This window comes from Pseudophryne corroboree, chromosome 5 (assembly GCF_028390025.1).
Source record: "Pseudophryne corroboree isolate aPseCor3 chromosome 5, aPseCor3.hap2, whole genome shotgun sequence".
Classification (NCBI taxonomy): Eukaryota; Metazoa; Chordata; class Amphibia; order Anura; family Myobatrachidae; genus Pseudophryne; species Pseudophryne corroboree.
This window is the reverse complement of record NC_086448.1, coordinates 566,391,545-566,535,723: the sequence shown is the minus strand read 5'-3', so window position 1 is coordinate 566,535,723 and position 144,179 is coordinate 566,391,545.

Genomic DNA, 144,179 nt, shown 5'->3' with positions numbered 1-144,179 from the left:
GTGGATGTATCACACGGCATCCACAGGGACAGGGGCCCTGTGGACTGCCGTGGGTCCTGCGCATGCTGGGTCACACGTGACTGCGAGGCCATTTCCAGAGAAGGCTTTCAGGGAACCCTGTCAAAATATTTTTACACAATCTCTAGCCCATAGGCTACAATGGGCTACTGCAATAAAAAGATTGCAGTAGCTACGGAGAACAATATTGATATATCGGGCAGCATCACATCCCACATAGAAACCTATGTCGGACTATTACAGCTGCCCCTGATCCTCTTCCCAGCTCCCACCCAACCCCGCTCTACTGCTGATTTAACTCTGATCCCCCTGATCTCCTCTTGCTCCACCGCCACCGCTGCCTATGATCCTGGGCTGACATGGTATAGAGTAAGGAGAGAATGGTGAGAGTGGCGAGTTCCTCCAGACAGACACCACTTATGTTGGCTTAGGTGCATTGCTGCCCCAGGAAAGTGAGAGGGTAAAGCACCCCGTATTGTATTTGAGCTGAAGTTTTTGCTGAGGGAACAAAGATACGCTATGGTAGAGGAGTGGCTGGCCATGAAGTGGGCCATGAAGGCACTTCGGTACTATTTGCTGGGGAGAGAATTCTCCTTCATAACGGACCATGCTCCTTTACAATGGATGCAGAGAAACCGGGAAGTTAATGCCAAGGTTACCAGGTGGTTCTTGGCGTTAGAACCTTTCAGATACACAGTAGAGCATAGGCCTGGGATGTAACACAAAAATGCTCACACTCTGTCCCGGAAATTTGCGCTCATTGCGAGGTCCACATTGCCTGAATTGTCTATGCTAGGGAGAAGGACATGTGGCAATAGGAGCAGTGTGCTACAGAGGAACCAGGGGTATTTAGCTGATGTCATATATAAGGAGGATAGAAAATGTGTCTTACCTGCATTGCATTTCTCCCTTGCAACCTGGTGCAGCTGAAAGCATGTAATTGATCAACCAGAACACCTGTGAGGAACTCTCTTAAGAAGGCAGGGTGGGTGTGTTGCTTGCCTGTCAGTCGGGGGGAGGGGGGGGGGGAGATGGTGAGAGGAGAAGTCTAAGGAATAAAAAGGCTGTATGGGCCACAAGGAAAATGGGTCAACTGCGTTGTTTTTTTTCTTATGTTGGAAAAATGACAGCCAGTAAGTCCCTGGAATAACAATTGGAGTGCCCAGCATCTTTGTCCTATTTCCTGCAGTCAGTGTATGCCCAACACACACGTACGCTGAGTGCCCCATACACACGTGCCACACACTGAGTACGACACACGCACTCGCTGAATGCCCCCTCACACAGTGTCGGACTGGGGCATGAAGGGCCTACCGGGGGAATGCAGTGGTAGGGGCCCATCTATAGTGGTGTGGCCAGCCACCACATTGGTTTACATAACCATTAGAGACTGCTTGGGCTGGGACCCTTGATATATACAAATGTGTCCACATACATATTTGCTATATCCTGCCATGTACGGCACGGTTTTGCATGCCATAGACTGTGATTTTGCTTCATTTGCTTCTTTTTTCTTTTAACTTGTGTACTTTTTTATTGAAGTAATTTTCAAGTTTACATCAAAATACAAACATGTAACAAAACAAACCTGTACATTTCTATGAGTCATAAATAAAGAATGGATACAAGCATACAGAAGGTTGAGTGTTGTGCTTATTAATCCAAACATACATCTCCTTAGGAGTACATGAAGGGTATTAAATTTGAAACACCACTATCACATTTATATAATGGTGTCGTGCCGTACGTCACTGCGATGCCAAAAACATTCATGTGTATCATCAGTGTGAAGTATTGCCACTGTATTCAATTCTGTGGCAAGGCGGGAAGGGAGCCATCTATCCCATTTAGTAAACTATTGAGTGATCGTACCTCTGGCTCTATACATAAATCTTTCATGACCCGCCATCTCATTTACTAGCACCCTCCAGTGATAAACATTAGGTGAGGATGTAGCAAACCAGTTATGGGCTATTAGAACCTAAGCAAGAGTAGTGAGACATAGTACATATTTGTAGAGTATGGGTGTGTGGGACTCTTCAAGATCTAAACCAAAAATCCATAATGCAGGCGTCATGGGTGGTAAAGTAGGTTCTTTGAGCAAAATATCTGCCCATACTGCCGTCCAGAAGTCATATATACCCGGACAGGACCACAGCATGTGCCAAAAGTCTGCATCACAGGCAGTGCATCTAGGACAAGCAGTGTCCGGTCTCAGGCCCGCCCTGTACATAGAGAGGGGAGTGCGATAAACCCTGTGCAGAATGTAAAATGAGATTTGTTGGTATCTTATACATGGGGTCGAATATTTAGTAGTACTCAAAATATGCACCCATTGGTCCTCCTCGAGCGTGCCTATATCCCGTTGCCACCGTACCTGTAAGTGGTCAAAAATATTTGCATTCATCCGAGCATTTAGAGTTATATATATGGATGATATCTGGCCCCTAGTGCCTAAACGCATAATCAGGTCCTTGACCGGTGAGTCAGAGATTGCGGGAGGAGAGGGGACAAACTGTGCCGTTACGGCATGGTGAAGTTGCAAATACCTGAAGAAAGCTGAATTAGGGACTGGGAAATCCTGTTGTATTTGCTGATAAGATTTGAAAACGCCCTTCTGGTATAACTGAGTGATTTCTGTAAGGCCAGTTCGTATCCAGACATTGTCCTCCGACAGCTGGAGGAGCTCTTTAAATTTAATATTAAACCATATAGGGGTTTCATTATCAATACCGGTCCAGTCAAAGTAGGAGTGGATGTGCCTCCACACAAGGAGGTCCTGACGTAGCATAGGAGGGAGATTCCCTTTTGAGGATCCAGACAGGAGAAACTGGACTAGGGAAAAATGGGGCCCCACATGCTTGGCCAAAAACCCTGCCGCTGTAAGACCTCCACTACCCTGGGCCCAATTTGACACATGTACCAATTGAGCAGCCAGGTAGTAGATTTGCAGGTTGGACAAGCCTAGACCCCCATCCGTTTTGACTTTGACCAAGGCTCTCAATGCCACCCTAGGCGACCTACTCTCCCAAATAAATGAGGAGATAAGACTATTGATTTTACTAAAACATATTAAAAAATATAAATGGGTGAATGCTGAAGGATATATAGGAATTTGGGTTGTATAACCATCTTAATTAAATTTATACGACCTGTGACCGTTAAGGGGAGTTTTTTCCATTGATGTATCTGACTCCTGAATTCATCGGTAACCGGGTCTAGATTCTGTTGAATATATGTTTTAACCCCTGGTGAAACATTAACTTCTAGGTATTTAAAGGAGAGGGTCCACTGTAGCGGGCTTGAGACATTCGCGGCTTCAGGCAGTACCCCCGACAATGGAAGGATGCTGGACTTGTTCCAATTTATTAGTAGGCCTGAGAAGGTCCCAAAAGTGTTCACTACTTCAAGTAGCTTCAATAGAGAGGCAGCTGCATCATTAAAAAACAATAGCATGTCATCTGCGTATAGTGCAATGACATCAGTATGGTCGCCAATCGGAATACCACTAATGTCAGGGGACCTGCGTATGCATGCAGCGAGGGGGTCAATGGCCAGAGCAAATAGGGCAGGGGATAGTGGACAACTCTGCGTAGTCCCTCGTTCCAAAGGAAAGGATGACGTAACATACCCATTCACTGAAATACGGGCTCTAGGCATAGAGTATAACAATCTAAGCCACTGAATAAATTTAGGACCAAAGGCAAACTTCCTAATTATTTCCCATAAATATATCCATTCCAACGAGTCGAAGGCCTTGGCGGAATCCAAGGACACCACCACTGCCTCCAACTCTGCCCGCTCCTCCCCCTGCAAATGGCAAAATAATCTGTGCAGGTTCTGAACCGTCGACTTTCCTGGTATAAAGCTAGTCTGATCATCATGGATAATCAATGTTATAACAGCATTGAGGCGGATCACCAACAACTTCGCTAATATCTTAATATCCGTAGCTAATAACGAGATCGGGCGGTATGAGTCAGGGATTGTGGGATATTTGCCCGGTTTTGGCAGAACTATGACAATGGCCTCTTGCATTGAGAGGGGGAGACAGTTACGCTCAAACAAATCATTGAATAGTTTTAGTAAATATGGAACATAGAAATCCTTAAATTGTTTATATACCTCAATTGGAATCCCATCCCCTCCAGGTTCCTTTTTGTTAGTAAACGAGGCAATAGTGGTCTCTATCTCATCGAAGGTAATGTCTGCTTCCAAAGAGTCCCTCGCCTCTTGGGATAAACAGGGCAGTTCTATGAAGGCTAGATACGATTGTAATTGTTGCAGAGAGTAAGCCGCTCTAGATGTATATAGAGTGGAAAAATAAGAATGAAAAACTTGGGCAATATCCGGTATGGTGTAATGTATATTACCCTGAGGGTCTTTCATCTGTTGTATAGAAGTGCACTCTCTCTCACCCCTGGATAGGTAGGCCAGATAACTGCCAGCAGTATCTGATTGGGAGTATTGAGCATGTTTTGAGAAGAGCAGCTGGCATCTGGACTTATCCAGCAGACAATCTGTTCATGCTTGTCTCGCCACATCCCACTTCAGTCTATTTTCAGGTGTACCTGCCGCTAAGTATAGATTCTCAGTGGTCTTACAGGCCTTTTCTACTCTGGTTTCCTCCTCTCTCGCTTTTTTTTAAAACTTTAGCAATTTGCTGAATAAAGGATCCCTGCATTGTGGCTTTAAAGGCGTCATGCCTTATGGAAGGGTCCTCATAAGAGGCATTATGCTGTATAAATTCCTCCCACTCCACAATCAAGTCGGAGTCTTTACTCAGGAGAGTTAGCCAGGACGGGTTAAGTTTCCACATCCTGGCACCCTGTGTCGGTGCAGTATTTACAGTTACAATGATATGGGAATGGTCCGAAATGCCTCTCTGCAAATATTGAGCATCTGTCAGTTTACGGACATTGTGCGGAGAAACTAAACCTAGATCTATCCTTGAAAAGGAGTGAAAACTTGCCGAGTGGCAGAAGTACTGTAACGTGGATGGATGCCTGAGTCTCCATATGTCTACTAAACCCAGTTCCTGCAGCAACTTGGCAAATGGAGTAGGAGATGTAGGGGGCCCCTGGGATACACTCGGGATCTCATTCCACCTGTCAAGCGACCGGTCTAAAACATTGTAAAAGTCCCCAAGACACAGAATGGGAGCAGTGGGGGGAAGTGGCCACAAAAGCCATAGCGTGTCTCAAGACTTCGTTATTGTAAGGAGGGGGTACATACACTGCAAGGAGATGCATAAGCACCCTATTAATATATGCTCTTAAAAAACATAACGGCCATATTGATCAATTTGGCTATTGTATCAAATGAAAATTAACAGGTTTTTTTACAAGTCCTAAAACTCCCTTCACATTGTTAGAAAAAGTGGAATGATAGTGCGAGCCCACCCAGGGTTTCTCGAGACCCAAGGTCTTTGACCCAGTTAAGTGGGTCTCCGAGAGACAAACAACATCCGCCTTATATTTCTTCACCTGCGTCAAAACCAATGTACGTTTGGTCATTTAGGTCACGCACATTCCAACCGAGCATGCGGAGCCCCTGTGCATCTACAGCCATTGGTGCATAATAACCTGTTCCATAAAAAATGGATCTATAACATATAATGAGGCAGAGGAGTTAAGGAAACGCCAAGCCCTTCCCGTATAGTGCACAACCTCAGGTGTAAGCATAATAAGTGACAGTGGCAAAATTATGTGTTTAAGTCTCACCAGGCTCCGGCACATAAGGATACTCAACCAAGTCAACACAGTGGGGCATATTTACTAAGGTGGGAGATTTTTAGAACTGGTGATGTTGCCCACAGCAACCAATCAGATTGTATCTATTATCTTCTAGAAGCAGCTAGACAAATGTTATGTAGAATCTGATTTGTTGCTATGGGCAACATCACCAGTTCTAAAAAACTCCCACCTTAGTAAATTTACCCCAGTGAATCTGAAGGCTTTGTAACCGAGGATATAACACCCCCTAAAGATATGCGACCCAGACATGTACATAAAGAAAATAACAAACAAACCCTCCCATTTCCCTCCCTGCATATCCATTTAAGCTTAGATACACTTGGATCCCCGTAACCAATAACTGAACAAAAGAACAAAAAAAGAGAAATCAAGCAATTATAAACCCAGGGGTACAGAGGTTTTTAGAAAAAAACAAAACAAACCCTATAAACTATATCCTGGCATGCAGCTCCACAGACGGATATCCGCCCGGGTGTAGCAGCCGAATGCTAATTTGCCTTTGAGTAATGAGTACCTGTCAGCAAACTATATTGAGCAAGACAGAAAACTAAAAAGAAAAAAGTTAATGGAGACACGTAGTACAAAACATAGTCACCACAGGAGTCCTCAATTAGGGGCCCGAGGCCCCCGCTCCAACCATGCCTCAGCCTCCCGAGCTGTGTTAAAGAAGTGCGTAGTGCCATCGTGAATCACTCTGAGCCGAGCCGGAAAGAGCATGGAATATTGTATTTGGCGATCTCGTACAGTTTCTTGACTTTAAGAAATTGTGCCCGAGTTTTCTGCACCTCCAATGCGAAATCTGGATACACTGACAAATTCTCAAATTTTAAAGGACCATGAACTCTTGCTAAACGGAGGACCGCGTCCCGGTCCTTGTAGTGGAGGAAGCATGCTATAAACGTACGTGCAGGCGCACCTGGGAGAGGAACTAAAAGGGGAGTCGGTGTGCACGTTCAACCGCAAACTGTGAGCTGAATTCTGCTTTGTCAAATATCTTTAAAAGCCAGTCCTCCAAGAATTTTTCAGGAGAAGGGCTCTCTCTGCCCTTTCAGCTAGGTTATTACATCTCAATTGCCCCTCAACGTCCGAAAGTTTAGATTGAACCAATGCCATTTGAGAAGACAGATCTGAGACCTTAGTTTTGAGCGGGTTAGCAAGGTCTTCTAGGTCAGAGATGCGTTGTTCAGCCTCCCCCATCCTCTCACGTACTTTTTGCATGTCATGCTGATCAGGGAGATGTCGGACTGGACCTGTCCAATTTTATCCGTAACTCGCTGCTCTGACGCCGTAATAGCCAGTAAAATCTGTTGAGTAGACTGTGGCATCACCTCAGTTGAAGAATCTCCTGATGACGATGCAGACAGGGGAGAGCCAGCAGGCTGGTGTAATTGTGAGGTAGATTGGGAACCTCTAGCATATTTTTCCAATTTAGCTGCAGCTGAGTTGCCCGATTTCTCCATGCTGGCTGGAGGTATTGGCCAAATTAAGATAGAAGCAGAACAGTCAATTGGTGACATACACTGATATATAGTGCCTTGAATCACAGTTTTGTTAGGTGTTGTCGAAGTCAAAAATATTACATAAAGAGAACATACAAACTACACACATTATGTCACTATACTTGCAAATACGTGCAGCAAGCACGGCAATATATGGTAACACACGCATTTACACGGACATGCCACAGAGATGGATTCGACACTTATTTCATGCAGTACATAATTATAATAATATCAAGCGCCAGACATCATGATGATTTAGAATTGTATATGATGGAGTGGTGTCATGTATGTGTATTATTTGAACGAAACCAGATACACCTGTCATATTTACTATTAAAACAACCAGCTTAATGTGTAGATTAATTTGATACTTGTTATTAAGTTGTAGGACATTGCAGCGGATAATTAGGATTGAATGTATAAAAGCTAAAATCACTTTTATTAGAGCAATAGATATTCCAAACAGGAAACTCAGGCCAGCCCTTTGGATGTCTTCAAGGCTGAATCTGATTACCATATACAAAGGAACTGGTGACTCATCATGAGTCCAATCCCCCAGAAACTAGATGAGACATAAGCTGACCACACAGGAGGTCAGTTACTTGCTTTTTGGTCTCAGAGGATGATGGAGGAGTTGCTGGCAGTTCAGTTCCTGTATTTATTTAGAGAGAGAGGGAGACATAAGCTGCATTGGAGGGAATGGTAATTGTATCGCTGGCATGTAACTAAAACTGTATGTAATGGCATATAACTGTATGTAATTGTATGTTCTAACTGCTTACTGTGTGAGTGTAACCATGTAACTATAGGTATACTGTACTTTGTAATATATATTGAATCCATATCCTTTTTAATAACAAATATATACATCAATGAGCTTTGGAACTCAGATAATGTGTGGGTGTATTGTTTACTCTTATGGGATGCAGTGTTTTGCGATGTATAGCGCACATTCATGGGATATGGCAATAAGAGGTGCAGGCATTTACAATATATATTAGAGCAGGCATTTTAAATATTTGTGAGAAACCAAATCAGCATCCTCAATTGGGGCTCATCCGGGATTCATGTTCTTAATGATGCACTGTACATTACAAAAGCGGCTGTAATTGACCGGCTCCAATGGACGCATTGAGAAGCTGATGAAAATAACATCCACGTTAATGTATTGCTGTTGTATCAGTAAGCCGCTGATATGAAATTCAAGGGACAATGCGTTTCTCATATTATTTAAGATGCTAAAATGTATTTTTATTGTTGCAAAACAAGGTTCAAATAAGTCATATTGTGTTTGATTCAGATTGGATTGTTTATCTGTTTAAATAGGTTTAAAAGTATATTTAAAAGTTGCTGCATAGCCTTGATATAGTTTTTATTTTTAACTTCTGGTGCTTGTATGATGTGTGATTTCTTTGTGACAAAGGAAGCCGCATGGTCTGTCCTCCATTTTGGACTAACCACATGGCCTGTCCACCATTTTGTGTAACCCTCATGGATGTGGAAGGGGGAGGAGCAGCGGCCATTTTGGGAAAGTCATTTTCTAAATGGCTGATTTTCACTGCCCAGAATAATCAGCTCTCCTTGGTCACATCAATCACTATTTATGAGTTACCAATGCATTTATTTAACCCATGCCATAGTCAATTACAAATAGTTTCAGCTGGGCCTAGTGAGAGTTAATAGATGAATACTTAGTGTAAGAATTACACACAAATATAAAAAAAGTTTTTTTTTTTTAACCTCTAGGATTCAGTTAACTCTGCTTGCTAGTTTAGAATAGCCATTGAAATGTTAATTAACCTGTCCCACTACCCTCTTGAACAGGCATATGAACCTCTGTTGATATGCAAATTAGAGACTTTAAAGGAAATGCATTAATTCAGTAGGTGTGTACTGTGTGGGGGTTCTATGAGAGTCAAGTGATATATATTATATAAATATATATTATATATAATATTATTATAATTATGTGTATATTTATATCAGTGTATGTTCTGCAGGATAGCTATCCAATCTGAATCATATCATTTAAATTATTGATTATTGCTAGAGTCATTATAGATCTGTGTGAAATAGGATACATTTGTTGCTATATAGGTAAATTTATAGGTAAATCTGAAATAACAGTATTTTAAGGAAGTAAGCATAAAGACACAAACGCAGTTCTGCATAAAAGTTTATACAGAACAAGTTGTGTCTAGTGGGCAATAGTAGGTAGTATTGCTCACATTTATAGAAGCTGTGTGATTTATACAGGGTTTTGTACACGTGTCTCGGACAAAGTAAAGGACTGTGCACGCAGCGTAAGGGACATGCACAGTCGTGTGTTTGCGCAAAGTGCGTAAGAATGCGGGCGCTAAGTACAAATTATACAATAGTGTCGTTTAGTTCAAAGGTGGGATAGTAGACATTTAATACAATAGCACATAACTATCAGATTTCAAATGCAGGTTACTCTAAATTTAGTTTAAAAAAAACCTGTATTGCCTCTGGGGTAAAGCTGCCTATTTGAATGAAAATATTTTCTGTACAGAAAAGACAAAGTGTACTTGAGAGAGCGAACGTAGGAGTGAGTGGAACTGAACCCCGGAAGTCGGGTCCCGTGGTACATCAAGTAAGAGGAGGCTTGGTGGCGTGAAGTGGCTGACTCACGTTAATATAGATTGAAATACGCAAATCGTGAGGTGATTTGTAGAGGAGCGTGATAGTGCATTGTATTGCGAAGTATTGAAGTAAAAAGGTTTTTTTTTGTATTACGCTCCGGACTGAGGGTCCCAGTTTGTACAACGACCTGTGGTTGTACGGCAGATAAGTAACAAGTACCTATATGCTGTGTGATTGGACCGCGCATTTGTGGGTGCGATATATATAGCGCAACTGGATACCCCTTTACGAGCTTTTGCTTAAAATCGCGGTACCATTAGCGCTGTATAGAGCATACACAAGTGTGATTTGTGTATAAGGTTATAGGGAGTTTTCGCTGGTCTCTCTCAGGAAAATCTCCAGCGGTGTATATTCACTGGAATAGGTAAGTCACTCCTAACACTTCCAGTAAATAGAAACCAGATAGGGACCTCGCTGGGTACGCGGTGGTCACTATTGCAGTGAGTCGTGGTACTCAGTGGAGAAGGAGTGGGTGAAAGCGCTCTAAGAACTTTAACCAGTGGCGGATCCAGGGGGGGGGGGGGCACACGGGCCCGTGCCCCCCCTGTCATGTCTGGCACTTAAAAAAAAAAACAACAACAGTCCCTTGAAAAAAGAAGCGGCGACGCAGACAGTGCAGTTCACTGGCGCCCGCCGCGATGAAGGATCTAGTGGCGACGGCAGCAGTACTAATGAGTCAGACTGACTCATTACAGTACGCTGCAGCCGCGGCCAGTGTGTTAGAAGCTGGGAGCCAGTGGGAGGCGAGCAGAGCGGACTGGCGATTCCACCATTGAGAGGAGAGAGGCACAGGAGGACGCATCCTTGTCTGGCATATCCAAAACACCCGGCATCTTTTAGCCACTGATCGTAAGGGCTAAGTCACCATCGTGTCAGTGCCGCGGTGGAGAGATTTCTGCTGGCTGGAGCGGCTTAGTGCTTGGCTATTTTGAACGGGAGCATCAGGAGAGACAACCCGCCTGTTGAAGCAGCTTGCGGCTCAGACGGAAGCTTCCCACCAGTGCTAATACATTCAGCCGCACAGATAGAAGCCGCCAGCCGATTCCAGGATACCGTCCCGGTCTGCAGGTAACGAATATCAGCTATGCAGACTGTGCATACCCGGGGACGCTCGGGCTGCACAAACTCCTCGTACCTGTAAATAGGTCCCTCACTATAAGCATAAGGGACAGAGGGACAGATGTACTAAGCTTGAAAAGTGATAAATATCACTGTGATAAAGCACCAGCCAATCGGCTCCTAACTGTCATTTTTCAAACACAGCCTGTGACATGGCAGTTAGGAGCCCATAGGCTGGTGCTTTATCACAGTGATATTTATCACTTTTCAGGCTTAGTACATCTCCCCCAGAGTGATTAAGTTACCTGTGACCGTTTGATTCTGATACACACAGATATTTGGACATAATTAATTACTGGTGACTTTTGAATATAATTAGCTGGGTGCATTTAAGCTCAGAGGAATATAGTCTTTATTGAACTCTTGGATCAACTTCTGTCAGTCTGGACGTTTTTATAATTAAGCAGACATAATGTATGTATGTAACTGTATTAATGTGTATATATAGCCAGTTGGTGCTTCCCTCCCCTCTGTAGAATAACCCCCCCCCCCCACTATTGGCCTTCCATATGGAGGAGACCACCTCACTGCTGCCCTACCCTCCATATCCCCCCTCCCTCCTCCCACTGCTGCCCTCCCATATGGAGGAGACCCCCCTCACTGCTGCCCTACCCTCCATATCCCCCTTCCCTCCTCCCACTGCTGCCCTCCCATATGGAGGAGACCCCCCTCACTGCTGCCCTACCCTCCATATCCCCCCTTCCCTCCTCCTACTGCCCTTGTTGTCAGGCCACGCGCACCTTCATGGGACCGCATGCCGAAGGCGTGCACAAGGTTCCCCCCCTGTCATTTTTTCCTGGATCCGCCCCTGACTTTAACCATCTATCTGCGGTGTGCATTGGGGATTGCGTAAAAAGGAAAAAGTCTGCGATGGGATCCAATTGCACAGGCAGTGGGCGTTTGGTAACTAGGGTTCAGGTTGAGGTGCCGGGGCCCGAGGGGTCAGCGAGGTTTGTTATGTGTAGTAAATATGGATCACACACGGAAGACTTTTTGTCTGAATGGGTTTGTATGAAAGACAAAGATAGGGTACCATTCCCTAAAGTGAGCAGCTTTGAACCAGAGGTATTGCAGAACTTAAGGATAAGAATATGTCTGATAAAATCCCGAAAACAAAGGGTCAGACATACAAATTGTTTAAACCTGTGGCAGCAAGAGGGGTTGGTGAGTTTGATCCTAAGGTATTGCAGGTGGTATGTTTAACCAAAGTCATATAAGACAAGAATGGAAATATAAGAACTGTTTGAACTTGTAGCAACAATAAATAGGTAGGAAGAAAAAAAAAAAAAACAAAGAGAATGCAAGTACACCACCTTATGTAGATGTGGAAGCAGTTACGGCCAGCATACAAACTATAGAAAATAATAAAAATATGAAAAATATGACTGTAACCAATATATGTACTAATGAATGTTGAAGTTTTATTTAGGAGGAGAAGGTGACCTGATCATTTTCAGCCATTTCTCATGCACCCAGAGGAGTATCCAACCGGTAAAAGAAGAGCAGTAGCCTGTGGGGGAAGTGGCTGAGACCAGTGGAACAGGTAAGTATGGTATCATTCGTGTACATACATATATAGTAAATAAATAACTAAATAAATAAATTAAAAAAATAAAAAATCAAGAAAGTAACGTCAGAAATGGAGAAAAACCTGTCCGCACATTAGTATTTGCCAGTAGGAAAGCGGACAGAGACAAGGTAACCCCAGGGTATTTCTTTCAGTTACCATATAAGAAGTATTCATTCCTAGTAATGCCCCTAGTAAAGATGAGCTTGGAAATGTTTGTTGGACCACGTACAGTCCATTAATACGGGATGAGAAGGATTGAATGAAATACTTTGCATGACCTAGAAGCTTGTTAAACTTTTTTTTTTGTTTTTGTCTTTTGCAGAAATAGAAAACTCTCCATCTGGATAAGATCACTGGTAAACACTAATTCGGCAAATGGGAGATGGCTATCTCTGTGCAAATGGACGGGCTCAATAAGGCACTGAGTGTCAGGGTGCAGACTTCTTAGCAAAATTGGAAAGGGGTCACAGTAGCTAATCTTAGATAGTGTGCTATTGAACATCACAAGAATAGTGTTAGGCGCAGAGAACAACAGGTGGAGAGGTTGAGGACGGTAAGTATACTGGCACATACAGGAAAGACCCATCAGTCCAAACCCCAGATCCCTAATGGTCAATAATATGTTACACTTGTAGGAAGGAAGGGCATTTTGCCAGAGATTGTAGGAGTAGTAGGACACATAGTCAATATAGACAGAAAACACAAGCCACATTATTAAACACATAGACGGGACCAAGGCACATATAGTAAGGAATCATAAGCCATATAGAAAACACAGATTCGGTTAATGGGAAGAACAGAATAAATGCAACTTACTAATGTTACATTTCACTGTTCTAGATGCATGTCCATCACAGGTAGAGGAAATTATCTCACAGATACCGGGTTCCCTATGAACTTAGAATGGACAGGACACTGGATTGATGGCTGGGTTAGTCCCAGTAGAGATAAGACACACAGAATTTTTTTTAAGGGGTATAGACCAAGTAGAGAATCACATCCCCGTAGTGCCCAATCCAGTTGTCAAAATTTTTATAAAATCTTCTCCACCTCTACAAACTCATCTGTCACCAACCTCTATTCTGTTTCACTACAGTTTTCCTCTTCATCTTTTGTGTTCACACAGGGTGGTACAATACATGGACCCAATTACAGTTCAAACTCCACATGCCTAGGTCCTTCAGAGTTCTGCGCAAACCCAGTATATCTCAACAGCACGATGACACCAGTATTACTGCAGTGTGCCTTGTCATGCACAAAGGGTGGAGAATGGGAATACTGGTGAAGGGAAATTTTGTATAGACACTGATATGCCTGTTGGTGAATGGCAAACCTGACATTTTCTTTTTCATTTTCTTCTTCTTTCTCTCCTCTAGAGATGTTTCTTTTTTCTTTTTTTTCTTTTTTTGAGTTATGCTCATGGTACTCTACATTGCAAACACACGATAGTTAAATTAAAAAAAAATTGTGTTCCCTGCAGGAAGAGGCAGTCTGGAGGACAAAGGGGTATGGCCAGGAGTCCTCAGGACTGTGGGCAGGTGGACACGGTAAGCCAGAAGCCCCCAGAGCATACCTTCCAAGTCTAGCTGAGGTGGCACACGGTCTGACTCATCTAGGCAAAGAGGGTAGGTGCAGGCTGATGAGAGTCTACTGGTGTGCGCCAGGATTCTATTCTCATGCAGGTAAGAGAGCAATGACCTGTCTTACTTGCTTGAGGAAGAATATTGGTAAAGCAATACCAAATGAGCCATCCCATATCCCTCCTGCAGATGGATCTTTTCAGGAAATACAAATCGACTTCGTACAGTTAACACCCTTTAGGAATTATTGTTATGTATTGGTGTGGGAAAAGGGCCCTAATTTGCACACCTTAATTAGGTAGTGAGGTGCTACTCTGCTTGAGACTTAGTAAAGTGTACAGAGGGAAAAGGTAGCAGGTGCACTATCTTAGCATATTCCTGGCCAGGGCTATGAGCTTACCTACCGCATCAAGGTAGCCTCTCATTGGGTAAGTCCCTAACACTAACTATAGGGGTTCAGGTCCGGGGGGTAGGACTCCTACATTTTGTTACATATATATAAAACAAACTATAAGTGCCATGGAGTGATGAAATAGTGATCATAGATCATAGATACTATCACTAGTATTATGTAGCTTCGGAACCACTCCCAGATCTTCACTCGACGAATCACCCTCTTCGAAATTTGTTTTTGTTTTGGTATTTGTGTCTTTTTGGGTTGTTTTTGGAAGACAACCTCATGTCATGATTGATCCGCACAATGATCAGAAATACACCAATGAGGTGACTGTACAGTACCTTATTGAGATGAGCCAGCATTTGAGAACTTGACAAAAGAACTTGAAACTGTTGATTGCTGGTATGCCAAATGCTAACTGTCTTGATTGTGAACCAAGAGACTGTGTGATTGTTCTTACGCTCAGGTTGCCTAATAGACAGGTGGGAAGGACCATACCAAGTTTTGATGACAGCACTAAAGGTCGCCGAAAGAGAGACTTGGGTCCACTTGTCCCACTGCAAGAAGGTCGTTGACCCAGAGAGAACTCTTGACAAAGTAGTTTGTTGCTCACATTCATCGAGTTTGTGTGTTCCAAGTGAACTGTGTGTTCAAAGAGCAAGGTGGAGAGCAAAGTGAACTGTGTGTTCCAAGTGAACTGTGTTTTCAAAGAGCAAGGCAAAGAGATCGCAAAAGTATCACCAGAGACTCTGTTCAGTGAAGACTGAGAGGCGGCACTGTTGAACACTACCTGAGCGTACTAAAGGACTGCAGAAAGACCAGTCATTGTAATTGATTTGTTATGAACAAGAGTTGTTTTGTTCTATTTCTCTTTTCTCTCTTTCCGGCTGACAAACATTTTCTTTCAGGATATTCTATTTTTGCGAGATTTTTTTATGAGGAGTCGAGTGTGGGACTGGAACTGGTTCTGTAGGAAGGAGTGATTTCCTTATAGGATCCCAGGATTAGCCGATCAGTTTGTTAAAATCAGAGAAAAATCAAAGTTCTAGTAGTTATGGAGTTCAGAGGTAATAAGGAACAGTCAGACAATGGCTATTCACACATTGCAGATAAAGAGCTCATTAATATATGTGGAAGAAAGGTTTATGAGTGGCTCTCCCCGAACTCCGAAGGTTTATGTTATTTAGGAAGGACACCACTTATAACCCTTGTTCAATGATTAAACAGACCTAGCATACGTTCCAGAAATGGAAACAATGTTCAGAAAATGATAGGAATATGTAGATCATGAAAATTTTATATGTCACTGTCACGATTTGTTTGTGTCTTCTTCATCTACCCAGCAGAACCTCAATCGAATCCAAACATCAGTGTACAAAGACGTAGGTACAAGTATGTGTGAAATGTTCATCGCAAATCAGACATTATAGGCCAAAGCACTGTCCCAGCATACTCTATAGGTTGAATGTTGTCCCACACCCAACCAGTGGTCCCGTGACCGCCGAGTGCATATAGAGGATGTCTCGTCCTCCTCCCTGTCTTCCCCAAATATAGTCAAGTGTCTTATTTGCGAAATGCGTACATACTTGTGTCTAGGTCATCGATTATGGTATGAAATATTTTTTTCTTATATTAATAATTGATGGCAGTTATTGTTTGCTGCCAAAGGGTGGACTGTCAAAGTCAAAAATATTACATAAAGAGAACATACAAACTACACACATTATGTCGCTATACTTGCAAATACGCGCAGCGAGCACAGCAATATATGGTAACACACGCATTTACACGGACATGCCACAGAGATGGATTCAACACTTATTTCATGCAGTACATAATTATAATAATATCAAGCGCCAGACATCATGATGATTAAGCCGCACAATCTTATTCACATTACACCACATAGTAGTGTCCTTTACTCATGTTATGACACACATTAGTGCGCTTTATACACAAAGCCCACAGTAGTAGCACCCCAAATACACATAATGCCCACAGCAGTAGCGCCCCTTATACAATGCCCTCAGTAGTAGTACCCCTTATGCAATGCCCACTGTAGTGATAATTGTAGTGCCCCTTATGTAGAGCCCATAGTATTGGTGCCCCTTATACAGTGTCCCCAGGTGTGATGCCCCTTAGTAAGTGCCTCCTATGCAATGCCCTCATTAGTAGTGCCCCCAGTGGTAATGACCCCGTGTAGTAATGCCCCCAGTAGTAATGCCCCCAGTAGATATGTCCCCAGTAGATATTCCCCCAGTAGTTATACCCCCTGTAGATATGACCCCTGTAGTTATGCCCCCAGTAGAGATGCCCTTAGTAGAGATGCCCCTAGTAGATATGCCCCCTGTAGTTATACCCCTAGTAGAGATGCCCCCTGTAGTTATGCCCCCTAGTAGCGCCAGTTACACACACACACACACACACACACAAAAAAAAACCAAAACAATACTTACCATCCCCACTCCTGCTTCCGGACCGCTGACCTCCGCCTGGTCGCCCGCTCCTCGGATCTATGGGAGAGACGTCATGATGTCTCTCCCATAGCGGACAGCTGCACACTGCCAGAGCCGGGAGCCGGAGCTCAGGAGTGAGCTCCTGCCTCCGGCTGCTGCTGAGAAGGAGCTGGGCGCCCGCTGGTAACAAAATCTCATCGGGCGCCTGGCATCCCCATGCGGCTTCGGGCATCTGCCTGGGTTAGGTGAGCTGGAGTAGGTGGAACTGCGTTCCGGCTCACTTTAACCTCTGTATATTACAGAGTACTGACAGCATATCTTCTGTCATCTAATATGTGTAGGATAAGACTTTTACAGGGAAAAGTACAGTACTTTGAATTTACTGCATTAAACTGAATGCTCTACTTGATATGTCTAATTTAACATTTGTCCAAAAGTAATCCTCGGCCAAGACCAGCTGGTGCATCCTTATGTTATGCTATTGATATTTGGAAGTAAATGAAAAATGCCACTGGTATGATCACCTGCTCACAATGCAACAGATGCTAAGTGACCAGCATGTGCCTGAATTCAAATAAATAATTTACCAAAGTAACCTAACACATGCAGAAAATTTCTAACGGTGCCGCTTATTACTTATACTGAACTTTAACTGGAGGGAAACTGAAAGGAAACACCAAATAAAGGCAAAAAAAAACTCTTCTAAAAACAACAATACTCGGACTGCAGCTACAAAGGTTTGTCCAATTCTAATATTCTCCAATCCTCACTTACTCAGGAAACTATACATTCACTTTCTGCAAAAACAACTGCAATGCAACTTTGACTCGGACCCTGCAAATACCTGGAAAACAAATGTTTCATTGAGAAGCATTGTTAATGAAGTAACACTGACTTACGGTTTGCTAACACTGTGTAATTTTCCATCTAACGGCAGCAAAATATTTGATTTACTGTTAACCTGTATACAATAACCATATTTTAAATACTTGCAAATCGTACTTATTTCTACAAATTTCACTGCTCTCTCATTCAGCCACCACTCTTCCTCCTATTCTCATTTTACTACCACTATTTACCCCATCCACACTATGGCCAGGCTGGCAACCCCCATTAATCCTTGTCTTCCTAATCCTTTATTCTGTCCCCTGGTACCACCTCTATCCCTCTCTCCCAGTCTCCTACATCTCATCCTCTCTCCTCTCCTCTGCCTCCCTTCCCCTCTTCTTCTGTTTCCCCATTGCAATTTACTTCATCCCCTTCACACCATTTGTACCCCACCACTCAACCCTGCTCTCTCCCTTCTCTGCCTGTCACATCACCTCTCCTCCAACAGTATCATACTGCACTCCCTACCTGCCTCACTCCTGCAGTCTCCTTTCCTAGCCAAGGCCCCAGCTTCATCATTACACCCTCTTTAACCCTTCCTTCCACATTAATCTTACCTCCACGCTACAGCCATCTTGATAATCTCATTCACATCTCTCCCAAAAACTCCTACCCCCTATCCTGTGTGCTCTGGAATGCCTGATCTGTTTGCAACAAACTGGTCCCCACTTATAACCTTTTCATTTCCAACTCCCTGCACCTCCTGGCCATTACAGAAACCTGGATTACTCCCTATGACACCACTTCTCCTGCTGCTCTCTCTGCTGGGGGCCTCACATTCTCACACACACCCTGACCCGGGCGTCGCCATGGGGGTGGTGTTGGGATCCTTTTACCCTCAAGCTACACATACCAACTTATACCTCCAGAACCATCCCTTACACACAGGATGCCACTAAAATCATTATTCACTCACTGATTATTTCCAGACTGGACTACTGTAATCTCCTCCTAACTGGCCTCCCTGACAATTACCTCGCTCCACTCCAATCTATCCTCAATGCTGCTGCCCAGCTCATCTTCCTCACCAAACGCACTACGTCCACCTCCCCTCTCCTTCAAGCCATTCACTGGCATCCCTTCCCTTTGCTTTCAGAATCCAATTCAAACTTCTCACACTCACTTACAAAGCCCTCACCCACTCCTCTCCCATTTACATCTCTGACCTTATCTCCCTTTACTCTCCCATCCGTCCTCTTCGCTCTACTAATGCGCGCCGACTCTCCTGTCTTCTGATTACTACCTCCCACTCCTATCTCAAAGATTTTTCACGTGCTGCTCCCTTTCTCTGGAATTCTTAACCTCTCCCCCTCAGACTCTCCACCTCTCTACAAAACTTCAAACGGGCTCTTAAGACCCACTTCTTTACCAAACCCAGCCAAATCTCATCCTAACCCTCTGTTCCACGCTCTCTATGTACCCCATCTGTGTCACCCCTGTCTGTCTACCCCTCCCCTTAGAATGTAAGCTCTCACGAGTAGGGCCCTCTTCCCTCATGTGCTTATACTTTTCTTACATTAATAATCCTCAACTGCCCAAATCCCGCAGTTTTTTGGCCACCTTGGAACTTATCTCTATGTCGTTTACTGGTGTAGTTATGCTTAGTTACCCTGTACTTGACCTATATTGTCTTCAACTGTAAGTCACTGTTTTCCTGTTTTGATTATGTGCATATGTACTCTGTAATTGGGCGCTGCGGAACCCTTGTGGCACCATATAAATAAAGTAGAATAATAATAATAATAATAATTAGATTTTGTTACGCATGTCACGGGCCGCTTCTTCAGATAGTTTATGCTATTCTAATGACTGAAATCCAAAATCTAAAATAGCAAAAATTTCTCACTTTATTCCTTGACAGTATTTAGCCTGCTTCCTGTCAGAAGTTCAAACTGGCACTCTCCATGGAATAAAGTGAAATGTGTATCAAAAGTTTATTTATTAGTCCTTAATAAATACTGTTTGTAAAAAAAAAAAAAAATAATTATAGACTGTTCAATTGGAGGAGCCTGTGCCAGAAAGGACTTTGTCTACATTGCACCCTGATGAAGAAGATCTGGATTCCTCGTCTTCTTTCAAGACAGCAAAAATCACCAATTGGCTGGATTTAATTCCCTAAATGATTAGGCTGCTGGTCCTTAACCCCTAAAAAAAATGATGCAACAATAAGTACTATATATAAATAAAAAACATAGTGTGCAAACACACAATGGGGGTAATTCTGAGTCAGACGCAGATGTGGCCCTCCTCACCCTATCTTTTGGTGTATCACAAGGCTCAGCCCTTGACCTCTCCTCTCCTCCATCTTGGACACCTCCATCTTCAACATTGACCACACTTATCTGGAGTATTTCTTTTTCTAAAATATTGATGCAAGCTAACGGCATCTCTCTAGTCCTACTACTAGTTTATTTCCTGATGTATTTAACAATTATTTTATAAAGTATTTATTATACTGTGTTTTAATAGACAGAATTGCACTGCTTGTGTGATATGGACAGCTAAGATTTATAACGCACCAGCGATAATATTATAATGTAGTGTGTGCTATGTGAAAAAGATTATATTGAGAAATAAAAGAAATTCCTTCTTGTGTATGTAAACATAAAATAAATGTGACAAGCACTTGGTGAAGAAAATAACATACACTGGATATAGAGAACACTCCCTGGACAAGAAACTGATAAGAAAATTACTTTCACTTAAAGAAGAAATATAAAACTTGCTTTGATTACTTGATCATTATATTCCTATTTAGATACAGAAATATATATGTACACATAAAGGCAATAACTAATGTTATAGCTAAAAAGATATCCTTTACTAAGATATGTTATTATTATATAAATAGAGGTTGAGTATACCATATCCAAATATTCCGAAATACGGAATATTCAGAAATACAGCATTTTTGGAGTGACAGTGAGATAGTGAAACCTTTGTTTTCTGATGGCTCAATGTACACAAACTTTGTTTAATACACAAAGTTATTAAAAATATTGTATTAAATGACCTTCAGGCTTTGTGTATAAGGTGTAAATGAAACATAAATAGAATTGTGTGAATGAACACACACTTTGTTTATTGCACAGTTATTAAAAATATTGGCTAAAATGACCTTCAGACTGGGTGTATAAGGTGTATATGAAACATAAATGCATTCTATGCTTAGGCTTAGGTCCCATCGCCATGATATCTCATTATGGTATGCAATTATTCCAAAATACGGAAAAAAACAGTTTCCAAAGTACTTCTGGTCCCAAGCAATTTGGATAAGGGATACTCAAGCTGTAATGATATTAACAACATGTGAATATTAAGGTAGTTATGTTTTAATAAAAGAATAGAAAATATAGAAATAATGCAAGATATCTCACCAAGTTCTAGTAATTTGGTTAAAATGGCCCCCAAGCAGGTCATGTTGGTTAAGTAAGGAAGAGGTGAAGTTATAAAAGTTAAACCGGCTTCTGAAACGTCATGTAGAGTAAGTAGAGAAAAGCTGAGGGACCTAAGCCAAGTTGGCCATAAAGGGTACAACACATGCACAGGCCTTCATGTGCCATGTCAAGCACTTTCCAATAGATCTACAGATGTTGAGACAGGTAAGACATCTGATCATAGGACTACCGATACGACGGATGACCATCTGGATGAGTCTTGGTGACCTCATCCTATAGAAAAATATAAATACTGAAGCAAAAGTAGACTCAGTAGAGCTTTTCGACTGAAGTTCAGGCATACCGTGCAGCTATGATATACGTAATCATAATGTCTTTTCTTGACTTAATTGTTTTCTCCCTGTATTGTATTTGCACTCTAATTGTCTGCTGCTAATGAATTATTACTTATAAGTAAAAAATATTATTATCTAACTTTTGATTGGACATTGAAATGTGTGTGTATATATACACTGCTCAAAAAAATAAAGGGAACACTAAAATAACACATCCTAGATCTGAATGAATGAAATATTCTTATTAAATACTTTGTTCTTTACATAGTTGAATGTGCTGACAACAAAATCACACAAAAATTATCAATGGAAATCAAATTTATTAACCCATGGAGGTCTGGATTTGGAGTCACCCTCAAAATTAAAGTGGAAAAACACACTACAGGCTGATCCAACTTTGATGTAATGTCCTTAAAACAAGTCAAAATGAGGCTCAGTAGTGTGTGTGGCCTCTACGTGCCTGTATGGCCTCCCTACAACCCACACAAGTGGCTCAGGTAGTGCAGCTCATCCAGGATGGCACATCAATGCGAGCTGTGGCAAGAAGGTTTGCTGTGTCTGTCAGCGTAATGTCCAGAGCATGGAGGCGCTACCAGGAGACAGGCCAGTACATCAGGAGACGTGGAGGAGGCCGTAGGAGGGCAACAATCGAGCAGCAGGACCGCTACCTCCACCTTTGTGCAAGGAGGAACAGGAGGAGCACTGCCAGAGCCCTGCAAAATGACCTCCAGCAAGCCACAAATGTGCATGTGTCTACTCAAATGATCAGAAACAGACTCCATGAGGGTGGTATGAGGGCCCGATGTCCACAGGTGGGGGTTGTGCTTACAGCCCAACACCGTGCAGGACGTTTGGCATTTGCCAGAGAACACCAAGATTGGCAAATTCGCCACTGGCGCCCTGTGCTCTTCACAGATGAAAGCAGGTTCTCACTGAGCACATGTGACAGACGTGACAGAGTCTGGAGACGCCAAGGAGAACGTTCTGCTGCCTGCAACATCCTCCAGCATGACCGGTTTGGCGGTGGGTCAATAATGGTGTGGGGTGGCATTTCTTTTGGGGGCCGCACAGCTCTTAGGGCCATTAGGTACCGAGGTGAGATCCTCAGACCCTTTGTGAGACCATATGCTGGTGCGGTTGGCCCTGGGTTCCTCCTAATGCAAGACAATGCTAGACCTCATGTGGCTGGAGTGTGTCAGCAGTTCCTGCAAGATGAAGGCATTGATGCTATGGACTGGCCCGCCCGTTCCCCAGACCTGAATCCAATTGAGCACATCTGGGACATCATTTCTCGCTCCATCCATCATTGCCACGTTGCACCACAGACTGTCCAGGAGTTGGCGGATGCTTTAGTCCAGGTCTGGGAGGAGATCCCTCAGGAGACCATCCGCCACCTCATCAGGAGCATGCCCAGGCGTTGTAGGGAGGTCATACAGGCACGTGGAGGCCACACACACTACTGAGCCTCATTTTGAATTGTTTTAAGGACATTACATCAAAGTTGGATCAGCCTGTAGTGTGTTTTTCCACTTTAATTTTGAGGGTGACTCCAAATCCAGACCTCCATGGGTTCATAAATTTGATTTTCATTGATCATTTTTGTGTGATTTTGTTGTCAGCACATTCAACTATGTAAAGAACAAAGTATTTAATAAGAATATTTCATTCATTCAGATCTAGGATGTGTTATTTTAGTGTTCCCTTTATTTTTTTGAGCATTGTATATATATATATATATATATATATATATATATAGAGAGAGAGAGAGAGAGAGAGAGAGAGAGAGAGAGAGAGAGAGAGTATTTTTGCTATTTGACAAAAAAACTCAAATTTTACTTCAGTTAACAATTGAAGGAGGAATAGGTAGTAAGTTAGGTAAAAGTAAAGGAAAACACATAAGAAAAAAATAACACTATAAGGCCTTATATAGCAGTGTGACACATGTGTGAGAGAAGTAGGTGGTTGACAAGGATGTTCTGAATTTACATGAAAAGGTAGATTTTATTTAAATGTCCTAATTCAGACAAGGAAAATAGTTCTTATCAAATAGGGATCTTATTAAAAGTTATCTTTCTGCTTCCTGGCTCTCATATCCACATATACCTGACTGACTTGCTGCTTTAACCCGTATGAAACTGAACTTTTTCTTTTCTCCTCAACAATATATACCTTTTCATGACATAATAACAATTGCTACAGATAACATCTCAGCCTTTCCTGTTCCCTTAAGAGCCCTTTTTGTCTCTGTACTCAAGTTCCCTCCATATTCTAATTGCCTGCCTGCTGTCTTCAGCTCTTCCATTTGCTAGACATGATCCGGCTAAAATATTGATGCACGCTCCAATGGTAAAACCCAGTGGTGTGTAGACTCAACGCCTCTGTCTAGGTAGTACCAGTCCTAGTTGATAGCTTAGAATCAATTTATCACAGTGAAATTATGACAGCTGACCATCGATCTCATAGATTTGACAGGTGGACTCATAGACATGTTCTCTTAATGCTAAAGTGCTACTTCTGTCTGTCAGTCTCTACTCTGGCTCTTGATCATGCATAGGATGGAGAGTCAGAGTATGCTCTATAGTATTACTGTACCTACTCTGTGGAGCGCTACAGGAGATGTTGGTGCTTATATATTACAATCATTTCTATTGGCCTGACTTTACTGTATATACAGGTGACTTTGATAGATATACAAATGAGATAACATTCTCACAAGGTTAAGAGCATGTTCGGTATTTATGACTGCTTGGAAGGATATTATTGTTTCTATAACAGGTCACAGGATTAGGTCTTTTTAATTTGTATACCTGTAAGAATTGTATCTTCATTTAGATATCATACTGCATGTGAATCTTTTTTAATTTCTATAAATGATGATGATAATAATAATAATAATAATAATAATAATAATAATAATGTGCTTGACTAGTAAAATTAGTCTTAGATATATTTTTTTTAATTATCTTTTTGGAATTTAACTTTTACTATTAAAAAACAGACGTACTGTATTTCAAGAACACAGAAATATGTAAGAATTGACATCAGATCTGAACACAGTGGGTGTCCCAGTACTTGAACATTCAGACACACCAGGTGAAGGGCTGATATCAGCATTAGCATAAACACATAGATGCTACTATGTCAAAAGCCTCTACAGCAGTTGCAGCAGTATGTGACTCAGAATCAGCACCAATATTTGTGACATCAGAGCTGCTTGTGCTGTTCCTTGCAACCTTTTAGGAGCACTAGAATATTCAGTGTTTATTCTCTTTGAGTACCTATGAAGGTAAGCCTCTAATTTAGTGTGGCCATTTTCAATTTATTAGTTTGTCTTCTTTTTCAGTACTATTTTAAGTTCTCTTATTAAAGACTGTGGGTTTATGTACTAATCCTTGGAGAGAGATAAAGTGGACGGACATAGCGCCGACAGGACAATTGTCTAGACACTTAACTCAGTAGACTTATTATAGTCTCTGGTTTACTTGGGAACTATCAACGGCATACTTTGAGTGGTTATTACTCACCTTTTAGCATCCCAAATTCTGGATGTTGACAGGACAATTGTCTAGACACTTAACCCAATAAGACTTACCATAGTCTCTCCAACACATTACATTGTGACTATTGGACAATTAAGTTAATGCATTTCGATTTATAATAAAATTAAATTGACCTAATATTAGATACAACACAGGTAGAGAGCCTTGTTTTTAATAAAATTCACTTTATTTAGTTATTCACTCATTGTGCGTTACATGTATATCACTGGGGAATAGTTAGTGTACTGTACTGTTTTATTTCGTGTTTAGACAATTTTAATATACACTGCTCAAAAAAATAAAGGGAACACTAAAATAACACATCCTAGATCTGAATGAATGAAATATTCTTATTAAATACTTTGTTCTTTACATAGTTGAATGTGCTGACAACAAAATCACACAAAAATTATGAATAGAAATCAAATTTATTAACCCATGGAGGTCTGGATTTGGAGTCACCCTCAAAATTAAAGTGGAAAAACACACTACAGGCTGATCCAACTTTGATGTAATGTCCTTAAAACAAGTCAAAATGAGGCTCAGTAGTGTGTGTGGCCTCCACATGCCTGTATGACCTCCCAACAACCCACACAAGTGGCTCAGGTTGTGCAGCTCATCCAGGATGGCACATCAATGCGAGCTGTGGCAAGAAGGTTTGCTGTGTCTGTCAGCGTAGTGTCCAGAGCATGGAGGCGCTACCAGGAGACAGGCCAGTACATCAGGAGATGTGGAGGAGGACGTAGGAGGGAAACAACCCAGCAGCAGGACTGCTACCTCCGCCTTTGTGCAAGGAGGAACAGGAGGCGCACTGCCAGAGCCCTGCAAAATGACCTCCAGCAATCCACAAATGTGCATGTGTCTACTCAAATGATCAGAAACAGGCTCCATGAGGGTGGTATGAGGGCCCGACGTCCACAGGTGGGGGTTGTGCTTACAGTCCAACACCGTGCAGGACGTTTGGCATTTGCCAGAGAACACCAAGATTGGCAAATTTGCCACTGGCACCCTGTGCTCTTCACAGATGAAAGCAGGTTCTCACTGAGCACATGTGACAGACGTGACAGAGTCTGTAGACGCCAAGGAGAACGTTCTGCTGCCTGCAACATCCTCCAGCATGACCGGTTTGGCAGTGGGTCAGTAATGGTGTTGGGTGGCATTTCTTTGGGGGGCCGCACAGTCCTCCATGTGCTCGCCAGAGGTAGCCTGACTGCCATTAGGTACCGAGATGAGATCCTCAGACCCCTTGTGAGACCATATGCTGGTGCGGTTGGCCCTGGGTTCCTCCTAATGCAAGACAATGCTAGACCTCATGTGGCTGGAGTGTGTCAGCAGTTCCTGCAAGACGAAGGCATTGATGCTATGGATTGGCCCGCCCGTTCCCCAGACCTGAATCCAATTGAGCACATCTGGGACATCATGTCTCGCTCCATCCACCAATGTCACGTTGCACCACAGACTGTCCAGGAGTTGGCGGATGCTTTAGTCCAGGTCTGGGAGGAGATCCCTCAGGAGACCATCCGCCACCTCATCAGGAGCATGCCCAGGCATTGAAGGGAGGTCATACTGGCACGTGGAGGCCACACACACTACTGTGCCTCATTTTGACTTGTTTTAAGGACATTACATCAAAGTTGGATCAGCCTGTAGTGTGTTTTTCCACTTTAATTTTGAGGGTGACTCCAAATGCAGACCTCCATGGGTTAATACATTTGATTTCCATTGATAATTTTTGTGTGATTTTGTTGTCAGCACATTCAACTATGTAAAGAACAAAGTATTTAATAAGAATATTTAATTCATTCAGATCTAGGATGTGTTATTTTAGTGTTCCCTTTATTTTTTTGAACAGTGTATATCCAATAAAGGTTCAATTTTAATATTACTTTACGTGCGCCAACAAAGAGACATTCTTTCCACTTTTTTCTTCTTAGAACATAGGGGACAAAATATAACATCACCATATTACAAATTTTCCAAGTAAAGAAACCAGTCCCTAGTTCTCCCATCTGCTCAGTACAAGTATCGGGCTGGATGATATGAGCACAGTACCCTGACGATACTTTTCCAACCCACATGGTCTTGCTTCCACGAGTATACCTATACCGGAAATACCTCCCACTGTTGGCTATTCGGCGTACAAGTTCAGAGTCTATGGGTATCCTATCAGCTCTGTATGAAAAGGTCATTGTCTGGTTATTCCACGTCACTTCCCAATTTCCCGGTTTTCGGTAATTGGAAATATTAAAACACAATAAAGACCTGTCTACATGATACTGGTGGAGCTTCAAACTAGGGGGCCTAGAAATATTGAATTTCTTGTCCACCGGTCTCCCACCCCGCAATTCGAGTACCTCATCTATTGCTAAAGGGTATGGTACTAATCCTGACTTACTCTGACCTTGAGGTACTTGTGAGCACACCCAGCATTCTGTCTGGGTTAAGACCTTACCCACTAGTGAGTGGTAATCACTCAACGGATGGCAGTCCATGTTGATATTAAGGTTGGACTGACATCTCTGGATGCACCCATCCTCTACTATATTCTCACAATTCCTACAAATACAATATTCATCAGACAATAACCCCTCACAGTGCCTCCGAGCTCCCTGACTACCAGAGCGCTTACTGATGCCAGCCTTTACTAAAGTGATGTGCTGCTCCTGAGATCCTACAAATTCATACTCTCCATCAGAACCCATTCCAGATTCCTGCTCGACCTCTCTGGGACCCTCACCAAAACAAACTGTCCTGATCAAAACCAGAATTACTAACAGAACCTGAAACGCAGCCTCTTGTGATCAATCCATCTCGTTAGGGGAAAGGAGGAAAATAAGAAGGAGAAAAGAAAGGAAAATGCAGGGGGAGGTGAAAAAAGAAAATGGTGCAACAACCGTTCTAAATCTTGTTACTCTCTGTGCTCAGATGCCCTTCAACAGTCCTGCCTTTCAACTTTCCCGTAACAAACACTCCAGTGATACGAGATTCTCTATACTCTGCTCTTTGTCACGAGTTCTCTCCGGGTCAGCGACCTTCTTGCAGTGGGACGAGTGGACCCAAGTCTCTCTTTTGGCGACCTTCAATGCTGTCGTGCTGGTTAAGAAGACTTGGTATGGTCCTTCCCACCTGTCTATGAGGCAACCTGAGCGTAAGAAATTTCGAATCATCACATAATCCCCAGGCTCAATGTCATGACAATTACTGTTCGGTAGGTCAGGGATCACCAGCTTTAAATTTCTTTGTTGATTTCTCAGCTGCTGGCTCATCCCAACCAAATATTTCACAGTCACTTCATTATTACATTTCAAATCATCCTGGGGTTCTATCATTACATGAGGTTGTCAACCAAAAAGAATTTCAAAGGGTGATAAGTTAAGGGGAGACCTGGGAGTGGTTCTGATGCTGTACAACACTAGTGGCAAAGCTTCTCGCCACGACAATCCAGTCTCAGCCATTAAGTTGCTCAGCTTGTTCTTAATAGTGCTGTTCACTCTCTCTACCTTTGCACTTGCCTGTGGACGGTACGGAGTATGCAGCTTGCTATTAATTCCCATCAGTTTGCACATGACCTGAAAGACTTCACCTGTAAAATGGGTACCCCTGTCACTTTCAATTATTCTAGGGATACCATATCTACACACAAATTCCTGCAAATTTTTTTTTGCAGTGAACGTAGCAGTATTTGTGGCAGCAGGGAACGCTTCTACCCAGTTGGAAAATACATCAATACAAACTAACACATATTTCAAATTCCTACAGGGTGGTAACTGTATGAAGTCGATTTGTATTACCTGAAAAGGTCCACATGTAGGAGGGATATGGGATGGCTCTGTTGGTATTGTCTTTCCAATATTCTTCCTCAAGCAAGTAAAGCATGTCATTGCTCTCTTACCTGCATGAGAAGAGAATCCTCTGCATGAGAAGAAACCAGTAGGCTCTTACCAATTTGCACATACCCTCTTTGCCCAGATGAGTCAGACCGTGTGCCGCCTCAGCTAGGCTTGGAAGATATGCTCTGGGGGCCACCGGCTTACCTTGTCCACCTGTCCACAGTCCTGAGGACTCCTGGCCATACCCCTTTGCCTTCTAGACTGCCTTCTCCTGTAGGGAACACAAATTTTGCATTTCGATTAATTGTTGTGTGTTGATCGTGTTAAATGTCATCAGTGGTGTGATGTTCGTTTGTATGGGGGTGCTTGCTTCTGATTTAGCAGCTTCATCTGCCCGGCTGTTACCAAGTGAAATTGGGTCTTGGTTGTAAGTGTGTGCTTTGCACTTGATAACAGCCACTCTGTCTGGTTCCTGTATTGCTGTCAAAAGTCTTTTGATGTGGGACGCATGCGCTACAGGTGCCAGCTGCCGTCATGAAATTTCTGAGGCACCATAGGGCCCCGAAATCATGCACTACTCCAAAGGCATACCTAGAATCTGTGTATAAATTAGCTGACTTACCCTTGGCCAATTCACACGCTCTGGTTAGGGCAACCAGCTCAGCAACCTGTGCTGAGTGCGGTGGGCCCAGGGGTTCAGCTTCTATGATAACCTCGTCATCTACAACTGCATATCCAGTGCACAAGTCTCCCGATTCTGTCTGTCTGTGGCAACTACCGTCAGTGTAGAGGGTAAAGTCTACTCCTTCGAGTGGGTTGTCACTGATGTCAGGTCTCGCTGTGAAAGTCTGATTCAGGTATTCCATACAATAATGCGTATCAGTATCTGCACTAAATCCTCCTTCACCAACATTCTCATCCTCCACCCTTTGTGCTGTCCAGGCACACTTGGCAAGTAAGTTGCAGGATTTAGTGAGCTGCATCTCTTAATGGTGATGTTTACCGGGGCCATCAGTGATAATTCCCACTTTGTAAACCGAGCAGATGAGACATGTCTGGATTGGGCTGAGTTTAGTAAGGCTGATACTGCATGAGGTGTATGAATGGTCAGATCATGTCCTAACACTATGTCCTCACTTTTACTTACCAGCAAAGCTATCGCTGCAACACTTCACAAGCAAGTGGGGAGAGACCGTGCTACAGTGTCCAACTGTGCACTGTAGTAAGCTACCGGTCTGCTGGCATCATCATGTCTCTGAGTGAAAACCCCTGCCGCGCACCCTGCACTTTCTGTACCATACAATTCAAAGGGCTTTTCATAATCTGGCATACCTAATGCAGGTGCCTGTGATAGGCACTGTTTGAGTCTCTCAAATGCCAGTTCGGACTCATCTGTGTGCGAGATCCATTCTGGTTTGTTCGAAGAGACCATTTCTTGCAAGGGTAAAGCCAGTATAGAGAACCCTGGAATCCAGTTTCGACAGTACCCACACATTCCAAGGAAAGTGCGGATCTGTTGCTGCGTTTGTGGCAGAGTCATGTCGCGAATCGCCTGTATTCTATCAGCAGTGAGGTGTCTAAGTCCTTGAGTCAAGCAATGTCCCAAATATTTGACCCTGTTCCGGCACAACTGCAACTTACCTTTGAAACCTTGTGTTCCGTTTGGGAAAGATGAAATGAAGCTGTTTCGTGTCTTTCAAGGACGATTCGAGTGAGTCAGAACACAACAATAAGTCATCGACATACTGTATTAGTACTGATCCACTCTCAGGTTGAAAGGATTGTAAACAGTCATGCAAAGCCTGGGAGAAAATACTTGGGCTGTCAATGAAACCTTGGGGGAGACGAGTCCAGGTGTACTGTACTCCCCTGTATGTAAAAGAAAAAGGTACTGGCTGTCAGGGTGAAGAGGGACAGAGAAGAAAGCAGAACAGAGGTCAATGACAGTGAAAAATTTTGCAGTAGAGGGAATTTGCATGAGGATGACAGCTGGATTGGGCACTACGGGGAATTGGCTCTCAACTATCTTGTTTATCCCCCTTAGATCCTGCACTAGTCTTTAACCCCTCCCTCCACTCTTATTTACAGGGAAGATGGGACTATTGGCGGTGCTGGACGTCCTGACTAGGATGCCCTGCTATAGCAGCCGCTCTATGACAGGATACACTCCTAATTCTACCTCTGGCTTCAGAGGATACTGAGGGATTTTTGGAGCTTTCCTACCATCTTTTACTTGTACTATTACTGGAGCTACATTCACCATCAATCCAGTGTCTTGTCCATCTTTGGTCCAAAGGGAACCCGGTATTTGTGAGATCATTTCCTCTACCTTTGATGGACACTTGTCTATAACAGTAGAATGCGACATTAGCCTTTGAGGGGTGTCTAATATATCTTGCACTTCTTAAGCGTGGTTCTCAGGTATATCCAAGAAGACACCCTCTGGAGTACAGCATATGACACACTGCATTTTACACAATAAATCTCTGCCGAGTAGATTAGTCGGAGCCGATGCAGCCAGCAGAAAAGAATGTTTGGTTTGCAAGGGCCCTATTGTAATCTCTGCAGGTCTACTCAAAGGGTATTGTTGCACCGTTCCTGTTACTCCCATTGCTCTAATCATTTTTCCAGTGGTTTTTATACCTGATATGGAATTCAACACTGACCTGGCCGCCCCTGTATCTACAAGAAATGGTAATGGTACACCAGCTACATCAACTGTGACCTCAGGTTCACTACCAAGGCTAGGAATCAAGTTCACTGGTTGCAGACTACAGGTGTGGCCCAACCCCTATTGTGTATGGGTACCCTCTCGCAGTGCATTGGCAGCTACAATATGTGAGGGGGGTAGCTGTGGTTTTTCGAAGGCCTGCCAGTCCCTCCTTGGTGGGTACCTCCTTGTTTCCCCTCTATGTGGCTCATAATCTCTTCTATATGGTCCCTGATCCCAATTATGTGAATTGTAGTGTGGTTCGTATTCTGGTCTAGGGGGTCGGTATACGTTGTGTGTACCTTTATTCCTACAATCCTTTGCAAAATGTCCTTCCTTTTGACAATTATAACATTTTACTACACGTGGCTTACCATCAGGGGTCTGGGGTTTTAGCTGATGTGGTTTTGTTGTAAGAGCATTTATACTCACTGTCATCAGCTTATCCCCCTGAGACTCCCTGTGGTTACTGATGTTCCGGTCGTGCTCGATAGCGGACTCTCTCAATGCAGCCACCGAGATACCTCTCCAGTTAGGTAGAGAGGTTTGTACCCTTGTTCTTAATGCCTCCTTCAACCCCTCCATTAATACAGTAACAGCAACCTCCCTGTGATGTGCATTATCTTTTATGTCCTCGATCCCAGTGTATCTAGCCATTTCCTGCAGTGCTCGATGGAAATATTCGGATGCCATTTCACCTTCATTTTGTCTTATGGAGAAAATTTTATTCCATTTGACAACAGTAGGGAAATACACTCCCAGTTGCAGATTGATTTGCTTTATTTTCTCCTGATTGTATTCATCAGTGAGAGGTACGTCTGCATCTAACTTACTGTCTGCTATGAATTTCGTGGTGTCAATATTTGAGGGTAAACACACTTGTAGCACTGTTCACCAATCTTTATTTGTAGGCTCATGGGCGTTACCTAACTCTTTAATGAATCTCTGGCATCCGACTAGATCTTTCCTGGGATCGGGAAATTCAGACATAATTGACCTTAACTCTGCCCGGGACCAGGGACAATGCATGGCAATGTACCTGATGGGAGTTACTCCCTGAGCGTCAGTTCTCCCATTGGGAACTGCAATCACCCTGACAGGATTTAATTCAATTACGTCCTTCTGGTTTGATTCTACAATGTGGGGAGCTATTGTTTCTGCATAGTGTATGGTACCGTACTTACCTGTGGACACGACCTCACTTATCCCTCCGCTAGGGGGCCTTGCTACAACTCTTGATGGTTGGGCCGTGCCCACTTGAGTATCTTGTATGGTGGCTGCTAGAGAGAGTGGCGATATCGTGCTGGGATCATCTTCCTGCTCACAATCCTGAGGAAAATGTAAAATGGGATACAGCTGGCAAGGGTTAGCGTTAGTAAATTTATCAATCACATTCCTATCCTGTACCAATGCACCATTGCTTGTAGCCACTTTCTCCCCAACAATATATGGTGGTGGTGGTGGGGTTGCCATTGTTTTCCCGCTAGGTTTGGAACCTGCTGCGCGAGCTAGTTTCCTTTGCACATCCCCCTCTTGCTGCCATAAATTTAAACAATCTGTATGTCTAATCCTTTGTTTTCTGGATTTTATCAGACATATCCTTATCCTTTAGTTCTGCAATACCTCCGGTTCAAAGCTGCCCACCTTAGGGAATGGTACCCTATCTTTGTCAGTCATATGTAACCATTCATTGCAAAAAGCCTCCGTGTGTGAACCATACTTTTCACACATAATAAACCTTGCTGAACCTCTCGGTCACAATTCTGACCTTCTCGGTCCCGAGTCTGACCTTCTCGGTCCCAACTCTTCTTTAGAATGAACCCTAGATACCAAACGCCCACTGCTTGTGCAATTGGATCCCATCGCGGACTTTTTGCCAATAAACGCAATCCACAATGCACACCGCAGATAGACGGTGAAAGACACCTAGCGCTTTCACTCACTACTTCTCCGATGAGTACCACGACTCACTCCAATAGTGAACACCGCGTACCCAGTGAGGCCCTATTGGGTTCTATTTACTGGAAGTGTTAGGAGTGACTAACCTTTTCCAGTAAATATCTGCCGCTGGAGATTTTCCTGAGAGAGACCAGCGAAAACTCCCTATACACCTATACACAAATCACGCTTGCGTATGCTCTATACAGTGCTAATAATACCGCGATTTTCTACGCAAAAAACTTGTAAAAGGGTATCAAGTTGCGCTATCTATTGCACCCACAAACGCGCGGTCCAATCGCACAGCGTATAGGTACTTGTTACCTATCTGCCGTACGACCACGGGTCGATGTACAAACTGCGACCCTCAGCTCGGAGCGTAACAAAAAACCATTTTACTTCAATACTACACAATGCACAATTCCCTATTACTCTCCTCTGCAAATCTCACGATTTGCGTATTAAACCGTTTACTAACGTGAGTCAGCCGCCTCAAGCCACCAAGCCTCCACTCACTTGGTGTACCACACTACGGGATCACGAATTCCCTGGGTTCAAATCCACTTACTCCTACGTTCGCTCACTCAAATACACTTTGGTTTTTCAGAAAATTTTAATTCATTCAGATAGGCAGCTTTACCCCAGAGGCAATACAGTTTAAACAAAAGTTTTATACTAATCTGCTTTAGAAACCGAGTAGTTTTGTGCTATTGTAGCATGGCTACTGTCCCACCTTTGAACTAAACGACACTATTGTGTAATTTGTACTTAGCGCCCGCACTCTTACGCACTTTGCATAAACACGTGACCGTGCGTGTCTCTTACGCTGCGTGCGCAGTCCTGTACTTTGTCCGAGACACGTGTACAAAACCGTGCGTCCGCAATAAAACAAATCCCACAGCTCTATAAATGTGAGCAATGCTAACTATAATCGCTCACAAGCACAACCGCTTGTTCTGTGTAACCTTTAACGACCGGGCCAGACTTGCGTGTTATGCTTTATATTTACTTCCTTAAACAATGTTATTTTAGTTTTAACTATATAGCAACAAACGTATCCGGTTTCACACAGATCTAAATGAATCTAGCAATCTGAGTCTTATGGCAACAATGTGAGAGGGTGTGCAAAGTATAAGTGTCTTTTGTGTACGCTTTTTGGCGCCAAAAATTTTTCACAGATTTTTAAATAGCTTTTTTCCTGTTGTTTTACGGGCTCTACCAGCACCTCTGAAAACCATTCAGAGCAGACGTCATCTAATCAGCACACAAGTAGGGTTTTCAGTGTATCCATCGACCACAAAAAGGTTACGTAGGATACTTTCTGTCCACCCTTTTGCTGATAGATTAAGTCTGCTATGACCTGTTAGGCTGTGAGTATGTGGAAATCGGATGAGCCCCCAATTGTAAACGCTGATTTACATACAGGACTAAAAGCAACACTTTAAAAAGACATTTCATACACTTTAAATGAAGCCGCTGCGGCCGCTATACTTAATCCACAACCTACGTACTTATTACACCATTAGCGTACAGAGTCCCGTACCGTGTACGGACTTTGCGTACAAATGCCGCGCTGACTGTACAAAGTACACTCAGCGCGTACACACCCAAAGATACACTGTGAACCCTTAACAGCTATGCATGCGATAGTAATACACTTTAAACCTTAGCAGGGAAAGGACACCAGATTGTATTTAAACTGCTGGGTTCCGACACCACAACATATTATTACTGAAAGGGGGTTACAATAACAAAGCAATACAATACAAGAGAATAATGGCTACAGTCAATGGTACATACTTGTTTGGATTGCGCTGCGCTACCCAGTCTGGTCCTCGGTCATCTAGATAGATAACTTTGAGAGTCTTGTGTGACCAGGCCTGCAGCTGGCTCCTTTTATACAATCTTCCAACACTTAACACAGTGGATACTGTAATCTCTTTGTCCATTGGACACAGGGATAGTCATTTACAGTACAGGAGAGGTCATAGGTTGGTTTGAATAGGTGGGCGATGTATGTTCAAGATACACTTGTGGGTGGTCTCCTCTGGGTTCCCACTGCATACCTAATGTACAATAAATACAGTTTATATCTATATTCTGCTCCTGCACATAACTATTCGCAGGAACGTGCGATCTTCTGCAAACCAACACCGGAATATTACCCTTAAAATACCCTACAGCTGGATACCAAACACCACTTTATAACCTTGTTCTGTCCCCTCCTATCCTGTAAAGGGGAATCCCTTTGTTCTGATACCATTTAAACTGTTGAAACTTGCTGGTGTGATGCGAGGAGATTATGTGTACATTGTGCACTATTTGGATTAAATATGTAATGTGTTTTGATAGCTTTTCCATGCGTCCACAAACTCTACCGTAAATACTCATACCACGCGCTAATGCGCAGGACCGCGGGAGCGACCATACGCAAATTGCGAATATGCGCACGCACGGCAGAACAAGAACACGCACGGAGGCCATCTGTGTGTAGTTTGTACGTGATGTGTGTACTGCAATATTTTTCGACTTTGACAACAATCAATGTTAATCGATGCAGGAGATTACGGAAGATAACCAATGGCAACCGGTACTAATGAAATACTTGAAGACAATCAATGTTAATTGATATTTGAAGTTCACTTAAGATAACTAATGGCAATCGGTACTGGAGAATACTTGAAGACAATTGATACTATTCGATGTTTGAAGATCACTGCTGGGTCGCACTGGAGATCTCAATAAGGACAAAGTGTAGAGCCTGGAAACAGCAAACAGCAGCGTGCAGTCACTAGAGAAGGGAGTTGTTCAGGTTACTTCCTGTTCCCAGAATCCTGTTTATACTGTATACCCTCAGGCATCTTGTCATTTGTGTAGAGAATCAGCTGAGAAACACAAGGAATCTCATTGGAGGACAGTCCGGTCAGTTGACTTAGCAACATGGCTGCTCCCATGTCTGCATCCACATGGAACCCCGCCAGAGAGCACTGTGCAGAAGTCCCCCTAAACCCTGGAGGGAGTAGACAACGTAGCCACCCGTTGCCGCACCTGGCGTCTGATCGCACGACCATTCAGAGGAAGCTGGTGTGGCAGTGAGTAATGGACGATCCCAGGCCGGATCCTGACACAACTCTGCAGTACAAGGGAAACCCAGCCACAGTTCTCTGTTCATTTTCATGTTAAGTAGTGCTGGCAGAAGCTCCTTCTACCCCAGGCTTGTACCTGCAGACTTTCCCTAGCTAAATACTCAATGAGGTCAGCCCTGGCTTTGACAAATATGTCAATGCATGTTTCCATGAGGAACAGGTACATTGGTATTATAATGTGTAATAGGTGATGGTTTACTGGGGCAATTTTTATTTTATATTCGTCTTTTATTAGTCCCAAAATCAAGCTTTTGGTAACTCGCCTTTAGAAATCCTTCATGAGATCTATGATGGATGTTTAATGTGTAGTGTGACAAACACTACTGGCACAGCATTGGATTTATATGCCATTCAAGGGCTTATGATAGCCTTACTTCAGACAAGTGGGGTTCTAGATTACAGTATGTTGGCCCTTCTGCCTCTGGATATCTGGGTTCTCTCAATGATCCGAAATCATCCCAACTTTGGTCCTCAAGGCACACTATCAGATCAGGTTATACAGTAAGGATATCCATTCTTGAGCATAGATAGTTAAATCAAAATTAATAAGGTACTAATTAAATTATCTGTGCTCAATAATAGCAATTTTGTAAAACCTGGACCGTTTGTGTGCCTTGAGAACCAAGGTTTGCAAACACTGACCTAAATGGTCATTTGACAGCGAGTAAGAGGAAATTTTAGAAAATCTAATTTAATCCTGAAGTTGTCTCTTCCAAACATTATAATAGAACAATGGGCATTGATCACACCAATATTTTCTTTCTTCCTAAGAATCCCTCTTTGGTGATCACATTAATAGAAAATGGGAATAGGCTAGTCTCGAGAGACAAGATCACATGCATTCTTTTCAGGGTGTAGTGACTCCAAAGTAATGTTCAGTGCCTAGAATGAATGCTGCTGTAGCAAGTCTTATGGCTAGAACCACTATTGCATTAAAGGGTTGAAAGATTTTATGGTTTGGAAACTTAAAGCTCTTTTGAGAAACTTCTCATTTACTCATGAAGAGCACTGATGTGTGGTGTACTTAAGGAAATTGCATGCCCAATGGTGTAAGGAGCCATTTCTGAATATCTACACCGACAAAGTGGTTTTATGAACTAAACTTACTTTTTTCCTAAGTTGTGCATGATCTCTGCAAAGCAGCAGGGTGGTCTTCACTTCACACTTTCATCTTTTGAATATTTCATCTTCTGTTGATGCTCAGCAGCGATCAGATCTGAATCACTCCCATTGTTACTGTACTTTATTATGGGGTCAGTTATCTGGTGGAGAAGGACCACTGATGAACTTAGCTACTTGATTCACTTCTATAGAAACTACACAAAGATTTGCTCTCCTGTCAATCAAAGTGGGTGATAACAATACAACACTGTCCTCTCCTCTTGTTGTCTGTGGGATGAACACAATTCCTGCTAGTGATGGCATATACAGTATTTCATCTTTACTAGAGCTAATGCCATTCTTGCTGAGTTTTAGACATTGGCCAATCAATAGCGGCGTCCCCTATCACATGTACTGTGCATTAATGTTGTATATATAGAATCACCATCATGTGCTTTATTATTATGCATATGTTACATTACAGTATACTACAATCCCAAGACTATGGTCTATTCATTAAAGTGCATTGCTGTTATCAATCTGGTACATTACATTATCATGCATGTACTATTAGTATTTAACCCCCTGACTAATGTTTTTTTCCAAAAAACTCTTAGAAATGGTTGGGGGTTTTCATTATTGAATTAAGTAAAAAAAGGTATTTAAAGTATATCCAATATAATTTTATTTAAAAAAACAAAACAACTCATGTTTTTAAATACATCGGTTTAAACATTGATGGTCGGAAAATTGAGACCATCATGACTTCAGTTTCCTGGCACTTCATCCTCTCTGCAGCCACCTCAGGGAAGGTGAGGGCTGCCTTTTTTAACATTTCCACACCGGCTGCTAATGTCTGCAACCGCTGGGTGGGGGTTGCTGCTGGGCTGACTGATCAGCAGTGATTGGCAGCATGGCAGGAACTGGGGAGGGAACTATAGGGCCATCTATTCGTATGGGCTCAATGGATCCTGCCCAAGGGCCCCAGGAGTTAATGGGCCCTAGGCTGATAGCTGAGGATCCCCTCTTTCCAGGGGTACCAGATCTTTGAAAATCGTCCCTGCGTAACCGGAGATATCCAACTTCAAAGGTGTGGTCCCCATCCAAGCCTGTTAATTGTTATTCCCAGACAGATATCTTGGGTTCTGTCTGACTTAGAGATTTTCTGAGGGCGTACTCCAAAAGCTGGGACTCTCCCCTTTTGGTGAACACTGGCAGCTTGTCTCTACTATGCCCAGAACCAGAGATATCAGCCTTCCAGCAGCTGGTCCCTGCTCCAGCTCCACATGCTTGGTATGCAGTTTTATATTTTTGTTGGTGGATTGCTCTGGATCCTGCACTCTGATCCCCAAGTCCCCAGTACCTCCTGAAAGGTAGGACTCTCTCATTATTTTTATCCCATTAAAACTAAGAAATCTATTTCCAGGAACCGGAGATATCTGCAGTAAAGCAAGCTGCCCTCCCACCAGAAAATTATGAATATTAAGCCCACTCCACTATTGACCCCTCCCCTACGTATTAAACATCCCCTACTACCCTAGAAGTCATGTACCGGGGCCCCTTCATTCAGCCCAATGCCCCCCTTCTACAGTTTAGTGTTCTCCTTCCTGCCCCATCTGTGCAGTAAAGGATTAATTAGCAGGAATTATTTCTCCAAGTCTTACATGCTGAGCAAAAGATAGTACCCCCCTACCCTCCGCGGGACATCAAAGTTGCCGCTGACTGCTGGAGGATGGGTAGGGGCCCCAGTGTATTGCTGTGTCCAGGGGCCTACACTGCTGTTAAGACGGCTCTGGGGAACTAGCTATCAGAGGGACTGGAGGTTCCTCTGAGAGTGGCAATTGCAGAAAAATTCTCTTCTTGCAGCCACACAGTGAGCTTTCTGACAGGTTGCATCAGATGCGACCATGTCAGGGAAAGCACAGCCTGGTGTGGTCACATCTGATGCGACCATGCCAGGCAAGTGGTTAATATATAAATACCCTCTGATGGTTAACAACACCCCTTAAGCATGGAACTGGTGCCCTACCACTGCCATCCCCTGGTGGACTCTCCATGCCCCAGGCTAACATTGTTAAGTTATTTTTCACTTAAATCCTTCTCCAGCATATACAGGAAAATCATTGGTGTTGAAGATACATCTTTTGGGTTCATTTCATTAGACATTATATTCAAGCAATCATTTTATAAAGTATAGAACGAGAGGACCTAGTTTTTCAAATTACACTAGTGGACCGCAGGGAGTACATTCACTAAAGCTTCTAAAACAGACAAGTGGAGGTGCTTCCCACAGCAACCAATCAGATTCAGTGTATCATTTTCTAGAATGCAACAGAGAAATGATAGAGTCTGATTGGCTGTTATGGGCAACATCATCTCTTGTATGTTTTAAAAGCTTTAGTAAATCTACAGTACCCTGAAATGTCTAATATTGTCTTGAAGTAATAAGGCAGCAACTTTCTTAATGTGATTAGTGTAGTCAAATATTTTTTTGAATAATTAAAGTTGTAACACTCCTACATCTCCATGATGTACAGATCATCTCCCTGCTTGCCTCTAATCATAATTGATGGCAGACAGAATTAAACTTAAATGTCAACAAAATAAAGTGTTTTACACTATGAACAAAAGTAGCCACTTTGCTAATTACTTGCACAGCCAGCCACACTCAGAGCTGTCATTGTGAAAACAATCAATAGCAGATGTAGGTAACTGAACTGAAGATATGCTATTCTAGTAACGATCTTGGCTTTAATCAAATATCTATTTATTCCATGTTATTTCTGCTTGTCATCCTTAGAAAAACTCAAGTTATTTTCCACATGAATTACTCACGTTTAAGAAGTGGGGGCTATTAATAAATATTAAATAATATAATATAACACCATATATTGCTGAAAACTTCAGTCCCAGTAGTACTGTATATGAATGGTTGTCTGGCTGGCCCAATTTAACAAACCCCAATATTTCTATAGCAATAACTAATACCATTCAGATGCCATGTTAGTAGGCTCTTTTCAATGGAAATTGCTATCGGGATGTGAAGAAGTATCTCTTCAGGGGGTTACATATGATTTACCAGCGTTTGGGATGCCGGCGGTCAGGAGACTGACCACGCCATCCCGATGGTGAGAATCCCGAAAGGGGGTAAGTAAGTATATTTAACTCCCCCCAATACCACCTAACCCTCTCTTCCTGCATCCTATCCCTAACTGGTGCCAGCATTCTGGTTGTGTGTCGGGATTCCGGCATCCTGACCACGGGCAGAGCCGGCCCTAACTAATATGATGCCCTAGGCAAGATTTTAGCTGGTGCCCCCTAGCACCACCGCTAGTTCCGCCTCTGACCCTGCACCCCTTTCCCAGCACCATCACCCCCCACCCATAGCAGTCCTTTCCCCCCCCCCTGTAATTTAAATAAGAACAGTGTGCACATTTGGCGCACAACCCAAAAAGGTATGTGTTTTTGCTGGCAAGGGGTATGGCCACACAATAGTACCCCCAATTCAAATTATGCTTCACAGTAGTGCAACTTTATTCACTATTTATCATGCAATAGTGTCCCTTATTCACATTTCATCACACAGTAGTACCACTTTACCTTATATACGTTACACCTCCCAGTAGTGCCCCTCATTCACATAACATCACACTAAATTGCTCCTTATTCACATTGCACCACACCATATTGCTCTTTATTCTCATTACCCCACACCATATTGCTCCTTATTCACATTACACCACACCGTATTGCTCTTTATTCACATTAGACCACACAGCAGTGCCCTTTCTATACATTACGCCACACAGTAGAGCACCTTATACACATAATGCCACACATTGGTAATGCATGTATACACATAATACCACACAGTAATACCCCTTACACATATGACATACATTATTAATGTCCTTATAAACATAATGCGCCTTACACACTATGCCAACCCTTATTAATGCCCTTATGCACATAATTTCCCTTACACATATGCCGCACATTGTTAATGCCCATAATGACACACATAATGTCCCTTACACATATGCCGCACATTATTAGTGCCCTTATACACTTAATGACACACATAGTGCCCCTTACACATATGTTACACATTATTAATGCCCTTATACACATAATGACACATATAGTTCCTTGTGTGAGTCAACTGGCAGCTCTGCTAACGTCGGGTGCCTATTTTTTATGAAAATGCAACTTATTTGCATTGCTATGTGGCTGGGATGCACATGCAGCTTCTGCTGATTAAAATGATATGTGGCATGCTTATATACTGTGTGCAACTGTGGCTGTATCTGCATACGAACTGCTACACACAGAATATAGGCATGCCACATATCATTTTAATCAGCAGAAACTGCTTGTGCCCCCAGGCATACCAGATGCCCTAGGCAATTGCCTAGTTTGCCTATGCCTAAGGCCGGCTCTGACCACGGGTGTGGGATGATAGATAGACAGTGTCTAGTTAGACAGTCAATAGATAGACACCACATGTTAGACAGAAATTAGGTCGACAGGGTCAAAAGGTCGACATAAAAAGGTAGACAGTACAAAAGGTCAATAGGGTCAAAAGGTCGACATGAAAATGGTTGACACAAAAAGGTAGACACCATTTTTTTGGTTTGTGTGGATAGTTTTGTCATCTGAGACCCCCAATTGTAGAAAAGCATCCCCTCGCAGGGCTCGCTTCACTCACTATGCTTCGGGCTCGCTGCACTCGCCACAAGGTTTATAGCCAACTCTATGCCGACATGGAGAGAGAAGGTATGAAATAGTCCAAAAACATAAAATAAAAAAGACTGTCTACTTTTTTTTATGTCGACCATTTTCATGTCAACCTTTTGACCCTGTCGACCTTTTGTACCGTTTACCTTTTTCATGTCGACCTTTTGACCCGGTCAACCTTTTGACCCTGTTGACCTAATGTCTGTCTAACATATGGTGTCTATCTATTGACTATCTAACTAGACACTGTCTATCTATCATACGGATACCCCTGACAGCAATCCTATTCAGGTCTCAGTGCTCTTTCACCAGCAGTGTAAATATTCGTTGCTGCAATCAGGGGCCATATTCAGGTGTCTTTTCATGAAGCAGTATAAAGTGTGGAGAAGTGAGCCAGTGGAGAAGTTGCCCATGGCAACCAATCAGCATTAGATTATTTGGAATTTGCATACTATAAAATTATACACAGAAACTGATTGGTTGCCAATGCCATGGGCAACTTCTCCACTGGCTCACTTCTCCACTCTTTTCACTGCTTCATAAAATAAATAGACCCGAAACATCATTACTCGTGCAAAGAGCTGGATTATGTGTTTGAGGAGCATGGGTCACTTAAAACAGGTGTGTGTGTGTGTGTGTGTGTGTGTGTGTGTGTGTGTAGTGTGTGTGTAGTGTGTGTGTGTGTGTGTGTGTGTGTGTGTATTGTGTGTGTGTGTGTGTGTGTGTGTATTGTGTGTGTGTGTGTGTGTGTGTGTGTGTGTGTGTGTGTGTGTGTGTGTGTGTGTGTGTGTGTGTAGGGGTGGATTCTTTTGGCTAAAATTAATGGCTTAGGGGTCTAGTTACTAAGCCTTGGACGGAGATAAAGTGGACGGAGATAAAGTCCCAGCCAATCAGCTCTTAACTACCATGTAACAGGCTGGGTTTGAAAAATGGCAGTTAGTAGCTGATTGACTGGTACTTTATCTCCAGCAACTTTATCTCCATCCAAGGCTTAGTAAATAGACCCCATAGTCATATTTCATGAGATATACAGTAGATGTGAGTGAGAGGTGCTAGCAGGTTGTAAATACTAATGAGCCATACAGACCAATAAAATGACAAAAGAAAAATGTATTTAACATGTATCCAAATATACAGAGGGTCATATATGCAAAGAAACACATGCAGAGTTAATCTAGTCAACCTTGCAGTGGACTACATAAGTCACACATGCAGCGAGTTACATTGGCAAAAACGGGAGAAGGGGAGGAGGGTCCAGTTGCCAGTGACGGATTTGCCACTAGGCATGTGAGGCACGTGCCTAGGGGTGGCACCTGGTGGGGGTGGCATAGCAGTACCACCCCCACCCCAAAGCAGAGGAGCAGCACAGCAACCCTCCCCCTCCTCGTGGCGGTTATAAGTGCGGCAGGGCTATCAGGGCGGGTAGTCACCCGGCAAGTGCTATTTACGCTTCCCGCATCCCCCCGCCAGCCTCCCACTGCTCGCATTCCTCCCCCAATCCACCCAGTTCCCGCTGGCCGCATCCCCCTGCACCTACTCACTTATCGTTGGAAGAGCCAAGAGCTGGCGCGGATTGTGGTGAGTGAGAAACACACACACTCACTCACTCACTCACTCACTCACTCACTCACTCACACTCACTCTTTCTCACCTGGTTAAATGCTATAAGGGGCTATCTGGTACAATGTGTTTAAGGTGCTACCTGGCACAATGTTTATAATGGGCTCGACCTGGCACAATGTGCATAATAGGCTCGACCTGGAGCTGGCATAGTGTGTGTAAGGGGCTATACCTGGGCAATGTGTATAAGTGGCTCTACCTGGTGTAATGTGTGTTAGGCAGTGGTTATCAAACTGTGTGCCATGGCACCCTGGGGTGCCTCAGGACACTTGCAGGGTGCCCCGGGTAGGTGACAGAGGACCTTCGGCGCACACTGTCCCTGTTTTCAGTGGGGAAGGGAGGGCACCAAATGAAATGTTTGCCCTGGGCTACAAGGTCTACAACTGCCCTGCCCCTTCCCCTGCATCAGTGGAGTGGCACAGCACAGTCCCCCCATTTCCCCGTATCAGTGGAGCGGCACAGCCTTTCCTCCCCCACATGAGAGGAGTGTCATGAAAGTACCCCCCCAACCCACCCGCATCAGAGCAGTGGCGCAGCATTGCATTCACCCCTCCTGCCGTCATTTCAGAGAAGCAGTGGATGGAGGGCGGACAGACAGGTGGGTTGGGAGGAATGTGAGGGGGGAGGCTCTGTCAGGTGGCCGGAAACCCCCCTTACCTACAGCCTGGCCAGCAGTATAAAGGGTGGAATTGAGCTTCTGCACATGCCCAATGACAGCAATTTTTTCTACCAAGTCTGGGGTGTGAGTGTGTAGATCTGAGTACTGAGTGAGTGGATTACCGTTATCATTGGGCCTGTATGGCTGAAGTACTGTATTACATAAACTGCACCTTGTTTGGGGCAGACTATCGCTTGTTACATGCTAATTATGCATTATTCATGGGCTTGCGACAATCGCTCTAAGATCAAACATTTGAAAATCCCCATCCAGAAATCCTGCTCTTGCCAATGGGTCACAGATTCAGAATCACACATGCAGCAGGTCACAGAAGCCGAGTCGTACATGCAGCAGGCCACAGAAGCAGAGTCACACATGCAGTAGGTCACAGAAGCAGAGTCACACATGCAGTAGGTCACAGAAGCAGAGTAACACATGCAGTAGGTAACAGAAGCAGAGTCACACATGCAGCAAGTCACAGAAGCAGAGTCACGCATGCAGCAAGTCACAGAAGCAGGGTCAAACATGCAGCAGGTCACAGAAGCAAAGTCACAGATGCAGCAAGCAGGGGTGTATCTACTATCTAGGGGTCTGGGCTCCCCTGGCAAAGTAAGGGACCGGTGCACAATCCTCCCATATTTTTGGAATAACAATAACACCTCCCCCAACTCCACTCATACATGATTGGTCTGGCTTCATGTTGTTTGAAACCCTCTCATTTTGCCATCTTATAGCCTCCTCTCCTAGTTATACACATTGCCCTCCTACTCTGTAGTATACACTAGGCCCCCATAGTACCCCTTAGTACGCACAGCATCCTTCATAATACCCTCCAGTATACACAGTGCTCTCCACCATATTACCCCTCAATACACACAGTGCCCACCATAATACGACTCAGTATACACTGTACCCCGTATAATATCTGGCAGTATACACAGCACCCTCAACCATACTACCCCTCATAACAACATCTGCACATATATCATTCCAAACACAGGATTGTTGGCAAACCAAAAAGCAAGCAACTGGGCAAACCATGTGCACTGCAGGTGAGGCAGATGTAACATGTGCAGAGAGCTTTAGATTTGGGTGGGTTATATTGGTTCTGTGCAGGGTAAATACTGGCTGCTTAATTTTTAGATTTAAGTTTGAACACACCCCACCCAAATCAAAACTCTCTTCACATATTACCTCTGTCCCACCCGCAGTGCAACATGGTTTTGCCCAGTTGCCTGCTTTTTAGTAGAGATGAGTGGAGCAGAGAACTGAACCCCCCCCCCTGAACATCCCGTTCTAAACCAGAATCCAAGTCCGGCTCAGGACTTCCCGACAGTCTCGGAAACCAGAATGAGGCAAAACATCATCTTCCCGCTGTCAGATTCTCGCGGGTTTTGGATTCCATATAAACAGCCGCGCATCCCCGACATTTTCACTCTAGACTTGGAGAGTGAGAGAGACAGACCTCTGTCTCTTTTTGGTTGGTGGCATCGGGTGGGGTCAGTGTGTGCTCTGTAGGGATGCTTTTCCTGTCACTGTGGTGTACCTGGGCTGTTAGGGGTGCTGTGCTTGCTGCCACTTGTGTTTCATATGCTATTAGGGGTGCTGCAGCTGTGCATGGGTGTTGCTGTCCTTGCTGTCACTGTGCTGTACAGGGGGCAGGGGCACTGTCCTCCTGTATGCTGTGAAAATACAGGGGTGCTGGCTGTTAACAATCTGGGGTGCAGTGAAAATAAATGTACACTGGCCCTGTCTTGTATGCTGTAAAAAAATCTGGGGTGCTGCTGTTAAAATAAATGAACACTGGCCCTGTCTTGTATGCTGTAAAAATATAGGGTGCTGTTGTTAACATAAATGTACAATGGTCCTGTATGCTGTAAAAATACATTGGTGCTGCTGTTAAAATAAAAGTACACTGGTGCTGTATGCTGTGAAAATACAGGGGTGCTGTTGTTAAAATAAAAGTACACTGGTCCTGTATGCTGTAAAAATACAGGGGTGCTGTTGTTAAAATAAATGTACACTGGCCCTGTCTTGTTTGCTGTAAAACATCTGGGGTGCAGTGAAAATAAATGTACACTGGCCCTGTCTTGTATGCTGTAAAAATTCAGGGGTGCTGCTGTTAAAATAAATGTACACTGGCCCTGTCTTGTATGCTGTAAAAATACAGGGTGCTGTTGTTAAAATAAATGTACACTGGTCCTTTATGCTGTAAAAATACATTGGTGCTGCTGTTAAAATAAAAGTACACTGGTGCTGTATGCTGTAAAAATACAGGGGTGCTGTTGTTAAAATAAAAGTACACTGGTCCTGTGTGCTGTAAAAATACAGGGGGGCTGTTGTTAAAATAAAAGTACACTGGTCCTGTATACTGTAAAAATACAGGGTGCTGCTGTTAAAATAAAAGTACACTGGTCCTGTATGCTATAAAAATACAGGGGTGCTGCTGTTAAAATAAAAGTACACTGGTCCTGTATGCTGTAAAATACAGGGGTGCAGTGAAAATAAATGTATACTGGCCCTGTCTTGTATGCTGTAAAATTACAGGTGTGTTGTGAAAATACAGGGGTGCTGGCACTGTCTGCGGTTACAATGTCTAGGCCTGACCTTCAGAACACTGTATGGGAAGAGGAGGCTCCTTCCACCATTTGCATGCCCTCTGAAAGTGCTGGGAGGAGCACCGCCAGTCCAGTTGCTGATATTGAGATTGATGATGTCACTGTAGAAGTACACCAGGATGAGGAGGATGCTGACGATGAGGATTCTGATGGTGATGTGGTTTGTTTGAATAAAGCACCAGTGGAGACAGTTGTTGCCATGCGATGAATTGTCATGCCTGGACAAAATACCAAAAAAGCCACCTCTTCCATGTGGAATTATTTCTCCACAAATCCAGACAACAGGTGTCAAGCCATCTGTTGCCTTTGTCAATCCATAATAATCCATAATAAGTAGGGGTAAGGATGGTAACCACCTAGGACAACGTGTATCAAGCAGAAAAAATCCTGTGTAGCACTTCTAAATGGAAATACTTGGCCTCCAATTATAGGTCCAAAGTAAATAGATTCAAAAAGAGGGTCTTACTTCCTCATAAAGCATTGATACAAGTTGTGGAGCAAGGACCAGATAAAGATACCTTGATGGGATTCAGTCTGCATATCTATGTGTGAGTTGGGGTACGCCCACTAGACATATTTTTCAAACAAAGATACCGTTATAGGAGTTTCGCCCATATTTATTGTGTGAGTGAGGGGTACGCATACCTTATTAATATTCTGGTGAAGGGCCCACATGTTGATGGTGCACATGAAACCATAAGGATATTTCACACGGTGGAATGAATAAAGGTGTGATTAAGGCACGGAAATGATCCATTATTACAAATCTTATATGTGACACACGGTAAAGAAAAATTACTACACATTGGATATTTTTCTCTCATTTTTCATGCGAATGAGGCCATCACATATTGAGGATACATTTTTATGAATTATCTTGAGAGGACATTTGAAAGAAACCTTGATAGGAGTCCAGATTTCCATTTCCGTGTGAGTTGGGGTACGACACCCAGGATTATCTTTATATAGGATAATTAAAGATACCTTGATGTGTGTAACTTACTTCATATCAGCGTGAGTGGGGGTACACCAAATAAAAACATCGTACCATTTGAGTTAGGAAAGTACAATTACCTCCCTATCGCTCAAGTTTTCCCTATGCGCCAAAGGAAGCCATTGACTCTACCTTGCTTTAGATTTGTATAATTTATTTTGAATTAAGGGGTGATATCCAATTTTGAGTCAATAGTTTCCATTAGGCAGCATCCCCCTTGCGTCAATTTGTGGAATTTACAGAAATTTCTTTTCTATCAGATTTGTGAAGACATACACTAGCTGCAAAGGTGGAAATGGAAATTGCAATTTTGACTAAGTGTTTTTTAATAAAGTGGGGAGAGACCACATTTGTGGCCAAAGTCAGTGTGACTCAGAATAGACTGAATCATAATCCAACGCAACTGCCAGAGAGGTAAAAGTGAGATTTTCTGCCGAAGCATTAGAGAGAGGTTCTTCTTAATTATTTCATGTTAGGGACTCATTCAAATTAATGGCTCCAATTAGTCAACCTTAATTTTTATTTATTATTGATGTTCCACATTTTGGGATTATTTATTTAGAAGATGCGCATTTGTTGTACAGGGATATAATTTTCCTAAGGGCTGTATAGGGTTATCGCAAGACCTTGCGGTGTTAGAAGAACAGAGTTTCAGTGATCTTGCATTGCATCAGGTTTCCATTGCACTGCAGCACTAGATGGGCCAGGAGCTCATGTGAGGTACAAACAGTTACTGAATAAGGCCCAGTATGAAATCTCATGGTGGCTTACAGCCAGGAAGATGTCTGGCTTGCCAGGCTGAGTCATGCTGTGGGCACAGAGGTTAGCATTGCTTCCTCCCACAGTCCTACTTATAGTATGGAATTATTTTCGACTGTAGAGTGGTAAGCTCCACTAGCACAGGGGCTCAATAACAATTCACTGCACAGTCCTGGTTAGTACTTTACCGAACCCACCCGAACTCAACTTGCCCCATCCAGGGCTGCTGTGGGGGCTCAGGAGAGGCTGCTAAAAATCTAAGGGGCTGCTTTATTTAAAAATTAAATATGAAAAAATAAACAAGACACACAGGTATGCTCACATGCATGTAACTGTGAGCTGTGAAAAACTAAAATAAGGCATCTGCCACAAATATGTAAATAAAAATGCAATAAAAAATGGAAAAAAAGAAACCCACAAGGTTTTCACAAAATAAGTCTCCAGACTCCGTGGAGGGGAAAATATCCACTCTTGATCCTGTGATATACACCAGTTTATTTGCATCCCAGCATTAAATACGCGATTATCTCAGTGGCGTAACTAGAAATTTTTCTCCCCCAAGCCAAAAAATTATTTGGCGCCCCCCCCCCCCCGCCGCATAATTGGGAGCAAGAAAGGGATAAATATGCGCGCGCCGAAGGCGCGCGCTGCAAAAAAAGGGGCGTGGTTTTGTTGGAATGGGCGTGGTTTCTCATAAAGGGGCGTGGTATTGCAGGAAAAGACTACCTTATACCCCAGTTTTGCAACCTGCACGCCCAGACGTTAGCCACCACAGGAAAGAAAAATAATCCTGATTCATGCCCCTTACATTATTTGTCATTTTTCCTCCTTATAGTAATGCCCAGTATACATTATGCCACATACTGCAATGGCCCTTAGACATTATTCCACACACAATAATGCACATGACACATTATGCCACACACCATAATGCCCCCGACACATTATGCCACACACCGTAATGCCTGTGACACATTATGCCACACACCGTAATGCCTGTGACACATTATGCCACACACCGTAATGCCCCCGACACATTATGACAGGAATCGCAATGCCCGTTATACATTATGCTATACACTGCAATGCCCCTGATACATTATAGCACATACAATGCCTGTGACACATTATGACACACACCGCAATGACCTTGAGACATTATACCACAATGCCCGTGATATAGTATACCATACACCGTAATGCCTGTGACACATACCGCAATGCCCTGCCCGTTATACCCTATGCCACACACCGCAATGCCCGTTATGTATTATGCCACACTGCAATGACCCTGAGACATTATACCACATACCACAATGCCCGTGATATAGTATACCACACACCGTAATGCCTGACACATTATGACACACACCGCAATGTCCGTGATACATTATGCCACACACTGCAATGACCCTGAGACATTATACCACATATCACAATGCCCGCGATATAGTATACCATACACCGTAATGCCTGTGACACATTATGACACACACCGCAATGTCCGTGATACATTATGCCACACACCGTAATGCCCATTACACATTAAGTCCTACAGTAAGGCTTCTAATTACTTTTCAATTACCTTCTCGTTGTCAGGGGTTTCATGCACTGGGTGTCATGCTCGTTGCCAGGTGTTTCATGCACTGGGTGTCATGCTCGTTGTCAGGTGTTTCATGCACTGGGTGTCATGCTCGCTGCTAGGAGGTAGTCCTTGTTGCTAGGGCTGTGCTCCCAGTGCCACATATGACCCCAGTGCCAGATATTCCCCCACGGTGCCAGGTACTCACATGCCCCCGGTGCCAAATATAGCCCCCCCCCCATGTGCCAGGTACACATATACCCCCCCCCCAGTGCCACATATGCATCCAGTGCCAGATATTCCCCCCCAGTGCCACATATGCCCCCAGTGCCAGATATTCCCCCCGTGCCAGATATGCCGCCAGTGCCATATATTCCCCCCCAGTGCCACATATGCCCCCAGTGCCAGATATTCCCCCAGTGCCAGATATCCCCCCTAGTGCCAGACATCCCCCCCCCAGTGCCAGACATCCCCCCCCCAGTGCCATATATGCCCCAGTGCCAGACATCCCCCCCCAGTGCCAGATATCCCCCACAGTGCCAGACATCCCCCCCCAGTGCCAGACATCCCCCCCCAGTGCCATATATGCCCCAGTGCCAGACATCCCCCCCCAGTGCCATATATGCCCCAGTGCCAGACACCCCCTCCTCCCCCAGTGCCAGATATCCCCCCCAGTGCCAGACATCCCCCCCCCCCGGTGCCAGATATCCCCCCCCCCCCAGTGCCATATATGCCCCAGTGCCAGATATCCCCCCTAGTGCCAGACATCTCCCCCCCAGTGCCATATATGCCCCAGTGCCAGACATCCCCCCCCCCAGTGCCAGATATCCCCCCCAGTGCCAGACATCCCCCCCCAGTGCCCTATATGCCCCAGTGCCAGACATCCCCCCCCCCAGTGCCAGATATCCCCCCCAGTGCCAGACATCCCCCCCCCCCCAGTGCCATATATGCCCCAGTGCCAGATATCCCCCCTAGTGCCAGACATCTCCCCCCCAGTGCCATATATGCCCCAGTGCCAGACATCCCCCCCAGTGCCAGATATTCCTCCCAGTGCCGCCGTCGCCGCCGCCGCTTATTGGAGGGACACGGAGGGCACAGATCGCCTCTCCTGTGTCCCTCCTGCTGCATCATCTCCGGCGGCCGCGGGTCTAATAGGGGGAAGTGCCGTCCGTGAGCCAATTAGAGCTCACGGACGGCACTTCCCCCTATTAGACCCGCGGCCGCCGGAGATGATGCAGGAGGGACACAGGAGAGGCACACGCTGTGCCGTCCGTGTCCCTCCAACAAGCGGCGGCGGGAAGGAGAAAGCAGTCTGACATGCGGGCGCTCGTCCGCATGTCAGTCTGCTGTAATCAGTGGCGCCCCCGCAGCCCCTCGCCCCCAAGCCACCGCGAGGACTGCGGGGGCAGTAGTTACGCCACTGGATTATCTTAATCCTTGAACATGGAGAAGGGGGTACAAATTTGGAGGCTTTGGCCCCTTGTTTTTCAGTTTGTCCAGTATTGTTGTAATTATATATTTGCTTGGTTGAAGTCCTTTCCGTTCCACACCAATATAGTAGTGGAGGTGAAAGCCTGTGTGTTGTTCCTGATTGTATGTGCCTCTCTAATTTTTAATCACCTTCTTGACACTGTCCTCTTCCTCTTGCCACTTCTCATAATGTGAAAAGTCATCAAAGAAGGAGGTGGTACGTTTGTAGTTAGCTATGATTCGGAGAACTTGGCAAGCTTTTTCCAGGGGAACCACCTGTCGCTGAAATGATGGGTTTATTAAACTGTGCATGTCCTGTTTAATCAACATAAGGGTGGGTGGGAGAGCCCAAGACAATTCCATCTTGCACCTCTTTTTTTCTTTGGATTATATGATCTTTGGGGCTTAGTTTTTAAAACTGCCATCCTGTCTGCCACTGCAGTGCCACTCCTAGATGGGCCACGTGTTTGTGCCGCCCACTTGTGTCACTTAGCTTAGCCATCCAGCTATTTTGGTGCAACTTTGTGGCATAAAAACAATATTGTGAGGTGTTCAGCATAGACTGGAAATTAGTGGAAATTAATGTTATTGAGGTTAATAATACCGTAGGATCAAAATTACCCCCAAATTCTGTGATTTTAGCTGTTTTTATGTTTTTTTTTAAATCATCCAGATCCAAAACCAAAACACGAAAGGGTGGTTTTGGCAAAACCAATCCAGAACCAAAACACGAGCGGAGATCCAGATCCAAAACCAAAACACAAAACCCGAAAAGTGTCCGCCGCACAGCTCTACTTTTTAGGTTTGCTAACAAACCTGAATAAGGCCCACAATTCACAAATGAAGTGCTGACCCCACACAACATGGTCTGCTTTTATTTTAGACAACAACTGGAGATCGATTATTTACAGTAAATTAGTTTGTGGTAATGTTTGGTAATATTAATCTCCAAGAAAGAACATGTAAGGTCGTCTCAATTATTGAACAATTTCCTTTGCTTCTTTACAGATGTGTCCCCATACATCTAGCCTCAATACCCCATGCAGCATGAGATGCCTGGCGTGAATGAGATGCCAGGTCCCGTGCAACTCTGCTAATGTCGGGCATCTTTTTGCCCATTAGGAAGCATAATGAGACTGTGCTGATTAATTTGTTATATGATTCTTGAATATTGTGTGTAACTGAGTCTGTATACAGAGAAGAACAGAAGTTGTATTGGAAAAAAGTTGCGGCTGCTACATTGTAGCACTTCGTACACAGATTCGGAGACTCAGTCCCATACAGACATACAAGTGTAATACAGGTTGAGTATCCCATATCCAAATATCCGAAATACGGAATATTCCGAAATACGGACTTTTTTGAGTGAGAGTGAGATAGTGAAACCATTGTTTTTTGATGGCTCAATGTACACAAACCTTGTTTAATACACAAAGTTATTAAAAATATTGTATTAAATGACCTTCAGGCTGTGTGTATAAGGTGTATATGAAACATAAATGAATTGTGTGAATGTACATACACTTTGTTTAATGCACAAAGTTATAAAAAATATTGGCTAAAATGACCTTCAGGCTGTGTGTATAACGTGTATATGAAACATAAATACATTCTGTGCTTAGATTTAGGTCCCATCACCAGGATATCTCATTATGGTATGCAATTATTCCAAAATACGGAAAAATCCCATATCCAAAATATCTCTGGTCCCAAGCATTTTGGATAAGGGATACTCAACCTGTATATCACATCACTCAGCACAGTCTCATTGTGCATCCTATTCACATTGCGTTGCGACTAAGACACATTATTGGTAAAAAACCAAAATAAAAATTAAAAAAACGCCTGGTACTAGAAGAGTCTCATGCCACCAGTGGTCAAAGTGGTCCGGTATGCAGGGGTATGGCATACCGGTACTTCTCCACAGACCTGGAAGTATTTTTTTTTTTAATTAGCAGTGTGCCGCTCAGCAGATCCAGCAAAGCAGGGAGGTGCCGTGCTGAAGAGGCACTCTACCCGCTCTGCTATTCTGCAGTTGCTGCCGACTGCTGCTGCACAGGCAGAGGAACTGGCAGCTCCTATGTGGGGTCCCTCCGGCTCCCTCCCACCTCCCCTTTGGCAGCGGCGCGGGCAGTTTGAAGTGCTGCCCACTCAAAAGACATCTCATCTGCCGCCGCGCAGGTAGTACTCTCCCCCCGGACGTCCTATTGCTGCCTGCGCCCAAAGCATGTGTACAGGACACGACTAGCAGCAGCGGGACGTGGAGGGATCGGTTTGCACCAAGCTGACCTGAAGCCTTCTCTGCACATGCTGCACTAACTCTGATGAGCTCATTCTCTTAACAGAGCTACTCTGCCCCAGCTTCCTAATACTGTACTTCTTTCTCGCCTCCCTCCCCCAGGTCCAAGTGTGCATGCCACAATGTCCCACACAGACCCTAGTTTGTATCACCAAGCCCCCAGGCTTCAGTGTCTATGTGTGTGTTACTTTGTCAACCCCTCCCCCCTCTAGGACCCAGTGTGTGTGTCACCAAACCCCCCCTCCAGTATGTGTATCAACATGCCTATCTCCCAGGCCCCAGTATGCCAGTGTTTGTGTGTGTTACCATGTCATTGCCTCCCCCTCCAGGACCCAGTGTGCTTGTATCACCATGTCCCCAACTTCCTGGACCCAGTGTGTGTCAGCATGTCGGTCCCCCCTGGTCCCAGTGTGTATGTGTCAGTCACCATGCTCCCCCCCAGGCACAATAATGTGTATTACTATACCCCCCTCCCAGGTCCCAGTGTGTGTGTCACCATGTCCCCTCTGCCGCCCTCAGTCCTTCTCTGCACCTCTGCACCATGCTGACAACAGCATCCACATCCAAAGCAGACCACAGCATCCTCAGCACCGCCGCTGCTAAATAGGTAATCTTACCCTGCTGCCTTTCTCTCTCCCTAGTCCCTAATGTATGCCCTTGCTGTCCCTTTCTCTGGCACTCTTCCTGTCCCTATGTCCCTGCTGTCACTTTCCCTGTCCCTCTGTCACTCTCCCTGTCCCTATGTCCCTGCTGTCACTTTCCCTGTCCCTATGTCCCTACTGTCACTCTCCCTGTCCCTCTGTCACTCTCCCTGTCCCTACTGTATGTCCCTGCTGTCACTTTCCCTGTCCCTCTGTCACTCTCCCTGTCCCTCTGTCACTCTCCCTGTCCCTCTGTCACTCTCCCTGTCCCTACTGTCACTTTCCCTGTCCCTCTGTCACTCTCCCTGTCCCTATGTCCCTGCTGTCACTTTCCCTGTCCCTATGTCCCTACTGTCACTCTCCCTGTCCCTCTGTCACTCTCCCTGTCCCTACTGTATGTCCCTGCTGTCACTTTCCCTGTCCCTCTGTCACTCTCCCTGTCCCTCTGTCACTCTCCCTGTCCCTACTGTATGTCCCTGCTGTCACTTTCCCTGTCCCTCTGTCACTCTCCCTGTCCCTCTGTCACTCTCCCTGTCCCTACTGTATGTCCCTGCTGTCACTTTCCCTGTCCCTCTGTCACTCTCCCTACTGTATGTCCCTGCTGTCACTTTCCCTGTCCCTCTGTCACTCTCCCTACTGTATGTCCCTGCTGTCACTTTCCCTGTCCCTCTGTCACTCTCCCTGTCCCTCTGTCACTCTCCCTGTCCCTACTGTATGTCCCTGCTGTCACTTTCCCTGTCCCTCTGTCACTCTCCCTGTCCCTATGTCCCTGCTGTCACTCTCCCTGAATTTTGTCTCATTCCATGTGGCATAATGTGAATTTCGGCTCATTCTGTGTGCTATAATGTGAATTTCGTCTCATACCGTGTGCTATAATGTGAATTTCAGCTCATTCTATAGGGCTAATTCAGACCTGATCGCTGCTGTGCGTTTTTGCACAGCAGCGATCAGATCTGAACTGCGCATGCGCCAGCGCCACAGTGCACCGGTGCATTCCAGACAGCTGACGGCTTTCTCAGCCCTGTGATCACCTCTGCCTGATTGACAGGCAGAGGCGGTCGCTGGGCAGGAGGGGGCGGTCCGGCGGGGTTTGGTCGCCATTTAGGGGGCACGGTCCGAGCAACGCAGGCATGCCTGTGCCATTAGGGGAGCGGACTGCAGTGGCTGCGTGACATCACACGCAACCGCTGCAACCCTCACAGCGATGGGTAGCTTCCTGCCAGCACGCAGGAGCTGCACTGGTGGGGAGCTACTCTTCAAGTCGCCGGGTAATGCTTTTGTACTTGTGCGACGGGGCTGGGCGTCCCCCCGCATGTCAGGGAAGCTGATCGTAGATGTGCTAAATTTAGCACATCTACAGTCAGGTCAGATTTAGGCCCTTTGTGCTATGATGTAAATTTTGGCTCATTCTATGTGCTATAATGTGAATTTCGGCTCATATCGTGTGCTGCTATAATGTGAATTTTGACTCATACGTGTGCTATAATGTGAATTTTGGCTCATACCGTGTGCTATAATGTGAATTTCGGCTCATACTGTGTGCTATAATGTGAATTTCGGCTCATACCATGTGCTATAATGGGAATTTCGGCTCATTCTGTGTGCTATAATGTGAATTTTGGCTCATACCGTGTGCTATAATGTGAATTTTTGGCTCATACAGTACCACAAGGTATAATGTGAATTTTGGCTCATACCATGTGCTATAATGTGAATTTCGGCTCATATCGTGTGCTATAATTTGAATTTCGGCTCATACCGTGTGCTATAATGTGAATTTCCAGTCATACCGTGTGCTATAATGTGAATTTCGGCTCATACCGTGTGCTATAATGTGAATTTCCGCTCATACCGTGTGCTATAATGTGAATTTCGGCTCATACCGTGTGCTATAATGTGAATTTCGGCTCATACCGTGTGCTATAATTTGAATTTTGGCTCATACTGTGTATTATAGTGTGAATTTCGGCTCATACCTTGTGCTATAATGTGAATTTCGGCTCATACCATGTGCTATAATGTGAATTTCAGTTATACCGTGTGCTATAATGTGAAAGGGGCACCAGTACTAGATAGTATAAGGGGTTCTACTACACTGAAGGACACGCCTCCTTGTGAGTGGCCATGCCCCCTTTTCCAGAGCGCATGCGCATAATTGCAAACTTCACTTTTCCATACCCCCACTTCAAAATTTCCACTTCGATCACTGGGCGTGACTGCAGCAAAGATGTATGAGGACATATCTGAAGTTCACATGTGGCTTTAGCTGTTCTGTATACGGATCAAAAATTACAATGGAAACACAATGTAATATGTATGAGAACAGACGCAACTTGACATTAATAAACATTGATAGACACAGATGAAACAATGCTTCAGTAATGAAGATTGTCTCACAATATTATAATAAACTAACTATAAATTGTTCTCAAGTTGTTAGAATGAATGTCCCAGTGCAGTAGCAATCATGAAAATGTTTATTTCCAGCCTGTGCAGGAACAAAGCTGCCCCATCCAATCGGACTGCATTGACATGCTTACAAAAACTAAAATGAAAAAGTCTAAAAAAACTGGAAATTATGCTATGCAAGAAAATAGGATTTTAATTACCTAATTTTAAATCCTTTTCTCGTAGTCCGTAGAGGATACTGGGAATCCATTTAGTACCATGGGTATAGACGGGTCCACTAGGAGCCTTGGGCACTTTAAGAATTTGATAGTGTGCGCTGACTCCTCCCTCTATGCCCCTCCTACCAGACTCAGTCTAGGAAACTGTGCCCGAGGAGACGGACATACTTTGAGAGAAGGATAGATAAGGAAAGCGGTGAGATTACGAACCAGCACACACAGAACAAGAGGAAAGCCATGCTAACCAAACTTGAAACATGAACAGCAACAGCTGAACAAACCAGAATACTTAACCAAGTAACAGTGCAGGAAGAACGAAGCACCAGGCGGGTGCCCAGTATCCTCTACAGACTACGAGAAAAGGATTTACTGGTAGGTAATTAAAATCCTATTTTCTCATATGTCCTAGAGGATGCTGGGAATCCATTTAGTACCATGGGGAAGTACCAAAGCTCCCAAACCGGGTGGGAGAGTGCTGAGGTTCCTGCAGCACTGGTTGACCAAACTGAAGGTCCTCAGAGGCCAAAGTATTGAACTTGTAAAACTTTGCAAATGTGTTCGAACCGGACCAAGTAGCTGCTCGGCAGATCTGTAAAGCTGAGACACCCCGTGCAGCCACCCAAGAAGAACCCACCAACCTAATAGAGTGGGCTTGTACAGATTTTGGAACCGGCAATCCTGCCGTGGAATAAGCATGCTGGATAGTGAAGAGTTCCTGGAGCGTTAGTGTTGGTTATCGAGACCTCCGGATAGTGGTATGAACAGCAATTAGATGAGTAATTGACGCATTTCCCCGCCTCCCTCCGGGCTCAGCGGCTTCATCAGAATGAATGTAGTGTCTCCCTTCTCTTCATTTAAGCTGAATGCTTAATTGTCGGGCCGCCCGTCATGCTGACGTTTCAGTCTTCTGGGCGTTTCAAGCCTCGTATTGGCTATGGAGCGCATATCGGCTTTCAAGTGTATAGCGGCTTCGGGACTTCTCATAGTTTCAGTCCCACATCTGTAATCGATCACTCATTTACTATGTCCAAAACACAATGCAGGTGTCTAGCAAATTAGTAGAGGATTTCATGCGCAGCCCTGAAATAATAATCGTTCTGTCTGCATTTTTAACAGTTATCATTTCCTTATAGAGTACAAAGGAGGACAACATTCACTTTAAAGACCACATTAATGGCTAAAAGATACTACAACATCAATATAGCAAATAATTACTACATTTATATTTGTATTTATATATATCTTTAGGAGACATGTCAAAAACATAGAAAAAATCTAATAGTAAAGAACTATAATAGAAAGAATGCATCTTGGCACACATAGATTGCTCAATCAATCAATTCATGTGTATATATAAAAAAAATGTATGCACATGTATCGGAGTTAGTCTAAATCAGCCACAAAAAAGGGGAGATTGTTAATTTATATCCACTAAACTATCCATATGTAGCTGTTATTTATCTATAATTTATCCTTTTAATATATCAATACGAAGAGAGGTATATATGGAAAATAAACATTTATATAATCCTAATATATGTATATATGTGTATATTCTTTACTGGCTTCCATCTAAATAGTCCATAGCAGATCTGATATCCAATATATATTTAATATCCAGTACACATTTCCGTGTGTGTGTGTGAACAAATACATACATGCACCTACACCTAAAGTGTGTGCACACGCATGTCTAAATGTCCACACAGACACCAAGGGAAAGGGGGATCTAACCGTATACGAAAATAGGTCATAATAGACCATAATAGACATAAGAGAGGGAGGTTCATATATAATACATCAAAATAGAGAGAGGAAGGAAAATGATGTATAGCACAGATCATGTTTCTATGATCAGACTATAAATTCTCTTTTAACACTCCCAAGGCAGAGGATATTAATCCAATCAAAAAGGAGGACAAGGGAGAACAAGAGAAGGATAGACATAGATAGGATAGACTAGATTCCATAGTCCCGAATGGACTCAACAACGCCATTGAGTTAAATAACATTTAGAGCCACATTGTGTCTCTCCCTCCCTTTGTGAGACTATGTCTATCCTTCTCTTGTTCTCCCTTGTCCTCCTTTTTGATTGGATTAATATCCTCTGCCTTGGGAGTGTTAAAAGAGAATTTATAGTCTGATCATAGAAACATGATCTGTGCTATACATCATTTTCCTTCCTCTCTCTATTTTGATGTATTATATATGAACCTCCCTCTCTTATGTCTATTATGGTCTATTATGACCTATTTTCGTATACGGTTAGATCCCCCTTTCCCTTGGTGTCTGTGTGGACATTTAGACATGCGTGTGCACACACTTTAGGTGTAGGTGCATGTATGTATTTGTTCACACACACACACACGGAAATGTGTACTGGATATTAATATATATTGGATATCAGATCTGCTATGGACTATTTAGATGGAAGCCAGTAAAGAATATACACATATATACATATATTAGGATTATATAAATGTTTATTTTCCATATATACCTCTCTTCGTATTGATATATTAAAAGGATAAATTATAGATAAATAACAACTACATATGGATAGTTTAGTGGATATAAATTAACAATCTCCCCTTTTTTGTGGATGATTTAGACTAACTCCGATACATGTGCATACATTTTTTTTTATATATACACATGAATTGATTGATTGAACAATCTATATGTGCCGAGATGCATTCTTTCTATTATAGTTCTTTACTATTAGATTTTTTCTATGTTTTTGACATGTCTCCTAAAGATATATATAAATACAAATATAAATGTAGTAATTATTTGCTATATTGATGTTGTAGTATCTTTTAGCCGTTAGTGTGGTCTTTAAAGTGAATGTTGTCCTCCTTTGTACTCTATAAGGAAATGATAACTGTTAAAAATGCAGACAGAACGATTATTATTTCAGGGCTGCGCATGAAATCCTCTACTAATTTGCTAGACACCTGCATTGTGTTTTGGACATAGTAAATGAGTGATCGATTACAGATGTGGGACTGAAACTATGAGAAGTCCCGAAGCCGCTATACACTTGAAAGCCAATATGCGCTCCATAGCCAATACGAGGCTTGAAACGCCCAGGAGACTGAAACGTCAGCATGACAGGCGGCCCGACAATTAAGCATTCAGCTTAAATGAAGAGAAGGGAGACACTACATTCATTCTGATGAAGCCGCTGAGCCCGGAGGGAGGTGGGGAAGTGCGTCAATTACTCATCTAATTGCTGTTCATACCACTATCCGGAGGTCTCGATAACTAACACTAACGCTCCAGGAACTCTTCACCTTTACTTATGATCCCCCATGACTGCACGATGAAGGTTGAAAGCACCAGCAGCCGGGGAGGATATTCTTGGTGAAATAATCCATAAATAGGAGTGGTGAGACCGTATTGCATAAATGTCTGGCCAGACACGCTTTTAGAGGAAACATTGGCTCACATTATTAACAGGCTGTGGCTATACAAATGGGACAGCGTAAAAACCCACAATTAATGTGAGGAATAACCCTATTTCATTTCTCTTCACTAAAGTGACTGTTATATAGTCTCACAGAAAAGAACTGTGTGTGCTATTTAGCCTCAGTAAACATCGGATAAATTACATTTTAACCATTACAACAGGTGTTGTTAAGAATTTTAAGTGGATATAGAGTAACTTGTTATAATGTATGTTACATCCAGTTCATATGTGAATTAATTATTGTAATGGTATATTGACCGGCCGGTGGTATAAATTGCATATTTTATATATATATGTTTTAATAAAAAACCCTTATAATTCTAATCCATATGCGCTGTAACACTAGTTTCTTTGTTGTTTGTTTGATTTTTTAATCTAATAGGGGTGAGTAGCCCTATGTTACTGGCAGCATATTGATTGGAGTGACAGAGCGCTAGATTCAGTATTGGTTATGCTGGATAGTGAGCCTAATCCAGCGTTCGATAGACTGCTTTGAAGCAGGACACCCAATTTTATTGGGATCATAGAGAACGAACAGCAAGTCGGATTTTCTGTGACGAGCTGTTCTCTTTACATACACCTTCTCTTTACATACACCTTAAAGCCCTCACAACATCCAAAGACTGAAACAGCAGGTGTCCATCACAGCCGGAACCACAATAGGTTGGTTGATGTGAAAAGCGGACACCACCTTAGGAAGAAATTGCTGACATGTTCTGAGTTCAGTTCTGTCCTCATGGAAAATTAAGTAGGGACTCTTGTGAGATAACACCCCTAGCTCCGACACACGTCTTGCCGAGGCCAAGGCCAACAGTGTGATGGTCTTCCACGTAAGGTACTTAACGTCAAATTCGTGCAATGGTTGAAACCAATCCAATTGTTGGACCTGCAGCACCAAATTGAGATCCCAAGGTGCTGTGGGAGGCATAAAGGAAGGCTGGATGTGCAGAACACCTTTCAAGAACGTTTGGACTTCAAGGAGAGAAGCCAACTGTTTCTGAAAGAAAATAGACAAAGCTGAAATCTGGACTTTAATAGAGCCTAAGAGTAGGCCCGCATCCACTCCCAACTGCAGAAAAAGTAGGAAACGTCCCAGATGAATTTCTCCTGCGGAATATTGTCTGCTCTCACACCAAGTGACGTACTTCTTCCATATACGGTGGTAATGTTTTGACGTTACCCCCTTCCTGGCTTGGATCATAGTCGGGGTGACCTTGTCAGGAATCCCTCTCCTGGCTAGAATCAGCTGTTCAACTTCCATGCCGTTAAACGTAGCCACGGTTAGTCTTGATAGATGAACGGCCCTGTTGCAGAAGATCCTCGCAAAAAAGTAGAGGCCACAGATCTTCTATCAGCATCTCGAGAAGATCCACGTACCAGGCCCTTCGAGGCCAGTCTGGAGCAATGAGGATTGCTTGAACCTTTTCCCTCTTTATTCTTTTTAGAATTCTTGAGATCAGAGGAAGTGGAGGAAACACATACACCATTTGGTAGACCCATGGAGTTGTCAGAGCGTCTACCGCCACTGCTTGTGGGTCTCTCGACCTGGAACAATACCGCTTGAGTTTCTTGTTGAGTCGAGAGGCCATCATGTCGATCTGTGGATATCCCCACCGACATGTCAACCACCAGAACACCTCCGGGTGGAGGCCCCACTTCCTCGGGTGCAGGTCGTGTCTGCTGAGGAAGTTTGCTTCCCAGTTGTCTACTCCTGAAATGAAGACCGCTGACAATGCCACTGCGTGTTTTTCCACCCAGAGGAGAATTCTTGACACCTCTGACATTGCTGCTCTGCTTTTCGTTCCGCCCTGTTGGTTTATGTACGTTAGCGCCGTTACATTGTCTGACTGGACCTGAATGGCCTGATTCCGAAGTAGAGATGAGGCCTGCAGAAGGGCGTTGAAGATTGCACTGAGTTCCAAGATGTTTATTGGAAGGACGACTTCCTGAATTGACCATCTTCCTGGAAACTGCACCCCCTGGGTAACTGCTCCCCAACCTCTGAGGCTTGCGTCTGTGGTTAGCAGAATCCAATTCTGAATCCCAAACCTCCGACCCACGACGAGGTGAGAAGTCTGTAGCCACCACAGAAGGGAGATTCTGGCTCTTGGTGACAGACAGATCCTCTGGTGCATGTGAATATGCGATCCGGACCATTTGTCCAACAGATCCAGCTGGAATGGCCTCGCATGAAACCTTCGGTACTGAAGTGCCTTGTAAGAGGCCACCATTTTCTCCAGAAGTCAAATGCACAGATGCACAGAGATACGGGTTGGCTTCAGCACAGCCCGAACCATCAACTGGATTTCCATAGCCTTCTCCAAGGGAAGGAACACTCTCTGAGACTCTGTGTCCAGTATCATTCCCAGGAAGGAGATCCTCTGTGTCGGTTCCAGATGAGATTTTGGTAAGTTCAGAATCCACCTGTGATCCAGGAGTAGTCTGGTTGGGAGGCCAATGCTGTCCAACAACCACTCCCTGGACGGTGCCTTTATCAGAAGATCATCCAGGTACGAAATTATGTTCACTCCCTGTTTGCGGAGTAGAAACATCATCTCTGCCATCACCTTGGTGAACACTCTCGGTGCTGTGGAGAGACCAAATGGCAGGACCTGGAACTAATAGTGGCAGTCCTGCAGTGCACACCGTAGATAAGCCTGAAGAGGCAGCCAGATCAGAATGTGAAGGTACGCATCCTTGATATCCAGAGACATTAGGAATTCCCCCTCCTCCAGACCTGAGATCACCGCTCTCAGAGACTCCATCTTGAATTTGAACACTCGTAAGTACGGGTTCAACGACTTGACGTACAAAATCGGTCTTACCGAACCGTCTGGTTTCAGTACTGCAAACAAGTTTGAATAATATCCCTTGTTTTGCAGATGAGGTGGAACTGGAACAATGACCTGAGTCTGTACCAGTTTTTGAATGACGTCCTGTAAGGTTAATCTTGCTTCCTTTGAAACTGGTAAGCCTGATTTGAAGAATCTGCGAGGTGGGAGTTCCTGAAACTCCAGTCTGTAGCCCTGGGAAATAAGATCTTTGACCCAGGGATCCTGGCAAGATGTTGTCCAGATGTGACTGAAAATTTTTAGTTGGGCTCCCACCTGCCAGTCCTTCAGGCATCGTGGTCCACCGTCATGCTGAAGGCTTTGAGGAAGCAGAGCCTGAGCTCTGTTCATGAGAACTGGCAGTTGCTGGTTTTCATGGTTTACCTCTAGCGCCTCTGGTGGCTGTAGAAGAACCTCTGGTTTTGCCCTTAAACTTGGCATTCAGAAAGAACTGGCTGGGGGAGCTGCAGAAGGAAGATACATGGACTTACCCACAGTAGCTTTGGAGATCCATTTGTCTAGTTCATCTCCAAATAAGACCTCTCCTGTGAAGGGTAGGCCTTCTACGCCTTTCCTGGAGACTGCGTCAGCAGTCCACTGGCGTAGCCATAAGCCTCTGCGTGCTGACACTGCCATAGCAGTGGTGCGTGCATTAAACAATCCTATTTCTTTTATGGCTTGTATATGTTGCAGTAGTAAAATAATCACCTCCTGAGGCAAAGTACCTAACCCCTCAATTAGGTTACCCGACCATTTGACGATGACCTTAGTAATCCACTTACATGCTATAGTGAGATTCTGGGCCACCCCAGCAACTGTATACAAAGATTTGAGTGTATTCTCAATTCTACGATAAGCCATGTCTTTTAGCGAAGCTGCACCCAGGACAGGCAGTACAATTTTCCGTGACAGCCTCGGTACTGATGCATCCACTATCAGTGGATTTTCCCATTTTTTCCTATCCTCAGGTGGAAAAGAAAAGATGATATCAACCTTTTAGGAATTTGAAATTGCTCATCAGGATTAACCCACGGTTCTTCAAACAGGGTATTTAGTTCCTTTGACACAGGAAAAGTGGCTGAGGATTTCTTTTTTATATTAAAATAAGACTCCTCAGTCTCCTTAGTTACCGTATCAGGGATATGCAGAATGTATCTGATAGCTTCTATGAGAGCCTCTATTCCCTGTGACAGCGTAGCCTCCCCCCCCCCTCTGAGTCCACCTCCCCCTCCTCCATGTCTGACCCCTCATCATCAGAGTCAGACTGCAGGATATGAGCCAAAGGACGTTTTTGTGGACAAATGGCAGGGGACTTAGACGCTGGTTTGGGTACTGAGTCTCTATTCATAAACGCAGTCATTGATTGTCTTAAGTATTGCGTCTCTTTCTCATTGCGGGACAATTTAGTAGAAATATTGGAAATAATTCCCCTAATGTTATCCAGCCAAGCTGGCTCTGCCCCACTAGCCTGGGAGGGTACACTGCACTGAGTACACTGTAGTAAACCCACTGGAGAAGAGGAACACTGTGCCTTACATGAAATGAAACACACTATTTGTCTGACATGCTGTGACAGTGACAGCACACACACACAGGAAAAGGTTAAATGCACAATTAGCCCACAAAGAGCCCTTCAAGAGAGACACAGAGATAGCCTGGAGCCAGCACAAGGCACCCTTACTGCTAATGCCAAGCTTAGCTGGGTCGCAGACTAAGTTCCCAGATTGGGGACTTAGAACACCAGTAAGTGCTCCCCCTGCTATGACCCCCTGGTACCGCTGAGGTAATCTGGAGTCTCTCCCGAGGAGCTGCGCGTTCCTGTCAGTCAGCGTCTGTATCCACTGCCGAGGGAAAATGGCGCTGGTGAGCTGTTGGATCCACTCATCATGAAGCCCCGCCCTGTCAATGGCGCGGTCTTCCCACTTTTTTTATACTGGCTGAGGTAATTTTTTGGGCTTAAAATGGAGTCAGTCGCCTTTTAAGTCTGTAATGCCAGTCTGGGTACTGTGTACACCCGTAGTGTACTTATACTCAGTTCGCTCCCTCGGAAGCGGTGCGTCCGCACTGTGTACTGAGTCTGGAGACTCCGCCGCCCCATAGAAGCTGTGCGTCTCTGTACCATCATGCCACCATAATGGCCGGTGACCCGCTTACCAGGACTCCAGCTTAGTACTCACCACTCTTCTATATTCTGGCTCTGTTAGGGGTGGCGGCGTGCTGCGGAAACGCTTGCCGTGGTGGGGCATGCAAATAGTTTCCTCTGGAGCTAGTGTCCTGTCAGCGGGGAATGGGACCATTAACCCTTCAAGAGGTTGGGCCTCCCCCCCCTGCCCCCAAGTCCCACGAAGCAGGCAGGCTGGTGCCATCCAGTCCTGCCTGAAAATAACAAACAGATAAAATAAATGCAGAAAACTCTTCAGGAGCTTCCATGCGACGTGACCCGCTCCTCCGGGCATGTTTTCTAAACTGAGGGGTCTATTTACTAAGCCTTGAATGGAGATAAAGTCGCTGGAGATAAATGACCAGCCAATCGACTCCTAACTGCCATGCCACAGGCTGTGTTTGAAAAATGACAGTTAGGAGCCGATTGGCTGGTATTTTATCTCCAGCGACCTTATCTCTATCTAAAGTTTAGTAAATAGACCCCTGAGTCTGGTAGGAGGGGCATGGAGGGAGGAGCCAGCGCACACTATCAAATTCTTAAAGTGCCCAAGGCTCCTAATGGACCCGTCTATACCCATGGTACTAAATGGATTCCCAGTATCCTCTAGGACGTAAGAGAAAACTGGCTGAATGTAAATAGCTAAACTATCTATATAAACTCTGAACTAAAGGCCCATACACGTTAGACGATGTCGCTCTGTGAGCAACATCGTCTAACGTTTCCCCCTCCCGGGCCGGCGGCCGCCTGTACGCACTGAGCGATATGACCGCTCATATCGCTCAGTGACGTCACGCCCCCGCCAGCCCTGCATGAAGGTCGTGGACGACAGTCCACATCCTTCATGCATGCCTGACCGACAGCGACGATCGTTGCCGACCCGCGGGGCCGCGCATCGGTCGTCGCTGGCGGCATACACACTTAACGATATAATGAGCGACGTCGCTCAAGGAGGGGGAAAATGAGCGACGTCGCTCATTATATCGTTAAGTGTGTATGGACCTTAAGTCACAAAATCTTTCCAATGGGTGCATACTGTATGTACAGTAGTTCCTGCCCAACAGTCTATTTTCTCACAGAATTGTTTATGTTTACAGTGAACCGTGGACGTGGTTTGGCAGATTATTATGTGACTTGAGTAAATCAGGAGTAGTCAGTTTTGTTCTGTCTTTATAGCCAGGAAAATGGAAAAGAATGTGATGGATGTATGCACAGCATTGGATGAAAATGTTAGGCAACCATGTATAGGCATTGTTATGTATACGCATGGTCATGCAGCCATTGTCAGACTGGCCTTTCAGGTGCCAGGGAAGTCATTGGTATGTCCCACTACCTCAGAGCCCCAGGCAGACGCAGCCATTGGCTTTGGAACACCCACAAAACAGGGCTGACGCCCCCATTTTCTGCAACACTGCCCGTAGCCACCTCAAAATATCAATCATGCTTTTGGAGCACTGCAAGCATTATTGCAGGACATCATCTACGCATTCGCAGATCATTACATATCAGTGATTTATGTAAATATTGGATTTATGTTCTCTGAGTCTGAATCATTCCCTATATCCAGTATATTAGTATATGATAGCACCTGGATCCTTTTTCATTTAATTTTAAATGAAAAAGGTAAAGCAAGATTTTGCACCAACTCTTTCCCCCTACATGCTACATAAGGTGCATTAGATGTTTAAATGGGTGACTGATCTCCATCTACAGTATATACCATTATACTGTGAGCATGAAAAAGTGCATTTTGTACTAAATATCCCTGTTACTCTACATGAGCCCCAAAGATATTTCCACTGAGCCCAAAGCATCTAAAATACTGTAAATGAAAATTGATATTCAACAATAATATTGGGCCAAATATAATAGAGTGAGAGTTTCAGAAAGTGAGAGATTTGGTAAGGTTTTTCAGGTTTTTTTTTTTAAAGTGGCAATCATTTCCACTGCAAAACCAGGTTGATCTTGCTGTGTAAATGGTTGCCACTTTAAAAAAAACTGCAAAACCTTACCAAATCTCTCAATTTCTGAAACACTCTCTCTATTACATTTGGCTCCCTGTATCCTTTACATAAATCTCTAGATTAAAAAAGGTGTTGTTTTAACAGACGTTACAATTCTATCATACACATATTGCAATGTAGATACCCCTAAATCAGGGGTGGGGAACCTCAGGCCCGAGGGCCGTATAAGGCCCACAGAGCCACTTGATACGGCCCGACCAGGCTCACCTAGCCAGGCGCCCGCTGAGATTTTGTTACTAGTGGGCGCCTGGCTTCTTACCCTCAGTAGCAGCCGGAGGCCGGAGCTCTCTCCTGAGCTCCGGCTTCTAGTTTTGGCAGTGTGCGTGTGCTGCTGTGCGGTGTTATGGGAGAGATGTCATGACTTCTCTCCCATAGTTCTGAGGAGCGAGCGGCCAGGCGGAGGGCAACGGTCCGGAAGCAGGAGCGGGGCTGGTGAGTATTGTGGGTTTTTTTTCTGTTAATGTGTGTGTGTAAGCATCGCTACTAGGGGGCATATCTAATGGGTCATAACAAGTGACTGGGGGCATATCTAATAGGGCATAACAAGTGACAGAGCATATCTAATGGGGCATAACAAGTGACTGGGGCCATACTTACTGGGGACATATATAATGGGGCATAACAACTGACTGGTGGCATATCTAATGGGGCATAACAAGTGACTGGGGGCATATCTATTGAGGCATAACAACTGACTGGGGGTATATTTACTGGGGGCATAACTACTGACTGGGGGCATATCTACTGGGGGCAGGCTCATTTTTAAGTTGAGAATTTTTGTATGGCCCCCGAAGGATTTTTATAAATATCCAAATGGCCCTTGGTAGAAAAAAGGATCCCCACCCCTGCCCTAAATAAATGTTCAGTATCTTATCAATTAACAATACTGTAGTTAACTTTTTGGCATATTGTATCTAAATAGTTACATAAATTACGAAAACTACATAAAATGGCATATATTACCCCGGATGCTCTTTGCCACTGACACACTGGGAGGAAAGTAACAGGGTGTGAGAATGAATGATTGAGAGATTATGTGAGAGTCCCAGGTTGGTTTTGCGGGATACGGTCATTAGATCGACAGTCATTGGTCGACATGGTCACTAGACATGGAAAAAAGTCGACAAGAGTTTTTCACATTTTTTCATATTTTGAACTTTTTCATACTTTACGATCCACGTGGACTACGATTGGGAACAGTACCTTTGCCAAGCGCAGCGGTAGCGGAGCAAGGCACCTTGCCCAATGCATTGCGAGCGAAGTGAGGGGACACCGTGCACTAATTGGGGATCCCCGTCACTTTACGAAGAAAACAACACCAAAAAAAGTAAAAAGACTCAAGTTGACCTTTTTCCATGTCGACCTAATGACCATGTTGACCTAGTGACCATGTCAACCTAATGCATGTTGACCAATAGTGGTCGACCTAATGACTGTCGATCTAAGTGTGGTTGACCTAATGACCCATGCCCGGTTTTGCAATGTAAATGATTGCCACTTTAAAAAAACAGGAGAACGCTTACAAAATCTCTCATTTCCAGATTCTCACACCCTATTACTTTCTCCCCACTGTGTTATTCAATTTATCAAACTGACCTTAATATAGTGTAATTTATCTTCTGTGAGAGTTCCTTTTAGGCCACGTTAAATGATCCCTGACACCACAGTCTTATTGATTTGCCAAACTCTGAGAACAAGACAGTTTGAAGAAGGTTATTTTAAAATGTCAACTATGAATAAAAACTGAGTTTTCTAATGTTATAAAAGTTTTCATTTTTTGTGGTAGTGCGTCTGCTAACCTACCTCAGTTGTTTCTTCATTCATTTGCTCAACCATTTATGCAGAATTAAATATCTAAACATGTATAAACCTGTGTTAAGTATGTCTGACAAGCATCATGGTCATGTGATGCTGAACCACTGTTTTATGAGACAATGACATTACTGCAGAGGCGTAACTAGGGTTTTTGGAGCCCAGGGCAAGATGAAGAGTGCCCCCCCCCAAAAAAAAACCCACCAAAAGAAGTATGTGCGCGCACCGAAGGCACGTGCGGCAAAAAATGGGCATGGCCACACACCAGAAGGGGTGTGGCCATGCACCAGAAGGGGTGTGGCCACTGAATATGCCCCACAGTGCCAGTTACATGCCCCACAGTGCCAGTTACATTGCCCCACAGTGCCAGTTACAATGCCCCACAGTGCCAGATACATGCCCCACAGTGCCAGATACATGCCCCACTGTGCCAGTTACGTGCCCCACAGTGCCAGCTACATGCCCCACTGTGCCAGATACATGCCCCACAGTGCCAGATACATGCCCCACAGTGCCAGTTACATTGCCCCACAGAGCCAGATACATGCCCCACAGTGCCAGTTACATTGCCCCACAGTGCCAGTTACATTGCCCCACAGTGCCAGATACATGCCCCACAGTGCCAGTTACATGCCCCACAGTGCCAGATACATGCCCCACAGTGCCAGATACATGCCCCACAGTGCCAGATACATTGCCCCACAGTGCCAATTACATTGCCCCACAGTGCCAGATACATGCCCCACTGTGCCAGACACATGCCCCACAGTGCCTGTCCCCCCGCTCACTCACCGCTTCTTCCCGTTTTGTGGCTGTACTATGTGAGGGGAGGAGAGTGCAGCGCAGCACCTCTCCTGCCCCTTACCGCTCCAGGTCTCCGGCGGCGGCTATGTGGCGCCGGATCGCTAGCCAATCAGAGCTCGCGGACCGGCAGCCAATCAGGAGCCGGTCCGCAAGCTCTGATTGGGTAACGCCGCTGGAGACCGGACACATGCAGTGCTGCTGGCAGCGCTGCTGGTGCTGGCAGCGGCGGTGAGGGGAGGGAGAGACGCTGCGTTCTCCTCCACTCACATTGCGGCATGATGGGGTGAGCAGGGCATGATGCCCTGGCCTCCGGTGGCGCCCCCTCTGCTGGGCCTGCCAAGGCGCCCAGGGCACGTGCCCCACTCACCCTACCCTAGTTACGCCTCTGCATTACTGTAACCAAACCCTTTCTACCTGCCAGGTTAGAAATCAAACCTTATGTGTGAAATTATAGCATGTCTGGCATTATCTACAGATTGACATGAAGAAGAAGTAATATATGTTAATGTTATTTTGTTAAAAGGAATGTGTCCTGAATGTGGAAGCATAAAGGTAGGTAATACAATGACGGAAAAAAGGGAGGTATTACAATGACAGAGAAAAGGGAGGTATTACAAAGAGGGAGAACTGTATCTAAGCCAACAAAGACTAGGCACTGTGCAGACAAGCTGATTTGTTTTATTAATTGACTGTTGTCTTTTTAGTTCTGTTAATCTAAAAACTAAATAAAGTATATGATAACTGTAACAGATTGCTCTATAAATTTGACATACTTACAGTAAGAGCTCACGCAGATTTAGACAGAAACACAGTTTGCATTCCCCCCCCCCCCCCCCTCAAAATATTTTTTTTTGCTCTGCGCGTGTGTACCAAATTGCCATAACTGTACATGCAGCAATAAAGTCACGTTTAGCTGGTGAGTGAAAGGGACCAAGACAGGGGTTATGAGACGATGTGTACTGTAGATGCTGTTGATGGGGCGTGTTTGTGCAAAATGCACCGCATGCTGAATATCAAATTGAAACAGCCTATTTGTCTCGGAAGGCAGCTATGGGTGGTAGTGATCGGTGGCTGTATCTGATTGTCGGAATACTGTATGTCTAAATAACTTTCAGTTATGCTAATATTCTCATAATAATGCAAATGCAATCTATTTGCAGGAATACAGTGACATACTGTAAGTGATCATACTAACACATGCTTTCTAATGAGCCTGTAAAGGACAAGACTAATTAATTGTTTTTATTTTAAATTTAAATTTAATTTTACATGCTCCCTTTAACTTTATTGCCTATAACTTACACCATCCGGCCATGTGCTGTAAAATGTTTATGATACAGTAACTGTGAACCTATATCTCCTGTCGTATTCCAGGACCATCTGCTTCTGTTATCTGCTGGGGTTACTAGGCATGCTAGAAGCATCTTGTGTTTGTGGCAGCTCTGCATGGTTAGCAAAAATACATCTTTATTTTTGGATGTATATTCCATGCTTGCAGTAAGACTCAGCTTACGTTCAATTCTGCACTGGCTTCTTGGCAGGGGTGTTTTAAGAAAGGAAGGGATCCGCGTGCAACCTATATAGCAGGCCCCCTTGACTCCAGCAGCAAGTAGACGCATACTGCCAGAGTCTATTGAGATTGTTGTGTAGAAGTCCTTCGTGGCGCTTCTTATGGGATGGTTGCTGCCTTCTATATCCACTTATGGACCTATCCCAAAATAGTCCAAGAATTCAAGTGAAGAGGAGATAGTGGGTTTGTGGAAAAGATGGCGCCACCGTGGTGAAAGTAGGGAAAATATATATAATTGAGGCTAGTACACTTAGCTGTAGTGGATGTATCAAAATTGGTGTCCTGAGATGTTCCACTTCAAGTGTTGGAGTGGGTCCTCAAGGATATATGAAAGATACAACATAAAATACACATGTGTAGTACTATTATGGTATCAGGAACAATATCATAACAAAGTCTCTTCTGGTCAGGCTAGAATACCTCACTTACTAATTACAATGTAAGTAGAAGAATGAAAGCATATAGAGGTATCTTTATGCTAAAACCAAAATATGAAGTAGATATGAAACAAATTCTCTCTCTATAAAAAATCCTGTAGGATAAACACATCTAACTTACACAAATAAGGGTGTGTGAACACTCATAAAGGTATTTTTGGACTGTGACTGAACTGGTCCAGTAAATAGACACTAGATAATGCTCCAGAAGTCAAAAGTGTTGAAGTCAACACACCTAACTTACACAGGTAAAAGGTATGTTGATATACATCATGGTTTCTTTACACTGTAGGTAGGCAAATGCGTACCTCACACTCACAGTTTGGGCTGCATGGATCCTCATGTAGCGGTTTCTTTAATGCCAATAGTACTCATCTGGTTATAATAAAATTAACATTTATTAAATACAGACAAATAAAAAATCTCAGTGGAAACAACAACCTCTGGAGGAAGGGAACCCAAAAAAATGCTGAATATTTAGTCCCCAAAGTTAGTAAATGTTCAAAAAGAACCAGGTCCTACTTTCCCTCAGAGTCCCAGATAGTGTCCACCGATGCAATGTCTCCTTAAACCAACGCATTTCGAGTCACAAGACTCTTTTTCAAGGCACAGGTATAGCTGGCACATGGTTCTAATATTTATAGCACATGGAGGTGATAATTAATTACATCACTTCCTGGTACCCTGACCGGAACCAAGAAATAAACCTCAACATTAAAATAAAAACACATGCAAAGCATAAAATGCCTTAATAAATTAAAATTCTTGTTTAAATAAGGAGCCAGAGCTTTTTAGTAACCGATGCACTAAACGGAGACCGGATGTAAACAGAATCCTGCAGTGGTTTCTGGGAAATGTAGTTAAACATCTGTAGTTCAAACGTGTGGTGACCGGAAGTTGTCACGATCCCACCGAGGATTCTGGGAACTGGAAGTAAACAGAATCCTGTAATGGATTCTAGGAAATGTAGTTAGACATCTGTAGTTCAAACGTGTGGTGACCGGAAGTTGTAGCGATCCCGCCGAGAATTCTGAAAAATGTATAGATATATAGATATATATATATGCATATATAGTTATGGTTATATGCTGGAATTCATTCTTCACTTATAGTTGTGTACTGTGACTCTTTCATCACTTAACTAATATATGATCATCCGTTGGGCCGATGTTTAAGCAAAATCCGTGAACATGGAAACATGTGCCGCCAAAGGTACTGGGAAATTTAGTTCTCCGGCACGCACTGATTGTAGTTCCATATTATGTCTGTCATATGGCATCAGCATAATGCCATGGAATTCTGGGAGGTGTAGTCCTCAGGCACTAAATGCCTGTAGTATAATGTTATGTGCATCTAAAAGTAAAAGTTTTGTCCCTAAAGAAGAGAGTTCTGAACCCTTACAATTTTGGAGCAGACAGTTATACATCTCTGGGAGTGTAGCTTCCCAGAGATGTATAACTGTCTCCTCTGGGGATCAGAACTCTCTTCTTTATGGACAAACAAGCCCTCAAAAACAATGTCTTAGGGGATATACCTGTCCTTTTATTTGTTTTTAATAAATTATTGTAATATTTACAATGGTTGTTGGTTGTTTGCTAATGACAATTGGGTATTGATTTTAATTAATTTGAAGAATTCTTGTGCGCACTCTGAATCTTGTTGTGTGTGTGTATATATATATATATATATATATATAAAGATATATAAGGATCTTTATATATAAAAAGAGACTAAATCCATAAGGTGACGTCAGCATCATGCCGGGAGTCCTATCTTCTTCAGATTTTGGTTTTGGCATAAAGATACCTCTATATGCTTTCATTCTTCTACTTACATTGTAAGTGAGGTATGCTACCTGAGCAGAAGAGACTTCGTCATGATATTGTTCCTGATACCATAATAGTACTAGACATGTGTGTTTTATGTTGTATCACATATCCTTGAGGACCCACTGCCAGAGTCTACTTCGCATGCACAGGTCTCCGGGAACATGGCGCCCGTGCCTTGTTCCCTGGGACATCTCCAGTGCGCATGTAGAAATCACTCGGAAATGGCCGCGGCGGCCATTTTCAGAGTGATTTATGTGAACACTGGAGGGCCGCCGCAGTGGGACTCCAGAGTGGTAGGTATGATATATGGGTGCAGTGTGTACGGTGTGGGCCCCCCTGGACCCAGGGGCCCATGTGCACTGCACACACTGCACCCATTATAGAAACGCCTATGCTCCTTGGTATAGTCTTGGGGCATGATTAAATGTAATAAGAGTGTCCAGTGAAAATAAAAAGTCATCACCACTCACTCACTGTAAATAGCTAATATATATATACAGTATATATACAGATTCATTCCATACATCTGGCACTCCCAGTAGTAGCAAATGAAAATTTATACTTGCCAGGGTGCTCTCCTTTAGGGGTTGGCAAACCCCATCCATATGCATCCAAAACAAAGATGGCAGGAATCACATGGACAAAATATAGTTCAACTCACTTTATTTCCACCTTAGGCAGGTTACACAATTCATGCAGGATTTGCAGGTCAGGTTTTATAGGCAGTCCATAGCTCTTTGTGTCTGGCACGCCTATATCCAAATTACAGTTGCCTCAGGGCCCTCTGTGTGGAATGGTTGCTGAGTAGAAGAAAACAGTGGCACTCAAGGTCTAATCAAATAATAAAAATATATATTGGGGTGTCACATAAAAAAACAACGTTTCGGGGCTCATAGCCCCTTTGGATTCACACCCTGATAAAGGGGCTACAGGCCCCCCAAATTTTGAGTTTTTTGATGGGAACACTAAAATAACACATCCTAGATCTGAATGAATGAAATATTCTTATTAAATACTTTGTTCTTTACATAGATGAATGTGCTGACAACAAAATCACACAAAAATTATCAATGGAAATCAAATTTATTAACCCATGGAGGTCTGGATTTGGAGTCACACTCAAAATTAAAGTGGAAAAAAGCACTACAGGCTGATCCAACTTTGATGTAATGTCCTTAAAACAAGTCAAAATGAGGCTCAGTAGTGTGTGTGGCCTCCACGTGTCTGTATGACCTCCCTACAACGCCTGGGCATGCTCCTGAGGAGGTGGCGGATGGTCTCCTGCTCCTTGTTTTAATTGTTTGTTTGTTAGTCTTTTCTCATGGGCCTGATCAGATACACCTTCTATGATTGATATATATCTATTTCCTACCACTTAGATTGAAGTGATAGATCCCCTAATCCTGATATCGTCTAGACTCAATGGGACTGAATTTACATATTTTGACTAAAAGTGCGACCCGATCATCCATTGACTGAACCAAGTATGGGTGTTGTGACCATATGAAAACCTGTATTGTTACTATGTAATGGTTATATGTCTTTTTGACACGTGAAAGAGGCACAGAGGGGTTGTTGTTTACTCTGGTTGTTCCGTTCTGGGAATGTCTTGACAATTTGGATCCTGTGAGCAGCCACGCCCTGTTTTGTGAATTATATGGTTTTGGCGTTTTGTTGCTAGGCAGCGGCCCCCGTTGTTGAGGGAAGGTCGGATCATCTGATACCCCTTTGCGTATGACTTCCGGGCTGTGGAACGCACCCGGTGCCTGACTTCCGGGTGGTGACACGCACGCCGTCCGGACTGGCCGCGAAACGTGTCTTCCTTCAGTCTTTCGTGAGTTTGAAGATATTGTACAGTGTGGAGAGATGACGGCGGGTACAGCGGAGATTATTGAGGACTTTGAAAGTTACACAAAGTGGAAATACGAGGTGAAGTGTTAACACTGTGGGGGCGATGGCACTTCCGGTTGAATATGGTTATAAGGCATGCTGTGTGCATTGGTCCATAGGCAGCCACACTGAATGGACGTGGATTTGTGACCTCCGGGGGTAAGAGACATTATGGTGTTTAACAGACCTTTTTTATGAGGATTGAGGTCTTTCTTTGATTAAGATGGGATATTTGTCTTATGGCATACCCCACTTTACTCTTTTCTGCAGAGGTTTATTGACCAAGGTGTCTCTATATGGATAGTTATCCAGGATATTTTCCCTATTTATATGAAGTAAGTGGAAATCACCATTTGATATAGGTGACTTTTGGCAATATTTTCGTACGTCATTAGGAAATTGCTATAGAGCACTTGTTGTTTCATTAACAGGTTAAGATGCTGGAGTGACCGAGAATCCACCCTCAGTGTTGTTCTGTTGAGTTATACTCATTTTAGTAAGTACGCCTCAATGTTAATGTGAATACTGATACGACTTCTGGCGGCACACTGTGGTTGGGTGAATAGATACTCTTTGCACTGGATACCCCTTTATAAAAGAGAGATGTTTCCATTGGACACCCCCTACCTGTTGGTACTATTACTGTTGGACACACTTTCTTCCTTTATGGACTATATGGATGGCACAATTATGGTGATTCTCTGATTGGGCCCGTGAGACTGATTGTATTTATTCATTTCATGTATTTGTTATTTGTATAGGTTATGACCACTTGACTATAAAATTGTTTGCAAGGCTTGTCTTGATAAAGGCTCTATTGATAGAGCCGAAACGTCGACTTAATAAAGCCAATTGTGAGACCGAATAAAGCCTATTATGGATTAAGAAAATTCGTGTGATGATGTTTAAAGGAGAGTGCCCCCCAGGAAACTGGAACTACTGCTATATATATATATATATATATATATATATATATATATATATATAAAGATATATAAGGATCTTTATATATAAAAAGAGACTAAATCCATAAGGTGACGTCAGCATCATGCCGGGAGTCCTATCTTCTTCATATTTTGGTTTTGGCATAAAGATACCTCTATATGCTTTCATTCTTCTACTTACATTGTAAGTGAGGTATGCTACCTGAGCAGAAGAGACTTCATCATGATATTGTTCCTGATACCATAATAGTACTAGACATGTGTGTTTTATGTTGTATCACATATCCTTGAGGACCCACTGCCAGAGTCTACTTCGCATGCACAGGTCTCCGGGAACATGGCGCCCGTGCCTTGTTCCCTGGGACATCTCCAGTGCGCATGTAGAAATCACTCGGAAATGGCCGCGGCGGCCATTTTCAGAGTGATTTATGTGAACACTGGAGGGCCGCCGCAGTGGGACTCCAGAGTGGTAGGTATGATATATGGGTGCAGTGTGTACGGTGTGGGCCCCCCTGGACCCAGGGGCCCATGTGCACTGCACACACTGCACCCATTATAGAAACGCCTATGCTCCTTGGTATAGTCTTGGGGCATGATTAAATGTAATAAGAGTGTCCAGTGAAAATAAAAAGTCATCACCACTCACTCACTGTAAATAACTAATATATATATATACAGTATATATACAGATTCATTCCATACATCTGGCACTCCCAGTAGTAGCAAATGAAAATTTATACTTGCCAGGGTGCTCTCCTTTAGGGGTTGGCAAACCCCATCCATATGCATCCAAAACAAAGATGGCAGGAATCACATGGACAAAATATAGTTCAACTCACTTTATTTCCACCTTAGGCAGGTTACACAATTCATGCAGGATTTGCAGGTCAGGTTTTACAGGCAGTCCATAGCTCTTTGTGTCTGGCACGCCTATATCCAAATTACAGTGGCCTCAGGGCCCTCTGTGTGGAATGGTTGCTGAGTAGAAGAAAACAGTGGCACTCAAGGTCTAATCAAATAATAAAAATATATATTGGGGTGTCACATAAAAAAAACAACGTTTCGGGGCTCATAGCCCCTTTGGATTCACACCCTGATAAAGGGGCTACAGGCCCCCCAAATTTTGAGTTTTTTGATGGGAACACTAAAATAACACATCCTAGATCTGAATGAATGAAATATTCTTATTAAATACTTTGTTCTTTACATAGATGAATGTGCTGACAACAAAATCACACAAAAATTATCAATGGAAATCAAATTTATTAACCCATGGAGGTCTGGATTTGGAGTCACACTCAAAATTAAAGTGGAAAAAAGCACTACAGGCTGATCCAACTTTGATGTAATGTCCTTAAAACAAGTCAAAATGAGGCTCAGTAGTGTGTGTGGCCTCCACGTGTCTGTATGACCTCCCTACAACGCCTGGGCATGCTCCTGAGGAGGTGGCGGATGGTCTCCTGAGGGATCTCCTCCCTGACCTGGACTAAAGCATCTGCCAACTCCTGGACAGTCTGTGGTGTAACGTGGCGTTGGTGGATGGAGCGAGACATGATGTCCCAGATGTGCTCAATTGGATGCAGGTCTGGGGAACGGGCGGGCCAGTCCATAGCATCAATGCCTTCGTCTTGCAGGAACTGCTGACACACTCCAGCCACATAAGGTCTAGCATTGTCTTGCATTAGGAGGAACCCAGGGCCAACCCCACCAGCATATGGTCTCAAAAGGGGTCTGAGGATCTCATCTCGGTACCTAATGGCAGTCAGGCTACCTCTGGCGAGCACATGGAGGGCTGTGCGGCCCCCCAAAGAAGTGCCACCCCACACCATTACTGACCCACTGCCAAACCGGTCATGCTGGAGGATGTTGCAGGCAGCAGATCGTTCTCCTTGGTGTCTCCAGACTCTGTCACGTCTGTCACATGTGCTCTGTGAGAACCTGATTTCATCTGTGAAGAGCACAGGACGCCAGTGGCGAATTTGCCAATCTTGGTGTTCTCTAACAAATGCCAAACGTCCTGCAGGGTGTTGGGCTGTAAGCACAACCCCCACCTGTGGACGTCGGGCCCTCATACAACCCTCATGGAGTCTGTTTCTGATCGTTTGAGTAGACACATGAACATTTGTGGCTTGCTGGAGGTTATTTTGCAGGGCTCTGGCAGGGCTCCTCCTGTTCCTCCTTTCACAAAGGCGGAGGTAGCGGTCCTGCTGCTGGGTTGTTGCCCTCCTACGGCCTCCTCCACGTCTCCTGATGTACTGGCCTGTCTCCTGGTAGCGCCTCCATGCTCTGGACACTACGCTGACAGACACAGCAAACCTTCTTGCCACAGCTCGCATTGATGTGCCATCGTGGATGAGCTGCACTACCTGAGCCACTTGTGTGGGTTGTAGACTCCGTCTCATGCTACCACTAGAGTGAAAGCATCGCCAGCTTTCAAAAGTGACCCAAACATCAGCCAGAAAGCATAGGAGCTGAGAAGTGGTCTGTGGTCACCACCTGCAGAACAACTCCTTTATTGGGGGTGTCTTGCTAATTGCCTATAATTTCCACCTGTTGTCTATTCCATTTGCACAACAGCATGTGAAATTGATTGTCAATCAGTGTTGCTTCCTAAGTGGACAGTTTGATTTCACAGAAGTGTGATTGACTTGGAGTTACATTGTGTTGTTTAAGTGTTCCCTTTATTTTTTTGAGCAGTGTATATATATATATATATATATATATATGTATGGAAAGAGAAATCAGGAGAACGCGCCCATAGTGCAGATAAATTTATTTCAAACAACGGGTAACAATGGACATTTCATGAATAATGAGAGACCCGTACCCTATGAGACCCACTCTTTGGGCCAGTTTTAACACATGTCAGAATCAACCAGGCAACACACCAGACCTGCTGTCATCAGAGACCGGACCAAGCACCGTGCCGGAGACGACCAACCCATCAGGTCACTCGCAGGGATGCAGCCGAATTGTGTGAGCCGGGAGTAGGAGAACGCACGTTTGGCAGGCCCCGCCTCTACGCGTTTCGTGGTTACTTCGTCAGGAGGTTTGGCCTGTCAGACGTTTGTAGGGGCTTTATACCATCAGAGGATGTCTCGCCAGCTGAGTCAAATGATTAGCCGCACTAATGTGAGATCTCCTCCATTCATCAACATTAGTAACAATACAATGAAACGGGTATATAATAAAAAATCAACAATATGATACAAAGATACATAATCGATACATACAAGGAAGACATATTTAAAGCATTTTTTAGCCACATGATTAGAAACATGTGATAAAGCTAAATATTTATCATGTATATAACCATTTATGAGGTCTAGGAACACTGTACGCTAGCTACGTAAGAAGTACCGTAAGGGTACGTTAGTTGCGTATCGATCGCTTAGCCGTGATCTAGACGCTCAAGCGTCACGTTCACTCACGGCCAAGAGATCACAGGCAGACACGTTATTGGCTGTTGACTATCGTAATGATTCGCTATAGCGTAGCGGCGCTCGGGACCACGAGGAGATCACCAGCGATGCAGACGCTCACAACGTTAAACCTTTATATCTATACCTCTAACAATGAAATACACAGTAAACCTTAGTGTAGAGATAAAGTGTAAGTGCAACCTTGTGTAACCTGATTACCTACAAAGCTGCTTGAGCGTCACCGACGCTCAGAGAATACTCAACACTATAAAGAATACACAGATACCTGGCTTAGGGTCCGAAACCTATTATATGTATTATGACTATTACTTGCAAAAAGAATCACAGTACAAAGCATACACTACAGTATAACATAAACCAACTAACCAGATAACTACACAGGAAATATAATACAATACAGTTCAAGTCTAATCAGGGGAAAATACGAGAGAAAGAGAAGAGAGGGAGAGAGAGAAATGGCTCACAGTAAGACAATATGATTACGGAGAAAACTTACGCACAAGGGGAACGATCGCATGCGCCTCGATATCCAGCTCCCGATTATCAGCAATGAGAACCGTTGAAGAGAGTGCAGTTGGATATGGTCGGCCTGCTATTTATGCTCCACACACAATACAATTCAATGGTCCCTACAATCTCATTGTTCATTGGACACAGGAATTCGGCTTCGCATTATAACAAAAGGTCATAGGTTGATTCATACAGGTGGGCTGTGACTATTTCCAACTGCTCAGGTGGGAGGGAAACTGAGTTTCCCGCCGCATGGGTAATAAAGTGCAAATAAAGTAAATGTTCATAAACTTCTTATGTCCATAACTATTCGCACGAGCGATTGATCTGCTTCAAACCAACACCGGAATATTTCTAATTAAATATTCTTCCGATGGATACTAAACACCACTGTATTACTCCTATCTGACCCTTCGTATCAAACAAAGAGGGATTCCTCTGTTCATGAACATTCTATATTAACCAAACTTTCAGAATCTATTAAAGGGACCATGACCTACAAAATACATTATTAGTGAAAATATGTAATGATTGAGTCGCACGCTATGATCGCATAAACTCTACCGTAAATACGCATACCATGCGCCTGCGGGTACCCGCGACTGTGAGTATGTGCTTGTACGGGAGAGCGTACGCATGCGCAGCACGGACCTGTGTGCGGTGCAAATATGGTAGTGTGCATAGAGATATTTTTTCTGACTTTGACACATGTATTACACAATATGTGTTAAATAAATACGAATGGTTTTGTACTATTTTAACCACTCTTTTCACAGTTGTTCTCAAAAGCGAAAATGCCAGCTGCATGGATTATCTATATGGAATTCATACACAAATGTAGAAGCGGTCAGCAGCATTATAAACACAGTTTTAAACCTGCAGATGCATAGGTTATTCGTTTAACCATATCTAAAAGATAGGACAATTTCATTGATTAACAAAGAACATCCTGTTGCCGGCATGAGCTATATCACGCATGTCCGCAGATATACCGATGAGAATAAAAATACAAATAGATATATAACAAGTACAAATAAATATAAATATAGAGATAAAAAACACACATAGAGAAACATAAAAATACACAGGACAGCAAAAACAACGTATTCCCATTTTTGTACAACACTAATTCCTACAAGTTGAGCATGTACATCCATATAAAATATTATCGGATAAGAAAGTGCATTTATTAGTGCATTCACTCATAACCTTTAGAGTACATAGATAGTATAAATAAAGAGCACAGGATTCAAAACCTATTCTACTGAGAAGGGGACACAGTTTTAAAAGGTATTCTATCTATCTCTAATAAACGGAGTGATCTCATAGTTTTCATTGAGACCGTGTGGAATCAATGTATTTAATGTCAATATCCAAAAGGTCTCCCTTTTCAGTAGAAGTTCTTCTCTATTTCCACCCTCTTTTTTCAATGCAACATGTTCAATGCCTGCAAAGCTTAGGAGCGACGAGTCGGCATTGTGTCGTTCTGAAAAATGCCGTGGTACACTGTGATTCATTACACGATTCTTAATATTTCGACTATGTTCTAATATTCTAATTTTCAATACTCTTTTGGTCTTCCCAACATATCTAAGACCACAAGGACACATTAAAACGTAAATGCAAAAGCTGGTATTACAATTTATAAAGGATTGGATGGTGTTATGACTTGATGAATTCTTGTCCATAATCTTTTTAGCACCCTTATCGGCCATACAACAAACTTTACAGCCACCACATTGGAAAAAACCTTTTGTTGGTACAAGAAAGTAATCCCTTTTCTCAACCTGAACTTTTTCAAGTTTGCTTTTTGACACTATAGATTTTATAGTTCTTGCCTTTCTATAGATAATGTCAGATTTCCTAGGGAGCTCAGGCCCCAATATCGGATCATATTTATAATATATTTATGGTATAAAGCCCCTACAAACGTCTGACAGGCCAAACCTCCTGACGAAGTAACCACGAAACGCGTAGAGGCGGGCCTGCCAGACGTGCGTTCTCCTACTCCCGGCTCACACAATTCGGCTGCATCCCTGCGAGTGACCTGACGGGTTGGTCGTCTCCGGCACGGTGCTTGGTCCGGTCTCTGATGACAGCAGGTCTGGTGTGTTGCCTGGTTGATTCTGACATGTGTTAAAACTGGCCCAAAGAGTGGGTCTTATAGGGTACGGGTCTCTCATTATTCATGAAATGTCCATTGTTACCCGTTGTTTGAAATAAATTTATCTGCACTATGGGCGCGTTCTCCTGATTTTTCTTTCCAGTTACACTTGCTCAAGGAGTCCTGAGCGGCTTTGGAGATCTGCAGCGGTGTTAGGCACACCAGTGCAACAGCACAGAGATTCATTTACTGTGAACTGAACACCTTTACCTAATCATCACCAGCGCACCTGTACACTTTCTCTCCAGCATATATATATATATATATATATATATATATATAATTGTATATCATGGTCCGCACAACACTGTCCACATCTTATGCAGGGTGCCCGGTTTGGGGTCATTCAGATTAAACACTACCACACCATGAGGCTCCTATTGGGACTTATGTTGTAGAAGAAAACCAGCACTCCTTAAATATCCAACAAGTACGTTTTATGCCAATTCGAATAAAGTGACAAACTTATAGTGCAAAATAGCAGCTTGGAGATACAATTCCATCAGTCATATAAATCTTACGTATCCTGAATCATGCTGGGGATACATGTCAGACCCAGCCGGGTCTCCCTACAGCTGTTTCGGCTACCGCCGTCTTCAGGGGAGCAGTTAAACCTATTTTACCAAGCTCCCTGTATTTATACCCACTAAATTAAGCTAATGTGCTCACCTGTCCTTCTCGTTATCCTGAGTACCGCCTGGTGTTGTACGGGGGCGTGTGCGTGGAGCTGCCCGGATACCTGGACGGCAGTCCATTACATCATCCGGTCGCGCCACACTCTGCACAAGCGTCTCCCAGTTTCCCGTCCGTTGCCATGGAAATGACTGTCCCACCCCCACACGCCACGTGACCGTGACGCGCGAGCGTGTCATACATCCCCCAGGCACACAGCGGTTCGCCCATTGGCCTACTCATCCTAGCTAGCCGCCCTCCTAACATGATGTACAGCCCATAGCCTCCTAGTCACCTAGCAACCCGGCCTCATCACCCCACCCACCCAAAACGGCACCAATAGGACTAACACAGCGTGTATCAAAATTATTAAATCTAAATCAAAAAAATCAAGAGATTGGGAAAATATTATTCCCCAGAAACTGTCATCTAGGCAAATATATTACAGCACAATTCTAATTGGGGACATGTTAATCCTACCCATCTGAATGGCCATTCTCACCCTTAACATCATCCTAGCCGTAATAATCACATCTTGGGGCTGGCCATATGTCAATGTACTGACATCTATTCACATGTCTTCTGTACACTGTAAATGCCTCTCAACCAATCTAAACCAAATCATAAAAAATACAATACATACACATTACATTAAAACACGAACGGGAGTATCAGTGTGGAGAAGGTATCCACTGTTAAATTGTAGTGAAATTAAGGCTAAGAACAGCAAACCTGGTTTCTAAACCACACATCCTCTATAGAAAACATGATAAAGTTAATTCCTCATTAAGCCCAACTGGGGCCATGGCATTTAACAAATATATCCAACGACTTTCCTGCTTTAATAGCTGTTTATTTCGATCACCACCCCTCCTCAGTGGTGGTACATGGTCAAGAGGCATGAATTTGAAGTCCTTTATTTTATGACCACAGTTCGCAAAGTGTCTGGCCACCGGTGGTGTGCTTGGTTCCAGTATTTGTAGTGCTTTTTTGATTGATGAACGGTGCATGGATATTCGTTCTTTAAGCATCCGAATTGTTTTGCCCACGTATACTTTTTTACAAGGGCATATGATAATGTATGTCACGTACCGGGTATCACAAGTCATTCTGTATCTTAGTGTATGTTTAACTCCCAGCTCGGGATGCACAAATTCTTTGCCTGTCAGCATAAACATACAGTTGGCACAACCACCACATTTGAAGGCTCCCCTCTGGAGGCTCAGCCAATTTGAGTTTCCCATCACTCCAGGGCTGATGTCAGACTGCGTGATCCGTTCCTTAAGATTCTTGCTCCTCTTATAGCTAAAGAGGGGTGTATTGGCACAGAATCTACTCAAAGCAGGATCCGTCTGGACAATGTGCCAGTGTTTCAGTATAGACTTTTTGACAAGACCCGAGGTGATTGAGTAGGTGCTTGAAAATACCAAACGTTCTATTTCCGCACTTTTCGTTTTTGGAACCAGCAGGTCCTCACGTTTGCCGGGCAGCCAAAACGGAAGGAGAGGGTGATGCTGCAGCGGCGCTTACTACCAATAACATAGCGCTGCTGCGGCTCCCTGCTCCCCCTCCCTCCTCCTTCTTCTCACCTCACTGCGTGCGCCGAGGGAGCTGCACGAGGAGCCTGTGACTGTCAGCGGGGAGAAGGTAAGTATATCCCTCTCTCTCTCTCTCTCTCTCTCTCTCTCTCTCTCTCTGGACACCGCCTGCCGCAATGTGTAAAATGGGACTGGCTGCCGCAATGTGTAAAATGGGACTGGCTGCCGCAATGTGTAAAAAATGGGACTGGCTGCCGCAATGTGTAAAATGGGACTGGCTGCCGCAATGTGTAAAAAATGGGACTGGCTGCCGCAATGTGTAAAATGGGACTGGCTGCCGCAATGTGTAAAAAATGGGACTGGCTGCCGCAATGTGTAAAATGGGACTGGCTGCCGCAATGTGTAAAAAATGGGACTGGCTGCCGCAATGTATAAAATGGGACTGGCTGCTGCAATGTGTAAAAAATGGGACTGGCTGCCGCAATGTGTAAAAAATGGGACTGGCTGCCGCAAAGTGTAAAAAATGGGACTGGCTGCCGCAAAGTGTAAAAAATGGGACTGGCTGCCGCAATGTGTAAAAAATGGGACTGGCTGCTGCAATGTGTAAAAAGGGGGACTGGCTGCCGCAATGTGTAAAATGGGACTGGCTGCCGCAATGTGTAAAAAAATGGGACTGGCTGCCGCAATGTGTAAAAAGGGGGCCTGGCTGCCGCAATGTATAAAAAGGGGTCCTGGCTGCCGCAATGTGTAAAAAGGGGTCCTGGCTGCCGCAATGTGTAAAAAGGGGGCCTGGCTGCTGCAATGTGTAAAAAGGGGGACTGGCTGCCGCAATGTGTAAAAAGGGTCTATCTCCCGCAATGTGTAAAAAGGGGGACTGGCTGCCGCAATGTGTAAAAAATGGGACTGGCTGCCGCAATGTGTAAAATGGGACTGGCTGCCGCAATGTGTAAAAAATGGGACTGGCTGTCGCAATGTGTAAAAAATGGGACTGGCTGCCGCAAAGTGTAAAAAATGGGACTGGCTGCCGCAAAGTGTAAAAAATGGGACTGGCTGCCGCAATGTGTAAAAAATGGGACTGGCTGCTGCAATGTGTAAAAAGGGGGACTGGCTGCTGCAATGTGTAAAAAGGGGGACTGGCTGCCGCAATGTGTAAAATGGGACTGGCTGCCGCAATGTGTAAAAAAATGGGACTGGCTGCCGCAATGTGTAAAATGGGACTGGCTGCCGCAATGTGTAAAAAATGGGACTGGCTGCCGCAATGTGTAAAATGGGACTGGCTGCTGCAATGTGTAAAAAATGGGACTGGCTGCCGCAATGTGTAAAAAATGGGACTGGCTGCCGCAAAGTGTAAAAAATGGGACTGGCTGCCGCAAAGTGTAAAAAATGGGACTGGCTGCCGCAATGTGTAAAAAATGGGACTGGCTGCTGCAATGTGTAAAAAGGGGGACTGGCTGCTGCAATGTGTAAAAAGGGGGACTGGCTGCCGCAATGTGTAAAATGGGACTGGCTGCCGCAATGTGTAAAAAAATGGGACTGGCTGCCGCAATGTGTAAAAAGGGGGCCTGGCTGCCGCAATGTATAAAAAGGGGGCCTGGCTGCTGCAATGTGTAAAAAGGGGGACTGGCTGCCGCAATGTGTAAAAAGGGTCTATCTCCCGCAATGTGTAAAAAGGGGGACTGGCTGCCGCAATGTGTAAAAAATGGGACTGGCTGCCGCAATGTGTAAAATGGGACTGGCTGCCGCAATGTGTAAAAAATGGGACTGGCTGTCGCAATGTGTAAAAAATGGGACTGGCTGCCGCAAAGTGTAAAAAATGGGACTGGCTGCCGCAAAGTGTAAAAAATGGGACTGGCTGCCGCAATGTGTAAAAAATGGGACTGGCTGCTGCAATGTGTAAAAAGGGGGACTGGCTGCTGCAATGTGTAAAAAGGGGGACTGGCTGCCGCAATGTGTAAAATGGGACTGGCTGCCGCAATGTGTAAAAAAATGGGACTGGCTGCCGCAATGTGTAAAAAGGGGGCCTGGCTGCCGCAATGTATAAAAAGGGGTCCTGGCTGCCGCAATGTGTAAAAAGGGGTCCTGGCTGCCGCAATGTGTAAAAAGGGGGCCTGGCTGCTGCAATGTGTAAAAAGGGGGACTGGCTGCCGCAATGTGTAAAAAGGGTCTATCTGCCGCGACTGGCTGCCGCAATGTGTAAAAAGGGTCTATCTGCCACAATGTGTAAAAAGGGGGCCTGGCTGCCGCAATGTGTAAGAAGGGGTCCTGGCTGCCGCAATGTGTAAAAAGGGAGACTGGCTGCCGCAATGTGTAAAAAGGGGGACTGGCTGCCGCAATGTGTAAAAAGGGGGACACTGTCTGCTGTAATGTATAAAAGGGGCTCTACCTGGTGTAGTGGCGCTACTGTGCAGCGTAATTTGAATAATGTAGACTACTGTGCACCGTACTATGAATTGCTATTATTTTGTGGCCACGCCCCTTCCCCGCGAAGCCACGCCCCTATATATTTTTTGCGCGCCTGCGGCGCGCACTGCCCCTATTTTACATGGGGGGGGGGGGGCGCGCCACTGCCGTTTCTTGCACACAGCGCTAAAATGCCTAGTTACGGCACTGCAGTGAACAGTCAACGAAGATGAAAGAGCCTATAACTACAACAATTCAAACATAGTACAAATCCTACACCAGGACTGGTTACCTACCATTCTTTCCCGCCTAAAATAGTAACTGAAGAAAACCTGGTGGGAAGACAGGAACAAAAAAGGTTGAGTCCAGCCTCAAAGTCCTAATACAGTTAAAGACGAAGACGCCCTTAAATTACCATAGGAAAATGCTTTCAAATGATGTCACTTAAGCCCGCCCCCAGCCCTGAGGTTTGAAACACTACACTCTTATTCAATAACTCCACTCTCCAAAACTAAAAACATCCAGTGAATGGCAGATTTGTGGGCAAAAAATGTCTTGTTAATGAGAGATTAGAGGAGAACAGTGGTATGCAGAAATGCATGGCTGAATGCAAGATGTTGAAACCTAAAGTAAATGGGCTGCAGTAGCAGAAGGCCACACTGAATTTCTCTCATGTCAGCTAAGAACAGGAAACTGAGGCTACAGTGGACACAGGCTCATTGTAACTAGACAGTTGAAACTAGGAAAAATGTTGCCTGGTCTAAAGAATCACGTTGCCTGGACTGCTGGTCTGGTGTTTTAATTTCATTTATTGTAATTTTAAATTTCCTGCTTAGAAATGCTAGGAAGTGTAACACCCACAAATATGGTGACGGAAACTTAAACTTATTGTGCGGTGCTAATATGAATCAGGTTCGGGTGATCAGAGCGGCAGACCTGCTTTACCCCTCAGACACAATGACGACACAACAGTACAGGATCCAACTCCATTTTATTATTAAAAGTTAAAGGTAACAGTGACAGAAAGGAACCTAGAGATAAGCTGGCGTCTTTAGGTAGCACAGTTTCGCGTAGCCAGCAGTAACACTATACAGTTGAATTGCGGGAACAGGTAGCAAGCGGGCGTCGTCTTAAATAGCACAGTCTTGTGTTGCCAGCAATAGCACTATACAGGTGAATTGCGGGAACAGGTAGCAAGTGGGCGTCGTCTTTAATAGCACAGTCTTGTATTGTAGCTTCGGAAGACACTGCTGGGCGGAGCTTGCATAAGACAGTCACTTATAACCCGCCTTTGAAGTAACAGTAAGCACACAGGTATTCTTGCTTTGAAAGACACTGCTGGGCGGAGCTTGCATAAAACAGCCACTTATAATAACCCGCCTTTGAAGTAACAATAAGCACACAGGTATTCCAGCTTTGGAAGTCACTGCTGGGCGGAGCTTGCATAAGACAGTCACTTATAACCCGCCTTTGAAGTAACAATAAGCACACAGGTATTCCAGCTTTGGAAGACACTGCTGGGCGGAGCTCGCATAAGACAGTCACTTATAACCCGCCTTTGAAGTAACTATTTACCGCTGGGGAGAAGTGTTGCTGTGCTGCCAGGAGTGGGCTCTCTCCCTCCCCCTCCCTGTGGGGAGGGGGAGGTTGCTGCTGGATTGTGGATCAGACCCCTGGGGAGGAGAAGTACTACATGGCTGCTACCTCTGCTGCTGTGGAGGAGCACTCACCACAAGGGAGCTGGATTGTCGGAGTCCCAGTAGAAACCGCAGTAGGGGGGGAGATATTGGTGCCCCAAGCCTCCTCCTATAGCCCTTCTGCTGCAAACACTCTGCATATTGGGGATAAAATAGTAAATAGGAATTGGGCTCCCGATACCCATCTGCCCTGTGTGTGTTAAAGTGTGGGGTAGGCTCCCCTTTTCCATACCCTCCAACTGTACCTTTTTGGCCGGTACAGTACCGTTTTTTTATGGTCTGTACCGGCCAAAAAGGGTTTTGTGCCGATTTTTGACTCACTGCATCTCCATTGAAAGTATAGGAAAGGGGGCGTGACCACGCCCCTTTTACCCGCGGCCACGCCCCCTTTCCTTATTTGTACCGGGTTTTAAGTGTAAAATGTTGGAGGGTATGCTTTTCCCCATCTCTCCCCAGTGTTAAAAAGTTACTAGGGGGTGGGTTCCCCTTGGGTGTTGCTGCCCAGCTGCCTAGACGGGGCACAGTAAATGTTAGGGGGTAGGCACCCCTTTGTCCCATGGTGTAGTATCTAAGTAAGGGGGTTAGGCTCCCCTCTGGCTGCTGCACCAACGTTAACGAAAAAGAGGGGGTAGGCACCCCTAACTTTAATTTTCCCCAGTGTGATGCATGATCAGGGACTGAGCTTCCCCAATGTGGATTCTGATATGTGAATGCAGAGGAAAATGCCTGCTAATCTGCTATGCTGAAGTGTGAATATTGGGTGCCGCCGTGCCGGTATGTGGAATGCAGATGTGAAATGCCTGCTATGCCGAAGTAATGTACATGAGAGTAACCATGTCTTCAGTGCCGCAATGCCAGTTTTCAAATACAGATAAGCAAATCCTGCATGCCAGTTAAAGGGGGAATAAATGTGCCAAATTCTGAGATAAATGTGAGTTGTGTATGTCAATGTTATGCCTACCAGCCAATGGGTAGAGGAAAGGGTTAACTGTATAATGCTGAGGAGTGATTATTAATGTGTTTAATGCATACTAGTAAGTCAGAGGATATATCTGCTATCGATGTTTCCACCGATGTTGCCAAATGTGTTTAATGCATGCTAGCTAGTTAGATGATAGTCCATGCCATCGATGTTTTGCCGATGTTTATTGCTAACAATGGTGCATTTATATTGACCAAGGTACTGTGAATGCATGCTAGCTAGTCCTACGTTTTATGGTTAACTGATGTTTAATGTATTTGCAGGCGTATAAGACGACTGGGCGTATAAGACGACCCCCAACATTTCCACTCAAAATATAGAGTTTGTTATATACTCGCCGTATAAGACTACCCCCTTCCACACACCAAATAAAACGTAAAAGAACATCAGATTTGTGACATACTGTATATTATGACCTGATAAGAGATTTGGATAGGGAGTATTTATCAAGGTATGCATAAGAAGGGGGGAGGGGGCGAGGAGAAAGTTGTAAAATGTATAAAAGTATACCCCTGTGTGCATTTATTGTTACCGGTTTCACATGAGTGCCATTAGTATTAGTATTAGTGCCATTACAGTCAGTGCCAGATTAAGGTCCACATGGGCCTGGAGCTGAAATTTCTGAATGGCCTATTGTGTGTCGCCGCAGTGGGTGTGACTAGTGATGTGGTCTGAGTTATGGACTGTGGCTAGTACCTTTCTACAATCACCTCAATTGCCTTCCCCACTATGTTTATATTAACAGTGCAATGTATAAGTCTACAAATGAACAAAAGGAAATGCTGCATGTTAACGTGACAAAAAAATAAAAATGTCTGATACAGTAATATGAGTAGAACTCAAGATATGTATGTTTGTTTATAAAATGTTACAATTATGTAAACAGTAATAACAAATATATGACATCATAGTGCATTGAACAAATAAAATACAATTTGGTCATAAAAGTGGGAATGAATTTATCTTTGAACCTAAAAAAATTTCCGCCATCTTAAGCAATGAATATAGGGTCCTGGTATGGTTAATGGCATACAAAAGCACCTACAGTAATCTGCACTTATAATTTATATCCCAAGTGTTCATATGGACTATTCTAGGGTTGAGCCATTCACCCGAAATAGAGTGCAGCAGTTTCCTGAAGTAAGCTGTAAGTGCTGCTCATACAGGGTAACAAAATAGAAAGCAGCGTGAACAAACTAGCAAAGTGTTCTATCTACTCTATGGAGTCCCATTCTTCGCAGGTAGGAGAAACTCTCTAATTGCCATTGTTCCTGAACTACTGTATTGGCGTTGTGGCGGTCATGTGTATCTGTACTGCAGAGCATGTGGGCTGGGCATTTCAGCAGTCCCATGTGGTTGCCGCTCTATGTGCACACTTACTTCTTACAAATAAATAACGGAAGTGTCTGGCGGCAGCAGTAGCTTGAGATAAGGTGGTTGCAGGAAGGAGGAAAGCCCAGTCCACAGTGCTCAGGCCACTGGTGGAGTCTGGGCTGCACCTCCGTTTCCCCGTAGATACTGGTCACCTTGGGCTTTCTTGAGTAAAGACGATAACATTATAATGTTTCTAAGTGAGGGCAAGACCCATTAAATTAAGGTGCCAGCATCTGATGCACTTATTCTGTGGTGACCACTACTTAATACAGAGAGCCTCAGTGACGCCATATAATACAGAGAGCGTCTGTGACGCCATGTAATACAGAGAGCCTCAGTGACACCATATAATACAGAGAGCGTCTGTGACGCCATGTAATACAGAGAGCCTCAGTGACGCCATATAATACAGAGAGCATCAGTGACTACCATATAATACAGAGAGCCTCAGTGACGCCATATAATAAAGAGAGCATCAGTGACGCCATATAATACAGAGAGCATCAGTGACTACCATGTAATACAGAGAGCATCAGTGACGCCATATAATACAGAGAGCCTCAGTGACGCCATATAATATAGAGAGCTTCAGTGACGCCATATAATAGAGAACGTCAGTGACGCCATATAATACAGAGAGCCTCAGTGATGCCATATAATACAGAGAACGTCTGTGACGCCATATAATACATAGAGCCTCAGTGACGCCATATAATACAGAGAGCATCAGTGACGCCATATAATACAGAGAGCCTCAGTGATGCCATATAATACAGAGAACGTCTGTGACGCCATATAATACATAGAGCCTCAGTGACGCCATATAATACAGAGAGCCTCAGTGACGCCATATAATATAGAGAGCTTCAGTGACGCCATATAATAGAGAACGTCAGTGACGCCATATAATACAGAGAGCCTCAGTGATGCCATATAATACAGAGAACGTCTGTGACGCCATATAATACATAGAGCCTCAGTGACGCCATATAATATAGAGAGCCTCAGTGACGCCATATAATACAGAAAGCGTCTGTGACGCCATATAATACAGAGAGCCTCAGTGACGCTATATAATACAGAGAACGTCTGTGACGCCATATAATACAGAGAGCCTCAGTGATGCCATATAATACAGAGAGCCTCAGTGACGCCATATAATACAGAGAGCTTCAGTGACGCCATATAATACAGAAATCGTATGTGACGCCATATAATATAGAGAGCTTCATTGACGCCATATAATACAGAAAGTGTCTGTGACGCCATATAATATAGAAAGCTTTAGTGACGCCATATAATACAGAAAGCGTCTGTGACGCCATATAGTACAGAGAGCCTCAGTGACGCCATATAATACAGAGAACGTCTGTGACGCCATATAATACAGAAAGCGTCTGTGACGCCATATAGTACAGAGAGCCTCAGTGACGCCATATAATACAGAGAACGTCTGTGACGCCATATAATACAGAAAGCGTCTGTGACGCCATATAGTACAGAGAGCCTCAGTGACGCCATATAATACAGAGAACGTCTGTGACGCCATATAATACAGAGAGCCTCAGTGGCGCCATAAAATACAGAGAGCCTCAGTGACGCCATATAATACAGAGAGCATTAGTGACGCCATATAATATAGAGAGCCTCAGTGATGCCATATAATACAGAGAGCCTCAGTGATGCCATATAATACAGAAAGCGTCTGTGACCCACCCACCCCATATCACAGTTTCCCCCCTCCTCATGTTACACAGCAGCCCCCATGTTTCACAATTACCACTCTCCACATGTTACATAGTTACTCCCCTCTACATGGTACAGTAAGCCCCCCCCCCCCCTTCCCATGGAGACTCACAGATGTGGCGGAATGTTTCTTGCAGAAGCTTCTATTGAATAAGTCCTTTGACTGTTTGAGGCACTGGGGGAGGCTCTGGGTGTCCGCTGGGGGTCATTGCCTCCTGTTACCCGCTCCTCTCAGCTCTCACACTTGCTTCTAGCCCACTACTGAACGGGCGTTAGAACGGAGCGGGGTTTCCGCATCTGCGCTCCTCTCAGCGGGGGCATAGAGGGAGGTGGACACCAGGGACAGACCTCCAGATACTGGGCGCTGCATTTCACCCCTCGGTGTACATCACTGACACACAGCGGCTGCACCAGTGCGCCTTACTATAACAGGGCGCGCTGGGACACACACTCCATACAGTGATATCTGCGGGGATTGGTGCTGGAGTGATCCTAGCTTGCCGCTGCCTGTCAAATTAGTTTGACAGGCACAGCAAGCGGCAGAGCAGGGAGAGCACCTATCAAGACCGGCGCCTCCCTGCATTGCTGACCATGCTGACAGCGGGTAGCACTGGCTCTGCAGCCGCCCTACGTACCCGGCCGGCCCATGCAATAGAATCATACACTCACCATGGCTCCCCCCATAGCTCCGCCCCTGGGGATGGAACTTAAGTGACATCTTGCGGTGCAGGAAGGGCTGTGGAGCTCCTCACTGCACCGTTGTTTTTAATGCTGGGGACCCGGCTTCAGGAGAATGGAGGCATTCTCCCGGACAGGTAGGGGAGGTGACGGCTCATGAGGGTTTTCATAGGGGCCTGTGAGGACGGCGGCTGGCAGCTTGGGATAAGAAAACATTTTTCCTGTCAATGCCGCCAGTCTCCAGTGGGCCTATTTTCATGGGGAGGCCTGGAGCTGCAGCTCCATCCGCCCCATTGTTAATCCGGCCCTGATTACAGTACCTGTCATTGTCACCATTGTACGGCCACAACGCGACCGCAGCGCCTCCGGCCAGTCCCTGCATCTCCCTGTAATTGGCACTAGTGACCCGCCGCGGCCGCACTGGATACCGCGCGATACTGGATGGTATGTAGAATGAGGTGGGCGGGCATCGGGAGGCCACTATGGGCACCGGGCGAGTATCGGAAGGCCACTATGGCAGCTAGGTCTATCCCAACTGAAGTGCACCCGGCGTATAAGACGACCCCCCCACTTGGAGGCATGTTTTTCAGGGCAAAAAAGTCGTCTTATACGCCGGCAAATACGGTATGTCAATGTATCGCATTTCTGCTAATGTGCACAGCTCATGCTGGTCGATGGTTGACCGATGTTTAATTGATGCCAAATGTATAACATTCCTACTAATGGGCATTACTCATGCTGATCGATGGTTGACCGATGTTTAATTGATGTCAATGTGTGGCATTCCTGCTAAAGTCATAACCCATGCTAACCGATGCCTGACCTAAGTGTATGTTGCCAAGGTATCCCTGCACCATTGCCGGACTGTGTTTAAAGCAGGTGCACCACAGGTACCATACTGACTGTGCTACTTACCTACTGCTTGACTGCTACAAACATCCGTGCACAGGAAAATGCCAGTGTTTAAAGCTATTAAATTGTGTACCACTGCACCATTGCCGGACTGTGTTTAAAAGCCTGTGCACCACAGGTACCATACTGACTGTGCTACTTACCTACTGCTTGACTGCTACAGCCATCCGTGCACAGGGAAATACCAGTGTTTAAAGCTATTAAATTGTGTACCACTGCACCATTGCGGGACTGTGTTTAAATCTGGTGCACCACAGATACCATACTGACTGTGCTACTTACCTACTGCTTGACTGCTACAGCTACAGCTACAGCCATCCGTGCACAGGGGAACACCAGTGTTTAAAGCCTTTATATTGTGTACCACTGCACCTTTGCGGGACTGTGTTTATAGACGGTGCACCACAGGTACCATACTGACTGTGCTACTTACCTACTGCTTGACTGCTACAGCCATCCGTGCACAGGGAAATGCCAGTGTTTAAAGCTATTAAATTGTGTACCACTGCACCATTGCGGGACTGCGTTTAAAGCCTGTGCACCACAGGTACCATACTGACTGTGCTACTTACCTACTGCTTGACTGCTACAGCCATCCGTGCACAGGGAAATGCCAGTATTTAAAGCTATTAAATTGTGTACCACTGCACCATTGCGGGACTGTGTTTAAAGCCTGTGCACCACATGTACCATACTGACTGTGCTACTTACCTACTGCTTGACTGCTACAGCCATCCGTGCACAGGGAAATGCCAGTGTTTAAAGCTATTAAATTGTGTACCACTGCACCATTGCGGGACTGTGTTTAAAGCCTGTGCACCACAGGTACCACACTGACTGTGCTACTTACCTACTGTTTGACTGCTACAGCTACAGCCATCCGTGCACAGAGGAACGCCAGTGTTTAAAGCCTTTATATTGTGTACCACTGCACCTTTGCGGGACTGTGTTTATAGATGGTGCACCACAGATACCATACTGACTGTGCTACTTACCTACTGCTTGACTGCTACAGCCATCCGTGCACAGGGAAATGCCAGTGTTTAAGGCTATTAAATTGTGTATCACTGCACCATTGCGGGACTGTGTTTAAACCCGGTGCACCACAGGTACCAAACTGACTGTGCTACTTACCTACTGCTTGACTGCCACAGCATACAGAAGCAAATCCTGTTAGGTCATAAGAAGGCAAGCATCGGTATACTATTGCATTGTGTGTTTTTCTTAATAGATAAGTACTCAAGTTATGGTCTTGTTCTTCCTTCTGAAAAGCTGTTAAACTAATATTGCGTCACTTCTGGTGGGCGGGCCGAACGATCCGGCTGCTTCTTCTCAGAGCTCTCCCTCCGGGGATCCCTATTAGCCCAATGCAGTGGCTTATCCTGGACCAGTGACCCCGCAATTACACCTGCGGGGCCCAGAGATAACAGGGAGCAAAGTGGAGTGCGTCCCGGCTCGCTCCCCCCTGCTTCACCCGCCAGAGCCATCACACGCTGTGTATGACGGCGGCCATCTTGGACCTCGTGGAGGATCGAGTACAGGCTGCCCGAGGGACCCCAGGCCGTTTGAAGCATCCCGCTGTGTCCCCTGATGACCCTCCGGATCCCACACCGCTGACCAACGGCTCCCTCTATTTCAGTGCTTGCGGCAGTGACCCGCCCCGCCGCCGCAGCGTCTGCGTCCCCCTGATCCACTGTCTGGGATCTCAATGCGCCCTGAGCCCCCTGCCCCCATTGAGGATACGCAGGTCTCCGGCCTCACCGCACCATACCACTGCCCTGGACTGTCGGCCAATTGGCGCTAGTGGCGACGCACGCACTCTGCCATCCCCTGCCTATGCCTGTATGAGAAACAGCTACTCTATGCAACAAAGGCCTCTCAGGTACCGCACTGGTCGCTGCCTGAGCTCTGTCCTTGCACCTGACACAGGTGGGCATTCTTATTCCACCACCTCCCCCCCTGCTACACATGAGCCTGGCTGAGGCATAATCTACCTCATCATCCTAAATACACTCAACATTGTGCTTTTGTCTCTGGCCTCCTCTCTCACCCCTGTGTGGCCTGACAATTGTCCTCCTGAGGCATCAATTATCTTTTGCTATACGTCTACACCTTCTTCATTCTCCAAGTGACGGACTTTCCTTTACCCTTGCTGGACTGCACTTGAATCACATCTCCTGCTATGGAAAAGTACGTGGCCAAAACACTCCGCGCGAATAAGAATTCTCAAAATAAAAATAAACCAGCAGCTAAAGATAAAGAGCACAGCCCTATTCAACAGGGGTCTCCATCCTCTCCTGGTAGAAGGGACGCTGATGAACTGCCCCTTGCCAACGTCCGAGCTAGCCCGTCCTCTATACAAAAAGCTAGAGAAATCTCAGATATCATACCACCTCTCTTAGACGCAAAGCTGGCACCTTTGCTGGAGGCCATCACGTCAGCGGCAGCTCAATTGACCCAACACACACAACGTTTGGCAGAGGCCGAAGACCGAATATCCACCTTAGAGGATGATCAGCATGCGATCCAGTCACAACAGCAATCACACGACAACACTCTAGTGGCCATGACCGATAAAATCGAAGATTTAGAAAATCGTAACCGTTGAAACAACTTGCGCCTGATTGGCCTTCCAGATTCGGTCAGACAGAAAGATCTACTGGACTTGGTTACTCGCTGGCTCCCTACAACCCTTGATCTGCCCCCTTCGCCCACTTCTTACCTAGTTGAACGAGCACACCGCATCGGCCCCGATAGACAATCCTCACAATCCTCCCAGTCACGTCCTAGACCTGTAATTTTCAAGTTACTAAATTATCTTGACAAAGTGAAGATTATGGAGGTCTACCGCAGAAGTTCTGACCTCCGCTATGAGGAATCCAAACTTCTACTCTTTCAGGACTTTATTTTCCAAGTATCGACACAACGAAGAGAATTCTCCCCTGCATGTAAAGATCTTTTCTCCAAAAACATCAGATTTGTTCTCCTTTATCCTGCAAAATTGAGAATCTTTCATGCCGGCAAACCACACTACTTCGATACTCCGGAGTCTGCTCGAAACTTTCTCAAGTCTCTACCCACGTCATAGTCTGATTCTCGGATGGACGATGCTGATTGACTTTACTAAAATCGAGTATTTCTTCTGGTTTGTCTTATTTCATCTCTTCATCTCCGATGGATAGCACTTTGTTGATTATTTACATTTGGCTCTTACAGCCACTGTTGTGTGGGAATCTTCCTTTCCCATTGTGGTTGCAGGGATGGCGGGAGGCTCTTCTACCATTTTCTCTGTCAGCCCTTTCCTCTTCCCCCTTTTCTACTCAAACTAAGGTTTCTGTTATATATGGATGGTTATTACAACTGTCGTATTGGGTTAAAAAATTCAAAAAATTCTTGACAATGTGACCTAAGTTACACGGGTTAGTGTTTACTACATGTATTATGATGTTTTGTTATATGTTTATTGTGACTCCACGTTTTTCCTCAATGTGCCCTTTTTTTTCCTTCCCCTGCTCGCTGGGACGGGGGATTGGACTTTCGATTGTGGCTTCTCCTTCTGTGATCTATCGGACTGGGTATTGGATAATGCCAGACCCTAGAGATGCTGAGACCTCCAGAGATGGCTCAAAAACGTCTCTTAAGTTAGTCTCATGGAACGCAGAGGGCTTGAACACACTTATCAAGAGGAAAAAAGTATTGAATCATCGAAAAAAAATTCCATCCCGATGTGGTGTTTCTACAAGAGACGCTCTGGCATCTTACTGATCCTAAAAGACTTAGAGATGCCTGGGTTGGCGACTTCAGAAGTGCCTCATACACCACCAAGGTGAGGGGAGTACTACTCCTTTTTCGTAAATCATTGCATTACGAGATCAGGGACGAATGGATAGACCCGGAGGGTCGATTTTTGTTTCTAAAGGTCGATGTCAAGGGAGAGCATTTCACTCTGGCGTGTATCTACGCCCCCACAGGGCCTAATGCTTCTTTTTGACATCTTTGTTAATCTACAGGGCTGGGTGGAGGGCTCCTTGATTCTGGGGGGGATCTCAATGTTGTTTTGGACCCATTTTTAGACGTGTCAGGTGGTCCCAGACAGTTGGGTTTGAGCAGATCTATTCCACCGCCATTGTCCCTAATGCTAGACTCCCTACAACTCCTGGACCCCTGGAGGTTTCTCCACCCTGACTCTAGGGAATACTCTTTCTTTTCACACCCACATAAAACATTCTCTAGGTTAGACTACTGGCTGATACCTGCCTCATTAATTCATAGAGTTGCTACCATAGCTAATATTCTCCTTCAGACCACGCCCCCATTGCCCTATCGCTCACCTTGGCCACACCCCGCTCGTACTCTCATATCTGGCGGTTTCCAGAACATCTAGCCCATTCTGAGTACTTCAAACTCTACTTGACACAATCATATCTCAATTACGCACAAGATAACGCAATGCATATTGATGATATAAACCTTTTCTGGCAGGCTTCTGGCCTGTTCTTAGGGGACAAATAATCTCATATGTTGCCACCAGAAGGAAGCAGCTTCAGGAGAGGATGGCCAAGGCCTCCCTTCAGGTTGCTTCTGTATATTCCCGATTACTGGCTGACCCGTCCGAATCTAACAGACTGCTATATAAAGACGCCAAATTAGTCCATGATATCCTTTGTGCCGAACAGGCCAAATTGTTTCTTTCCTTTCAGTCCAACAAATATTTTCGTTGGGGTAACCGCCCCGGGAAATTATTGGCAAACATGGTGAAGGCCCATACATCCCCTAAACATATCTCCTCTATTCGTGACACTCACACTTCACCCGCATTGACACAGGAATCAATCAGCGACACCTTTCTAACTTTCTTTGAGACTTTATACACCGCACCCCCTGACCAACCAACAACTGGCATGGACTTCTTAACACACGCTGGCATTCTCGCTCTATCGGAAGAAGACAGAGATTTCCTCTCTACTCCCATCACTACTGCAGAATTAGAATCGGCCAATAAATCCTTAACCAATGGGAAATCCCCGGGTCCTGACAGATTATCGGCGGCCTATTATAAACTACTCCTCCCACATGTAAGTGACCACCTTCGAACATTATACAATTCAATCTTGGCGGGCCACCCAGCTCCACCTGACTTTAATACGGCTCGAGTCATAGTCCTCCCTAAACCTAATAAGGATCACACCTTAGTCTCGTCTTACTGACCAATTTCATTACTGAGCCAAGATTTTAGAATATTTGTGAAGATGCTTGCTTCCTGCCTCCAGTTGGTTCTACCCAAACTGCTCCATCCTGCTCAAACAGGATTCTTACGCAATAGGCACTCTGTACACAATGTCCGCTCACTGCTAGCAGCCATGATTAAAACTCATGGCTCACTGGAGATGGGAAACATAGTCCTGAGCTGCGACGCAGACAAGGCCTTTGACCGAGTCTCTTGGGCTCACATTGACAGAATACTTAGATTTCAGAATTTCGGCCCTGAATTTCTCCAGGTGTTTCATACCCTCTATCAAACTCCACAAGCCTTCTTGACGATTAATGGTCACAACTCCAGACTCTTTTCCCTACACCGCGGTACTAGACAGGTCTGCCCTCTATCTCCCCTCTTATTTAACCTGGCCTTAGACCCTCTTCTTCGCCACTTTCTAAAGGAAGTCAGATGGCAAGGTATAACACTAGCTGATCAAGAACTTAAATTCTCTGCATTTGCTGACGATATTTTACTTTACTTCAGCAACCCCCGGGTGGCCATACCACACCTACTCAACATTTTAGACTCCTTTGAACTAGTATCCGGTTTCAAAATCAATCATTCTAAAAAGGAAAGCCTTGGCTTTCTTTCCCTCTGCCAAAACGGGTTGGGGCGACACTTTCCCATTTCATTGGGCCACAAACAACTGCATTACCTATTTAGGTATTGTGATCCCTAATCACCCTTCCGAAATATATTCCCTTAATTTCTCCCCATTATTCACTAGGACATATGCTGATTTCACTAGATGGGCCCACCTCCCCCTCACATGCACAGGCAGAAGTCATTTGTATAAATTGATCAGTTTCCCGCGTTTCTTATATGTGCTTCAGATGCTCCCGCTGATCCCGCCCAAAGGCATATTCACTCAATTAGATAAGGCACTGTCTAAATTTATCTGGGCGGGCAAACGCCCTAGATTTTCACTGTTCAAATTACGCCAACCTCAGTCCCTTGGTGGCTTGAATTTACCATGCCTATATACTTATGCTTTAGCAGCCAATTATAGGATTGCCTTGGACTGGATCGGCGGACACAGCATATATGCTAACACATATTTAGAACAATCCTTTGCACCCTCTTGGAATCTGGTATCCCTGTTGCACACCACTCCCAATTCCATGCCAACCAGCGTAAAGGACAATATACTCATATCCACTACCTGTGCGGCCTGGCGGTTGATCCGCTCGCAGCTTAAACTATCACGACATACATCACTGTTCTTGCCTCTCTGGGGTAACCCAGACTTTAAACCCCATACTATCTCTCACATATTTCATACTTGGTATGATGGAGGTCTGAAATACATACATCATTTCCTAGACGCTGAGACTTTGGCCTTGCTTACACATTCCCAGGTTATGGCACGATTTCTATATCTACAAATCCCTTTATTCCCCTTCCTTCAAGCCTGTAGCTATGTGCAGAAAGTTCTATCCTTACTACCATTACAGGATAAATCTCACAATCTGGATAAAACCCTACGTCTTGACCCGAATAGTCGTTTTCCCATAGCTCTCATACACTCACACTCTCACGCCTTACTAAACATAGAGTCTGGCTCAGTAGGTCTCCTGAAATGGAGATTGGAGTTTCCAGATCTCTCTTTGAAGTTGATTCTGGAGGCCAATACTTATTTGGATAAAACATTAGGCTCAGTCTCATACTCGGAAATGCATCAGAAAATCCTACATAGAGCATATGTCACCCCCAAGTTGCGACACCTTATTGGAACCGCTCCCTCATCCCATTGTTTCAAATGCGCTGCTCCAGACGCAGATCTTGTTCATTGTTTATGGTCCTGTCCAAAGGTGCAAGCACTCTGGCAGGCACTCCAGTCATACATCACGACAGACCTACAGCTATAGTTTACTATTACCAAGACATGGGAGTTTTGGGGTATATATCCAAAATCCTCTCCCATCAAGCTGTCTAAAGGACAGCGCATTTTACTAATTAAACTAGCAGCTGCCACTAAGAAGACGATCCTCTCCCAATGGATCTCTGCTGATCCTATCCCTATTTCACTATTGCACCCTAGGATCTCCCATCTTTTCCACCTGGACTGGACTAACACTACTTTACAGAAAGAAAAACTGATTGAACAGTATTTCCATATATGGCTACCTTATGTCCTGACTCTCCCCCCGATTATAAAGGAGGCTCTTCGGAAATGTTTTAAGGACACTAAATGGTATATCTTGGAGACCCTTGATTCTACAGCCCCCTTCTGATCACACTTTTCATAAATGTCCATTTGTCCCTTTTATTTTTTATTATTATTATTATTATTATTACTATTATTGTCTCTTGCTGATACGATAACTGATTGTTTCCTCTAATGTGGAATTTTGATATCAGTTTGGGTCTACGTGGAGCACTACTATTATTACTATTACGACTATACGCATTTCTTAGCAATCTTATGTAATACATGTTTTGAATTGTTATCATGTCCACCTGTCAATAAAAAACTTTTGGGAAAAAAAAAAGTAAAATTGCGTTGTACCACATTTTGCTGTTTTGGTCATTGTGTTTGAGGGATTTTTCCAACCAGGCCTGCCTCTCTGATTACCCAAATCTGGCCTTGTAAGCTGCTGCTTAGTAAATAGAGTAGTAGATAGTATTGGTATGGTCCATAAGATTTTATGTAGTGTGTATACACAGCTATATTACATAATTGTATTACAGCAAATCTTACTAAAAAAATATGGACATGACACCATGCATTATGCTTAACCCTCCACAGTACCCTTTGTTCTGCACAGCTAATATTCTTTTTTCTGTATGCTGTTAACTATGTATAATAAAATGTAATAAGCAATGTAATAAGCAATAAAAATGTAATAAGCAAAGAAAAAAGCAAATATGTGGTGGATATGAAATTTTGACTCATTTACTCAGAACCCCTTGAATGAAGGTTGAATGATGGTTTGAGGCATTAATTGTTTCTCAAACATGATACGGGATTGGTATGAGAGCCCGCTGCCCGGGATGCTGAATGTCAGGATCCTGACATCAGCATCCTGAGCGGTGGAATGACGTCACGCTGCGTGCTTGGTGGCGAGCGGTTCTATTCTCCCTCTGTGGGTGTCATGGACACCCATAGAGGGGCAATCACCTACCTCGCCGGTATACAGGTGTCGGTATGGTGGCCCTGTCAGTATTGTGACAGCCGGATCCTGACTATCGGTATGCTAAACGCATATCCATGATACAGCTCAGTTATTCTGTTTCCTCAAATTGCTGGTTGTGATGCAATACCAAGTTAATCATTCTTGTCTGAATTTCTGTGGTTGAAAATAATACTAGGCTACTCATTTAAATCTTCTGGTCTAACATTTTCTTGATACTGCTATTCCCTTCCTCTCTGAACAGACAGTACAGTGTGGCAGGCAAGCAAAGGAGACTGGTGAATGGCCTGGTCCCGTAAGGTAAGTAGAGTATATCGAAAATACACTCCCCCGTGGGCGTCAACTATGCGTTTGCACGGCTCTAAAAGTAGCTAGCGAGTGATCATCGCGGAATGAGGGCCCATGTGCACAGCAGGTGTGGCAGATATAACATTTGCAGAGAGAGTTAGATTTGGGTGGGTTATTTTGTTTCTGTGCAGGGTAAATACTGGCTGCTTTATTTTTACACTGCAATTTAGATTGCAGATTGAACACACCACACCCAAATCTAACTCTCTCTGCACATGTTATATCTGCCCCCCCCCCCCCCCCCCCCCCCTGCAGTGCACATGATTTTGCCCAACTGCTAACAAATTTGCTGCTGTGACCAACTCTGAATTAGGCCCCATGTGCACTGCAGGGGAGTCAGATATAACATGTGCAGAGAGAGTTAGATTTGGGTGGGTTATTTTGTTTCTGTGCAGGGTATATACTGGCTGCTTTATTTTTACACTGCAATTTAGATTGCAGATTGAACACACCACACCCAAATCTAACTCTCTCTGCACATGTTATATCTGCCCCCCCCCCCCCCTGCAGTGCACATGATTTTGCCCAACTGCTAACAAATTTGCTGCTGTGACCAACTCTGAATTAGGCCCCATGTGCACTGCAGGGGAGTCAGATATAACATGTGCAGAGAGAGTTAGATTTGGGTGGGTTATTTTGTTTCTGTGCAGAGGCCCTCATTCCGAGTTGTTCGCTCGGTATTTTTCATCGCATCGCAATGAAAATCCGCTAGGTACGCATGCGCAATGTTCGCACTGCGACTGCGCCAAGTAACTTTGCTATGTAGAAAGTAATTTTACTCACGGCTTTTTCATCGCTCCGGCGATCGTAATGTGATTGACAGGAAATGGGTGTTACTGGGCGGAAACACGGCGTTTCAGGGGCGTGTGGCTGAAAACGCTACCGTTTCCGGAAAAAACGCAGGAGTGGCCGGAGAAACGGTGGGAGTGCCTGGGCGAACGCTGGGTGTGTTTGTGACGTCAACCAGGAACGACAAGCACTGAACTGATCGCACAGGCAGAGTAAGTCTGAAGCTACTCCAAAACTGCTACGAGGTTTGTGATCGCAATATTGCGATTACTTCGGTCGCACTTTTAAGAAGCTAAGATACACTCCCAGTAGGCGGCGGCTTAGCGTGTGTAACTCTGCTACATTCGCATTGCGACCGATCAACTCGGAATGAGGGCCAGGGTAAATACTGGTTGCTTTTCTTTTGCACTGCAATTTAGATTTCCGCTGAACACACCCCACCCAAATCTAACTCTCTCTGCACATGTTATATATGCCCCCCCTGCAGTGCACATGGGGGGGTCATTCCGAGTTGATCGCACGTAGCATCTTTTTGCTGCTCGTGCAATCAACTAGATGCCGCCTATGGAGGAGTGTATTTTAGCATAGCAGGGCTGCGATCGCTTGTGCAGCCCTGCTATGCTAAAGTTTTGTGCAGAACAAGACTAGCCCTAGGCATACTTACCCTGTGCGATGGATCCAGCGATGAAGGTCCCTGAATTGACATCAGACAACTGTCCTCCAAATGCCTGGACACGCCTGCGTTTGGATCTCCACGCCCGGAAAACAGTGAGTATCCGCCAGGGAACGCCTCTCCGCTGTCAATCTTCTTGCGATCGCGCTAGCGATCACTTTCTTCTTTCTTCTGGGCATTGCCTGGCGACGGCTGTCGCTGGGCAACGACACGTGTGCGCTTTGTGGATGCAGCGCATGTGCAGTTCCGACCCCTTCGCACTGCAGCGAAGATCCGCTGCGTGCAAACGGGTCAGGATGAACCCCATGGTTTTGCCCATCTGCTAACAAATTTGTTGCTGCAACTCTGAATTAGAATGCATGGAGTGCACTGTGCTATATCAACATCATCAAGCACATGACATGGTACTCACAGGAAGCTCCAGAAACATATATGATAAAACTGATTATCGCTAACTGCATGATCGCAAGAGGAAAGCTAGTGCAGAATGAACCATAACAACCCGCACACAATGATCTTAAAGACCATTGTAATGAGAATAGTGCCATCCCAGAGCGGGTGGTCTTCTGTTTGCCGGCGGTCGGGCTCCCGGCGCTCAGTATACCGGCGCCGGGAGCCCGACCGCCGGCTTACCGACACTTATTTTCCCTCGTGGGGGTCCACGACCCCCATAGAGGGAGAATAAAATAGTGTGGCGCGCGTAGCGCGCCACCGTGCCCGTAGCGTGGCGAGCGCAGCGAGCCCGCAAGGGGCTCATTTGCGCTCGCCAAGCTGTCGGTAAGCCGGCGGTCGGGCTCCCGGCGCCGGGATGCTGGTCGCCGGGAGCCCGACCGCCGGCCACCCGTAGTGAACCCCCCAGAGCTAATCCGTATTGCACGGCAGTTCTGTAAAATGTATGGTTTCACTCCTGAATGCCTTAACTAGAATATAAAAAACATACTTCCCTGGGGGGGATGACTAATTAGAGATTGTAGTATCCCTTTGTCATCATTTTGTTTTCAATATTTAATTAGATAAACTAACATGAAGTTTTGTAAGGACAATAAGCACCATAACATTTTATCCAGATACCATTGGGACACAGCTCTGTACTTGGTTAATGCATATTCCTACTATATCACTTTCATAAAGAACTTGTTTGAAAACGCGACACAACTTAATTAAAATATATATTCATATAGTGAAAGAGGTAAATTCATATGTTATACTGATATAAACCAATTTGGCAATGTCAGCATTACCTGACATGGAGCTGCACTGAGAAGCTCTCTAAATCCTGGAGGTGTGTTTTCTTATATGCTGAAAGCTGGGGGAACATTTAAAGAGAGCAGTCTCAGTTTCACACAAAGGTGCTGACTGGACAAGGCTGCAGGACATAGCAGTGTGTGAATTCTAATTGCTCCTTGTTATCAGAGCTTACAAGCAGTGGAACGCACTCCCCCGCTCCATTAGACTCTCCCCGACCTTGCAAAGCTTCAAACGGGCACTAAAAACCCACCTATTCATCAACGCGTACCCTTCCGATACATAACCTAGTCCTGAGGCTGATCCTCCATCTCCCTGCCCCATGCCTTGAACATCTCAGCTTTGCTTACATACTGCTATCAGGCTACCTCCCGCTTGCTTGCACCTCATGTCATCTGTCTGTTGACCCTTCCCACTAGATTGTTAGCTCTTCAGAGCAGGGCCCTCTTTCCTCTTGTTATCTAAGCCTTCTTCTCAACACACTTCACACGCAGCTCTCCCCTACTCAGTGACCATCTTTACCCGCTTTTTCTCCTGCTGGTAAAGGCTCATCTCCATCTATGGCCACCCGCCCCTTGTAGTACGATGATCACTCCCTCACTACTTACATCTTAGCTGTATTATGCCTTGAGAATTGTGGTGCTCTATGTTATCTGTACTCTATTTCTGTTATTTATTTACTGTAATGCTAAGTTTTGTCTCCCTGTACTGTCCTTTGTACGGCGCTGCAAAACACTTTTGGCGCCTTATAAATAAAATGTAATAATAATAGCATCAGTAGCAGAGTGAGTTCTCCTGAATGGCAAAGACCCTGGCATGGACCCTACACAGATCTGCCAGATGGGAAGGGGGATGTTGTGTTCCAGTTATATGTTTGCTAAGATACAGCAGCTAATAAGTGACTTTACTGAACAACTGTGTCAACCTTTGATCTGTGATAACTTCACACATAAAATTGATAAATCCCAAAATGTATTTGTCAATCTGCATTTCTTTCTGCAAAAGATTTCCTGTCCTTTTGGTTCTTCAACCCCACTTTATTAGTTAGATGCTCAGTTTGTACAGTATGTGTAACATGTTTAGAATATAGATAATATTCTGTTACAATTAGTATAAATTGTATTGAATAATTTGAACCTGTTCAAACAGCAGTATTTACTTGAACACTAAAACAGCAAGCATTCCAGAAATCTGAAGACGAATAGCACTTGGTAAAACAACTATGAGGGATCTTGATAAGATATTCAAGTGCAAAGATGTGTCTCTGCATACAAAGACACAACTCGTTCAAGCTTTTTCCATAACATCATATGGGTGTGAAAGCTGGACAGTCAAGAAGCAAGGTCGAAAGATTATTGACACTTTTCAATTATGTTGCCTTAGACAAATACTAAGTATACCATGGAATGCACGAAGAACAGGTCAATCGGTATTAAATGAGATGAAACCTAAGCTCTCCCTTGAAGCAAAAATGACAAGACTGCGCCTTTCCTACTTTAGACACACCATGCAAAGAATAGGGTCCCTAGAGAAAGACATTATGCTTGGAAAAGTTGAAGACCAATGAAAAAGTGACAGACCAGCACACTTCTTGGTTGCCGTCTGCTCACGTGACTCAAGTGACCTCGCATGCGAGGATGCTACTGGGATACCGGAGGTGGAGCACTGCAGTCAGTAGTGGACTGGTCTGGACCGTGTGCTTGACCTGATTTTGGGGAGCCAGCCAAATCTCCCATCACCCTATCTTCTCTGTCTTCCCCCCTGGCTAAGCCCCTGAGGAGGATGAGGACCCGGAGAACTACTACTTGCTGGAGCCTGGAGGATGAGGATACCAACAGCAATGGCAGCAGTGCATCCATCACACCGGTCATCAACCCTAGCGCACACAAGGAAGATCCCACAACCTGATTGCACCGTCCTTTGTTCTCTCTGGGCAAGTAAGGGTCTGGGGAAGGTCAGGCAGCCATTCTTGTGAAGGTCACCTCCCCCTCATGGACATGATGAAAGATACCCCTTATATGTATGTATGTGTGTATATACAGTATATTTACAGATATATATATATATATATATATATATACATACAGTATATATACATATACACACGGTCGAGTCACATTAATATACATACAGTATATATACATACACACACACACGGTCGAGTCACATTATTGTGACCAACAGCTAATAGCTACAGTATGGGCTGAACTGTCATTTTAGACACATGTCTGGTAGCTCCCAAGTTCATTTTGATGGTGAGCTGCTCCACTGTAGGGTGTCGTTCGGTCATCATGCACTATTTGTAGCAAACATTTACTTCTCACATCAAAGGCACGTGGTGCTCTGCAGTTTACACGTCAGTTATTTGCAATGGTGCCATTTGTCTAGTCACGATACACCTTTACTACAGCAGCACGTGAACAGTTCACAAACTGCGCTGTTTCAGAAATACTTCCACCCACAGCATGCACAGCCAGGGGGTGGTGATAACAAGGTATAGTACTATGGATTGTTTGAGGAAGGAGGGTACCAAATTAGTGTCTTGTTTAGGGCCCCATGAGGTCTAAATCCACCTCTGATCACAACAACTATGGACCCCACACTATCAACAATGAGCTGCTTGGCTGAAGATCGAAATTTGTTCGAAGCAGCTATGCATAACTTTATTACAAAGTTGCAAAAGGACAGACACTAATCAAACTCAGATAAAATTCCTGTGTGCAACATAAATCAATCACTCATCTATACACCTAATTACAGAAAAGCACATACTGTATAAGAACCTAGCTCTTGAGAGTTGCAAATCCCTGTGACTTGCCCAGAATCAGACTGACTATCTGGACACAGGAGGAGAGAAAGTATTTGTTCAGAGCAGACAATAATTCTACTCACCACATGGTTTTGTGATTCTCTTGTCCAACCCACCAGACATGGTGTCTGTTACCTGACCAAGAACTGGGGATCTCGGTGCAAACCTCCAGATGACAGTGGCAAATAGTCACATAACCAGGCATATCTGTAAAAGCAAGGGTTTACGGCCAGACAGTAAAAGAACACATACACCCTTATGGTGTTCTAGCAGCACTCTGTCTTTATTAAATATGGATGAGTTTATATACCTTTTTGAACAGGCGTCATATCATATTTTAAGCACGTGTGGAGCTTCACCAAAAATGTTATCAAGTCACGTAAACACTATAAGCTGTATTTTATATTATTAGCAGGGGGCAGTATTGCCTAAATTATTATTATTATTATTATTATTATTATTATTATTATTAAGCAATAATTACTAATTTTCTAGACTATTCTGTTGTTTCTGGGAACACATAGATAATAGCATTCCATTGCAACATTGTATATTCTTGCACCTGTTAAGTCCATGGGAATCAAAACTAAGCAACTAAGAAAATATCTGAGGGTGTGAACCTGAAGGACAAATTCATGTCAGCCTGAATTTGAGCAAGCCATTTAACTCTATCAGTATAAATTTGTAGGTGCATAGACACTAATAATCAGCCCAATTTGTCGCGCCTAATGTCATTACTGTGCGGGCATTTAAAAAGTTCAATATTAGGAGGAAGAACGAAAAATAATGTAAGGTTAATAAATCAGGAATGAAAAATATAGTGTTATTTGTTGTTTGAAGATGGGGTGCCAAAATTAGTGTCTGCTTAGGGTCCCATGAGGTCTAAATTCACATCTGCCCCAAACACAAGGACACACACACATACACTACCACACACACACTGCTATAGCCCCCAATCCCCACCATTCATGATAACAGGAATTAGCCCAGGTACCTACCCCTGTGCTCTCCTCACACACTGGCTGATGCAGGAAAGAAACTGGGACAGGACATACAAGGGCTGGAGGTGGGGACCTGGACCACACTGGTGTATTAGTTACCCATGCTATGGGCTGACTCCAGTCCCCAACAATTTTCCACACAGCTCCTGTCTGGATCAGCTTCTGCGGGGTTGGGGTGGGGCAGCCACAAGATCAGGGTCTTAGAGGGATACTGCACATGTAGCTATACAGGAGTCACATTATGCTAACAAATGAAGGGGCTGCTCCTTCATGGGTCACTCATCACTTCCTGAATGAGAAGTAAGAGGGACTGAAGGGTAGAATAAGGGAGATGGGGAGAAGTAGTAGAAAGGACAAAGGGCAATGGGGAGGGAGAGGGGAGAATCCATCTACACCATGATCTCAGCAAGGAGCTGCTCTGTTAAGCTGGCACCCACCCCTGCCTTGCACATGATGCACTACCATAGTTACAGCACTGACTGCTTTGCCATTGGTGTGTATTGTGTGAGAATGCTTTGTCTAAGCACAGAAGAGGATAAAAGTAAACCTCCTTTACATATCTACACATAGCAGTACTATACCAGTATTGCATTTTTAGGGGCTGGCTGACACCTATAAATTAATAAGGTTGTGTGTGTTTTTTATGGTGTTTTTTCAGTTTTCTAAGCAGATTATTTATATATATATATATATATATATGTTTTTACTGAGATTCCATCTCACAAGTGGTGCTGTATTCTCTTTTTTATCTACATATCTACTGTAGTATCATTCTACTTTTAAGAATGTTAAAGTTGTGTCTGCTTTCGAAGGTATGGAAGATGCCGTGCAATCTGAAAATAAATATTATCTCTAATCAATGAATAAAGAGGCATCTCTTTGCAACAACACATTCTGCACCAGATTCTTTACAGTATTTTTACTGCCTTGGCCTGTTACAGTACATACTGTATCACATTTTAAAGCAAATCATTTACATTATCATGCAATTTTTATTCAATATATAATGAACAGCACCACCAAGCATCATCCTTACAGTTCCCAGTCGGCTAAGCTGAAAGAGCAAAACTCATGTAACCCAGTATACAATACTTATTTTTCACCTTCATGTGCATGAGCAGATATCACTTACTAAAGAGCTTTGAAATAATTGCTTACATTTTTTAGTCTAGGTCTGTTCTTATCTTCACTATAGACACATATATGCCATTCAGTAACTAGTATCCTCTTACATTGTTATTTTTTTATTCATTAATATATTATATTAAAATGGTTCAATAAGGGTTCTGTAATGTAGTGTAAACAGACCAAAGGTGACCAAATAGTACTGTAGGATAGTTACAGACAAGTTCACAAACTTACTTTATATACATAGTTACAATCCACAAATTCCATAGGGAAAATAAAGGAGAGAGCCAGTGGCGGAACTTGTGGCGGTGCAGCTGGTGTATTGCATTGGGACCCGCCCCAGTGAAGGGGCACAAAGCTGCCAGCTTTATAATGAGTCACACTGACTCATTATGCCACCGCCCAAACCTTCTCTGTGTTCCGCCAGTAATAGTGTGCAGCAGGACAGCAGCAGCTGAGGATGAGCTCCTGTCAGTGAGTTCCATGACATAACAGCCAGAAGGAGAAGAGGGACCACAATCCGCTTTCCTCCCAGCTCCTCCCTCTCATCTCCTGATTGCTCTGACCGACAACCCGGCTTCCAGGACCTCTCTGGTTGAGGCCGCCCTGCTTGCCGCCAGCTTCAGGGATCTTGAAAAAGACACCATTAAAGGTGTTGAAATGCGTTGGCTAGAAGGGTTTTGACAGAAGGAAGGAGGAGGATCACCATTCGAATTACAGCCGGTTCCAGGGACGCCTGGTCTATTTAAAATCTTGCTGTGTTGTCTACTTGTTATGTAGACCATTTGGAATGGTGAGAGACCACCTAAACATTCTGTAGATGTTTTAAAAAATTTGTTCAGAATAAAATGGTGTTACACTATGGGAAAATCTCCGTTTTCTTACATGTGATTTGCTGAGAATAAAGGATGGAATTGGGAGGTAGAATAAGCAGAATCAGCCACACTGGGTTGTACCCGCTTCCACACATGTTTATTGTCTACCATAAACAGTAGACAATATTTAATGGTACGAGGCCAATATTTCCTCAATATAGTACATTGAATATTTAATTGTATAGTCTATAACATAATACACTATATGGTTGTTTGTTGTTTTTGTTTTTTACATGAGCGCCCATGGACTTTTATGGTGATGTGTGAATTGTCCATATCTTGTGACCGTCCCCGGCACTAATACATAAGATGGAGCAGCATTCAATGGCTACAGTTCTGGGGGCAGGTAAGCACTGTAAATTGTAATTACCCAATCACTACCTACCTGTCACCTATTCCTGGTATCACGCTGCCTTTCCCTGTCACCTCTGCCTCAGATCACTCTGCCTCTTCCTGTCACTTCTCCCTGGCATCACCCAGCATTCTTATTATCACCTCTCCCTGGCATCACCCTGCAGCTCCCTGTCATCTCAACCTGGTGTCACCCCACCTCTTCCTGTCGCCTCTCCTTGGCATTACCCTGCCTCCACCTGTCACCTCTCCCTGGTGTCACCCTGCCTCTCCTTGTCACCTCTCCCTGGTGTCACCCTGCCTCTTCCTGTCACCTCTCCCTGTCAACTCTCCCTGGCGTCAAATATACACTAATTCCCCTAATGGCGCCAGCAAACAGTTTATATAATATATATACTGTATTAAAGAAGGAATAGTCAAATAGAATTATAATGCCATATAACAATTTTACTGCAGTGATCGTTTAAGATCCTACCTGCACAGGTTCTAATTTAACAGACCAAGGGGGTAATTCCGAGTTGATCGCAGCATCAAATTTGTTAGCAGTTGGGCAAAACCATTTGCACTGCAGGCGTGGCAGATATAACATTTGCAGAGAGAGTTAGATTTGGGTGGGGTGTGTTCAAACTGAGATCTAAATTGCAGTGTAAAAACAAAGCAGTCAGTATTTACCCTGCACAGAAACAAAATAACCCACCCAAATCTAACTCTCTCTGCAAATGTTATATCTGCCCCCCCCCCCCCCCCCCCCCTGCAGTGCACATGGTTTTACCCAACTGCTAACAAATTTGATGCTGCGATCAACTCGGAATTACCCCCCAAATCACATACAAAGGTCGCACATATACAAGTTAAAAGCAGTATGGAAATGCCAGTGGTTTGAATTAGTAATAGATTTAATTCAAAAGAAAAATATTTTTTCAAGACAATATCTAAAAACATACACAGACAGTAAATAAAATCAATATAGCTATATATTCAATTAATATACTATTTCAAAGTTATCCAGATCCATATAACTCACTTATACTTTATGAAGAGTCATTCAATACTTTGTTGCCGCTGCTAAATCTATTTAACAGCAGATAGTAGCCAATATTGTAACAATATAAAGGTTCAGTTTACTTTGTCACTTATAATTGCAACATTCCGGCTGGTGACTCTGCACGGTATTCAAGTATCATGGATGTACAACTACAATGGAAGTATTTATCTTCTAATCATATTTCGCTTTGCACCTGTATAGTGCACACATAAGTGAGAGAAACGTAAATCCTCTCCATCCTGGTCAGGCGAAATAACCCCAGTGACTGGGGGGCAGATTTATTAAGCTTGGTGAAGTGATAAAGTGGAAGGTGATAAAGGACCAGCCAATCAGATTTTAACTTCCATGTCACAGGCTGGGTTTGAAAAATGACAGTTAGGAGCTGACTGGCTGGACCTTTATCACCTTTCACTTTATCACTTCACCGAGCTTAATAAATCTGCCCCTGGGTTCCAAACAAGGATTACTGATCACTTGGATTTTCCATTCTCGCTGGACCAATTTGTGTTTAATACTCACAGCACTTGATGTCATATGCCGTTATGCCCGTATCCCACAGGTTCTCAAACTCGGTCCTCAGGACCCCACACAGTGCATGTTTTGCAGGTCTCCTCACAGAATCACAAGTGAAATAATTAGCTCCACCTGCGGACCTTTTAAAATGTGTCAGTGAGTAATTAATACGCCTGTGCACTTGCTGGGTTACCTGCAAAACATGCACTGTGTGGGGTCCTGAGGACCGAGTTTGAGAACCACTGCCGTATCCGAAAGCCGTATTAAGTGAATCTGACTCTCCACCGACAGTCAGCAATAACCTGTGTGCCGGGAGATGTAAGTCCTTTTTGCCGAGCGTCCTCTGCTATGGCTATTTGGAACCCAGTCACCAGCCGGTGCAAGTATAAATTAAAAAGTAAACTGAACTTTTATGTTGTTACAATAGTGGCTACTGGGGGTAATTCTGAGTTGATCGCAGCAGGATTTTTGATAGCAACTGGGCAAAACCATGTGCACTGCAGGGGAGGAAGATATAACATGTGCAGAGAGAGTTAGATTTGGGTGGGTTATTTTATTTCTGGGCAGGGTAAATACTGGCTGCTCTATTTTTACACTGCAAATTAGATTGCAAATTGAACACACCCCACCCAAATCTAACTCTCTCTGCACATGTTATATCTGCTATCTGCTATCTGCTGTTGAACAGATTTAACAGCGGCGACAAAGTATTGAATGAATCTTCATAGAGTACACTGTAAGTGAGTTATATGGGTCTATAACTTTGCGATAGCATATTAATTGAATGTATCGCTATATTAATTTTATTTATTGTCTGTGTATGTTTTTAGATATTGTCTTGAAAAATCCATTTCTTTTTAATTAAATATATTAATAATTCAAACCACTGGCATTCCCATATTGCTTTTAACTTGTATATGCGCAACCTATCTATGGTGGTGATTTGGTCTCCCTGCATCAGCCTGACTCTCCCTGTCACTTCTTCCTGGCATTGCCCTGCCCCTCCCTGCCACCTCTCCCTGGCGTCACCCTGCCTCGTCCTGTCACCTCTCCCTGGCATAACCCTGCCTCTACATGTGACCTCTCCCTGGCATCACCCTGCCTCTCCCTGTCACATCTCCTTGGTGTCACCATGACACTTCCTTTCACCTCTCCCTTGCATCACCCTGCCACTCTCTGTCACCTCTCCCAGGGGAGACCTTGCCTCTCCCTGGCATCACTCTGCCTCTCCCTGTCATCTCTCCTTGGCATCACCCTGCCTCCCCATGTCACCTCCCCCTGGCATCACTCTGTCTCTCCCTGTCATCTCTCCCTGGCGTCACCCTACCTTTCCATGTCACCTCTCCCTGTTGTTACCCTGACTCTCCCTGTCACCTCTCTTTGGGATCATGCTGCCTCTCCCTGTACCCTCCCTTTGGCATCACCCTGCCTCTGCATGTGACCTCTCCCTGGCGTCACTCCACCTCTACCTGTCATCTCTCCTTGGCATCACCCTGCCTCTCCATGTCACCGCTCCCTGGCGTCACCCTGTCTTTCCATGTCACCTCGGCCTGGCATCACCCTGCCTCTCCCTGTCCTATCTCCCTGTCCTATCTCCCTGTCACCTCTCCCTGGCATCCCCCTAACTCTCCATATTACTTCTCCCTGGCATCACCCTGCATCTCTCTGTTATCTCTACCTGGTGTCAACCTACCTCTCCCTGCCACCTCTCCTTTGCATCCTGCTGCCTCTCCCTGTCACCACTGCCTGGCGTCACCCTGCCTTTCCCTGTCACCTCTCCCTGTCATCACCTTGCCTCTCCCTGTTGTCTCTCCCTGTCACCTCTCCCTGGCATCACCCTGACTCTCCATGTCACCTTTCCCTGGAGTCACCCTGCCTCTCCCTGTCACATCTCCTTGGTATCACCATGCCACTCCCTTTCACCTCTCCCTGGCATCACCCTGCCTCTCCCTGTCACCTCTCCCTTGCGTCACCCTGCCTCTCCCTGTCACCTCTCCTTGCTGTCACCATGCCTCTCCCTGTCATCTCTCCCTGTCACCTCTCCCTGTTACCTTTCCCTGGCATCACCCTGACTATCCATGTCACCTTTCCCTGGAGTCACCCTGCCTCTCCCTGTCACCTCTCCCTTCCGTCAACCTGCCACTCCCTGTCACCTCTCCCAGGGGTCACTCTGCCTCTTCATATCACCTCTCCCTGGTGTCACCCTGCCTCTCCATGTCACCTCTCCCTAGCGTCACCCTGCCTCTCCCTGTCACCTCTCCATGGTATCACCCTGCCTCTCCCTGTCATCTCTTCCTGTCAACTCTCCCTGGCATCACCCTGACTCTCAATGTCACCTTTCCCTGGAGTCACCCTGTCTCTCCCTGTCACATCTTCTTGGTGTCACCCTGCCACTCCCTTTCACCTTTCCCTGGCATCACCCTGCCTTTCCCTGTCACCTCTCCCTTGCAGCACCCTGCCACTCCCTGTCACCTCTCCCAGGGGTCACCCTGCCTCTCCCTGTCACCTTTCCCTGGTGTCACTCTGTCTCTCCATGTCACCTCTCCCTGGCATTACCATGCCTCTCCCTGCCACCTATCCCTGGCATCACCCTGCCTCTTCCTGTCACCTCTCCCTGGTGTCACCCTGCCTCTCCATGTCACCTCTCCCTTGCATCACCCTGCCTCTCCCTGTCACATCTCCTTGGTGTCACCATGACACTTCCTTTCACCTCTCCCTGGCATCACCCTGACTCTCCCTGTCACCTCTCCCTTGCATCACCCTGCCACTCTCTGTCACCTCTCCCAGGGGAGACCTTGCCTCTCCCTGGCATCACTCTGCCTCTCCCTGTCATCTCTCCTTGGCATCACCCTGCCTCCCCATGTCACCTCCCCCTGGCATCACTCTGTCTCTCCCTGTCACCACTGCCTGGCGTCACCCTGCCTTTCCCTGTCACCTCTCCCTGTCATCACCTTGCCTCTCCCTGTTGTCTCTCCCTGTCACCTCTCCCTGGCATCACCCTGACTCTCCATGTCACCTTTCCCTGGAGTCACCCTGCCTCTCCCTGTCACATCTCCTTGGTATCACCATGCCACTCCCTTTCACCTCTCCCTGGCATCAGCCTACCTTTCCCTGTCACCTCTGCCTGGTGTCACCCTGCCTCTCCCTGTCACCTCTCCCTTGCGTCACCCTGCCTCTCCCTGTCACCTCTCCTTGATGTCACCATGCCTCTCCCTGTCATCTCTCCCTTTCACCTCTCCCTGTTACCTTTCCCTGGCATCACCCTGACTATCCATGTCACCTTTCCCTGGAGTCACCCTGCCTCTCCCTGTCACATCTCCTTGGTATCACCATGCCACTCCCTTTCACCTCTCCCTGGCATCAGCCTGCCTTTCCCTGTCACCTCTGCCTGGTGTCACCCTGCCTCTCCCTGTCACCTCTCCCTTGCGTCACCCTGCCTCTCCCTGTCACCTCTCCTTGCTGTCACCATGCCTCTCCCTGTCATCTCTCCCTGTCACCTCTCCCTGTTACCTTTCCCTGGCATCACCCTGACTATCCATGTCACCTTTCCCTGGAGTCACCCTGCCTCTCCCTGTCACCTCTCCCTTCCGTCAACCTGCCACTCCCTGTCACCTCTCCCAGGGGTCACTCTGCCTCTTCATATCACCTCTCCCTGGTGTCACCCTGCCTCTCCATGTCAACTCTCCCTAGCGTCACCCTTCCTCTCCCTGTCACCTCTCCATGGTATCACCCTGCCTCTCCCTGTCATCTCTTCCTGTCAACTCTCCCTGGCATCACCCTGACTCTCAATGTCACCTTTCCCTGGAGTCACCCTGTCTCTCCCTGTCACATCTTCTTGGTGTCACCCTGCCACTCCCTTTCACCTTTCCCTGGCATCACCCTGCCTTTCCCTGTCACCTCTCCCTTGCAGCACCCTGCCACTCCCTGTCACCTCTCCCAGGGGTCACCCTGCCTCTCCCTGTCACCTCTCCCTGGTGTCACTCTGTCTCTCCATGTCACCTCTCCCTGGCATTACCATGCCTCTCCCTGCCACCTCTCCCTGGCATCACCCTGCCTCTTCCTGTCACCTCTCCCTGGTGTCACCCTGCCTCTCCATGTCACCTCTCCCTTGCATCACCCTGCCTCTCCCTGGCATCACCTTGACTCTCCATGTCACCTTTCCCTGGAGTCATCCTGCCTCTCCCTGTCACATCTCCCTGGCGTCACCCTGACACTCCATGTCACCTCTCTCTCTCTGGCATCACCCTGCCTCACCCTGTCACCTCTCCCTTGCTTCACCCTGCCAATCCCTCACATCTCCCTGTCACCTCTCCCAGGGTCACCATGCCTCTCCCTGTCACCTCTCCTTGTTGTCACCCTGCCTGTCCCTGTCACCTCTCCATGGCATCACCCTGCCTCTACATGCAACCTCTCCCTGGCATCATGCTGACTCTCCATGTCACCTCTCCCTGGTGACATGCTGCCTCTCCCCATCACTCTCTCATCCACTGCCTGTCACTTCTTCCTTGCATCACCCACTACCTTTCCCTATCACTTCTTCCTGGTGTCACTCTGCCTCTCCCTGGCATCACGCTGCATTTCCCTGTCACCTCTCCCTGGCATGACTCTGGCTCTCACCATCACCCTCTCATCCACTGCCTGTCACTTCTTCCTGGCATCAGCCACTGCCTCCCCCTGTCACCCTCTCCGTGTCTCCCACTGCCACTCTCTGGCATCACACACTACGTGTACCTGTTACCCAAGCCTCATCCTCTGCCTGTAATCCACTTTTTCTTCTTAGCATCACCATCTACCTGTCACACTATCCCTCCTTCCACCCTCTTTTCTGTCATCCTCTGCCTCTCACAGGTGTCATCCTCTGCTTCTACCTGTCATGCTCTGCAAGTCACCCTCTGTTTTTCCACCCACTCCTTGTCACCCACTGCTGCTCTCCATCACCTTCTGCCATTTGGCATTTTATGAACTAGGTGTAGGAACGGGATGGAGGAGGGGGACCCAAAGCATATTATTGCACCTGGGCCCCCCACTGAAAAGTTCCACCACTGTAGCAAGGGCCTTGCTCACAAAACCTTACATTCTAACTGGATGCTTAATGACAATATTGTTATATGAAGCCATTATTGGCCTACTGTACTTCTAACCAATAAGCTCAATAATCATCAAAAACCAATGGTTGCAGTAATGACAAAAAAATGAATGTAATTGAGATAGCACAAAAAAGTTATCAAATAATGAAGACAAAAAGGGGTGTATGTACTGTGGGGGTGATTCAAACCTGATCGCTGCTGTGCATCTTCATGCAGTGGGCGATCAGCAATAGACTGTGCATGCGTATGCACCGTAATACGCACTCTCGTCGGCCAACAACAACGGTATCACCGGTCAGCGACAGGATGGTGCAAAAATTTAGTTTGCACAGACGTTTGCAAGGTGATTGACAGGAAGAGGCTGTTCGTGGGTGGTAACTAACCGTTTACTTGTTGTGTCAGGAAAAACGCAGGCGTTCCCAAGCGTTTTCAGGGAGGGTGTCTGACGCCAGCTCTGGCCCCTCTCAGCCTGTTCTCATTGCACTGACTGCACAGATTTTTGCAACTCAGCGTACACATGCGATCGCACACTTGCATGGCGAATTTACACTCCCCCCTTAGCGTCAACTATCTGAACGCAGGACAGCAAAGTTAGCAACCCAGGGATCAGGTCTGAATCACCCCCTAAGTCTTGGAGATAAATAAAGTAGACAGAGATAAAGTACCAGCCAGTCAGCTCCTAACTGCCATGTTACAGGTTGTGTTTGAAAAATGACAGTTACAGATGTAACCACGCTCATCTAGCGTGGCTACATCACAGGTGTGCACTCTAGGTAATAATCTAAAGACAAAACTAAGTTGGATTTGCATTTTAAATGATTGCCACTTTAAATCTGCAGCCGGTATCACTGGAATTGCGCTGCTTCTAAACTCTGACCCTATTACATAACCTTCTACAGTATGTGTACAAATCTCACCAATACATTAAAAGAGACCTTTCTGACCAGCAGTACGTGCTCTTGTATAAATTTCTATTCTATATTTACCTCAGTCTATGAGGATATGCCCATATACCGATTAGACAGCTTTGCATTTGTTTAATTGATGAAGATGACCCAGAATATGTTATGATTTATTGTAATTTAGATTGCTTGAAAGTTTCCTATTAGGTTACATCAACAATCTGTGACATACAAGTCTCACTGGTTCATTGCAATTAAGGTAGAATTCAGAAGTTTTGGGAAGGTGTTACATCAAAATGTCAAATATGAATAAATATGTGATTTTCCTGTGTAAATTGGTTCTACAGAATCTTACGTGGAGTAGAAATGCACTTCAAGACAGTTTTGATTAATGAAAAATGCTACGGTAGCTATTACTCCCTTTTTATGAACGTTCAGAAGTGGAAAGCTCATAAATGGAACTCATATAACCCATCTTATATCATGTTCTATACACAAGTGCAACATTCTCCTTCTGACTGTATAAACATCTATACTGCATATCTCGTCACTCATCTGTACAATTCAATTACACTATTGCACTTATGTGACAGCTTGCTGGGATCTAGAAAAATAGCCTTGCTTCTATGTTTGCTCATCATTACCCCAATTCATAATTTATTTAAAAAGGGACCTTGGATCACTTCTCATTCTTTTGGAAAAGTATTGAAAATGTACACCCAAAACATCTAGAGATTTAATCTTGCTATTCATTCTGGAAAATCTAAACCATACGTACTTCAAGGAAAACATTTTTAAACATGTCACTGTAATTTGTAAAGATATTATTAAATCTTATAGCCCAACCCTATGTAACTTTGAAATTAGTCGTAAGCTTAGCAGCTTCAGTCTGAAAGGGCCAGGAATTATGGAATAACTCAGGTTCTTAGCCACAAATAAGTGCTATCTATCTATCTATCTATCTATCTATCTATCTATCTATCTATCTATCTATCTATCTATCTATCTACTGTTGTAGCCACGGTCATCGTGGCTGCGGAGTGGCCGCGCAAGCACTACTGAAGTGACTAGTCACACCCACGCCTAGTGGCACCCATGCTTTAGTACGCTGGACGGAGACTTTTGCCGCTCAATTCAATGTGAATGGCTGCGGGTGTGGCTAAGACACACGTGCATGCTGGCGCAAACATGCCTAATGGCAAACAAGTCGCACCCATGCCTAGTCGCAGCCACGATGAGCGTATCTATCTAGCTAGCTATCTAAGGCTGTACATAAAAATCACCTTGGAATGTAATGACAGCTAGTATGAACTCTGATCCTTCCCACCAGTGTCAGGGATGTAGCTTCCAGAGTGTTACACACATCTACAGTCTCCAAACACTTTCCCAAGACACATCACAGCATTCTCCACAACCAAAAATGTTTAAGCATTTAGAAGAAACGGGCACATGGGGATGCACAGCTCACACTTAAGAAAATAAGCTCTGTAGAGGAAAAAAGTGCAATAGTAAAGATGATGATAACCTACATCAGTGTTTCCCAACTCCAATCTTCAAAGGACCCAAAACAGTGCATGTTTTCCAGATCTCCTAGCTGGTACTACACATGTGTAGTTATTACTGGCTAACACATTTTCATAGAACTGCAGGTGATCCTAAATATTTCACTTGTGTTACTGAGGGTCTCTGAGGACTGGAGTTGGGAAACACTGATCTACAGTATATAATCAAATGAAGTGCTGAAATAGAAAGACGAGGGGGAAAAGATAAATGGAGTAAGAGGGGGAGAAATGAGAAAAAGAGAGAGGGTAGTGCTGTATACTGTAGATCAGGCATTCCAAACCGCGGTCTTCAAGGCACAGCAACAGTGCAGGTTTTAGTGATATCCAGGCTTCAGCACAGATGGTTAAATCAAAATAACTGAGGTACTAATTAAGTCACCTGTGTTCAAGCCTGGATATCACTAAAACCAGGACTGTTAGTGTGCCTTGAGGACCGAGGTTGGGAAACACTGCTGTAGAGAGAAGAGGACATAGAAAAACATACAGGCTGTGGGTGACAACATCTAGTTTATCTGTCAGTCTGTGTATCTATTTACATTTATGGATAGATTTATTGTATTAAGTGTCTCCAAGACCATCATCATTTTCATGTCACCTGACTGTGCGGCCTGATGTTATAGCCTGGAGTTTATGGAATGTCAGCTGTGTACAATGGGGGTCATTCCCGACCCGTTCGCAAGCAGCGGTTCTTCGCTGCGGTGTGAAAGGGTCAGACACATTGCGCACGCACATTGTTGCCTGGCGACGATCGTCACCGGGCAACAACGCCGCTAACCGTGAAATTTGATCTCAGCAGCGATCGCAAGAAGACGGACTGGCGGGAGGCGATCCGGGGTGGATACTCACTGTTTTCCAGGCGTGGTGAGTCCAATGCAGGCGGATCCAGGCATTTGGAGGGCGGATGTGCGGAAAATAAATTACCAAGGTAATTTGTCCGGCGCTGTTAAGAGGATATGCTTATCCTTTTCAGCTGCTGTTTTAAAGGGATAGTTAGTCCCTGAGTAAGTAATAAGAAATAGAGGTATATACAGCGCTAACAAAAAACTGGATATGGGAAATTAATAATCACAATTTATTATAAAACATTGTTGCAACAACTAAATTCATATATAAAAAAAGGACATTACTTTGTCAATAAAAAAGTAAGAAAATATATATAGGGCAGGCACAGCAATTTTTTGTTTAATAAATTACCACACGAGGAAGCCGAATAGGTGTACTGGTGCAAGTCCTTGGAATGGTAGCCACAGTCCTAGGGAGCAGTTTGCAGTGCTAGCAGGTGAGGTCCAAATGCAAAAGGCAGATCTTTGTGATGTTTGATCCGGACTGAGGTGCGTCCTGTTAGATTGTTGGATCTTTCTGCGCCTTGTGGACATCCGCTATTTTTCCCAATTTGCTGGTGGACTTCTAGGCTAATTTCCAAGTTCCAAAAGTGATTCCAGTGGTATACGGCTCCTCAGAACCTCAAAGATCTGCCTTTTGCATTTGGACCTCACCTGCTAGCACTGCAAACTGCTCCCTAGGACTGTGGCTACCATTCCAAGGACTTGCACCAGTACACCTATTCGGCTTCCTCGTGTGGTAATTTATTAAACAAAAAATTGCTGTGCCTGCCCTATATATATTTTCTTACTTTTTTATTGACAAAGTAATGTCCTTTTTTTATATATGAATTTAGTTGTTGCAACAATGTTTTATAATAAATTGTGATTATTAATTTCCCATATCCAGTTTTTTGTTAGCGCTGTATATACCTCTATTTCTTATTATTTGGAGGGCGGATGTCTGACGTCAGGACCGGGACCTTCATCGGTGGATCCGTCGCACTGGGTGAGTAACTGCAGCCCTGGTCTTGTTTTACTTGAAACTTTTTTAGCATAGTAGGGCTGCACAAGCATTCGCAGCCCTGCTATGCTAAAATACACTCCCCCATAGGCGGCGTCAGGTTGATCGCACGAGCAGCAAAAAGTTGCTACATACGATCAACTCGGAATCACCCCCAATGTCTCAAAAATATTATGAAAATAAACCATGAGAAACATTAGACAAGTGCAACATCCTCATGATCTCACTGTCATTCTATGTTTTCTCTGGATAATAAGCATGCTAAATATCTGAATGCTTGTCGAAGTAGCAAAATTGGAGACCAAGTTTAATCACTGCATATCTGTTCTGTTTTTTCAGGTATAAACATTCACGAATTAGAACAAATCTCTGGAAAACATAAATCCACTTCACTGCAGCCATTGCTGTGCACACAAGATAGGGTTTTCTAGTATTTGAAAAGTGTTGGTGATCATTAAAACTGTACAAACAGAATGACATTCTGGTCCACAGGCAGGCTGAGATTTAACAAATTGGAGTAGACAGATTGGGCCTAATTCTGAGTTGATCACAGCAGGAATTTTGTTAGCAATTGGGCAAAACCATGTGCACTGCAGGAGGGGCAGATATAACATGTGAAGAGAGAGTTAGATTTGGGTGGGGTGTATTCAAACTGAAATCTTAATTGCATTGTTTAAATAAAGCAGCCAGTATTTACCCTGCACAGAAACAAAATAACCCACCCAAATCTAACTCTCTCTGCAAATGTTATATCTGCCACACCTGCAGTGCACATGGGCCCTCATTCCGAGTTGTTCGCAGCAGTTCATCGCATCGCAAACGGCGAAACTCCGCAAACTGCGCATGCGTGAATGCTGAACTGCGCGTGCGCAAAGGGAGCGATACGACGATTGTGCAAACTTACTAACTGAAAATCTGCTCGTACTACACCACCGAAAACAGGGAGTGATGGAGGCGTGACAGAGGCTCGGCTTCGCTATCTAACGAAATGGGCGTGAAAGTGGGCGGCTAGTGTGGGAGTATGCAACCAGCAGTAGGTGTGTTTTTAGCAGAAATGCGCATCCGATGGTAAAATGTCCACAACAAATGTTCGCTATCTTGTCGCAGCCGAGGAGTAAGTCTGAAGCTACTCTGCACTTGCGAAGTACTGTTACAAGTGTGTTTGCCCTAATTAGCAATTAATTTGCAAATGAATTCACCTGTTGACCAATTACTTGGCAAACACTGCTCTGACAAAATCCTACAAACAGCAATTGTCTGGCCACATAACATTTTTATTGTTAGCACCTATAAATCTGACACGGTACCAAATAATGCATTTTTTTATTTAAATTTCAAAATAAACTTTGATGTTAAATGCATGTTGTAATTATTTCTTTAATACTAGCAAATGTAATCAAGTGTGAATAAACCAACTTCTAAACTACATCAGCTAAATCTTCTCGACATAGACATATTCCTTTGTACATACCAAATAACATGAACAACATAATGCAGCCTACACTTAATGTTACTTAATACAATTTCTTATACATTTGGTGGGAATATGTGTCCATATCGAATATTATGCCATGTTGCCCCTAGTAACCCAAGGTCCTATTTTTAAAAAAAATATATATGCCCAGTTAAGTGTTGTGCAAGGCATACATGTTATAAATTATAATATGCAGTGTTTGTATGAATATTCTGATTGTTCCCTTGTTCCACAAATGTCTATATGCCATGTTAAAGTTTACAGGGCTCAGTTTTCCATAGTGCATAACCTTTAATAAAACACACAAACAATTTTGTAATCAATATTTTTTTACTTCAAAAAATATAATAAATCAGAAACACAACATGGCTACAGATGAGCATCACATACAAAGATGGACATAGCAACAAGCAGATGGCAGTGCAAAAATTCACATAGCAGAACCCAGTACTATGGTAACACCATCTACTGACAAAATATGATGTTTAAAATTTAATAAGTATATGTTGTGAACCCCCAGCCAGACGAAACTTTTAGGGGAACTGAGGTCGATTCTGGAACCAACACACAAACACAACCATACACAGCATGCTATGAAGAGGAAGATGGCTCAGGTGTAGACGAAAATAACTCACAGGCTACAATTTAACTAAACACAAATATACCCTTTCACTTTGAGGGAGTTGTACATTCTGGCCACACAAGCCAAAAAAAAAAAACCATTGAGGCAACATGTAAAACATGGGTGCTGCCCATCTGGAGAGACACCACTTTCTCTTCTTTTTACCCGCCTGATGTAGTTCTTCACGGCTCTGTCTGCGAAGCAACCTTCGAGGGCCCTGCCCAGTGGGATGTTCTTCCTGGGCAGAGGGAGGGGAGGGAGCAGATGTGGCTGGCTCTCTGCCACTGTGGGCAAGGGAGACAGCGATGTCCTGGAGCCCTTGCAGAATGGAATTTGCAATTTGTTGGAAGGAGGAGGCGAGTTGCTCTTGGCCCTGCCTGATCTCTGCCAGACCTTGGCAGAGTTGAGCTACACCTTGCTCCACACTGGTTCTGTGCTCAGTGAGCCGGAAGGTATCTGGCTTACCTCCCGGATCATCCTGTCTTGAAAAGCATTCAGGCTCTCACCATACCTTGCAATTTCAGACAGGATGTCCGAGATAGCAGAGGGTTGTGTGGGGGGGCCAGTTGGAATCTGGATGGATGGAATTGTGGTCCCACAGTGCCAGAGACACTAGGTCCCCCCACCTCAGCCTCAGCCACATAACCCTCCTCTGACTCTACCTGCTCACCCACCTGTGCTGTGTTATGTTCAAATCAAAAATAAGAATGAGTGGAAAAAGAGTAGAAAAAAACAACATGAGACTTTTTGAACCACTAAATTAGTTGTTTAGGAATATGTGTGTAAACTTACCTGGCAAGTCATGTGCCATCAGTATTTCAGGCAGGTCCGTGTCCATATTAGACACCCCAACCCCCTCCTCGTAACTCACACAGTCCATCGCCATCTCCTCAAGATCTGTGTACTCCACAGTGGCAGCTGGACCTCCCCCTGTTGCCCTCAAGGCATTCCACTACGCAGACCTCTTGCCCTTCAGGCGGGATTTGAAGTCGGCCCAACTACATATGTGATGAAAAATAGGGGCAAGGTACAGAAAAGTTATGAATACCAGCTTGAATTGATAGTACACGTTAGGTATTTGGTTGCTATAGGCAACATCACATCTAGCTAAGTTTTTAATAATACTTGGGTCAGAAAATGGTGTGTCAATATACACTTACTGTCTTCTAACTTTCTGTGATGTGCGGACGATTGAGCCAACTTCATTAACAGAATCAGTGATGTCCCTCCAGATTCGCTCATTGGATGCAGCACCCATGTTTTTGGGTCCTCGATGAATTTTTTCCATGGCCTGTGTGACCAAAACACGTAACTCCCTCTTAGTGAAGGCGGGCTGTCTTTTTTTTTCTGGATGTAGCCTGTGAGCTATCATCCTGGCCCTCCTCACCATCTTCCTCTTCAGTAGCTGCTTGTGTACTTTGTGTTTGAGATGGTATTCCGGAATCTCCCTCAGTTTCCACAGTATCTATGTCTGGCAGGGGATTCACTCCTAACTCCTGGGTATCAGAAGATGGAGTTTGTACAGTACTGGGTCCTGCTATTTCAAAATCCAAACTTGCAGCTTCCAACAATTAAAGCACTATTGGGACCAATTATACTTACTGCAGTTTGTGCACAGCATGTCAATTGTTGAACATGAGTGACATATAGATATTCATATCCCTATAAGGACTGAGATACGGTAGAGGTTAAAGATTATATTGGCCGGCTACTGAAGTAGCCATACAAGGATTACATTACTTATGCCGATATTCTATAGGTCTATTTAGGTATGAATTTAGAATAACCTCCCTAGGAAATATCCGGCTCGGATATTACACATTAAAAATTTACAACTGCAGGAGTTATTGTGGTGTTGCCTCTTTTTAAGAATCTTTTTCACATTACTTCAATCCTTTTCACCTATTTGTCTGTATGTCTTACATTTTAACCTCTATATTTTGCTGTATGTGCCCTAGTTAAAAGGACCATCTTCATATTAAGCAATAAAAGCTACGTTTTATCATACCAATCAATTTAACAAATTTACTTTGTGCACCCAACTTAACAACCGTCTTCTAGTTCTCCTATTGTATTGTTACATAGCTTGGTTATATTAGGGCCGCACCCCCAGAGAGGTATAAGGTCTAATTTAGACACAAGAATATTGGGGATATTATTGTTTTTTCTATATATAAGAATTTGTCATATTTCCACAAGAGTGCAGATGTATTTCTCTCTTTTGTTTGACTAGTTGTCTGCTGGTACCCAGCTTTCTCTCACATCTAGCACCTTGTCCCTATGATAATTTCACTATAATACAATAAATTTCTAATCACCAATAATTCAATTGAATTGGAATCTGATTGTTTTCACGCTCACAATGTCGAATTTTAGTCTTACAAAAGACTTGGAAAATAGAAGAGATAAACTTAGGAGTGATATGGAAACAGTGTTTAATGACACATCCAAACAATCTGGAAATATTCATTCTGACTGGACAGACAATTTGTTTGAATTAAAATTAGCTCTGATGAAACAGAGCAGAATTTGTTGGAACAGGACGACAACTGAAAAATACCTAAAAAATGATCTGGTACCAAGGGGTCTGAGGCCCAAACTTTTTCCAGCCTATGAGCTGGCGAATGACGATCTGAAGAAAGAATGGGAATATACTCTCTTACATTGTTCAAGAGAGTTAATGAAAATACTCATTAAACATGATGATATCATATTGACCCAACTTACAGAAGAAATTTTCAAATTGAGTGATAGACTAAAAAGTTTTGAAGGTCTAGATAAATTTCAACAGAGATACGAAAAGTATAGGAAAGAGATGGAGGACTATGAGAACAAAATTATTGAGAGAAAAAGGAGAAAATTTCAAAGGGACAAAACAGACTTCTCACTTAACAGAATTTTCAAATGGAATATCCCCACACAAAGAAATAGAAACACCCAATCCTCAAATTACTCTACATCTGAAGCTGAATCCTCAGATGGGGAATTCCCTAAGAACACACTGGCAAATAGAACCTACAGGCGGGATTTTATAGGCAAAACCCCGAGAGATATGAGGGAAGGTCCAGGCACAGATGGAGGAAGATCAGGAGGGGGAAGAAGAGGCAGAAGGAAGAGGGACACCTTAGATTGGAAGGAGGAACCAAGGGAGAGGGGAGACAGGAAATACTACTAATGGATCCCGAAATAACATCTTCAAATAATGATAACCTGAGAATTATAAATCTCTTGGATAAAATTCTTACCCCTGATCAAACCAAGATTCTGAGCAAAGGTCTTTCATTCTCACCAGTACAGGAATTCGACCGATTTGAGTGTGAAAAAGACCTAAATATGTTCACTAGAAAAATTCTCCTCAAAAAATTATTTGTCAATGTAGAAAATCAAAGATCTCTCCCTGAAAATCCAGACATAGGAACCCCGATCCTAAACTCAGAAGATTTAGAGGCAATACAATTATTAGAAGATCTGGAACAAGAGCAAGATGGTAGTTCCGATGTAGTGTCTCCATTCGATAGTAGCAAGATCAAAAAAAGATCCACTTTCTTCCCTGACCCAAAAATCTGTCCACCAGTGAGGGTGTACCAAGACCTGGTATCCAGAGATCTAGATGAATTACTCCTTCCCAAGAAATGGCACCCCGATAACATCAGTACCGGAGAGAGGTCGGCCCTACGAGAGATAGCGGAATGGGAAGAAATCCTGATCAAACCTTCTGATGAAGGGGGGAATATAGTATTGTGGCCGAGAAATCTGTATTTGGAGGAAATCACAAAACAACTTGAGGATGGGGTTTGTTATGAGAAATTAATTTTCAATCCCACCCAAAAATTTCTCAAACAATATAATATCATTATACAGACGGCCCTTAACAATGGTGTTATAAAAAAACAAGATTTTGAATTTCTCAAAATAACAAAACCTAAAACTCCGACATTATATCTCCTCCTCAAGATCCATAAGAATGAGACGAAACCACCAGGAAGGCCCATAGTGTCTGGAAAAGGGAGTCTGACTGAAAAAGCCAGTATCTACGTTGACCAGTACCTCCGCAAACATGTCATCGCACTTGCATCATACACACGTGACACAATGGATGTCTTGTTGAAACTACGAAATCTCAATGTGAATCCTGGAGTCTGGTTGGTCTCGTGTGATGTGGAGAGCCTGTACATGAGTATCAACCATGACAAAGGGATAAGAGCCACTAAATACTTTTTGGACATGGAAAGACCTAATGAACATAATGATTTCCTTATCCAACTCCTGGAATTAATTTTAACCAAAAATTATTTCACATGCAATGAATCCCACTACTTCCAGGTAAGGGGTACAGCTATGGGGACAGCATGTGCCCCCACTTATGCTAACCTCTACCTGGGGTGGTGGGAGAAGGAGGTGGTATTCCAGGAGTCACTTGAAAGGTACACAGATAATATTTTAATCTATCTCCGGTACATAGATGACATACTGATGCTGTGGGAGGGAAAGTTAAGTGAATTGATCCAATTCATTTCAATCCTGAATACGAATTATCTAAATCTGAGGCTCACATATGAAGCCAGTCAATCTAAGATCAACTTCCTGGACCTCACGATACACATTAATGATGAAGGGAATATCACTACTGATATTTTCAGAAAACACACTGCCACAAACAGTATCCTTCATTGTGCCAGCTCACACCTTCCTTCTACAATCAGAGCGGTACCCAAAGGTGAATTGCTACGTACCAAGAGAAATATCTCAGATCCGGAGGTCTTCAGTCTCAGACAAAAAGAATTAAGTACCAGATTCAATAAAAGAGGATACAGCAAAACACTTATCAAAAATATGATACGTGAAGTGGAAAAATACCCACGAGAATCCCTCCCCACAGTTAAATCCAAAGAGGAAAGGAAGGAACCTGTGAGATTTATCAGTACCTTCAACACTCATTGGAAAGAAATTGAGAACATCCTTCAAAAACATTGGTCAGTCCTACAAACAGATCATGATCTTAAGACAATTTTACCTAAGAAAGTTTAAAGTAGTTGGCGTAGATCACGCAATGTCAGGGACCACCTGGTCCACAGTCATCTATCAAGACCACAGGAGGCCAGAGTCATCAGGAAAGGATGAAAATGTTGTGGACATTGTAAAGCATGCCAATTCATGATCCCAAAAAAAATGGTTTTATGACAGATACAATCAAAAATGGATGATCCCTACACCCATTACTTGCACCTCCATAGGAACCGTGTATCACATGGAATGCCCATGCCATAAAATATACATTGGCAAGACGGCAAGACCGTTAAAAGTACGTATTTTAGAACACGTAGGTAATATACATAATGCAGACAGGGATCAGTCAAGATTTAAAACTTTGACATCAGTGGCACGACATTTTCACAAATTCCACAAGGGTGACCCGACAGGTCTACAAGTCTTCAGCATGAGACACATCCAATTAGGGATCCGTGGTGGGGACCTGGATCAGGCACTCTTAAAATTTGAGACGAAAATGATATTCCTATTGAACAGCCAACATCCGGAAGGCCTGAATGAAGCTAACAGCTACAGCCCATTCTTATAAATTTGTGAGAGGTCTTTTTCGCTCTCAACCGATTAAATCATCCTTGAAGATTCTGACCCCCTGTGTAACCCAGACTGATATAGTTGGAGTTGATTCTGCAATGAGGTAGAAACTCCAAAACAAGTAGATATTAACATCACATTACCAAATAGTAGACCAGAAGTAGATGAGTTAATGGATTTCAAAACACAACCCCATTACAAGTGGGTCGGAATATCATCCAGACATTGCATGATAACATAAAAACTGTAGATTAACATCTAATCCACTCTATATCACTTACACCGTACCTTAGATATACTCTCTAGTTTAGATAATTTTTCAGTAAGAGTCATACTACGTACCAGATCCCAGAAAAATGGGGGGAACACAATCATCCCATCCAATAGGGCTTTCCCCTAATAATAGGGAATTAAATCATCATATCGATATAATTTTATAATTTCCTTCCCTTTTTTGGAACAATATAACGAGTTATCATCATTTCACTATTACTTAAGCATTCTTAACACTTCACACACTTCAGTAGTACTTAATCAACTCACTTACTTACCATATCACTATATTTATTTAACACGAATATATCACATCACCATAATTTACTTTGTTTCCCTCGAAACTGATGTTATGCAAAACTCCCTCTCTCTCCCTCCCCCCTTTCTTTCTTCCTTTTTGCTTTTCACATTTTGAATATATGATTTGGCACACTCTTCCTCTTCAATTTGTGTCCTGAATATGGAAGATTTTTTATTTGTTCACCTCACCCCCCATTTTGTTATCCCTCGAATATCTTCACTTTTCCCTCACCTCCCCTCTGCTAGCGGAGGTAGATTATACAGTTTATTCTACGATATACTCACACTTATATGAGTATACTTACTTACAAAAGCCACTCAGCACAGGGAAGTACTCATATAGTTAATTAAGGTGACACCTTACATGATTTCATTATAATATAATCCATATAATAACCCAAAAATATGTAATGTTTTGACTTTTGGGGACCTTTTGGAAATTTATTACAGTATATCAATTCGGTGGATTGCATTTACCTCCTAAATATTGCTGCTCATAACAGCTCGTTATTTTCAAATGAATGCATTTTTTCTTTTAAGGTACAGCCAATATATTGTATACATTGGATTTGTTTTATGTTACTGTACATGTTAATAGGATTTTCCAATACCTTTATAATAAATTATCAAATAAGGTATATGTAAATATCATCTGCTGGTCTAGTACATGGGATTGATCCCTAGTAAATGCTTCTTCAACGTCTAAGTCGTCCTATTCGAATTTACATGATATGAGTATTAGGCTGAATCTAACAGATTGTTGGTCCAGCCGTATATTCATTTTAACAAGACTTTCCAAATCTCTTAAGGCAATTTCATTCTTAATATCAGTATCATTCTCAAAGTCGAGTCTAATGACCGGTCTGAATCTAGCTGCTTCTTTGATATTAAAATATCAAAGTTCAGCTTAACACAGACACATGTTCTATTATATACTATACTTACCCAGAAATAGTGAGATTTTTTCACGTCTAATTGATTCATTTACAGTATGAGAATTTGCGGAGCTCCGGTCATGTGACCGGAGCCCAGTAACATGTGATCACATGATCGGAGCATCACTCCAGATCCACGTCAGTCTGTGACGTTGGTGGAGGGCTCCATAACCACACCCGGATCCGAAGGGCTGACATTGGGATTGGCTGTGAGAAACACATGATCCTCTCCACTGCAGGGATTGGTGACATTCACCTTTCAAATAACGGCGGCGGGAGACAATCGGGTTCAGCCTCGTTAAAGCTGCTTCCGTACAGAGAAACGTGCACGTCGGCATTTCAGAGGCACACCACGCTCCATATATGTTAATGCAATGTTGTAAAAATGTGTAGAAATTATCAATGTTAGTTTAATGGGCACTGATACTGGCACTATCAGAATTATCAAGATAGCAGCCTGCTCCTAAGAGTCACAGAATCCAGCATGGGTGACCAGTGCCGTAACTAGGCATTTTAGCGCTGTGTGCAAGAAATGGCATTGGCGCCCCCTCATGCAAGACAGGGGCAGTGCGCGCGCAGGCGCACAAAATATATATAAGGGCGTGGCTTCATGGGGAAGGGCATGGCCACAAAATAATACAAATTCATACTACGGTGCATGGTAGCGCCACTACACCAGGTAGAGCCCCTGTTTACACATTATGGCAGAAGGAGTCCCCTTTTTACCATTACGACAGACAGCGTCTCCTTTTTACACATTACGGCAGACAGCGTCCCCCTTTTTACACATTACGGCAGACAGCGTCCCCCTTTTTACACATCACGGCAGACAGCATCCCCTTTTTACACATTACAGCAGACAGCGTCCCCTTTTTACACATTACGGCAGACAGCGTCCCCTTTTTACACATTATGACAGACAGTCCCCCTTTTTACACATTACGGCAGACAGAGAATAGAACAGTGAGTGACATGAGGGAGGGGGCAAAAAGAAAGTAAGATGAGGGGGGGGACAACAGTGAGAGACATGGGGGGGAGAACATTGAGTGACATGAGGAGGGGAGAACAGTGAGTGACATGAGGGGGGGGAACAGTGAGTGACATGAGGAGGAGAGAACAGTGAGTGACATGAGGGGGGGTGAACAGTGAGTGACATGAGGGGGGGAGAATAGTGAATTGTTGCAAGTGACTTCTAGATAGGTTGCATAGCGGTAAATCCGCCTCTGCCTGCAGCCGGTTCTTCCGCTCTCTCTCCTCCCGCTGCGCCCCGTTCCTGCTCCTCTCTCCCCTCACTGCTGACAGACGGGCTGTTACTGATCACTCTTTCCTATGATCAACAAGAAGCGGAGGGTAGAGAGAGACGGGCGAGGGGGGAGGGGGGGGTGATGCCGATGGTGCGCCTTCAGTGCATGTGCGCTGTGGGCAAGGCACCATCGGCACACACCTAGTTACGGCACTGTGGGTGACTAAAGTTGTCTGCATGGGAAATACCTAGGTTTAAACCCACATAAGAAGTGAATATCCTATTGCTATCAAGCTACCGCTGATCCAATGTGTTGCTGTTTGCTGTGCAAATATATCAATAATTTACCATTGAGCATTTAGACTGCTATTATTAGAGACACAGCAATCAGGATAGGAACAGAATATTGCTTATAAGAACGGCATAACCTAGCACAGGATATGACAGCCAATTGCAAGGGGAATACCCAGGGTTAAACCCACATTATAATTATATGACGGTGACGACATTTATCCGTAGCTGACTGAGATAATTCCTTATTATAGGTATATAAACATGAGATGCAAAGGCTCATTTCTTCAATCTCTTTTCACATAGTTTTGGTGTGAACAAGAGATACCTGCATGAGTTATGATTCAAAGGATACATTGTAGATCCTTTATTCCTATCTAGAAGTCACTTGCAACAATTTGTTGCCCTTTCTCTCTTCACAAGCATAAGGTCTAAGAGAAACATTCTCCTGTCATAATTCAACAGACAGTGCAGACTGTATCGGAGTATCACTGAATATCAATAATATATGAAGTACAGCTCCAATATACTCATTTTAGAATCAATATAGAAGTGATATACAGTATCTATATATAGGAATAATTCTCACATCCCTTTGGGATTACCCTTGCTTGAAGTGAGCACAACCTATGGTATCCATATAAGTACCAATACCGTTACAATGAACTGTGTCAACTAACTGTCATAAACAGACATCTAGGGGATTGACACAATATAGGAGTAACAAGTGACTTCATGAAGCACATTAATTAATTTGTGCATCTCTCTGGTTTATTAATTATTCCTACAAGTGCTGATGATAACTCCAATATAAACACGACACACCTTCTATGTGGAATAAAAGACAATTTAAAGCACTATTGGGACCAATTATACTTACTGCAGTTTGTGCACAGTATGTCAATTGCTGAACACGAGTGACATATAGATATTCATATCCCTATAAGGACTGAGATATGATAGAGGTTAAAGATTATATTGGCCGGCTACTGTCTCTATGAGGATTAAGATAGAATCCGAAAACTGAAGTAGCCATACAAGGATTACATTACTTATGCCGATATTCTATAGGTCTATTTAGGTATGAATTTAGAATAACCTCCCTAGGAAATATCCGGCTCGGATATTACACATTAAAAATTTACAACTGCAGGAGTTATTGTGGTGTTGCCTCTTTTAAAGAATCTTTTTCACATTACTTCAATCCTTTTCACCTATTTGTCTGTATGTCTTACATTTTAACCTCTATATTTTGCTGTATGTGCCCTAGTTAAAAGGACCATCTTCATATTAAGCAATAAAAGCTACGTTTTATCATACCAATCAATTTAACAAATTTACTTTGTGCACCCAACTTAACAACCGTCTTCTAGTTCTCCTATTGTATAGCTTCCAACATCTGACTCTGCAGCGCTAGGCGCCTATGTGTCAAAGCGGACATCTGCTGCTGCACCCGGTCCATCTCTGCTGCCATCTGCTCACGAGCAGCTATGTTGCTGGTGGCATGTGTGTTTGCACAGGTGTCTAGCGATTTATAGCTGCGTGTGGTTTCCAGTGCGGGAATTCGCACAGGTGTCAATTATGCTAATACTTCCATTAATTGTACAGCCTATTTAAAAGCCTGGAGTGCAGCCTGTGTGAGTGGGTGTATAATGCCAAATGCTGTTTGGACGCGTTTCATGCAAGGTGGTTGTGTTTGCTCACACATTTCTGAGTGAGTTTTTATTGCAGTATATTGCTGAAAAATGTGCGTTTGTTTGCTTGCAAATGTTTTACTGTTGTGTTGCGGAGTGCTTATTTTCTGCTAATTTTTGTTTAAAAATATAATTAAATTAGGATATTAACAAACCAAGTATGTATGGGTGTGCAATGGTCCTTTGTAGTGTTTTAAACAGGGTATTAGTAGTTTGGTGGTTAATGTTTTTGCCCATAAATTTAATATCATGTACTATCTAATAGTTTTGTCATCCTGTAATTTACAGTGTGTCCGTTCTATTGTTGAGAGTGTATATTTGATTTCTTATAGTCCATTTCTCTCTCTTGTAGGTGTCTCTTTTCTGCAGTTTTGTCAGAAATTTATTTTGTGCCCAAGTAGGCCTCATTTTCTGAGTTTTTTTCTGCAAAAGTTGCTAGTTTATTTTTTGAGCAGGTAAGTTGCCTGTCCCTGGGTGTCATGGTGTGTGTTTGTTGCAAGTGTGTATCTGTTTTCTTATAGTCCATTTCTCTCTCTTGTAGGCGTCTCTTTTCTTTTTGTTTACAAAGCATTTACTTTTGACAAAGTAGGCCAGATTTTTGCTCTATTTGCTACAAAAGGAGCCCCGTTTTTTTTCGGATCTGTGTTTTTTTTCTTTCTGTTTTTTTATTTTATAAAATAATACAGACTTAGTATTTTAGAAATATATTGTTGCAGTAATTCTATGGGTATGTTTTTAATCTCAAAAACTTTGTGATTTGTGATGTTAACATAAGTTGGGGGTAATTAGCTAAAAAAAAATTTTTTTTTAAATGATGTGTTTTGGACCCGTATTTTCATCTTGAAGAAATGGAGCACGCTCCTGCAGTAAGTAAACATCCATACACTTTGACTTAGATTTTGGTTGACACTGTGTGTTGTTAATTGTTTGTGTTTTTTAATGATTCTTACCTTCATTTTAAGTTGGTGATGTCCATTCATGTGGCAGCTGAAGCCCTCCCACCACAACCCACGGAACCACTCCCACCCCAACCGCCACAAGCCCTCCAACCACAACCGGCTCCTCATCCTCCAAGGCAACGGAGGCATGCTAGGCCACCAATTTTCCATAGCCGTGTCCTCCTTTTTGGGATGCCTGATGATGTAGTGTTGCGCAGATACAGACTGCCACCTCATCTAATCCTAGACACACTCTCCATAATAGAGAGTGATCTAGAACAATCCATTAGGTATCATACAGCAATACCAGCATTGACACAATTACTTGCTGTGTTACATTTTGTGGCCACTGGTTCGTTTCAGCATGTGGTCAGAGATCTGGTTGGCATGTCGCAGGGCCAGTTCAGTAAGGTCCTGCAGCATGTCAGCCATGCTTTCATAAAGAGAGTAAAGCAATTTAGAGCAATGCCTTTGGATGTTGGTGCCCTGGATGTGGTGAAGCGGCAATTTCAGGAAGGTGGTAGTCGCTTCCCACACGTTATTGGGGTTGTGGATGGAACACATGTAGCTATTGTGGCACCAAGACATAATGAAGAAATTTATAGAAACAGGAAACAGTTTCATTCTCTGAATGTAATGGTTGTTTGTGGGCCATCCCTCCAGATCCTGTCCCTGAATGCTAAGTTCCCTGGGAACTCCCATGATGCACATGTCATTAGACAATCAGGGATATGGCAGAGATTAAGAATGATGGAAGGCCAAGACATGTGGTTATTGGGTGAGTTTTTTTTATGTTTTGAACAGTCATATTTTTGTTATTACATTATGTTTTGACCAATTTTACTTTTGCTACTTTCATCTTATCAAACAGGAGACCGTGGATATCCTTGCACCCCCTGGCTCATGACTCCTTACAGTAAACCCAGGCCAGGACCACAGACGGCATTTAACTCCACACTTACTGCCACTAGACAGCTCGTGGAGCGCACGATTGGTGTCCTTAAAGGGCGTTTTCATGTGCTCCACTGCACTGGTGGCGACATCATGTATTCGCCGGAGATGGTAAGTAAAATTGTGGTCCAGTGCGCTATCCTACATAACATCGCTGTAAGGAGTCGCATAGAGCTTCCTCAAACGGAGGAATTGCCTGATGAGGAGCCAGGGGTTGGCTGGACATTTGGTGGGGGGAGTGTGTCCCGGCGGGGGAATGAAGTAAGGGCAAGAATTGTCCGTGATTATTTCAGGTACTTTTTTATTTTCCTTTCTTTATTTTGGTTTTCCAAAGCTCTCTGTATTTTTATTGTAATTTTGGCCTGATGTCATTTAGGTTGCTTGGTAAAGTTCATAGTGTGTTGGTGTTGTTTTGTGAGTCTATTTTTTGAGTTTAAAAATGAATCTGTAATGTTCTCCTTATCATGTTTTTTTTATTAATATTGTTGTTGACAATTTTTTTTATTTTTATTTATAATTAATTTTACCATTTTTTTTCCTTTTTGTTTTATTTTATGTTTGGATTGTGCATCTGTTTACATTACAAATGGCACAACATATGATCCTAAATGTCGTAACCTTTATGACTTTGTGTAGCTGATTGTTCCCGCAAAATGTGGTGAGTAAACAGTTTTTATTTTTTTGTTTTTTGTTTTGTTTTTTGTTGTTGTGTTTTCTCGCTTTCTCTCTCTCATTCTCACTCTCTCTCTCTCTCTCTCTCTCTCTATATATATATATATATATATTTTTTTTTTAAAGTTAAATATATATATAATGTTGGTTTTTTGTAAAACATATATATATATATATATATATATATAGAGAGAGAGACGTATATGTTTATGATTATCAAACCAAAAAAACAGGTATATGTGTGTGTGCGTTTGTATATATATATATATATATATATATATATATAACTCTATAGAGGCATATTTATAAACCTACTTGGTTTTAAATTTATCTTTTATCATACAAATCTACAATGCTAGTAATTTATAATCCTGTATGTGGACACCAAATTTGCACCAAGAAGTGTGTGTGTATGTGAGTGTGTAAGTGTGATTGAGTTTGTGTGTGAATGTTATATTTTGTATTTTTTTTTAACCCACAAATTTACGCAAATGCGAATTTCCACTGATGCAAAATGTACACACTGTCCTGAACATTAATGTACACATATCAATAAAGTTTAATACAGATGACACCATCCCATTTCAACCAAAATGCACTCCACACACTACAAATATATGTCCATTTATGGAAAACGCCATTGGCACCATGGGGGTCATTCCGAGTTGTTCGCTCTGTAATTTTTTTGCATCGCAGCGATTTTCCGCTTAGTGCGCATGCGCAATGTTCGCACTGCGACTGCGCCAAGTAAATTTGCTATACAGTTAGGTATTTTACTCACTGCTTTTTCTTCGTTCAGGCGATCGGAGTGTGATTAACAGGAAGTGGGTGTTTCTGGGCGGAAACAGGCCGTTTTATGGGCGTGTGGGAAAAAACGCTACCGTTTCTGGGAAAAACGCGGGAGTGGCTGGAGAAACGGAGGAGTGTCTGGGCGAACGCTGGGTGTGTTTGTGACGTCAAACCAGGAACGACAAGCACTGAACTGATCGCAGATGCCGAGTAAGGTTGAAGTTACGCAGAAACTGCTAAGAGGTGTGTAATCGCAATTTTGAGAATCTTTCGTTCGCAAATTTACTATGCTAAGATTCACTCCCAGTAGGCGGCGGCTTAGCGTGTGTAAAGCTGCTAAAAGCAACTTGCGAGCGAACAACTCGGAATGAGGGCCCATGTGCGCAGCTGCCTTCTCACGCCAGGAGCTGCGCGTGCTTGTAGCCGTGATGGACCGCCGCATAGGCCGCGCAGGGCCCGTTATCCCTAATAGGGTTAAGCGCAAGGCCTACGCGGAGGTCCGCCGCATACTGCAGAGAAACACACGCACTCGCCGCAGTATTATACAGTTGGAAAGGCGGTGGAGCGACCTCCGCCGTCGTAATCCGGAGCTGTTGGCGGAGCTACGCCAACAAATACGCATACGGTGTAGACGCAGTAAGTTGAACACTACATAAAATTTGATTACACTGAGATTATTTGCTGCACTTTTAAATTGTCTATAAATCACATTTTCACTAAGAGGACCTATACTTATAAATTTTTCAGACTGTGTAATGACACTATTGTAGCCCAAACCTTACACAAGTTTCTACATTGTGTGTGTTTATGGTTTGCAGTACTGAGTGTGTAGCAAAGTGCTTGTGAAACTGTTAATGGCGTTGTACTGAGTTGGTACACATGCTATCGGTTCTACCAAATAAGTTTATATGTGTATTTAACATGGTAACTAACAATGTTTTTGAAACATGATGTTTTGTAAACAATAAAAGCCACAACCTAATTATTACATATGTCATTCTAGGGCAAGCACAACGGCGAGCAGTGGCTTTAAGAAGAAGAGGTCCAGCCCAAGCCCCTTCTCCACAAACCTACCCCTCTCCGGCCCACTCCCCCTCTCCGGCCCACTTCCCCTCTCTGTCCACCTCCCCCTCTCTGGATCACTCCACCTCTCCAGCCCACTCCCCCTCTCTGGCCCAATCCCCCTCTCTGGACCAATCCCCCTCTCTTTCACAATCCCCCTCTCCGGCCCAATCCCACTCTCTTTCCCAATCCCCATCTCTGGCCCAATCCCACTCTCTTTCCCAATCCCCCTCTCCGTCCCAATCCCACTCTCCGGCCCAATACCCATCTCTTTCCCAATTCCCCTCTCTGCCCCCCTCCCCCTCTGTGTCCCAAACCACCTCTCCACCACCCTCACCCTATCATTCTCAACTCCCCTCTGTAAGGTCCTCCCCCTTCCATCCTCTTTCACAAATCGACCCTCCTTTCCCCGTCCTGCTTCCTTCCCCCATCGAGCCCCCATCCAGCCAACCTCACCCATCCAGTCTCCATCCCCCAGCCAGCCACCTTCGCCCCCATCAGAATGGGCAGCAGAGGCCCCGGAACCACTTGAGGGAGGTGGGCAAGTGGCAGAGGAGAGTAAGTTCACACACATTGTTATTTAAAAAAAAAACGTATTTTACAACACATTCAAATAAATGCAGTGTTGTACTGTGGCTAATCTTTTGTCAAGGTTAAATGCTTGTCTTCTTCATCATGGTATGCATGATGCATTTACATTTGTGTGAGGAACATTACATGTACAGTGTCTACATCTGTGTCGACAGGTTTGCCTGCACAACAGGGTTTGTATGTGAAACATTATATGCCAAACATTCTCTTTGTTAGGCAGGCTAAGGACACAGTGATTTGTGTTGTGAAAGTTACACTCCTACTATTTAGGCATTTTCCTTTTTGTAAGCTGTTCGACCTTATGTTGTAAGGCAGGCTTTCATGGAGGGTGGGCATTCTAGGATATGTGGTCCTTCTGAAGATGTGGATATGCAGTGTGATGATGCAGGACCAAAAACAACAAAGAAAAGACTGCTTCACTCCAGATGTGAATGAATCCCTGCATGAGGCTACATTTACTAAGATGGTATTACTATTTAAGTTGGGATGTTGCCCATAGCAACCAAGCAGATCATACTTTTCATTTATTTTGCACCTTCGACAAGATAATATGTTGAATTTGATTGGTTGCTATGGGTAACGTCCCATCTAAAATATAACTCCAATATTACTGTATGTACCCGATGGTGTCGTACACTTTGTTTTTTTATTAAAAAAAAAACCTTGCTGAGCAGGCTTGTGTGTTGTTCTGCTAATGTTTTCTCATTAAAACATCCATGATGTAGTTACTTGGCCATTAAAGCAGCCCTGCACAAACTGCGGACCTCCAGCTGTTGAGAAACTACACATCCCAGCATGGACAGACACAGCTTCTGCATTCTCTGACAGCAAAACTGGGTCAAGGCATGCTGGTATATGTATTTTCCAGACAGCTGGAGGGCCGCAGTTTGGACATGCCTGCATTAAAGTGTGCTTTGTGCCTTGTTTGTATAATAGGTAATGTGATGAAGTTAGTAATGTTTATTTTCCATCTTAATTTCAGATGTTGCGGTTGGAGAACCCCCAAGTTTGGCAGGAATTCTGGCAAACATGCGCCAGCAACTCATAAATCTGCTGGAAAATGTTGATTTGTTGCAAAAATTTGTTTAAATCCAAAAATTAGTTCTATTATTATTAAAAAATATATATATAAAAAAAAAACAAATAAATAATTTTGGTACAAGTTAATCGGGTGTTGTGTTTATCTATGCAATAAAGGAACTGCAGATTGGCTAGCAGAAATTGTTCAGCTTAAACATTTCAGACATGTAACTTAAGAGTGTGAATTTAAAATTGAAACAGAAAATAATAAAAAAAATGAGTTAGGAGCTTATTGAATAAAAAAACATGTTAACACATTTATTCAGACACTACACCTCTACACAAAAAAAAAAAAAAATAACATTTACCACATCTATATATTAAATTACTTATTTTTAATGTGGATGGCCAATTATGCATACAAAGTGTTCGTCAGGTATTATTTGAAGACTTAATTGGTCATGACCATTAACAATCATTACACTAATTGGATTCGTAATTGAGGAAGGCTTGCGGAGCCTTATTTAACGTAAAAGAGAAAAAAAATCATTGCTGTGCGTTTTTTTTAGCAAAAGCGTGTGCAATTTTAAGAGGAATGTGTAAATCTACGAGAAGTTAGGATTTTTACGATGAGGTTTGTGGTATTGCGATGGGTTCGCATTAGTGCGATGTCATTTGTCATATGCCTACTTTGTGTACTACTGCGTACGAAATGGCAAAAATGCGTTGGAGGCGGATATTCGCTATTGTGCAATGTATTCGCAATTTTGCGTATATGTTGTGCGAACGAAAAAAATAGCGATCAACTCGGAATCATCCCCACTGTCCATAATCACTGTTTGTTTATGTGACTATACAGTATGTCTGCTAAATTTAATGTCAATACAAGATAAGGCTTTATTTATATCTGAAAATGGTATTTACTATCAAGTAATCTAAGTTCCATATATTTTAAATACTGGGTGTTTAAAAAATATGGACCCGATTTGAAATCTCTATATCTCTGCAACCACGAACCGCACATGAATGAAATGCTTACCATTTAAAAGGGTGGGAAACGGAGTTTCAAATGACTACTGCTAGATGCCTCTCCCAAACGCACCAACAGCCCCTAACCCCATTTGCAAGATGGCGACCCTGCAACACAAGGTGAATGCAACTATCATCTCAGCGTTGTCTGTATAGCAAGTGGAAGGCACATACATCATTTATAAAATGGTTAGTTACATTTGATCATTCATTAAACCGTTTGTAACTTTATGTGTAATTGTAAATTGTAATTGTTCATGATGTTGCCATCGTGAAATACATTTGTTTGAAATTTGTTTCCATCTTTTT